At 40.7% G+C, this 144,179-nt stretch overlaps 8 protein-coding genes across 12 annotated transcripts in view; 4 read left to right on the top strand and 4 right to left on the bottom strand.

The window, feature by feature from the left end:
• Positions 1-21,995, top strand: part of sorcs2 (sortilin-related VPS10 domain containing receptor 2) — a gene marked incomplete at both ends in the record, with an annotated part of 274,176 nt that extends 252,181 nt beyond the window's left edge. Inside the window, 15 exons of the mRNA XM_083936714.1 lie at positions 3,998-4,105; positions 10,083-10,203; positions 10,289-10,422; positions 10,751-10,870; positions 12,577-12,748; positions 12,831-13,017; positions 13,565-13,698; positions 14,309-14,432; positions 17,053-17,165; positions 17,628-17,750; positions 17,913-18,012; positions 18,142-18,189; positions 18,565-18,667; positions 20,665-20,870; positions 21,931-21,995. Coding sequence (XP_083792840.1) covers positions 3,998-4,105; positions 10,083-10,203; positions 10,289-10,422; positions 10,751-10,870; positions 12,577-12,748; positions 12,831-13,017; positions 13,565-13,698; positions 14,309-14,432; positions 17,053-17,165; positions 17,628-17,750; positions 17,913-18,012; positions 18,142-18,189; positions 18,565-18,667; positions 20,665-20,870; positions 21,931-21,995 — 1,858 coding nt within the window. The remainder of the gene's footprint in view (positions 1-3,997; positions 4,106-10,082; positions 10,204-10,288; positions 10,423-10,750; positions 10,871-12,576; positions 12,749-12,830; positions 13,018-13,564; positions 13,699-14,308; positions 14,433-17,052; positions 17,166-17,627; positions 17,751-17,912; positions 18,013-18,141; positions 18,190-18,564; positions 18,668-20,664; positions 20,871-21,930) is intronic.
• An 8,989-nt stretch (positions 21,996-30,984) lies between these two features.
• Positions 30,985-33,554, top strand: LOC310964412 (calcium-binding protein 2-like; the record flags this gene model as incomplete). Its single annotated transcript, XM_083937532.1, has 7 exons — positions 30,985-31,046; positions 31,318-31,444; positions 32,406-32,436; positions 32,702-32,845; positions 32,930-33,039; positions 33,246-33,393; positions 33,526-33,554. The coding sequence occupies 7 exons, from the start codon at positions 30,985-30,987 to the stop codon at positions 33,552-33,554; spliced, it is 651 nt and encodes a 216-aa protein (XP_083793658.1).
• A 1,030-nt stretch (positions 33,555-34,584) lies between these two features.
• Positions 34,585-54,821, bottom strand: tdrd7b (tudor domain containing 7 b). Its single transcript, XM_083937321.1, has 20 exons — positions 54,721-54,821; positions 52,423-52,629; positions 52,012-52,156; positions 47,449-47,656; positions 44,506-44,588; positions 43,378-43,586; positions 41,813-42,181; positions 41,408-41,709; positions 41,133-41,325; positions 40,816-40,927; positions 40,495-40,697; positions 40,085-40,219; positions 38,290-38,373; positions 38,069-38,203; positions 37,845-37,955; positions 37,542-37,690; positions 37,201-37,427; positions 36,937-37,120; positions 36,676-36,836; positions 34,585-35,507 (listed from the first exon to the last, which is right to left on the bottom strand). The coding sequence occupies exons 2-20, from the start codon at positions 52,627-52,629 to the stop codon at positions 35,287-35,289; spliced, it is 3,438 nt and encodes a 1,145-aa protein (XP_083793447.1). The 5' UTR covers positions 54,721-54,821; the 3' UTR covers positions 34,585-35,286.
• A 1,392-nt stretch (positions 54,822-56,213) lies between these two features.
• Positions 56,214-70,218, top strand: LOC310963820 (dynactin subunit 1-like). 5 transcript variants are annotated; one of them, XM_083936748.1, is made up of 31 exons: positions 56,214-56,320; positions 58,818-58,883; positions 59,010-59,204; positions 59,310-59,379; positions 59,485-59,516; positions 59,937-59,957; positions 61,326-61,412; positions 61,839-61,991; positions 62,222-62,245; positions 62,710-62,907; positions 63,114-63,318; positions 63,405-63,483; positions 63,664-63,823; positions 64,043-64,147; positions 64,320-64,511; positions 64,605-64,721; positions 65,210-65,362; positions 65,474-65,634; positions 65,856-66,024; positions 66,785-66,853; positions 67,006-67,218; positions 67,436-67,597; positions 67,824-67,955; positions 68,059-68,184; positions 68,331-68,473; positions 68,569-68,735; positions 68,820-68,938; positions 69,037-69,232; positions 69,328-69,401; positions 69,481-69,570; positions 69,681-70,218. In XM_083936748.1, the coding sequence occupies exons 2-31, from the start codon at positions 58,842-58,844 to the stop codon at positions 69,816-69,818; spliced, it is 3,792 nt and encodes a 1,263-aa protein (XP_083792874.1). In that variant the 5' UTR covers positions 56,214-56,320; positions 58,818-58,841; the 3' UTR covers positions 69,819-70,218. The 5 variants fall into 5 exon arrangements, with proteins under 5 accessions (XP_083792874.1, XP_083792872.1, XP_083792875.1 ...); XM_083936746.1 differs by lacking the exon at positions 56,214-56,320 and adding an exon at positions 57,468-57,526; XM_083936749.1 differs by lacking the exons at positions 56,214-56,320; positions 61,326-61,412 and adding an exon at positions 57,468-57,526.
• A 1,123-nt stretch (positions 70,219-71,341) lies between these two features.
• Positions 71,342-77,072, bottom strand: fam113 (family with sequence similarity 113; the record flags this gene model as incomplete). The annotated part of the gene is made up of 8 exons (XM_083936940.1): positions 71,342-71,580; positions 71,753-71,884; positions 73,196-73,252; positions 73,419-73,665; positions 74,097-74,247; positions 75,184-75,416; positions 75,697-75,776; positions 76,994-77,072. 8 exons carry the CDS (start codon positions 77,070-77,072, stop codon positions 71,342-71,344), a joined length of 1,218 nt encoding a protein of 405 aa, XP_083793066.1.
• Positions 77,073-79,444: 2,372 nt separating this feature from the next.
• Positions 79,445-88,974, bottom strand: rpgrip1 (RPGR interacting protein 1; the record flags this gene model as incomplete). The annotated part of the gene is made up of 30 exons (XM_083936939.1): positions 79,445-79,674; positions 79,761-79,888; positions 80,030-80,114; positions 80,211-80,400; positions 80,568-80,662; positions 80,892-80,970; positions 81,134-81,188; positions 81,300-81,475; positions 81,584-81,640; positions 81,913-82,121; positions 82,254-82,369; positions 82,542-82,774; positions 82,975-83,135; positions 83,286-83,616; positions 83,705-83,868; positions 84,034-84,151; positions 84,311-84,490; positions 84,576-84,626; positions 84,731-84,837; positions 85,032-85,249; positions 86,099-86,172; positions 86,272-86,418; positions 86,518-86,541; positions 86,689-86,794; positions 87,505-87,645; positions 87,786-87,888; positions 87,985-88,190; positions 88,368-88,485; positions 88,614-88,667; positions 88,887-88,974. 30 exons carry the CDS (start codon positions 88,972-88,974, stop codon positions 79,445-79,447), a joined length of 4,044 nt encoding a protein of 1,347 aa, XP_083793065.1.
• A 1,247-nt stretch (positions 88,975-90,221) lies between these two features.
• LOC310964467 (E3 ubiquitin-protein ligase TRIM39-like) lies at positions 90,222-94,182 on the bottom strand (the record flags this gene model as incomplete). The annotated part of the gene is made up of 8 exons (XM_083937596.1): positions 94,088-94,182; positions 92,984-93,563; positions 92,763-92,858; positions 91,861-92,094; positions 91,571-91,718; positions 91,418-91,444; positions 90,745-90,890; positions 90,222-90,653 (listed from the first exon to the last, which is right to left on the bottom strand). The coding sequence occupies exons 2-8, from the start codon at positions 93,551-93,553 to the stop codon at positions 90,222-90,224; spliced, it is 1,653 nt and encodes a 550-aa protein (XP_083793722.1). The 5' UTR covers positions 93,554-93,563; positions 94,088-94,182.
• Positions 94,183-120,324: 26,142 nt separating this feature from the next.
• LOC310964041 (protein O-GlcNAcase) lies at positions 120,325-142,529 on the top strand (the record flags this gene model as incomplete). The annotated part of the gene is made up of 17 exons (XM_083937024.1): positions 120,325-120,367; positions 123,021-123,072; positions 126,886-126,983; positions 127,249-127,379; positions 127,471-127,642; positions 129,243-129,341; positions 129,988-130,257; positions 132,548-132,634; positions 132,751-133,223; positions 133,321-133,495; positions 134,199-134,255; positions 135,326-135,411; positions 135,596-135,703; positions 136,226-136,317; positions 136,453-136,642; positions 137,638-137,797; positions 142,393-142,529. 17 exons carry the CDS (start codon positions 120,325-120,327, stop codon positions 142,527-142,529), a joined length of 2,430 nt encoding a protein of 809 aa, XP_083793150.1.
• Between the last annotated feature and the right edge of the window lie 1,650 nt (positions 142,530-144,179).

Here is a 144,179-nt window from a genome sequence, read left to right as displayed (position 1 = left end):
AATAAATAAGGATGAGAAGGCGTAGATAAGAGTTCTCAGAACAGCATTTATCACTGACCTAAATCAAATGACCTTTCAGTTGTCTCTGGGCGAAACGCAGCCGACTGTTGTCCTTCACATTTTTCCCTCCCTCGTGCCTCCGCTAAATCAATAACTCCAAAGACTCTGCGAATAACATCTCGCAGAGAGCTGTGGAAGAAAGTGTTCAGTAAGAAAATGAGCACACATTATAGCTCAAAATTACCACAATGTTATCCCCTCATCAGTGGAGATGCCTTACAAAACTCTCTCCTGCCCGCAATCCATTTTCTTGACCTTCGGTATTTCTTTCTCGACTGCATTAAAATAAAAAAAAGCGTTATATGTGTGTGAGAGCAACTCATTTCAGCTGCAGAGGCTGAAAAACATTGCAGGCAAATGAGTGAAAAAATAATGATGGGACGGGGATGTTATTCCAGAATACTTCACAGTGATTTATTACATCTTCAGTGCATTTCTCTGTTGGACGGCTGCTTTAATTATCTGGCCTGCTCGTCTTTATTGTTTTTCTGCTCCGTTGTTATACGGGCATTCTGGTCCAAGGGCTTTTGTGGAAGGGGATAAGTTGTGTTAGTGTTGCCATCCCATCTGCTCCAAACACATGAGTAAAGTCATTTTGTAGTCTTTTTTTTAAACTGTTCGGGGCTGCCATTAAGCCTTTTTGTCACGCCCACCAATTCTGAGGAGATGAACGCTAAATAAAGAGATAGAAAGAGAGAGACTTGGCAGAGAGCAGTACGGAGGGGAGTCAGTACTTGTCTCTGTTAAGAACCCTTCTTGACCTTAAACGCTCCATCAATTCAAGACGCTCCTGATTGTCCCAGACTCTGCAGTGGCCTTGAGTCTCTGAAATAATAACAGCCATGTTCCCATGCGGGGACAAGGTTTCTATAACTGTGCATCAAAGCAATGCCACTTGAAAAGTAGCACATCTAGACTGCCCGTGCACACACACACACACACACTCAAATCATTTCAGATAATTAGCTCCTCTTGTATCACTCAAACTCAATGGAGTGTTTTTTACACTGGGTAACTCACACCACATTCATATGTTAATCACGGGAAGCTAGCAGGCTGAGAAATAGGATGCCACACAGAATAAGCCCCGTTACAGGTTTCTTCATAGTACTGGGGGAACGGGGGGAAAAAAGGACGGTGTGTGTGGCACGGAGCATAATTATATGTTTAGCCCACTGAAATATGATTGCAGGCTTATCACTCCATCCATTTCTAACCATTCCTAGGATATTAGCTGGAGGAAATTAAATCTAATTGGATGGATGAGTGAGGATGTTGCCATGTAGGAGGCTGTAGCAGTCTAGCCGGTGCCTTATGGAGCAAATATGTGCTTTAGTGCCTTGCTCAAGGGTAACTCATCAGTAGCTATTAGAATGATCAGAATGGCTGCTTGAACTGCCCTCCCAACCTCTGCCCAACAATTCTGTCTGTTAATAATAATGATAATAAAAAATCAACTTATATAGCATCTATCAGGACAGAGATAAGACTCAATTAAAACAGATTGAATGTAATACAAAATCAATAAAATCCCAGAAAGGCTTTTTTTCTTCTTCTAAAAGTGGGTTTTTAAAAGAGATTTAAAAGACGAGACAGCTCATCTCCTCAGGCAGGTCGTTCCAAAGTCTAGGTGCCCTGACTGCAAAGTCTCCATCACCTTGCAGTATGAACCTGGATCTTGGAACAATCAGGAATGATGCATCCAAGGTTCTAAGGGCGCACTCACACTGTCCATCCATACTGTGCCCCGGACTCTAGGGTACTTGTGCCCCGGGCTCTAGGGTACTTGTCCCCCCCCTCCCTCCCTCTCACCCCCCCAACATTAGTTGTTTGTACTCACACTACCTGGGCCTCGGAGAATGCTTCTTGCTGCCTATACGTCATCACATCGTAACACGTCACACGCATTGATAGACGTCATCGCGATGCGTCGCTTTGTTTACAAATCTTTCCATAGACCTCTGCGTTTTTGTGCGTCTTGTCGACTGTTTTTGAATATTTTCATCGACCAAATCTGCAGTAAACACTCCACCTCCGCATCACACCAACGTGAACCTTTCGCCGCCATTGTTTTAAATGTGCGCTTGGTCCGTTTTTTTTCTATGTCCCAACAGGCGCACATAAAATGACGCCAGAGCCGGCGTAGGCCTCGTGCTCATGCTCGTACACGTGCGCACGGCTGTGCTCGTACATGTGCAAACGTGCTTTACAAAAGCCCACCTCTCCCAAACGGCCCGTGGCCGGCAAGTGGGCCGCAGCTAGGCGTGGTTCGGTTGCACTCCCACTGATCAAACGAACTAGGCTTTACCCGCAAAACCTGTTTTGGCCCGGTACGGATGGACAGTGTGAGTGCGACCTCAGGGTCTAAGGGACATAAGGCTATAAGAGGTCCGATAAATAACTTGGAGTGAGGCCTCTTTGGGCCTTGTAAGTAATCAATAAAATCTTAAAATCATATCTAAAAGCAACCGGTAGCCAGTGTTAGGAAGCAAGGATCAGTGTAATATGTGTCTTTGTAGTGTCAACATGATAACTTATGCATATGGAGACACTATCAGACAGTTGCTTTTTTCAAGCTTTCATGCCGTCGCACATGGATATGCACACTGAAAGGAACCGAAGTAGTTTGAATAGTTGCTGTAGTCATTACCATCACGATTGATTGTCGGATGCAGCACCCTTCCCCTGAAGCATGCTGAGGACTTTACCATAGCAACACAGTCTTTAGTAGCATTCTTTTCTTAACTGTGCATGTTTACCAGCTGATTAGCACATTGTAGTTCTTGTTAGAACATCATCACCACACACAGTGCGAGCAAGAGACTGCTCGATTTCACATCGATCCCTCATGGATCTTCATCATACAGTCACATTTACTCAGCGCTGCTGCCACTACAGACTGCGGGAGTCAGTGAATGAAGAAGGGCAGATGGCTGGCTTTGTTTGTCTTCATCGTGACTTTGGATTGGTAGGAACTCACGTTCTAAAAACCATCACACAGGAAAGATTATCCGATATTCAAGTGATGTATCAAGAAAGAAGAAGAGTTCCCAGGAAGCAATCTGTCCACAAAAAAAAAAAAAAAACAGTCCACACTGTACTAATCCTGTCCATCGCGACTCCTTTGGTCCCAAGCCAAGTCCCTGCTCACCCTAAAGGATAGTCTGTCATTTAGATTATTTGTAACTTCCTAAAGATTACGAACTATATTTCCTGCTATTTCTTTGGACGCACGTTTTTTTTTCCTTTTTGCCAGCTACCATGATACTATTACTGCCAGATTTTAATCAACTGGAGCTAGCTAGCTAAATCGGCTAACAGTAGCTAAATGAGTTGGTTGAAATGTCCTACAGCTGTTAATCGTGAAAGGGGGGGGGGGGGGGTGTTCTAAAATGTAAGTGTGTTTAAAATATGTAACAGAACAACAGCAAATACCAGGAGTTTTTGTCTGAATGAAACACTAATGTATGAAACTGTTGATCAAGGTTATTTGAATTATTAGTCGGAGGTGCTGGAAGGTAGTGCCCGATAATTCAGGCCCACTTCAACCCTGGTAAAATTTTAGAAAAGGTCATTACCGGCACAGTGGTAGTGTACGTAGGTTGGCGTGAGAAATACAGAGAGCGATAAGGAATGCAATGTGGTACAGTAGGTCATGTACTCTCGCATGTTCAGGGATAGTTATTCATTTTGTGAGATTCCACATGGTCACACTTTGTATTTTATCACGTTATGTACCGATTACAACTGTCTTGAGCCCAGTCTTTGATCTATGCTACAGCAAATAATCACAGTAAAATAAATAAAAAAGAGACACCAAATTCTTTAAAGATTTGAATTGTCAAATGGCAGGGTTTAATGAATGGTCAGTTCAACGATGGCTCCATCTGAAGAGACTTCCATCATTGCAGTGATTGTGAACTCTGTTTCTCCACAGGTTTAGTATTGATGAAGGACGGACGTGGACCGTTCACAACTTCACCAGCACCTCTGTGTTCGTCGATGGACTCCTGAGTGAGCCAGGAGACGAGACCCTGGTTATGACGTGAGTGATGTCACAATTTCAGAAGGGAAAATGTTCAATTGCGGGACTGCATTCGGGATAATAAACGCAGTATCTCCTACATCTCCAATACAGTAGCTTAACCCTTCCGTCAGCCTTTCACACCTCCCGCTCTCCGCTCGCTTCTAACGAGTTGTCTAAGAGGACCAGACAGGGCAGCCCTGACCACCTGCACACTTCATTGAAGGGAGCTCAAATTTGTCTCCCGTCACAATAATACCCTCTTGATCTGTTGGAGTGTGGCGCTAACAGAGGCTGTTCTCACTCCCGATTTCCTGCAAAGCTGTCCTCTCTCTCCACCTCCAGAAGGTTTGATTGCTGTAACAGCAGTGACTGATGGGAGCTGATGCCTTTACGTGTCCTCTGGCCTCCCTCCCTACCTTACTTTTCTCCAATGACATTTTATTAAGACCTCTACAGCATTATGGTGCAGGTTATTTTAGTCGTCATGCGCTTTTGATATGACATGGGCAGTTGGATTGATTACATATATTATAGAAATGGAGGTAGGCGTATTCAAGTTATTTATAGGGATCAAACTCTTTGTCTGTCAGTCAGTCAAACCCTTTGACTCCAGAGTGGAATATTATAACAATTGAATTGAATTTTGCACAGACCCCCCAGAGGATGACTGAATAACTAGTGAACCCTTAACTTTTTCATCTAGCACAACCAATGAGCTTAGTTTCCCATTTGTCCAAGAATTATGACAAGAACAGTTATAATATAAGTCAATTTTTTTGAAACAGTCACTATATCATTATACTGCTATGAGAGATGTTATCTGTGAAAGTCACGTTCCTCCACCTGGCGCTCCTAATGGCATCTGCAAGATCCCACCGCATCCTTCGGAAACCAACCAATCAGCAGAGCAGAGGAATCTTGAACGTAGTGTCAATGACTGCTTGTGAACTCAGGTCAAACTGAGAAAGCACCAGGTTGAAGCAGAGGTAGATGATTTTTGTTTACAGATTATCTCTTATTTATCTGTCAGGATATATTATAGAGTTTCCCTAAATATGACAAAAACATATTTTTTCTATAAAAGCTACCTACTTTAGCTTTAATGCTACAATGCTAATGTGCTAACATGTTCGCCTGTGATCCTTCTTAAAATACCAGGATTTACTATGCTAACATGACAGCATGCTAAATGTTACATACTTACATTTTAACATGCAAACTGTGGCCATGTTTATCTGATGAAACACCAAATGTTTACTTTTAAACATTAGCATGTTAAAATCCATGATATTAATGCCTAAAGTTACCATGCTAAAGGATTGCTTCAGATTTTTTCAAGTCTATCTTAAAGTGTAATTTCAGCGCAAAATCATTCCATGGTCTTTTTCAGTTTTTACAAACATCAAATAAGTCATCAAGAGTTTTTTTTTCTGTGTATGAACTATTAATAGAGAAATCTGGAGTCGCTAACAGCCGGACGTGGCTAACACTGATTAGCCCGGTGCATTTCGGTGAAAGCAGTAAAACGGCCTTTTTTTAACCACTAATACTGCTCAAAATAACAGCAAACCTCTGCAGGAGCATGACAAGAGTCCCTACACATTAAATGAAGCACCAACAACGTAGTTAGTGAATCCAGAGTTTATTAAAAGAGTGTTCTGAAAGACTTACCTACTGGTCTCGGTACCAGTAGATAAGTAAGAGCTCATTGGTGCTTTGTTTAATGTGTAGGGCTCTTCTCATGCTACTGCAGAGGTTTGGTGTTATTTTGAGCAGTATTAGTGGTTAAAAAGACATTTTAATGCCTTCACTGTTATGCCCCAAGCTAATTCGTGTTAGCCAGATCTGGCTGTTAGCGACTCTCCGGGTTTTCTCCGTTAATAGTTGTTACACGAAAAAAACTGTCTTGATGGCTTATTTGATATATGTACGTGCCAAAAAAGACCAAGGGTAGATTTCGCACCGGAATTACACTTTAATACAATCCTCACATCCTATTTGTGTTGAAAGAGTTATTGGTCTCTATAACCGTTGCTTCACTGCAAGCTGGCCCTGAAGTGATACGGTCATAACACAAATGCATTGTAAGAAATGTGGGGGAGAAGTCTTTGAAAAATTCACTTTCAGTCTTCTACTATGAGCTTTCAACAGTTGGCCAAATTGAGTGGGCATTTTTGTCCCACAAGTCACAGCAGGTTATTGCAGAAGTTCCCTTCGGGCGACAAACCTACATGGGACTACAAGGAAGTGACTGTGGATTTTATAACCCATTTCACAGTGTAGTTGCACCACAAGGGTATCACTTCAGACACTTCAGTGTGGCCAGGAGGAATGATTACAGTGACAGATCATTCTTTCAACTTACACATGGTATAGAAGTTGTGTATAAATAAATACTTCAAACATCCTAACTCTTCCTTTAACACTGCACTCAAAATTAGTGTGACAATGTAGAGCTGAACCTGACAAGCAATCAGATTAGATTTAATAACAGTTCGAATCAGGACAGCAAAGTGTGAGTGGATTTCTGGTGTGTAATCAGGAGCCTCACAGGGCTGCTAACATGGCTGTAGACTTCTAGTGTTATTATTGTTGAGACTTTTTTGTCCCTTGCTCGACTCCTGTTGAAGCACAAACCTCAACCCTGCCAATTCAAAATACCTAATATTGCCACAAAATATTTACTATAAGCAGCTTTTCTCCTTTTCCATCTTTTAAGAAATGAAGTCTCTCCCCCCTGCCTCCCAATCTCTCCATCAGTAAGTTAGTTGGAGTGAGACTTGTCACATCATCTCAGACTCCAGACTTTGGCCCAGAGATAAGGCCGGCTTCCATCTGTAAGCTGCTGAAAAGGGCAAAGAGAAGGCCACCCACACACACACACCGACACACGGGGGAGAGACTTGTACACTCAGACTCACTCACCATTATCTGCCTTGTGCCGCACGCGCACACACACACACACACACACACACACACACACACACACACACACACACACACACACACACACACACACACACACACACACACACACACACACACACACACACACACACACACACACACACACACACACACACACACACACACACACACACACACACACACACACACACACACACACACACACACACACACACACACACACACACACACACACACACACACACACACACACACACACGACTCTAGTGAGATAGGGTCAGCAACCAAGGAGGGCTGTTGCGGGCAGCTCATGTCTGACAGATTAGCCAGGGTCTATTTCCTTGCCACTGAGTTTCGATTTTTGACACCGCCGCCTGCCATCCCATAATGAAGTCTTTGAGCAGTGACTTAGCACCAAGGACAGGTGTGTGTGTGTGTGTGTGTGGGGGGGGGGGGGGGGCAAAGATTGTCCACCACTCATACTAATGACAGCTGGTCAAATATCAAAGACTGGACAGACTGTCAATGGGCCTATACTGCACCTGCTGCTATGTGAGAGCATCAGGCCATCTTATTACTACTGTCACTCTCGTAGCTCCCTGCATCATGCACTGTGACAAACATACTTTGAAAAACAAACACATTTTTCTCAAAGGAATCCCTTCATCTCATCTCACAAACTAAAACTCTCAGAAATGACTTGCAAACACATCACTGGTAATGTGTTCTCCCTATTAGCTCTGTATTTTAATGAGAGGAACTAAAGGAACACATTTCCCGCTGTGAATGAATGTTCAGTTTCTTTCACTTAGCTGGTTGGAGTGTTGTTTGTCCACTGATGGAGCTCCTATGGCTCTGTAGTGGCTACTCAAAACTAGAAAAAAAAAAGTGCTAACAAACAAAGAGACAGAGTTGAGTTTTACACTTCACATTAAAACTAACACCGATGGTTTTACTGTGTGAAAGACGATCAGTGACACAGTCACACCGTAATACTGTGCGTCCAATTAAAGACCACAGACTGAGTTAAAAGGTCGGTTTACCCAATGCCACAAGAAACACATTTTCTCACTTACCCCTTGAATACAGGTTGACTTTTTAAGGTGCACGCCTCAGAAACTTCTGCACAAATACAAAAGGTGAAGTTTCTTTAATTTAGGCTCCTCAGAGCATTGAATGAATGAAATGAATGTTTTATGTTGGATTCACCCTTTTAAAAGCACAAACTGATAAATTAGAACGTTTCAGTGAACACAAAACTGCTGTAAACGGCTACCTGTTTGTGAACTTTCAAGGGTGGAACCTGTTCTTCAGTCAAAAAAACAGCAGACAAAAGCATAACTGATTAAGTAGTGTCACTAAAAACATGAATACAGCTGCTAAAGACGTTCTGTAAAGGGTAATATACTAAATTAACTTCTTACTATTCAGTCTGTCTTTATTTCACACTACAACTTTGATTGTTATTTGCAGCTGTATTTATATTTTTACTGACACTACTAAATCAGATTATTTAGTTTAGCATCTTTATACAGAACAAAGTCACAAAGTGAAGTGGTCAAGAGGAGGTGACTATGTTATTTAGTTTTTGTTGTTGTATGGTTGGGCTCAACAGATTTGCATTAAGTTTATTTAGTTATATATTTTAGATTAGTTAAATACATAGTCCACCTCTTTACCCATTTTTGGATTAGCTGGGAATCGGCCGCTGCCAAGATGGTGACGTCCAGAGTCGCCCCCACACTGAGCTTCACAATAGCTCTTAAGAAACCTGTGGGGGATGTCTCGAGGACTACGTCCATGTTTTATACAGTCTATGATGAGGATCAGTGTCTCAGCTCCTCTGGATCACCCATTCATCATACTGTCAACAGTATTCAAAGGCACTATGTCATTGGTAGAAAGTAGGTCCAGTGAAAACGTTGGTGAATTGCTGAAAAAGGTGAATTGAAACTGTTCTTTGTTTGCAAAAAGAAAAGCAGGCAGTTTATTTGTAATGTTTGCAGTGCTTTAAGCAAAGACTCATTTAATTTTAATTATTAGATATCTTAAAATCGCAGCACACACCAGAACTGTCTGCATGGTTAGATACGATTAGAAGTCAGTGACATGGCCTCACTATGTTGCATCAGCTTGGGGTAATTAATTGAATTGATTAATTGCAGATTGTTTCGTAATATGCCTCTCTGAAGCACAATACAACTGAAAGGACCTTGAAGTAGTACCTGCTTTTTCTTTTTCATAGACTTGAGGCCCTGTCTCGTTGATGCGCTCTGAGTCAAAATCTAGTTTTAAAATTTTTGGTTCATATGCTTAGAAAGTGAAAATGTGTGTCTTTGAGCGAAATGTAATGAAGCTGCCACGGATATTCTGCAATGTCACTTAAAAGGCAGTCGGATACGAACGCATTAGGAAAGGGGGGAAAATAGGGGTCCACAGTTCATTTTGGCACCAGAACCTCCGAGCAAATTAACCGGACCCTTGCAAGTGGAAAATGATTACTTTTTGTAAATTGAGAGAAGTCGTCCTTTAAGAAATGTAAAGTAGAAATACATAGAGTTTTGATGAATAAGCTACAGACAGAGCTAAGAGACAGACAGACTGGGGAGCAGCAGACAGACATCTCATGAACAAGAGAAACAACAGCGGGTAATGTGGGACAGCAGCATATGAGCACTCAGTCGAGGCATCCATCACTTTACTAGAACGGCAGCGGTGAAGACATCAGTAGTCCGCCAACAGCACAGCAACATATGTCACGTCGCCAACTTGTGTCACAGTCTGCTTCAAATAACGATCTGACTGACAGACAGGGAAAAGACAGCTGAGTTCAGGAATGGGAATGGGAGGCATTACCTGTATTGCACTGTAACACATCACCATCTGGTGGAGAGGATGGGGGACTGCAGCTCTGTGACGGGAAAAAGGAGTACTTGTTCATGGCCGCGGCTAAGGCTGAAACTGGCGATATTGAGATTACAGTCATGCTATTTTTTATCAGATCAGACTGATTTAGAACGAAAGTCATTTCTTACAGCTGCTTTGCGTCCGTGGTGTGTGTTCACAGGGTGTTTGGACACATCAGCTACAGGTCAGACTGGGAGTTGGTCAAAGTGGACTTCAGGCAGTCTTTCCCCCAACAGTGCACTGAGTCAGATTACGTGTCCTGGCAGCTCACAGACCTGCAGGTAAGGCATACACACACATATACAGAGAATTACAGTACATGTGCTTATATTTAAAAGTGAACTCTAATTTCTCCATGGTCACCAGGGAGAGAAGTGCATTATGGGCCAGGAGCGGAGTTTCAGGAAAAGGAAGGACACAGCGTTCTGCGTCAAAGGCAAAAGCTACACATCAGCTCTCACCACCAAACCCTGTCAGTGCACCGAGAGAGACTTCAACTGGTGAGCACTCCACAGACAGACAGAGACATAGATTGATACATCTTTAAAAAAAAAATAGCCAAGTGTCCATTAAATCTAAATCTGTGCACATATGTTAAAAATATATAAACAATATTTAATCTGTGTTCTGTGACAACTCTGCAAATTTTATTTCATAAAATAACTTCAATAATCCTTATCATATATACAGTACATATGCAAAATGTGCATTATGCTCGCATGAACGTTTACACATACATATAGTGCTACAGTTCTAAATTTGTACATCAATGTGTTTTTATATTTACCATTCCATCGTGTGTGTGTGTGTGTGTGTGTGTGTGTGTAGTGACTATGGTTTTGAACGGTCCCAAATCGAAGGCAACGGCTGCTTCGCTGACTTCTGGCATGATCCAGATTCACCACCTGAAGACTGCCATCTAGGACAAAACTACGAGTCCAGCACTGGGTCTGTACACACACATGCACGCACGTCCCCACATGGCTCTTTCTGGGTCATTATCGATGTTGGAGTCAGGATGTGCTTAGTGTAGCTCAGCTTAAAGACTGGACAGAGAAAGCTTGTTGCCGTTCTCTCTGCTCTTGCCTCTGCTTGCAATTCTCTGCTGATATTCTTGCTTTTGTTCTATGATATTTACGAGCAGCAGCTCCTGGATACTTAAAAATAAAAATCACTGGGACTACACACTTTTCGTAGATAGACTACTTCCATAACTAAATATTTTTGCAACCTTCTTAGTACCGTGCAACCTTGGCCTACCAATAGCACAAGACCACAGTTAGACGGGGCCAAAGCTAATTAGCAGCAAGATGCCTTCCTTCTCTGCAGGGAACTACCACAAACTTCTACTGACGATTGCAGTACTGGAAACTAAAATCCACAGGTTAGAAGTGAATGGATAATGTAGGAATGATACAACTTTACCATGGCCCCAAAACAGTGGACAAGATAATGGTAACACACGGCTAGTTAGCACTACAAAGAAACCAGATGACTGTGTACAGGGTGGTAAATCTCTCTGGAACTCTCTTGGTGCTAAGCCTAAGATTTTATTGTGAAAGGTAAGAATGGAAGAAGTGAAGCTATCTGCGCTGCTTTTGTCGAGGTTGAAGAAGAGAAATAGTTTTCCGTCTGCACACAGCAGACCTCTGTTGATGTCTTATAATCCTCCAAAGTAAACAACACAATGTGATGAGAGAGGAAATCACCAATATTCAAAATAAGAACTTTCATATGGAACTCAATAATAAGTAGCACTCCACATTATGGCACATTCAGGTCATTTAGGTCACCCCAATGACACATCACGCTCACTGCGCACCATACATTTACTGTGTTGTGCATTGTGCATGCCCTAAGTTGCGGATGCCTCATTGATTGCAATGGTTCCGCACAAAACTGATGGAAATGTGTGCTCGTTCGCCAAGTAAGTTTTAAAGGTGTTATTTTAGACAAAGTCAGATTAGCTGTTTCCCCATTCTTCCAGTCTTTTTGCTAAGCTAATTGCCTCTGATCTGCATCTTTAGACACATATGAGCTTGAATTTGATCGTCTCATCTCACTCTTTGAAAAAGAACAGTCTTTTTCCCAAAATGTTGAACTTAAAAATGCATTTTTAACCCTTTTAGGTCATATCCCCAGCCCCCAGTTGTACAAATTTTTAACAAAAAAAAACCATTTGTAATGTATTATGTATAATGTAATGTAATGTAAATCAAAATCATGTTTCTTCCTGTTAAACAAAAAGAATCATGTGCTTACATAAGCTGGTACCCATAAGCTGGTTTCCACCAAAAATATGACATCCACCCATCAAATCAATCTGCAGCAGCACATAAGTAAGATGCATTCATAAGCTAGCTAGCTAGCAACAGCAAGGACACGAGTTGTGACGGCATCGACACACAAAGGGGAAAACAATTGCAGCCAGCTGTCTTGGCTGGTAACAATGTGGCTGAGGTCTAATTCAATGGAGGGAAACTTTGCCAATTTTCAACTGGCTCTGGAGGGAGGCCAGGCGACATTCATCTGCATGTAATGGCGTGACACAGAGCCAGTTGAAAATCAGCTAATATTCCGTTTCACTAGGACTTTGATAACTCCGCATACACATTAATACTCTTACACTTGTGCTGTCCTCTGCTGTGTTTCAGCTACAGGAAGGTGATAACTAACGTGTGTGAAGGGGGTCTGAACAAACAGCAGAGCACCAAACAGCACAACTGCCCTCTGCTGCCCCCTAAAGGAGTACAGGTCAGCATCAAGGGGCAGATGTTAGCCGTGGCACCTGGCGATGACATCACATTCATTGTACACCAGGAACAGGTAGGATTAAAAGTTGCTTTCCTGTCTTCCTTTCCTTCCATTCAATTTGAATCTGCTGAAAGTTCTCGTACCTTCCTACCAGGGCGACACCAGCAGCACCAAGTACCAGGTGGACCTCGGCGATGGGGTTCGTGCCATCTACCAGAACCTGACCGTGACAGATGAGCCCATCCAGCATCGCTATGAAAATCCGGGTGTTTACAAGGTCACGGTGAAGGCGGAGAACATGGCAGGGCACGACGAGGCCACCATGTACATCCAGGTCACAGGTCAGCCTCCCGCACAGTCACAGAATGTTTTATATAGTTTTAAGACAACTGTGCATATTTTGTCTTTTTGGAAGGTAGTTTTTAGAGGACTAGTCCAAGTTAAGTCTCAACTCTTTAGGGTTGTGTCTCGGGGAATTGGGACAAAACATGCCGTGAGTCCCCACTCACCCACATTTACAGCGTACTATACAACAAAGACAGATACACAGCTACCACAATAAAAACTAACTATGATAAATAATAGAATTATGATTAATAATATAGTTTGAGATAGTAAAATGTGAATAGTAGCAATAATAGCAGTAACAAATATGACTAATAATAATAACAACAGTATCTGTGGGCATCAAATAGGACCATGGCAGGAAACCATGAAATCATGTCTGAAACTTGAGATTTAATTAGTTTGGTCTCAGATATTGTAATATGTGACCTGTTATTTAAGGACATTGGAAATTAGCTGTACACCTCTCACCAGCAATTTTCAGTTTTTGAATGAAGTTTGTTTGCTTTGTAATTTTATAAATTGTATTTTATTGTCTTACAGCCCCTCTACAGGAAGTGCACCTGGAAGTGGTTCCCATCACCGGGAGAAACCATGAGGTCAATCTGACAGCCATAGTTCTTCCCACTGAGGCCAACCTGTCCGTCTTCTACTGGTGGATAGGAGACAACCTGCAGGTAAAGGACACACTGCAAACTTCTCTTATAACATTTACAAAGACCAAATTCTATCAATTATTTACTCTTTTTTCTAAAAGTGAACATGCCAGCTAAAACATTACATTACCAAATCTGATAGATACAGAGCACTGTGGAAGGTAAATGCAATTTTTGCCTTTAGCTCTGTTTTTGATCTCTAACAACTCCTGGGAAATATATTTATCTCTTTAGCTGCTAAATGCTCCACTATGATCACCAGCTGATCTCCCACTATGTCTGTCTGCTGAGCAGGTAGTGTATAGTGGCTTTTTAGAGCTTTTCTCTGAAAATGAGAGCGGCTGTAAACAGTCTAGCGTGGTGAGAGCGAATCAAATGACTAAAGTTGCAGCTGGACATCGAAACGATGAGCTGAAACTCACTATAAAGCTCTGTAAAGCCGAGGGGAGCTGCAGATTCAGCTGGAAATCCTCACTAGGTTCATTGACACATTGTTAGTGGTGTAAAATATCAGTTTGAGCCCTATTCCATTGTCATCAAGGAAGCCATTTTGTGGTGCTACACTTTCCAGTCACACTGAATACACAGTTGACTGAACTAACAGCCAACCTGTTGTGACTTTCTTCTGTAGCCCAAGCTGACTCTGCAGAACAGCCTTCTGACTCGTTTCCCAGAGACAGGAGAGGTTTCCGTCACTGTCCAGGCTTCTAATGGTCGATCTATGGTGCAGGACACAAGGACAGTTCGAGTCTACGGTAAGGGCCTTTTTGTAGAGTTTGGTTGATGCAGCAGCAAATATTGAATGTCCACTATCAATTCATGGGCAACAGCTCCGTAGGACCTTCCTGCAGTTAGCATGCCAATTGCACACTCCCTCAAAACATCTGTGGCATTGTGCTGTCTGATAAAACTGCACACTTTAGAGTGGCCTTTTGTGACCAGCCTAAGGCACACATGTGCAAAAACTATGCTGTTTAATCAGCATCTTGATATGACAAACTAACAGAGATTTAAACAAATTTGTCAATAGCATTTGGGAGAAATAGGCCCATATCTTTGATTTCAGCTCATGGGAAATTGGAGCAAAAAATGTTTATATTTTTTTTCAGTGTAATAGCTACAAATAAGACATTTTCCATAGATGTACAAAAAACAAACAGTCATGACAAGCTTCTCAGCAGGTATGTCCCTGAGTGGTTGTGGAAAATGATAGAAATAAGAATAGGTAAGACGAAGCTACATAATGTCGGCCTGACATCCTTTTAAATTCTGTATGGTCCTTATAAAGTTTGAGGGAGCGTTCTGCCGATGGCACACTTATGAGATCTGATGTTGTTGAGCCTAAATGAAAGAGGTCTGGTTTATGACATTTCAAATTTAGACTAGTTACTGTTTGAAACAGTACAGTAATGCAACATTGACTGACTTGTCATTTTTATGTTTAAATTATGACTGGGATCCACTTCTGTTAAAGTAAGCTATTTTTATTAAAACATTAATCTTGTTTCCTGTACACATACGTCTTTGTAGGGCTGAAATGATTCCTCGAGTAAATCATTAGCAATCAATGCTGCGTTTAATCCAAACTATATACAGAGCACCGTGTTGAGGTGGCGGTAATGAGCTAAAAATGTCCAACCGCCGTAAAACAAGGAGAAAAAGATAAAGAAGAAGCACAGCCGGTAGGTGCAGAAAGCAAAATGTAGCAGGGAGAGAAAGCGAGTAGGGAAGAAGAGAAACTGTCAAAGCGACAGAAACAATCAAAAGTTTGGGACCACTTCAAGCTCTAGCTTAAGGAAAACTCTGTGCAGTGTGTGCATTGTACAGTGTAATTAGCGTATCATAAAAGCACTACTGAGATGCTTCAGCTTACACTTAGTTGCCATGAACGTCAATCAATGTGGTGTTTAGATGTGTGCCTGTGCAAACAAATACGTTAATTATGGCTTCATACAATGGCTAGTAAGCCGTGTAAATCAATGTGGTGGCAGGTGTTTACATACTATGCTGAAGGCTGCCCTACACCCACTGACCCTATTCACTGCAATCAAACTTAAGTGAATATACACACATAACTTCATGATGATGCATAAAATACCGCAGTGACCAAAATATCAGGTGGTGTAACTTAAGTAACAACGCAGCCTAAAGTACACCAGTCTAATACAGTAGGTATATTCATTTAATGTAATCACAGTAATGGGTATAGGGCAACCTTCAGCATAGTAAGTAAATATACATTAGTCAGTCTCATAAACTTAGTCATGATATTTAGGCCTAGTAATAAATGTCTATATTATTTCATCTTTTTTGTCCAGAAACCAGTAACTTGTTCATTTTAGGAGACTCATCTTATTTTTTCTTTTGTATATAGTATTGTGCGTTAATAACCTTTTCTTATCCTATTATTCTTATCCCTTAATTAATCAGTGGAATAATGGATAGAATACTTGATTACTAAAATGATAGCTGCAGCCCTACCTCTTTGTATGCTGTATGTCAGCACATATTTTGGGATATGGGCAAGCTACTTCCATCTGTTAATGCACATCTGCATGGACAGATTGAATTCCCAAAATATGATACCTCCAAGGTGATAGCCAACAATGTGCATCTGCCTATTCAGCACACATCTGTGTGTATATATAGTTTGTACATCAGCATTTTCTTTTGTATTTTTTGCTTTTTAATCTTCAGCAGCCAATGTGCAATATATGTGGCTTATAATATACTGCTGTAATGACTGAGTTTTTTGAACACAGACTGAGTGAAATATAGACATAGTCGTGACGTCACCCAGAGGTTTTCTGAAGAGTCCAAATTAAGCTCAAAGTGGGTGGGTCTTGCTGTCACCATCTTGGCAGAGCCTGACGACTAACCACTGATTTGGAGTGTGCATGGAGCTAAGGCGGGCTGAAAAAGCCTACAGTCTATGCAAGCCACCTGCCCTATGCAATTCTGCATAGCCTTAATATTATTTAAATTGGTGAGATATACACTAGAGATCAAAATCTGAGAAAGAATTATAAATACTTGATTTGTTGTGCTAGTGCAGCAGTGGTACATCCAGAGCTGATATTCTATCAAATTCTGAGCAATAAAAAATAACAAGATTCAGAATAAATCTAATTACAGTTGTAATGTACTGGGAAATTAGCTACACCCAAAACAGTTGTTTTTTGTACTAGGCTGTGAAAATGTTTATTTCCGCTGTAAAGTTGGGCACTTTAACATGGGGGTCTATGGGGATTGACTCTTTTTTCAGCAAGTGTCCATTTGAGGACTGCAGTTTAGGGCACTTCTACGTTTGCTTCTCTTTTCAGCCACTTTGTTTTGAATGATTACTTACTACTCCCATGTTCTGTCTGTCCCCAGATGACTTCCAGGTCATCCCTCTGAGTTTCAGCACGAACCTGGACCGCTTCAACCCAAACATCCCAGAGTGGAGAGAGGACATAGGCCAGGTGGTCACCAAAATACTCGCTAAGGTTGGACTTCCACTTTTGTTTCTGTAAGAGTGTTGAGGGTGGGGGACAGGGGGTGCTGAGGGGAACATAGCAGGTCAACAGTAAATGTTCTCTCTCTCTCTCTCTCTCTCTCTAAAAATAAGCTTATTTTATAGTGTCTAGTCTAACGTCATCACACATAAATACAGTGTGTACTGTATACTGTATGCAGAAATATTCAAATACCCTGCCTGCTGTTTAATGAAGAGAAGTTAGTGTACACTGGGTTTATCCAAGCTTTTCCCACTGTTGTGGCTGTAAACTAGGTTTATGTGAGCAGTTCGTGGCCCACAACAAAAGAAAAACAATGAGCTAAAAGAAGCTGGAGTTCATTACTCCTAGTGATCCATTTCTCATTACACAGTCATTTGATTCATTATTAACACACAAATATTTATTAGAGCAGCTTTAAGTTGTAACTGACCTTTCACCGTCTGACCTCAGACCACAGGCGTCCCTCTGGAGTCCCTGGTTACGGTGGTGAAGCCGGGCCTCCCCACCACTGCTGACTTGTACATCCTCCCACTGGACAGCAAACCAGCCAAGAGGAGCATATTTGTGGATAAGGTACACATGCACAGAAGATAATATCCAGTAAATACTTTTTTCTTTTGCCAATCGCCAGACCCCTCCATCTCCACACTGCTGCGGTGTAGTTTAAGTGCAATGTGTCTGCCAAACTATTTATCACAAGTATTTTCCCTTAATTTCATATTTTCTTATCCTCAGCGCATTCCAGCCATCATACAAGCGTTCAATGGCAACAATGTCAGCTTCATGGTGCGAGGAGGTCTCCAAGTGCTGGTGATGCTAGCCGACCCAAACGCAGGTACTGAATATCAAAATGCCATTTGCATAACTTCCCATATAGCCTGCAAAAACTCAAACGAAAAACTTGCACAACTACAGGTTTTGATGTTTTTAATGATAATTGCATGTTATTGATTCATTTTCTAAGGGCTAGGTCTAATTGCTAATGACTCAACAGCTACGGCAGCAGAGACCGGTGCGTTCATATACCATACACCTGTGGCTTTTCTGTATGGATGCTTAACCTCAATGCTCTCTGATTCCTGTGCCTTTTCCTTCCCTGATTTCCTAAAAAATCCAAATCTTTTCCAGTTTAAAGCCAACTGTGTGCATTTTCATCCACCTGATCATCCCTCACCAGTTCAAAATGGTCTTGTTTCGTGTGGAGGGTTTTTTTCTTCCTACCACTGTGTCCCTTCACTTCTGCAGTTATTGACTCAAGATCTTCTTTCTCACTATTTTCTGGATTTACCTAAGTTAAATACTGTAAATGTGAAATCAGTATGTTCTCATTGTGAAAACATGATGCCTTTTTCATTAGTTTGTGTGTGTGTGTATATCATCACCTCAGGCTACCATGGAGCTGCTGGAAGTCCAGGTGTATGGGCTCTAGCGGTCATTTTCCTAATCAGCATCATCGCTACTGGCTCCTTTATCCTCTACAAGTTCAAAAGGTGAGCAGAGAAAGTAAAACTTAATGTATTACGTTTGCCAAAGTTGCAGCAAGGCACAAAGAATTCTGAATTTGTCACACAGCATTTCACAATGTTTACAAGCTTTGCCCATAACTCACCAACTCACAAAACAGCATGATTTTAAGAGTGTCAGGACTGAGACTGTAGATCAGTCAGGTCAGGTTGGATCAGGGACTCTTAGGGCACACTCACAGCTGATCCTTGCCATGCTTTAGCGCAGGGGTGTCAAAGTGATCCATTAAAGGGCCGTGTGGCTGCAGGTTTTCATTCCAACCAAGCAAGAACACACCTGACTCGACTTACTCAATCACCTGAACTGTCTTCACACAGTTGATTTGTTGGACCAGGTGTGTTTTTGATTGGTTGGAATGAAAACCTGCAGCCACTCGGCCCTTTACTGGATCAGTTTGACACAGTTGCTTTAGCGTGAACTTCCCCAACGGCCCATGCTCGCTTGCACTCACATTACTTGAAATGATCCGACGCTCAGCTCAAATGCTTTTCGCTTATAGACGTCATCTTATAGTCAATGAAACGCCCCAAATTAATATGCCTTCATAATGACATCATGATAAACGCAGAGAGGAAAACGGGAAAAAAAAGACAATCAATGTGAAGTTGACGTTCTTGTTAGAGAGGTGGAAAAAAGAAAAAAACATGTTGTTTGGAGGACACAGTGAGGGCATTACTAAAGACAAAACGGCCGTAGAGCTGTAACATGTTGCAGAAGCGTGTGCTCTTATAGCAACATGAGTGCAGTCAACAGCACCGATTACATTTGAGAAATAGGACATTGCTGCAACTTGCCCCTTTTTCATTTCCCTGTTCTCAGAGATCCAAATGAACCATGGGAACAGTCCTTATTTGTTAGTGAATCAGCGAGTGTGCGTCATTACGCATCGGGCTGTCATACTAACCATTTGATTTGATTGATCTAAAAAAACTACAGGTGTGGGAATTAATCTAATCTAATTTTAAAAACAAACACATTGAAAACAAAATCTACCAAACGGATAACAGCATCAGTGTGGAAACGTTATTTGTCCTGTTCACAGTATAATTTATGAGAATAGAAAACTCCATAACATGCAAGTATTGTTTAATAATCATAGAACATATTTATGAGTTGAGGGTTGTTTTTTTTCAAAGATATCTTCATTTGAATGTATGATTCTACATCTCATTGCTGTTTTTTTTGCACTGCAGAGAGAATCATTCATATGATTAATGAGAGGGAATATTTCCGTTTGTTTTACACAATGGTCTCAGTTTGACACAGTTTCTCGTGATTCATCCTTCTGCAGTCGGTGTCGCCGTTTCTCATTTCTCCCGTTTCTTTGCGTACGCCTGGGTCAGAGTGTGCTTGGAGGGCCTCACATTCTCCTGTCAAGTTTGCTTTTTATAAATCCCAAATCCAAAGAAAGTGGCGTGCGCCCTCTTCTGTGTGTATGCCACCTTTATAAATGAGGCCCCTGGCCTTTTGCACAATTTCAGCTATTTTAATATTCTCTTCAAATATTCAGCTTTTTTTGATAATTTTGCACATAGTCAGCTTTTCAATATTCTCTTCAAATATTCAGCTTTTTTATATTTTGCAAATATTAAGCATTTTCTCAGTGTAGCTTCAGCATTAAAGCATTTTCATGCATTTTCCGCAGGAAATGTATTTTCTAGTTTAAAATAAAGTTTATTTTTATTTAGAGATTTTATTTTTCAAAATGCCCTTCAAAAGTCTGTTTCTATATTATCATGGCATTTTTTCCAATAGCGATTATTTTCATATCAGGTTATACAGTACACACACATTGTTAGCAGTGTTAGCTAGCTCCTCCTGTCTGTCTTCTCTGTTAAACATCTTTTGATCAAAAGCACCTCACTGTGTCCCGAACACAAACATCCACCAAAAAGTCACTTGAATAAAAAAAACATGCAGTGCAAAACTCCATCCTCATCTTACGAAAAAACAAATCCCACAGTCCTTGGTTTAGGACTGAGGATGCCTATCCCCCGCTGTTTTTCAGGAAGCTCCCCGGCAGCCGCAACGTCTACGCTCAGATGCACAACGAGAAGGAGCAGGAGATGACCAGCCCCGTCAATCACAGCGAGGACACTCAGCACATCATCCAGGGGGAGGAGTTCATCGACGACGACCTGGACTCCCAGACTCTAGGTAACGCAGGAGGTAGCCCCGCCTTCCGTTCCCTTATAAGGACTACCACTAACCACTGCTACTAAAACCCAAGCCACTAACACCAGCAGCTAACACACAACAAGGTACTGAAGGACTCCCCTTTTTCATCCTTATTACTGCTATCACTACAAGCCTTTTGGCTTTGAAACTCATGTTTAAATCGCCAATCCTGTGTTGGTCACAAGGCTCGCAAGCACATTCAAATCATATCATATTAACAATATGCCATAGCACAGGAGATTATGTCACTTAAGTGTTATAGGATTAAGTTATTTCTTTCATTTAGACAGCTATCGTAGCAGCAGGTCATTATTGTTACCAAATTAAAAGGTTACTAATTTATCATTGGATCATGGTAAATAAGGTCATTTCTATTTTCTAATGTGATTATTTGTCTCATGCCTTTAATTTCAAAAGTAATGTACAGTATATCAGAATCAGAAACACTTTAATAATCCCTGGGGGAAATTGTTTTTGTTGCAAACTCCAGCTATACAAACAAAATATTTAACAAATTGTATTTTATATATATATATAATTTAATATATGATATGATGCTCATGCAATGCCTTGTGATCAGGGATGTAGTGGAACGTTTACAGGTCTCTTCGTGGTGATGTTAACAACCATGATTACAGGTTTTCTCCATTGTGTACACACAAAAAAGACTATGAAAACTTGAAGCTCATGTATCAACAACAAGCATTCAAGCTCCACAATTCCAGGGTTTTCCTTAAAATAGAAATTCTATATCACATTTTTGCAAAACTCTATGGACAAATCAAATTATTTAGTACTTTGTTCACCTGGACACCAACACTGGCCTTCAAAAGGCCACCCCCTAATTTCCAATTGGTCTCAATGTTTAATTCAGCTAAAGATTTGTGGAGTTTTGATAAAATGGTTCTGAAAAATTGAGCTATAGTTTCAGAAAACATGTTTAAATGTAGAACATTTCTCTCCACAGTGTATCATGTTCTGGACTTCCTATTCTATAGCATTGCTCATTATGTTTGTCTGTGTTCTGTTTCTGCTTCCTTCTTGTTGCCAGGCAACCATTCAGGTGTGGTTCTGAGCATCAACTCCAGAGAACTACACAGTTACCTAACCAGCTGATGGCTGCAATGCTAACGAACTAGCCCAGCCGGCTAATGAGCACAGGGACTCCACTCGGCCTTCCTCCTCTCTCCTGTCCTTTTCCTCGGACACTTCCACACCATGGCCTCCTCAACCCTGAACCTCCAGCTTTGGTGTCATTTTGTTGGTTTTTTTTTTTGGGGGGGGGGGGAGGAGAGGTGGAGGTCTTGAAGGTATCACATCAAGGACACAAGCTCATGTTTTGAAAGAAAGAAAATAAGTATGTTGTCTCTCACTTGTAGACACTTTAAAATCAGCAAACATGACTCACTGCACTGTATTACTCAACGTCAGGGGGTTGAAACATCCATTACAAGAAGGCCATAGCCACTGGAGGTAGTTAGAGGCCAAAGACAGGTGCACTAAGGTGATTTCCAAGAGTAACATGCATCAAGATAGTGATGTCTAATTAAAGAAAAATATATTTTCACTTCCCACCTCGTATTATTTTCTCTTATAGACACATTCTCTTCACAGACGATAATGGTGTCCCAACAGAATGTAGGATATGATAAGCCCTTGTGAAGTTGCATATGACAAGTGTACTCGTGCAAACACAAGAGGGCGTTGTTGCACTTTCTTTAAATTTCCACTCACAGGTACTTGGAGCGCTCAGCTTCTTTGGACTATACTGTATATCCACAAAGCATTATTCCTTCTTTTTTTTAAATCCCACTGCATTCATATTCCTGTATTCTTGTTCATAACTCAAATTTACAGAAGTTATGTGTTTGTTTGTTTTTTTAAATCAGCACCACCTTTGTAGGAGCTCATCATCTGTCCCATGGTGCCTAAAACAGCAGATATGAATCTGCTCAGTGACATTACACGTTGTCGAGTTTATTTATTCCTAATAACAAGACACCCCTTCCTCCTCCTCACACTTTCTGGGTCAGAGGTCAAAGCGGACTTGGTCCCCTGGAGGTCATGGAGGGAAAGTGTAGTTGGTGTATTTTACTGTATTTGCCTATATTAGGCATAGCCTGCGATGGAATCACGTCCCCGTAAAGGTTCGATTTGTTGTATGTAAATGTGTAAATATGACCAGTCCCCACTTTGTACATATTCCCTTTGACATGTGTGTGAGTGTTTTACACTACTACCAAAATACACAGCAATTTGTTTTGGAGCAAATTTTCACTGACTGTCATGAATTTGAAAAATTCTTACCGTTTCCAGTTTCCTTGCCTTTTGCCTGCTTCACATGTATCCATTTCTGATACTTTAAGTGTATTCTCATGAGAAAGTTCATTTTATGGTCTTTATTGTTAACTGGAGAGAATTTCTTCATCTTATAAAAATACTGACAACTACACATTGACAACTACTGTATGTATATGGATATTTTTGATACACCCAGTTTTTCTCTGTATATGTAAACACTGGTTATTGTTTATGTTGCCTTTTGCTGAAGCCTTTTCTGTTTGTTTGATTGCACTAATAATATAAGCAATGCTGTTCAACACGTACCGCACAGCAACAAGTCTACAGACTATGAATCAAAGGGTCTATGGATAATAGGCCTTTAGAGACTACCAATGCTACCATTACCACCAAGATCACCCCTTGGTTCATCTTATATTTGATACAAAACAGCATTTCACATTCACTCGTCCTGATTTACACCTTAATCCATCTTTTGTAGATATTCTGCTCATGTTCAACTTGTTATAAGTTTTCTAGTGATGTGTCGTCATGTATCAGTGCCCCTAACCTTAACGAAAGGAAAAGAAGGAATTATGATATTCTAATACAATAGTAAAGGAGTTTCACACCTGATGGCACGGCCATGTAATTTTAACCACACTGTTTTTCTTGTATTCTTTTCCTCTTTCTGCTGGGTTTGTTTGATCTATTGGTTTTTGCTATTAAAAACAATTGTGTGTCCTCATCAGGAAGCGTAGTGCACTCAACCTGCATCCTGGAATAAATCACTGTCATAACTTGTATGTCTGTTGTTTTAATCAGATTGGTTTACATAACATCAACTTGAGAACAAATATTTTATAAATGCTGTAAATACCAGGTCTGCATTGGTATACAGCATTGTTACTTCCAGGAAGTGGCACTGGAATACAACACTGAAGAGCAGCTCTCCCCCTCTTCTGCCATCTCATCTTCTGTATATTACCAAGCTTAGTGCAAAAGAGATATGCAAGCATTACAAGCCAGTGTTTCCCCTAGGAATACTCTGCATTCAGAGGAAAGATTTATCCCCAAAGAAATCCAAGTCAAAAGCAACTAGACTTAGTCGTTTGTCTTGGAAGACGTTTCACCTCTCATCCAAGAGGTGAAAGACAGTTGGACCAGTCCCAGCCTGGTCAGATGCATACATGAACTGATGAAGCCTCTTGGATGAGAGGTGAAACATCTTTCTAGACAAACGACCAAGTCCAGTTGCTTTTGACTTAGATTTATTTGGGGATAACGATGACCTGGACAAATGTGAATATTCACAAGAAGGATTTCACACATCGCAGACCGTCAGCACACAAGCAGGTTGCAGTGAGTTGCGCGCTGTGTGTGTGCGCGCTGTGTGTGTGCGCGCTGTGTGTGTGTGCGCGCTGTGTGTGTGTGTGTGTGTGTCAGGGAGAAAGAGTGCTATGCAGAGATTAATTAACGGAACAATATCTATACCACATCTATCGCCACACATTGGTCTATGTATGGGAAACACTGAGCCTTTTCATACTTTTGCACATATTCAGCTTTTTTAATATTCTCTTCCAATTATTTAGCTTTTCATACTTTTGCACATATTCAGCGTTTTTAATATTCTCTTCAAAATATTCAGCTTTTTATATTTTTGCAAACACTAAGCTTTAACATTTCAGCATTAAAGCATCTCCACGCATCTCCAATGCATTTTCCAGCTCTGCTTATTCTCCTTGATTCGATTCAGATCCGACAGAGTTTCTAACACATGCTTGATATGAAGCAACATTTTCACATAATCAGAGTTTTGGTTTTGTTACATTTTCAGGCCGTAAACAGATTTTATAATGGTGGTGTATGTGGTGGAATGTTCAGACCTAGAGTGGGTGACATCACAGCTAGAGTGCGGAGGAACAGACATATTCTGAAAAAATCTCATCAACTTGCTTAATCACCGACAATTTTCACTCTTCTTACATCAATTTAAGTCAAAACATAGGAAAATGTGTGCTGGTCGCAGACATGTTACTATGGGATTAAACAGGCGTAAACATTTGACCCTGTGAGCCTCCAAGTGACAGAAGTGCCAACCAGTTGCCCATTGTGCTGCAATACAAACCGAGACAAGAAAGTGTCCGTATTGCAGAAGACAGTCTCCATTAAATTAACTTTCTGACCTGTCTACATGAGTTGCTGTAAACCTGTCACCATGGAAACTAGGGCTGTGGCGGGGGATTTTGATTGATGGAGACAGTGACTCAGTGCCTTAGCAGTTGCAGGGAAAACGGAAGACAGGACAGATTTAATTTGACATTTCCAATAGATCTGATAAGCCCTTTGTATTTTTTGCTTAGACTTTATATTTATATTGTATCAGGCTGATGTAATACATACTATTCTGTGCCTATGCTGTTTGTTCAGCAATAAGACTGAACTGACAGTTAATCTCAAAACTGTAATGAAGCTAAACAAATTTTCAGATAAGGCCTGTTTGAGGATCTACCATGAATACAACTATTTCCTATTTCTATTCCTATTTCCTATAGTCACGTGGAAAGGACAGTGAACGCAGCACATTTCCTTCCCTCAACTGTTACTGGTTTGATTCAATTTACAGTCACATGCATAAAACAAGTGTTCACTCAGCAGCCTCAGCTCTTAAAATAGTCAGCACATTGTATACAAGTTTAAAACAAAGCATATCAAAATATTAGTAAAATTATCTGACTATTAAGTGATTCATGCAAAACACTACTCGTGCTCCAAATGAATACAAATGTAATTAACGGAGGTGTGTAAAAAAAAAAAAAAAAAAAAAACCACCAAAGTTGGATGGATGGATGATATTCAACATTCAGAGAGGGCGCACCGTTCCTGGAGATACTGCAATACCAGGTCGATGAATGTACAGTATTTCCCACTTTGAAATGTCAGCAGACTGGAAAACAACAGCAGCGCAAATTATGCAGATTATTTCACCTCTTGGAAAATTAACTTCCGAGGCGAATAATCCGACTGAATTGACAGTTCATGGTTGGTGTTCCCAATTCTCAGATTCACGTGTTCAAAGATGGTTTGTTAAATTGTTTGTAAGAGGCTCCACTCCTAATGGTAAAAACAAAACTGAAACTTACCAGAGATCCTTTATTAGTTTGTTTGAGAAGATGATTCACTCCTACAAAAAAAACAGTAAAACAGAATTAAACAAACTGAAATTCTTTCTTGATTTTGTTGTGCTTGAAACCATAAAGGGATTTAGGCTGTTTCTATTGGGGAAAATTATTTGGACCTTTAGGACAATTATTTAAAAGACATTTTATGATGTTGAGTGTAGCTCATTGTGCAACACACTGATTTAAACTAACTTTGCATTGTGCGTCTAAATATTTCTTGCAACGTTGTAAACCTAGGGGAAACACTGTACAGTGTAATGAAGCTAAACAACACAATCAGGTAAGGCCTGTTTGAGGATCTACCATGAAAACAACGTTTTCCTATTTTTTCTCACGTGGAAAGGACAGTGAACGCAGTACTTTTCCTTTTAGAATCTCATTGTCTCCCTCAACAGTTACTGGTTTTATTCAATTTACAGTCACATGCATAAAACAAGTATCCACTAATGATATTACACACACTGTTTACAAGTTTAAAACAAACGAAATCAATTAATTAGGAAAAAAAACTATCTGGCTATTAAATTATTTATGCAAGTCACTATCAGTGCTATAAATAAATGCAAATGTAATTAAAAGGAGTGTATCAAATAATGACAAACCACCAAAGTATGTTGGATGATATTCAACATTCAGAGAGGGTGCACCACTCCTGGAGATACTGCAACACCAGGTCAATGCTTGGGGACGGAGCAAACCCCTGTTCCATCTCCCTGCTCCAAAAATCAATTTAATATATGGTCCCCGGGTAGGGGACGTATCAGATATTAAACTGATAAGAACAGATACTACACTTGATCTTAGCCAAAAGGCCAAGAAGCAGTAATACCCACTGATCAGTGGTAAAGTAGTGATTGGCCACACAGCTACTCTCACTGACGGGTCTCAAACCTGAAACAACTGTTTGGGACAATCTGGGAAATAAGAGACAAGTACAAATCACACCAGACCAGGAAAACCACACAGAATGGAAGCCTACTTTAACTAGAAATATATTAATAGGCTCGTCGACTCTTCCTGGTTACATTGGGACTTATACTATTCTGTGCCTATCCCATCATGCAATGCTGTATCTCCGTCACATAAGATCAACTAAAATCCCCAGTTGTATTTATTTGCCTCCAACAAATAAAGCAGCAAGTTCAAATGAGCTGAAAATAAATAATTTTGTAATCAGAAGTTGTTTGATCCACATTTGTAACTCAGAGACAAGATTTAATTCTAAAAACACAAGTTTGTTTTCTCCCATTACAACCACTTCCTGTTTGTTGCTGCTTTAGGCCAACAGCCCTCGCTGCTACTGCAGTGCCACCTATTGGTGTGGAGGGTGAACTATGGTGTTGTAAAAACATAGGCAGCTCTGTCACTCTCTGTCTGTAACTAACAACATGAATAAATAACTTAGATAGCAACAGAAGATTAAGTTGATATGTGTTAACAGTATTTGCCCTTTTGAAATGGCAGCAGAAATCAGACTGGAAAACAACAGTAGCACAAATTATGCAGATTATTTTACCTTTAGAAAATTAACAACCAAGGCAAATAATCCAACTGAATTAACAGTTAATCTAAAAACTACACTGTAATGAATCCAAACAACACAATCAGATAAGGCCTGTTTGAGCATCTACCATCGAAACAACAACGTTTTCCTATTTTTTCTCACGTGGAAAGGACAGTGAACGCAGCACTTTTCCTTCCCTCAACAGTTACTGGTTTGATTCAATTTACAGTCACATCCATAAAACAAGTGTCCACTCAGCAGCCTCAGCTCTTAGAATATTAAGCACATTGTAAACAAGTTTAAAACAAACCAAATCATAATATTAAGAAGAATTATTTAGTTATTAAGTGACTTATGCAAAACACTATTAGTGCTGCAAATGAATGCAAATGTAGTTAACAGAAGTGTAACAAAAGACAAATTTAGATGGATGAGATGATATTCAACATTAAGAGAGGATGCACCGTTTCTGGAGACACTGCAATACCAGGTCGATGCGTGGAGTGGACGGAGCAAGCCCCTGTTCCATCTCCCTGCTCCAAAAATCAATTTAATATATGGTCCCCGGGTAGGGGACGTATCAGATATTAAACTGATAAGAACAGATACTACACTTGATCTTAGCCAAAAGGCCGAGAAGCGATAGTTCCTACAGGTCAGTGGTAAAGTGGTGATTGGCCACACAGCTACTCTCACTGACGGGTCTCAAACCTGAAACAACTGTCTGGGACAGTCTGAGAAATAAGAGACAACTACAAATCACACCAGACCAGGAAAACCACACAGAATGGAAGCCTACTTTAACTAGAAAGAAACAAATGTGGCTCGTCGACTCTTCCTGGTCACGTATAGTCCGAAAGGAATTACAAAAACAACGCTATAACACAAACATCTGTGTATATTTAATTAATGTTAACATTTAAAAAGATGATAATGACAAGAGTGCTCCGAGTGTTAAAAAATAATGTGCTTATTTGTTTACGCTGCTCTACAGTCAACAAGCTATTAATAAGGAGTGGGATCACAGCCTGTGTGAGCCTTCACTGCCGATGACAGAAAAACAAAACCTCTGCCAAACACAACAATACAACTAAATACGGCGACGCTGCCAAAGAGCTTTTAAGGTGAGCACCCAAGTCGTTTGGCCCCATCGGGTGGAGAATCAGTTTAACTACACATTATTGCCAACTTTAGCCACCTCTTTCCTGAAAAGTAATGTTCTTCAACTGCAACCATATCCACACAAATGCTTTTAAATAACCTACTTTATTAATAAGCTACAAGAGTGTGTTTATATTTTTTCCAGGCAGCAAACTCACCTGTTAAGAAGAAAGTTGACATGCGCCATTACTTGCTAACAGCCGCTAACAACCGCTAACGGCTCGCCCGCTAAACTCCAAAAAGTTGTCTCCAAAAGTCACGTCACGGCCACTCCTGCTGCAGTACACGACGTATTCCACGACGGTCTTTATAAATACACTACATAGTGCTAATGCTAATAATTACATGCTAATAATTGTACTAATATGATTAAGCTAGCATTAGCCACAGCAGGTAAGGACGAGCGGAGACGTGCCGCAGCCCCGCTGGCGTGCCAAAACTTGATATCCGTCCGCGGGAACGTTTTGCCCTATAACCAATTATTACTTTTCCCCTCACTTTCCTTAATGCGTTCACAGCTTCTACCTTGTTACTGAAGGGTTATTTGTGGCTGAAGTTGTGGCTATTTCATTTATGAGGCGTATACTGATAGCAGATACAACCAATAACCATCTGCCCAAAAGTAAGCTGTGATTTACAGGTGTATAGGATCATTTTTTGGCGGATGATCACAACAACAAACTGTAAATGAACTGGGAGTGGAGGTTAAAGGACATATTACAAAATAAAAATAAGTTAGATATAGTTCACTAGTCTATGATAAATTATCAAGCTACATTGGGAGCTGGTGGAGGTGATGAGCCAGTAAACAATAATAATAATCACTATTTGCCCTCCGGGTTCTCCGGTTTCCTCCCACAATCCAAAAGACATGCACTGTTAGGTTCATTGATGACTCTAAAATTGCCCGTAGGTGTTATCGGTTGTCTGTCTCTGTTTGTCTCTATTTGACCTGCGATAGACTGGCGTCCTGTGTACCCCGCCTCACGGCAGTAGTCAGCTTGGATCAGCTCCAGCCCCCTGGGACCGACAGGGACAAGCGGTTGAAGATTAATGAATGAATGAATATTTGCCCAAAATCTGCCCTAGTACTACATAGCAATTCTTTTCAATCAAGTTGTGGGATCACCACTGGATCTAAAAAGAAAAAATGGCCAGGATGTATTCACTGTAAAGTGCCATTAGGTTTTACATCACAGCTGGATGAAATGCATGTATTGTCAGTAAAGGATATATGCGATCAAATGTTGCATTTGCATTTAAAACGATCAGTCTGCCATTGTTACCATGTTGGTTCAGTAGTCCTCACAATGACTGTCCCAACACTGAATGAATAATGTCGTCACCATGCAGCCCAGAAACATTAGAAAACATGGTCTCCCTGCAGAACCGAGAGCAACTCTGCAAGGGCCAATTTGAAACCTTCATAACATTTGGAGCCTCATTGCAATTGCATGAGCCGCCACATAAAGACACTCAAATCTGAGGCTTGAACCGGGGAGGAAACTGACCTCTGGCAGGCCAAATCAGCTGCCGCTCCACGTTTTGCTTTCTAATCGTTGCTTGCATGTTTAGCCAATTACCTGTTAAGCCTCTGCGACTCAGGAAGGTCAAGATGAGAAGGAAAAACAGAACGGACAGGATAGTCTGCAGACATTCACTACACAAGCGGACTACTGCTATACTACACAAGGCCGAGGAGGGCTTGACTCTTTCTTTTCTTCTCTCACCATTTAGGAGAGGGAATTAAGGTAAGCAAATGGCAGTGAGGTAACTGGACTCGTGTTTCGTAAACATGATTTGGATCATCTTGCAACCTTTCCTTTTACATCTCATAAAGCATGTCTTAAAATATTTCTTCAGCACGTCCAAGCCTGCATGTAAATACTGTGTCTAACACACGCTGGTTTTTGGAGGGGAGTGAACGTTACCATTGGATACACAATGTAGACTCATGTCTCTGTTTGTCCACAGCATGTCCAAGTCTGGAGAGAGGACACCCTCTACAACTTCTGCTGACTCAGCTGCAATAGATAGGTACGTTTACATGTACACTACACAGTATTTGTGCTCTCTTTGTGCAGACAACAGAGTTTTTGGAGATGCAGCCATCTTTTGCAGAGCTCCAAAGTAATCTTTAGTTGACCAACCAGCCAATAAATAACCAGGAAAAATCCAGTTTGGCCTTTCTGGTCTGTATTGATGCCAACTCTGCTGATAGGTATTGAGAAAAGTTTTGACTGTATAATCTTAATTAATATTTAATGCTTTTTTTTGTTGCTTTTTATTGTTTGATTTTTCCGTGCAGTAGCAAAGATGTTTCTCCATCGGGCTCAGTCTCTGAAACACCCAAGAAATCATCAAAGAAGTCCAAGAAAACCACTGAGAGCATGACCAAAGTCTACAACTCTGTACTCAACAGCGTTTTTGGGGCGGTGAGTAGCCGACACACCCCCACATACTGTGATTGAAATATTTACGGGTGAACTTGATGGTCTTTTTCTTGGTTGCTGCTTTGACTTATTCCACGAGACACTGTTGAAGCAGATAAGTTATAACGATTTACGTTCAACGCCAGTTTCCCTAATCCTGACTCTTTTATTCAATTAAAAAATATCCTCAGTGACAACTTAAGGTAACTTGATTGTTTTAATAATGGGCTGAGAAAGGCTTGAGGATTATATACAAACCTATAATTATATAACTGAGATCTCCACATTGGAGGCTCCTTTCCAGTTAAAAGTATAGAATGTCAGGCATTAAAACATCAGAGTCAGAAGTGAGGTGGAGGTCAGGCAGTGTGCTCACACTTTTGTGGCTGATCTTTCTTCGAGCTGCCATCACTAAGCTCGGTGTGGCTGCGGTCTTAGATGAGGCTTACTGTCACACTTCATTAGGGTTATCCAAATGAGGAGCATTGCCCAACACCTGATTCAACTTGAGCGTAATTACATTTTCCGTTGTACATGTGCACATATAGAAACACAATATCATACCTGGGAACTGCCCTCTGTTTTCATATATGTACTTTTAGTTATGTGGTTCGATTTCTATTGTAGTAATCCCCTTTACCTTATTATCTTTTCTTAGTGTCTCTTTACCATATGCACGTCATTTTATATTTTTATATTTTTTGTTCTGTCAAACATATTTGATTCTACTGTGGACTTGACCCTGTGTTAAACCTATATGAATTAATAGGAAACTTGAACATCAGTTTTGTTATGTCCCCTTTACATGCATAATCTTAATACGCATGCTTATGAATGAAACATTTTCTGGGTATTTTGGTAGTATTTGCAGTTCACATTTATCTTCCCTTATCTTTATTATAAAAAAATCTTATGAATATAATAGATTAACATTTCAACATGTGTTTTATGACTGTTTTTGCAGGAGAGAGAATTAGCTCAGGCTGAGTTGGACGGTAAGTGGAACTGCTATCACTGTCATGTAAATAGTTCCAACACCCTGTTTCCGTTTGGTATCAACGTGCGTTCTGAGCGATCGGATCACAAGTGGACAGCTCTCAGTCTGTGTGTTCACACCTGGCAGCAGCGTCCACTAGTCAAAGTGAAGTTAACCTTTAGTCCTCCTCCTAAGAAAGCCTAAAACCCTCCATTATTATTTGATCCGATAAACCACTTCCGGAGCTGTTCTAATGTCTTTGTGACCGCTTACTTTTCTTACAGAATTACAAGAAGCCTTCAAAGAGTTTGACTATGATCAAGACGGATACCTGAACTACAAGGATGTGGCTGAATGCATGAGGACCATGGGATACATGCCCACAGAAATGGAGCTGCTGGAGATAGTGCAACAGATCAAGATGAGAAGTGAGCTTATAAGAGAGACTCTTTAAAAACATAGAGAAAACAAGCACACAATGACAATTAAACATGCATCTCTGCTCTCCACAGTGGGTGGCTTAATGGACTTTGAGGACTTTACAGAACTGATGGGACCCAGGATGATGGGAGAGACTGCTCACATGCTGGGACTCAAAGAGCTCCAGTCGGCCTTTGTACAGGTGAGTCGATTGAAAACAATCAATGTTGCATTCGGGTGCATCTCTATGAATGAATGCAAAGATAGTATTAATATTTGGATACATTCTAACAAATGGAAAGGTTTTTTTTTTTTACCACTGTGACTTAGGGAAACCTCCAAAGTAAAACCACTTTTTTGTTTAGCTAGTTGTCAACTCATTTTCATGCATTTGTGTTTTAAAAACAGTTTGACCTTGATGGAGATGGAAAGATCAACCAGGATGAGATGAAGGAGGCGATCAAGTCGATGCTGGGGGAGAAGCTGAAGAAAGGGGAACTGGAGGAGATCCTAAAGGAGCTGGACATTAACGCAGATGGAAGCATTGATTTCGAAGGTGAGAAATATGCGTCTTTCACATCATCACAGTTTATGCATGTACGCTTAACATCATCATCTGTTTGCTGTTTAGTCAGCTAGCTCAGCACTGACTCAACTTGCTCTGTCTTGTCTTCTCTTTCCTCTGCAGAGTTTGTGATGATGCTCTCCATTCGCTAGCTGCTGTCACCACTGACAAGGACAGGACACAGTAACGCTTCTGAATCATTCCATAGATAGTTAACACAACTACAACTCAATACTGATGTTTGTAATGTAGTTAAAGACATCTACAGCATGTGTGCCTAAATGTAATAACTGTACTGTATGAATGATTATTTGTTAAAGGAGAGGGAACTTTTTTTGATTGGCTCTATTTCATCAAATACGCTGCATGCTTTTGGATACGTGAATGTTTTGCAGTGATATAACATGTAAATAAGACTGAGATGTTTTACTATTTTAATAAATAAATGAAAAAATGATGTGTTTTTAAAACATGCCTCTCAATTAAACAGCAAGACACTATTGTAACATACAATATAATAAGTACTGGTCCCGTTTAAACCTCTCAAACAGACTTTATTCCAAAAACAAGTCTTTTATTATCTCCAGCTCATTACCAAACAACAAAATGGAAATGATAAAAGAAATAATAATCTTCTAGAGAATATAAGTTAAATATAAATTAAATTCACTTGTCAATTGTTAACATCAATGCAGCTTTGAGCTTTGTCAGGTCTACTGTCTTCGGAAATTGGAGAAGCATTTGCAGAACCATTGTACAGGTGTGTCAGCAAAAAAAAAAAGTCACATTTTAGAATAAAATTCCACATCGGGGCCAACATTTGATGGCGGCACCGGAACCAATCATAAGCAGAATTTATTTCCTATTTGAAAATCTAAAAGCTTAACACTACCGGTAACTTAATCTGCTTGTTATAATAACATCAAACTATATGTGCACAATTAAGAAAGATCTGCAACGTGCAGTAGAGTCATGTTGTCAGACATGAAACAGGATAATAATGGAGAGATACTCCACTCTGGGTTTCACAGAAGGAGAAGAGACGGACGAGCCACTGCCATCACAGGAGTCAGAAAGTGGGCTTTAAGGAATGTACCGTCAAAAGTCAGTTTTATTTCATTTCAATTGAATTTTTACCATTACGTCTGCCTCCCATGAGTCACTGACTCATCTATTTCTTCTCCTCTTAGGGGAATGTTTGCTCTAACTTTTGGAAACTTTATGACCATTGGAAATACCTTTCCAAAAAGCAGATTTTGTAAACAAATGCATATAAGTCTTCTTAGAATGTGAGAAGAGTTCATTTGAACATTTTGCACACTTTGCATGGTGCTCACATTAGCAGGGTGAGGAGGGCGTCCCCAGGATGACACAGGATGACACTCAAACAGGATGCACTCCCGGTGCTGTAGTGTAAAATGCTGCTTTGGATTAAAGCCCATACAGAATGGTGTAAGAATGCATGTCCACAGCTTAGATATTATATTCAGCAGCTTGTTACTATATGCTGAAGGTATGTTTTGAGTATTTGTGGCAAGTTTGGAATAACATCATGCATGGGTGTATCCAATGGTCACACTGCAGTCACTCAAAATCGCATCAGGACATCCTTCGATCTACAGCCCAAAACACAACAAGCGAGTGGCTACAACACCTTCACCTCTTGTCTTTCTGTTAATACCAGTCTCTACATGCTATCAAACCTCTCAATTTCCCTTCTTCTTGTAACTTAATTTTCACATCACCTACACTTCTTTCCGTCCCTGTACATGGTAGATAGATAAAGATGGATATGCTTCTATTTTGTCTATCCACAACTCACAGTTTCTCCATTGAGCAACAGGACAACTGCTAGGCTAGTAATACTTGACGATCTTCCATCGTCTACAGCTCGTTGGTCAGCTCGTCAGCAAATTCAGCCATGATGTCATGCACCCAGATGTCCCTTTCCTCCTGCGAAGTGTCGACCAGGAAAACCACCAACTTCCTTTCCCACGGATTAGTGGCTTCCTGTATGGCCTCCAGCTGGGCCACGAGTGGTTTCTTCTCCACATGGTTCCTGAAAACGATGGAAGCTTCCTCCGACCACTGCCTCGGTTTTAATCCTGCCAAGGAGACAAGCATTTAGGTTAGGCACATGTTTCTGTTAATGATACAATGTTAACATTTAATGAAACATAAAAGGAAAACACCCGTAGCAGAAGAATGTGGAGCTTTCCAAGTTGTTGCAGCATGTGGGATGCTACCACATTAATCAAGACAGTGTTATGTTTATGGGTGCTTATTTCTTGAATTTCAACAAAAATAAGGAAGGCAGTAATTAATTGATTGTTCGATTCATTGATCCTCAGGTAGAGTTTGGCAACTGTGAAAGAAGTACGCAGATCCTTTAAATGGCAATATAACAATGTAAAGTAGTCCATTACAAGAAAATGTCATTACATTAGTTCTATAAGCAAAATGTACTCCAAAAATATAAAAAGTAAATGTACTCATTATGCAGAAAAACAAGTGTACATAATAGGTTGAGGTAGAGCGAATTAGCTAGTAGTTAAAAGTTGTTGGATTTAGCTAGCTAACATCTGATAAAGTATTTTGGCGTTTTTAGCTGTGAGCGTTGTCAGTAGTCAGAGTTAGCTAGTGGTACATTCAAGATCAAAATATATATACCACTGCCGTACTAGCATGTTTCCAAGGATTTTCCATAAATTCTCTTTGAGGTTTAGATCTGGTCTCTGACACTTCCTCCTCCAAATTTAACTGACTTTGGGTTCGGTCTTTCCCAGTCCTATGCCGAACATAATGTTTCCATCAGACCCAAATAAATTGAACTTTAGCAATGTCATGTCATGGTTTGGGGGATGTTTTCTGCAGCAGGAGGTTGGCCTCTTATGCAGCTACATGGCAGGGTGAATGCAAATGTTTATGTGAACCTCCTTCAGCAACATGCAATACCTTCACTGCCATTGTCTCCCAATCAGCTGCAATTTTTATTCATTACAATTCTCTCTGTCACACTGCAAAACAGGTTACGCAGTTCCTTCAAGCTAAGAATATTTGAAACAATGAAAGTACAAGAAGTACAATATTTGCCTCTGTATGGTAGAAATAAACAACAAATGTAAATACTCAAAGTAATAAAAGTACCTCAAAACAATACTTATGTACCTGACTTAAGTAAATGTACTTAGTTACCATAGATCTCTGTTTCAATGGTAACAAACATGGGACTTTGTTGTGGTGGAGCCCTGTGTGGATGTCCTCTCTACTCACCAGCCAGCTGAGCAGTGATTGCTTGAAACGGCAGCTGTCTGAACTCTTTGATCAGAGGTCTGAGCTGCGTGCAGCTGACCAGCTCATGTTTACCATAGTCCAACTCGTACACAGACACCAACCCATTGGTCAGCACTCCCTTCACTAACACTCGATGCCAGCTGACAGAAGAGAAGGAGGAAAAGTGGATATATTTAGGCAAAGCACAACTACTTTAAACAAGACAGAAGCCACCACAAATCAGGAGAAATCAGTAATCACCTGTTCTCCACTTTAGCAGCGTATATCTGATTCTTTTCTATGTTGAGTTGTTTCTCCTCAGTTTTATTGTAGTAGAGAATCATCTCTCCCATCAACACCACCAGTTTGTACATATCTCTCCAGGGCTGCAGCACAAAGTGGCCTGGATGGCACGCCACTGATACATAGACATCTATGTTGTTTCCTGAGAAGAAAAAGACTTACATGTACACGTGTACACATGTCATCATCTAGACATGAAAAGATAACCACTATCTTTATTACCTGCTGGGGGCAGCTCTAGTAACGGAGGTAGAGAGGACGAGGTGGGTGATGGTGTCTCTGACGGGCTGGGGATGGTCGTGCTGCCTCCTCCACCTCCTCTTGGTCCTGACAGAGCCCTCCTCACATGAGGCTTAGCTGGGACAGAAGTTGACGTTGGAGTCCCATTAGTGTAGTTACTGGGGCTTGGGGTCTTGGAGGATAAAGTGGCTGTGGAGATCTTGGCAGAGCTGTGAAATCGTATTAACAAACAAGAAATTTAGTGTACACTGTAAATACATTTGAACAGAACATTGGATAGATAGTGAGGGGATAACGCAGGTGGATATAAAAGTAGCAGAAACCTGTGGCTTGTCAGGAAAACGTCCGGCTGCTGCTTGAAGAGGTTAGACTGGACCATCTGATGGTTGAGGCTGCGGGCTGGGTCGTGGAAGTTCTTGTCGGTGAAAAGGTAGACGTAGATGCAGCGCTTGGTTTCATCTACCTTGGCAACCTTGAAAGGTGAGTGTGGAGGTAGAAAAAAACAAGGGACTGAACCAAAGAAAGCATAATTTGAACGATTTCTAAAACAAAACGATCCCTCTCACGACAACTGAGGTAAAAGAAGAAGATGTTTAGAGGTTAAGGAAGGATGGGCATCAATCTACCTTCATGCTACAGTCTGTGGTGTTGAGCACTCTCTCTCGAAGCCATTGGACAGCATCTGGAGTCCAGGATCCAACACTGACGGCCAGGTCTGCTAGACAGCACTTCACAGCCTAAACACAGGTTGCTGGGAGTTATTTTTCTCAGATAATCTGTAGGACTGTATAATGATGCCCCCCTCACTAGCTAACAAAAATCTCCTTTGAGCATATCATTTCCCTCCCACCTGTGGCGGGATGGCCATGAGGTCGCAGAGGAACGGCGGGGGGATCTCTCTCAGCTCAAACACCTCTACAGAAGCTTGGACGCCCACGTCAATGAACAGGATGTCGAGCACCCTGCTGCCGTGCAGGTTGGTGATCTAAAGACAGAAACATTCTCAATGTCTATTGTCCATATGTGCAATTGTGACTGTATTCTTTTTGTCAGGTGTCAGTGCCATATTACCTCTACACGGGACCATTTGCCTTTGTAGCGAACCAGACATCCTTTCCCACAGAAGGGTCTGGATACCAGGAACTCTGATGTTACCTGGAACAGACACATGTTTCATCGAGAAACCATAAGCATCGGATTATTGTTAATACTCACTGTACTTCCTCTGGATTGGTGATGTTACTCAGTATGTGCTGCTTTATGACTGCAATAAAATGATACTGTAAAAGCTCACACAAACATTTCACAGGTCCACCCAGTCTCCTGCAGATGTACACTGCAATGACATCAAAGATTAGGACTTTAGATCTGTGGGGACTTGAAATGGAAAGCGTGGTTGATGTTTAAAGTAATTAAAATAGTATAAATTAGAATTATGAATGGTTGATTTAATCCTAGAGGATTTATGTCACCATACTACGCCTACATTTATTACAACACACGAGCAGAGAGTGTTACCCTAACCTCAACTATGGATGTAACTTTTTGTTACAGGTTGTATAAATCCTTCATATGACAATGAGGTGTAAAGATCGCACTACTTTCCTGCATGCTTGATGACTTCCGATACACTCCACGCTGTGTTTACATAAACAGAGCGTGCCACTGCGGTAAAGGACAGCAGTAGCACGCCTAGAAAAAGCATCCAGTCCACTGCGCTGCTAACAGATTAAGTGGCTTGGCAAGATTATCAACCTAATCTCAATCTGTCCTAAACTCTGCCTGAAAGAAGCGACACACATTCACAAAAGTCTCCTGAGATGAATCTGTGAGTCTAAGTCTACTACGTTTACTCCCTGTCAATATGGTGCCTCACTAAACATGTTGGAACGGACACAAATACACAGCCAAGCTTCATTGACAGACAAATAAGCATTTCCATGTGTGCATTCCATGTGTGTTCCGTTTAGAAATAGTATTGATAAATAGATACAGACAGATCCTAATGCAATCGCTGCATCTACTAAACAAAGGTAACATGTAAACCTGCAAAATTTAAAGGCTGACAAGCAAGAAAACACTGAGATGAACAGAGAAGCAAATGAAATGGGCTGCAAAATGCTTTGCGGACTTGAATAAGGTCTATAAAGAAATCAATAGGATAAATAGAATGACAATATTTGTTACATATACATTTTGTAGGGGAGGTCACCCTTCACAACAACTATGACTCTTACAGTACTGTAGATGTCATCACAGTATTTCCCCGCCAGTTGTAATTCTTCAGCCTGCTCCTCTACAAGTGATGTTCACCTTGTATCCTGTGTATTAACTACAAATTACAATATCAGTGTGGTCCTCATGGCTAGGGTTCTATTTGTTAATATAACTGTGCAAATTGCATTATAATCAAATAGTGGTTCAGTTGTGTTAAAGGATAATGCTGGTGTTACTCTAACTTCCCCGCCAAGCTCATTGAATTCTCCTGAAGATGTAAATGTTAAAAAAGAATTGTCACAAATATATTGTTTCCTTTTCTAATCTCCTAAAACAGCAGGGTACTGTAGTTCTTAGCAACCATGGAGTAAATAGTGCATTTGTCTGGGACCATTTCCTGCTGTGGATTATTACTCATTTAATGCTTAAATGAGCATTTATGGCAACAGCAGTACGATGGAAATAAAGTAAAGCGCCCATGTTCATTATAACGAAAGACCCTATAACACTGTAGCTCATTTGTGTGATTTTAAATGTTTTTGGTCAACAATGGAAGTCTATGTCCCATTTGCATCACCAACTGAATTAAGATTTCACATTTTTTTGGTTAAAAAAGTCACTGAGATGCCAAATGTAGCCTGGTGTTAACCTGTGAGTGGAAGTAGGCCTCTATATTCTCCAGTATCTCATTCAGCTTGGCTAGGCCTCTGGAGGGCAGCTGACAGTAGATGGTTCCATCTGAGCAGACACTCCTGACAGCCACGTTCATATACGCGCTGTTCACCTGAGGAGAGCCAGTGATAAGAGTTAATGTGTTGTACTCACACACACGCAAGCACGCACGCACGCACGCACGCACGCACGCACGCACGCACGCACGCACGCACGCACGCACGCACGCACGCACGCACGCACGCACACACACACACACACACACACACACACACACACACACACACACACACACACACACACACACACACACACACACACACACACTCACACACACACACACACACTCACTAACCCAACTGTGCACAAACACAAACTCTCCTGTACCTGTAACGGGCTGGCTAGCGTCTTGTCCTGCAGGGCTTTCATGCAGGCGGCGTTGATGTTGACATCATCATCCTGCGACGTATCATACAGGACGACAAGAGGGGTCTGCCCTCTCTCTAGGATCTCAGCCAATAGGATCTTCCCACTTGCCATCGTTTCAAACTTCTTCAGCACAGCAGGCTCTTGACAGAATGGCTCCAGGCCTGGACACGCGCACGTAGTTACATAGTTATCAATTTTCACTCGAGGCCAATCAATGAGAGGGTAATACAAAAAGAAAAAGCAATAGAGAAAAGAGTTTGTTTTCCAATTCAGACTCACCTGCCAGTTTACATCTGGTCGCCTGGAAAGGCAGTTGGAAAAACTTCTCATGCAACTCGAACACTTTGGTTTTGATGATCACCTCTGAGAAGCCATGATCCACATAGTGTACCTACAGGGCCACAAGCACAGACCACAGGGATAACTGATATTTCCTTACATCTCAAAATCTATAATCCACCCACTAACCTTTCCCATATTTAAAACAAATCATTCTCTGCCTTCCTTGAGACTTCCTAGAGACTTTTTTTATTTATTTGTTTTGGATTCATCACTTGGCCTTTGACTATTTGTTCCCCTTATTCTTGACTTCTCACCTTGACCTTGTCAGACATGATGTCGCAGACTTGCGCCCTTAGAATCTCCTCCTCCTCCTCGGCCCTGACAGCAACAAGTTGGCCAGAGGATGGAGATGATAAAGGAGTCGGGCTACTTTGGTTCAGGCCGTAAAACTCCCTCATTTCATCTTCCATGGACTCCTGTGCCTGGGAGTAACCCTCACCAATGTACCTGAGAGATGAGAAGAAACAGATAATTAGAGATATGAACTGTTGAGTCTCACAGTACATTTGCACATGCCGTTCTCTCCCACCTGAGTATGACTCCATTGGTATTGGTGGCCTCCACCACTAGCACAGAGGGGTACTCCTCTTTGGGGATCTGCAGAGAAGGCACAGCGTGGTTGCTGAGCCTCCTCCCCAGCTCCTGCCTCAGCTTCAGCTCCTCCTCACTGGCTGAGGAGTTCCTCCTATTACAGTTCTCATCCTCTCCTCCTCCACTGCTACTCCTCCTGTACAAGATGGCCCTCTTGGGGTTGTCAGGCATCGGGTAGTCGATGGTGCAGATGTCGGAGAGGAGATGAAGGTTCTCCAGGACATGTCCGGGCAGTTTAAACTTGTAAATACATAAAAATTAAATATATATATTTATATCTACATAAATGTGCACCGAGCTCCTGAATTCGGTAATATGATATTGTTTTAAAAATGCTACTGACTTTGTACGTGTCCTGGAAGAGCTTGGGCAGCGCATGTGCCCACAGGCCATTGGGGTACTTCACCAGCAGCTCCTCCAGTTTCAGCTTCAGGTTGGGGCTGAGGGTGGCAGGGGAGGAGGGGGGACTGGGGGATGAAGAGGACGATGGCGGAGTCTGAGGAGAGCGAGAACCAGAGCGAGTCATATGGGTGCTGGGGGGTCTTTGCTGGGAGGGAGACTGCACTGGTTTGTCTGTGGCAGTGTTCGAAGTTGGGACAGGGGCAGCGGTGGAGTTTGGGTTAAGGACAGGTGGAGGGGAGGGCGTGATGGTCTGCTCCTTGGCAGGGTAAAGAAGCAGTTCTGACGGGTTACTGCTGCAGGTTTTCTCGACCTAGAAGAATGAATAGAAAGAATTTCTAAAACAATATTGTAGGCAACACAGACTTAATATGACTAGAAATTCATGAACAGAGCATGGTTGTTTACAACATATTTTTAGGTTTGGTTTTCATTTGTTGTTGGCAAGAGTTCGCTCTTGAAGTATGCTAAGTACCAAAATGTATCTTTGGTGAGCTAAACTGAAAAACAATTCTTACCTTTCTTGCATGTACTACCCTTTTCCCCCTGCCTGACCTCTGACACTCCCTCCTCCCCCGACACGTGCGGTGAAAGAGAAATGCTGCGCTCTAGTGCCATGAGAAGTCCAAAGGTTCGGACCTCCAACTAGGCAAAGTGCACTGGAAAGCCTGTAAAAGTGGAACCCCCTACTATCGAATTCGAGGGAGATTCGCTAGTAGGAGGTTCCACTTTGACAGGCATTCCAGTTCACATTGCCTAGTTGGAGGTCCAAAACTTCGGACTTTCCATGGCACTTGAACGCAGCATGAGCAGCACAAGTGAAATGGAGCAACGGATGACAGGCAGGAAGCTCGGCAAATCATTTTAATCAGGACGCATAAAATGATTGGTCAGACTTTTATCAGAAATATATGAGAATTAAATATTTTTGAGTTTAGAATTAAGTACTTTCAGCACCTGGTTGGTTTCGTTTACATTTTAATGGGCCAACTAATTAGGAACAATTTTTTTTAATAATCTTTTTGGGCAGTTTTTCAAGCCTTTATTGTATAGGACAGACAGGAAATGGGGTGAGAGAGAGGGGGGAGACATGCAGAAAAGGGCTGCAGGTCGGAATCAAATCCCCGGCCGCTGCCTCGAGGACTTTCCGCCTCTTTACATGGGGCAACTGCTCTAAGCACTGTTCCACCGGCCGCCCCATTAGGAACATTTTAAGGTTACAAAAGAAAAGTGTAAAGTGTAAGTGTAAAAATGCCAGAAAGGTAAGAAGTGCTTTAAGAGATATATATTATATGATATATCTAGTACATAACATAAACGGCTATATAATTACCTAACATGTGCAAAATAAAAGATTTTAAATATAACCCTGTACATTGCCTTAAAAAATGTGCATACAGATGTCATGCTTCGGTTCATCGGTTCAACGTAATAATCATTTGAAAACATAGAAGCTTCTTATTATAGTATAATAAAACAAATAACTACAGTATGATAAGGAGTACATACTGTGCATATGTGTGTCCAGGTGTCCAGGTCTTTGATGGCCTCAGTGGGCATGTCCTGTTTATACAGCTCTCTGTAGATCTGAGGCAGCTTCGACACCCAGAACCCGTTGCTGTACTTCCCCAGGATCTCCCTGATGCGACTCTGGACCTGTTGAGGGTTATAGGGCTTTCCTTTCCCCGAGCTGATGCTGTCGTTCAGATTCAGGGGTGCTGGAAGGTTGGAGAAAAGAGAGATCACACACACATCTGCATGCAATTATTGCTTTGATCTTCTTGCTCCTGAAACTGGTGGAGTGCACGGCATATTTTCCCCCAAAGCTAAGGAACTTGAGTCTTGAAAGAGATGTATTATTTGAATCCAAAAGAAAAAATGATAATGAGGCATCTTCACAACCAAAGATTTGATGGACTGGAACTGGTCCTTAGGTTCAAATGAGCTAGATAATGACTGCAAAGGTGTTCAGACTGTCAACAGTTTTACTGAAATGTACTGCTTGAAACTTATCCAAACATGGATATCATTATTTCTACTTGAGTTACACTAAACAAATCTTTTGATATCAGAGTGTTTATATTCGGGATAAAAACAATAATCAAACAGAGCCTTGTGAGCTGTAGGCCTTGCACATGTTCTAAACCATTACTTTTCTTCCTTCAGGGAAGTCTCTTGACATACAGGAAACAAAATCAGGCGCCTAACCCAGTTAGTACCAAACTTTAACAGTCTCTTCTGTCTGTAGGGGCCTGAAATAAACATCTAAAATGACTGAACCCTTTGAACATATGTGCCTCAAAGCTAAGCTATTACATTCCAGTGCACTACACAGACCATAGCTCTTCCTCAAGCAGGCAACCAGACAACAAACACATCCTCAGTTAAGAAACAGAGGTACAACGTAGGGAGGGTGACAGACAGCACCTACACCTGGGAAATGAGTTACCTTGAAAGCTTAAAAAAAGAAAAGAAAATAGAGGAACCTCATAAAATAGTGATGCTTAGAGCAGCTGGTCAGCATTTCAATTGTCTGCACACACATTACACAGTCTAGGCGACATTTCTGTTCATATAAAGGACGAAAAGCCACACAGAAACTATTTTTAGCAATAAAAATCGGCCTGTTCTACTTACGACCCGTGTGTTGTGGGTTTCTGGAAAGGTGAGCATGCACCTCCTTCTGAAACCGTGACGGGAGGGCCATCCTCTTGTCTGACCTGGACACAAAAGAACAAAACAAGGAGGAGCATTATTTTCTATGGGCTCTGGAAGAAAAGAAAACTGCACGGAAGACACACTGGGAACTGCTTTGTCTCATGTTTTAAACCTATATGAGCTTCCACCTTTTCCCTCTGTCATCTTCATGTGTAGTATAAAAAAACACCTCTAGGCCTGGCTCAGTGCTGCATGTGCGATCCTTAATCTCTTATCAGGCGAAGCACAACGTGAGATCTTCAAAAAGGACTTTGGTAACATCTCAAAGTCTAATTTGAGTCTTTTTAGGTTTGTCCTCAGTAACGCAAACCATTAATCAAATGGCTTTCATCTCTCATTGTTCTCCAACAATGGGTCGTAAGATACTGCACATTGAATACTGCATTGCACTGTTGATGCTATATCTCCAGACTTCTTTAGTGACAAACTGAGGATGCGGGGATGGATGTATTTTTGAACACACAGATGAAATGATTTTAATTTCAGTAATTGTATCTTCTAGGTGAATCCTTTCCTTATTTCCACCCCTCATGTGTCTTCCCGTCGTTGCTGCTTTGCTCATTCCTCCAATTCTCTTGATTCAGCCTGTCAATCCCCTTCTTGACTCCTAGCTCACCCTGGTACAAAGCAATCACTATACAGAGCAAAAAGGAGTTAAACTTGACTGATCCTAAATGGCTGTGAGAAGAGAGTTAAAATGGTCATTCATGTTCTTAAATCCTTAATAGCTTGAGTGCACCTTGTGGTGACATTGTTTCTAGTCCAAGGTCCAGATGGTGGTTAATTGTTTTCTGGAGCATTTTAGATTGAAGACTGCTCTTTAAAAAATGTTTGATTTCATTATTGTACATTCTTGACAAAGGAACACGTGACTTGAATGTCAAAAACTTAGTTGGAGTACTTTTTAAAGAGTCACCCAAGAGCTACCAAGCCTGTTGAACACACTTAGATGACTCATTTCTCCTGTGCTTTTATTTTAAGGCTCTTTTATTGTCTTTGCTGAACTTACCACTTGTACTGCCATGCTTCCCATGCGCAACACACACACACACACACACAAATGATGATAACGCTGGAGAATCCTGTCCAATGCAAGATCTAGAAGGACACAGAGGGATGTGCTGATTCATTCTGTGTCGGTTTAGAAGCGTTAATCTACCAGAGAATAGAGTGGGGATTAGAAAGGGCTCACAACCCCCCAGCTCTGGGCTCATGTCCCTTGCCAACACACCAGGTTTCCCACCCTGCCGCCCCATTGTGCTACGGAGGGCCAGCGGCACACTGGACACCCATGGTGACACTGACAGAGGACTGATGTCAGTTGTTTTCACAGTGGACGGACCAACATAGCCATGGATGGATGGAAGTGAGAGGGCCAGCCTATGAGCTGGATTAAACTTGATTCATTATTTAAGCAATGCAGATAGATAATATCTCACAATTCGTCTAGATGGTTTCTTTAATAACAACCAATCAGGGCCCATTTAATCATACCATCAGAGGACTCCTAAATAGCACTAAAAGTTCATATTGAAGAGTTTCATCTTAAAACCTCTTCACAAGACTGATGAGACCAACTTTTATGGAGGCATTGGGAGAAGTCTTAAGCTAAGAGAAAGGGCGGGGTTGACCTTGTTGCCATGGATGATATCATTTTTCATCAAACTGTGACTGGATGTCTTGGGCTGTATAGGATTTCTCTCAGTACAATATTGATAGAAATAATGTAGGGTCAAGGGACAAAGCATAATGAGCCCTTTACAAACAAATTCAGTAAGAAAGAGCAGGAAGAATGCAACAGTGAAAATGTGCCAAACATGTAGTTGAGTAGGCCAAGAGAAAAGAGGTATCAAGAAGGAATTGGTAAGGGAGGAAATATACAGACAGAGACAGGCAGAGAGAGAAGCGGAATAATCTAGAGAGTACATCATCAGCCCAGTGCTGAATAAGCAGCAGCAGGGAGGCTGTTTGCACTCAAAAAGCAACCAGAGTTCAACCAGGCTCCCATTCAACCGAAGCCTATTCTGATTCAGCTCAGACCACACAGGTGGGAGGAGAGCAGGGGACCAGACAGAGAGAGAGAGAAAGAATGGAAGAGAGAGAGAGAAAGAATGAAAGAAAGAACGACTTGTGGCTGTAGTTTGGACTGGACGGTCGAGTGACAAGAAAAAAGAAGAAAGATGTCTAATACATCACTCTTAAATTCCTTCAAAGTAGCATCAAAGACATTTTTTAAAATCGTCACACAGTTTAGAGAATTTAGAAAGCAGCGCACAGTGAATCTACAGGAAATGCTCTGGCATGAGATGTAACCTTTCGGAGCATGTTGGTCACATTCCTCTACTCGGATTTCTTAAAGTGTAATTCCGGCGTAAAATCACCACTTGGTCTTCTTCGGCACTTACATGAAATAAGCCATTATGACAGTTTTTCCATGTAGGAACTATTAACGGAGAAATCCGGGAGAGTCGCTAACAGCCAGACGTGGCTAACACTGATTAGCTCGGGGCAGTACGGTGAAGGCATTAAAACTGCTTTTTTAACCACTAATACTGCTAATATTTGATGGATGTAAGTGCCGAAAAAGACCAAGGGCTGATTTTGCGCTAGAATTACACTTTAAGCAGGTTGGAATTACACTTTAAGCACCGTTATACTGTTTGTGGTGACTTCCACAAACAGTGTAACGGTGCTATAAAAGCCCAAAATGACATGGAAAGGCATGCAATAATAAAAAAAAATCAGTTTCTCTACTGCAAAACAAGATATTTAAACATTATCTCAGACATCACAAAATTGATGTTCATAAACTTATTAGAAGTGAAGTATGTGTCCAACTGCTCACACATTCCGCTCACTCACTTCTCTGCTGGGGGGTTCCCTTTCCTGTTGGGTGTGTTCTGATTGGATAGCTTGTTCAGATGCGCCCCGGTCTTGCCCTCTGATTGGCCATCCCTCATGTCCCTCGCCTGTCTGAAGTCTCCATGTCCCGTCCCTCGGCCGCCGCCTCCTCCTCTACCGCCGCCTCGCCCGCGGTGGTTTGGCTGCCTCAGAGAGGTTTGAGGTTTGGCTGTGCAGAGAAAGAGAAAGCAAACAAGTAAAACTATGGACTTAAAGTACACACCCACACACTCATACACACACTGACTCAGCTAAACCTGATGCTAAGACAAGGCAGTGTGTCTGACCGGAGGGCACAGAAAATTCAATATCTGTAGACCCAGTATCTGCTGGTGTGCAACATCGAGCCAGCAAGCAGCAACGACACAGTATTGTAGATTAAAAGTTGAGAAGGCTGTCCTGTGCATACTTCAATTTATCTGTTTAAATTCCCAAATGCATTGTGTAATAAATGGGTGGGGAAGCTCATGGAAATGTGCCTATTTGCTTTGAGTGTTACATGAGAAGATTGATAACACTCCCATGTCTCCACAATGGAGCTAGAGCAGGGAGTCCATTAGCTTAGCTTAGCTTAGCTTAGCTTAACATAAAGACTGGACGCAGGGGAAAACATATGGAATATCAGGTCTGTGACTAACTACCAAACAAAACATGTTAATTACTATCTTTTAAAGGTGCTTGTATGCTTATTTTTCAATATTGGAGAAAGCCAGGCTAGCTGTCGTTATGCTAACTTCTGCTAAACAACGCCTGGCTCTAGCTGCTGAGTAGTTAATGCACAGACATGAGTGGTATCGAACTTCCCGTCTAACTCTCAACAAGAAATCATTTAAGTGTATTTCCCAAAATGTTGAACAATTTGTTTGAGGTCTGGGTGATATGACCATATCATCAAAATGTTATAAAAGTGTGTGACATATGTTTTTCCAGATATCGTTTCTATGGCCATGTGGGAAAACATAGAGACTATTGACTGAATTACGGAAAAACATGATATATGATGAAATATATCATTATGAAGATATTAAAGGACCTATATTGGGTTAGAAGATTTTAGTCAGCCCTAATGTTTGTTAAAACTAATATAATAATAAAAAAAGTAAAATATTAGTTACAGTATTTTCTATCAATAGCTAAAGGGAAATCACAATTCAGGAGACTATGCTTGCATGTGGATGTGGAACATTTAAGATAAATTAACGTATGTGTGTGAATATGAAGTGGGGCTCTGCTGGAAAAGAGTATACTTACTATACAATATAGAATACAATATCCTTTATATACACCCTGAATAAAGAAAAAATATCATGTTTTTTGTTTCAAATTCTGTCATTGTATAATTGATTTTTCTTAACAATTGTCTCCTCAGTTTTAAGCGTCACTTCTAGTGGAGAAATACGTGTAACACCAAGTAACAGGATTATTCTATGACTGTAATCTGTGATGGTCGCTGTAAGATGAGTAAAAAATACCCAAAAGTCAGAGTGCAATGATCTTAACACAGCACCTACCAGCCCGTCATCACTGTGATGTTACATCATTCAAGCACAGCATGACATCACATTTCTGCTAAGTTACGTCACCAACATACCCTGTTGAGCATAACCCTTAGTCATTTCTACTCCTCTTATTTTCTCCTAATTCTCCAACTGTTCTTTCATCTCCACTTGTTTCTTCATCTCTTTTCCTCAGCGAGATCTAGAACTCTCTCCTGCTTTCTCATCCTCGATCTTATTCAAATATTTCCAGCGACAAAACACAACCAGCATCTTTGCCAGCCTATGTCTTCAAAAGTCACCAATAGGCAATTTCCATTTCTAGATCTTGGATATGCTACTAGTACCGTATGAGCTACTGGCGTACACATTACAGAAACTCAGCAGTCACACACACACAGGCGCAAGCTTAAAGCCACATGCAAATATAGGCGAGGAGAAGTACACGCACTGAGAGCAGACGCCGCGTCACCTCACCGGCATGGACACAGTCCGTGGTCTGTCTCTGCCTGAATATCAATATCCTGGTGAGGTGGAGGAGGAGAGAATGAGAGACAGACGAAGAGCTTGATTTGTGAATCAGCTGCTCTTCAGCGGCTATAGGCTGCATTAGCCTCAAATCTCAACACCCCACCCTTCTCTCTTCCTCTCTCTCTGACCCCCCTTCCCTGTCATCTGTCCACCCCCTCCCTCCTTCCCATAACACCGTCCCTCTGCTTTTCTTTTTCTCCGACACGCTCGTTGCCACTCCTCCTCTTTCTCTCTCTCTCCCTTCACTACACTTCCACCTCCCACCTCCTCCTCTGACTGCTTGAGAATGTTCTGCAGCATCACAGTGAAGCGGAGGTGTATGCGCTAAGAAGACCTTTGTGTACACGTCTGTATGTGTGGAGGGGTTTGTGAGACTGCATGTTTGCAGCTACGTTGTATGAATGTGTTAGATGAAAAGATGAAAAAAGGTTCAGAACTGTGTGTGGATAATATGTACACTAATATGTACAGTAATAATGCATGTGTGCTGACATATGAACATGATACACCTGTGCAGCTTTGAACATAGGATATGTGTCTGCTTGTGTGCGTGTGTGTGTGCGTGTGTGCGTGTGTGTGTGTGTGTGTGTGTGTGTGTGTGTGTGTGTGTGTGTGTGTGTGTGTGTGTGCCAAGGGAACTGCAGGTTAAACAGTTAAAACAGGCCACTCGTTCATCCACAAACTGTCGGGCTGCGCCACAGAAAGTATTTGCTAATGTTGCATTGTCACAGTACTGACACAGGAACTGGGCACTTTCTGTTTTTTTCTCTTGCTGCAGCATCACTGCACTGTAGCTCCAGCACCAAGAGGAGTCTGGAAACGTTTTGTAAATATTTAAGACATTAAATGATTGGATTGAATGGATGGATGGATGGATGAAGAGCTACATACAGGTGACAGCTCACTGGGGATTAATGAGTTTGATCAGTCATATATTTTTACAGCATATAGTATAAATATATATACAGCATATACCCTTTAAGTTTATATCAATTTGTGACTTTATTCCTGGAAGAGTGATTTGAGCAAAAATCAATAGTGGATATAATAATGGAAATAATTGTAAAAAAAAAAGAAAAAGAAAACAGTAAAATATTAAAAAATATATTTAAAAAAATTCTTTGGGAAAGGGGGCCTTGGACTCATGGCCTCAGTATTTCTTAAGGTGTAAATCATCCCATGGCACTTACATATATCAAATAAGCCATGGAGACAGACGTCCAACTAATGTAGGAATGCAGGAGAGTCGCTAACAGTCGGACGTGGCTAACACTGATTAGCTCGTGGCAGCACGGTGAAGGCATTAAAACAGCTTTTTTTTTAACCACTAATACTGCTCAAAATAACACCAAACATCTGACAATGACACTAGGACTAATGGGAAACCATGCAGCATTTTATATCAGAGCACATTTACTGTTTATCAGTGCTGATATTAACCCAGAGTTGTCTTTGCTATGTTGTCAAACGTGTTTTGAATAGAGTGCCAAGTAGTCATTCATTCACGTTTAAACAACATTCAAGTTCTTTATAACCATGTATTGTTCTATTCCAGTGTTGGATACACACAATAGTCCAACACACACAAGACACCCAATACCAGGGTGCAGCTGAAGTGCAAACAACTGAGCCACAGAGCTGCTAGTCTGTTCACAATCTTTTTCATTTCCATATTTGTGCTTAAGAAAATACAGATTACTGATTAAAAAGATATTTTGCTGGTTTAAATCCAGCTCTTTGTCATTGCAGTATGGGCAGTGTGTGCACGTAAAGTGTGTTTATCTTTCCTCTGTGGGGGTAGCACGTGGAGCTCGGAGCACCGGAGGTCTGACAAGAGTCCGCAGAGATCAGCACTGCTACGCTTCACAGGGATTACTGCCATGGAAGGAAATACTGTTCATCTGCACACGCTGCCCACATTGCTACGATACAGAGCTGGTTGAATCTGAAAAGTATCCCTGCTGTGGACCTTAAAGAGTATAAAGTACTATACTAACGACAGGTTTTCAAAGATTCATTTATAATCATCTAAAATTAGCTTTAAGACCCAGACTATAAAGCAGACATGTGTATACTTCCCACATTTAGCTGTAACTGCACTGACATTTAATCCAATACCAAACTGAATTAAATCCTGTTATGGCTTAGTAGACATCTGTGTAATTGAACAGTGTTAAATGTGTGTTCTTCAGAAGAGGCTGATAAAAAGAAAAGCCTACAAGATTAAAAGTGAAATGTGCATCTTATGAGAAAGTGTATTATAGTTTCCTGTTGAGTACTGTAATGATAAAGCCATTACATCCAAAACCATTGCCTTGCCAATTCTCTTTCTACCTAAACAAAATTGAATTTATTAGCTTGACAGAAAGTGGAGTTCAATAAAAAAATATATATTTTTATATACATTTTTAATTATTTTTAACATCAGCTGAAGAAAAGGGTTGTCTAGCTGTCTTAATGCCCGCATATGCCCCAAAATGGTGGTCCAAAGTCTTACCATTGAGGACGAGTGGGGCAGCCGGTTTGACCCTCATCTGGGTGTTGACCAGGTGGGGTCGGCCTGTCTTCTTGGAGCTGCGCTGACGAGCCACCACCTTAGCTATATGTGCAGTGTCATTCGCTCCTGAGGCAAAACACACCATCTACAGAGGGAGAGAGGAGTAGAAGGATAAATACTGATATCAATGAAAGATTCATCACAGGGTCAAGCAAGGTCATACCTCCTATTCACACCCAGATGTGTATCTTAACCAAACGATGCACTTTTAAACTTTAGTCACATACCAGTCAACATCCCACAGAGAAGATATTATGAGCATCTGAAGGGAAGTCATTGCGGAGAAATTGAATCGTAGTGTCACTTACAATAACAACCTTCTACCCCAGCCACACACACACACACACACACCTCTCCAGAGCGGCTGCGCTCCGTGCGGACTACAGAGGGCATGCTGGCTAGCAGTGCATCCAGGTGGTTGTGTCCCATCTGTTTGTTTGGTATCTGTTCCCCGGTCAGCTCTTTGTACTCGGACTGCAGACGGGACAGTGACACTCCGCCTTTGTTGGCCTGGAGGACAGCCCGCAGCATCTTCTTCACCAGCTCCACGTCAGCCATCTGAAAACAAAAATAATCCATAAATGATTAAAGGTTGAACATGGAGAATGAGCAGAACACCACCATCTAGTGTCTCAAGATCGTAGTTGCAACAACAAAAAATAATTCCAGCAGTCGGGTTGCCATGTTAGTTGCCGAGTGTGTCAAGCGATCAGCCCGCTCCATATCAAGTGATGAATCATACAGGGGAACGACTCATTTGGACTAATCAATTAATTTTACAACAGTATTTAACGTCTTTGAGTGCTGTGGAATCCATTAGGTAGTTCTCAACTCAAAATGATTCCTTGTTTCTGTAGCAGAACAACAGACAACCCTAGCAACAAGCAATGCAGGCCGCTATTGGCTGGGAAAATGTCAACAGAACGTGACAGAAAGTCATTGTCAAACCCGTAAAAAAAAAAAGACTAAATCTATTTTTTATGGAACAGCAACACTCTCATTGGTGTATTGTTTAAAATATATATATGGCTTTTAATAAAGATTCTACATATTCAACCTTTAAGCAAACAAAGCAGACTGAAAGGTGGAAAGGGAAAACAGCTCCACACCTGCCATTCAAAAATAGTACAGTGGGACCGAACCATAGCAATATATGACAAAATCATTTTAATATAAGCTTTTTGTCATTTTGTTTTCCCTAAACCATTTGAGGCAGGAAGTAAGTCGGAAATTGACTGCAGCTGGTGATGATGCAAGCTCCTTCAAACTTGCAATAGCCTGCACATAGACTGAATTCCTTCATGGGTATGTTTTTTTATTAAATGTTGATCAGATTTCCAAAGCAAACTATTTCAAAAAGGCTACACCAGCTATTACAGAGTGCTTTTTATGTATAATCACAGTGGTATTTGTTTCTCAATATATAGTCATAGCAGGCTTGTGATCAGTACAAGCGTGTATCTACCACATCTATATTTTATTCACAAGGGAAAGGAAAGCTCATCTTCAATTACCACTTAACTGTTCTGTCTTCTCAGCATGTATGTAATGGTTTTTTTTTCTAAAGCCAAAAAATATAGCCACATAGAGGTATTTTGTCCATCTCCCTGCAGAAGCACACTGTCCGTTGTCAGCATTGTCTGTAGTCAAACCAAACCGCCCTAAAAAGGACTGTACAAAACTCTGCAGAGTCCAAAACTGATGCAGTGTGATCTCCATGGAAAGTGTAATACATCCCAATATCTCCACAAATATTCGGTATGACAGCAAAATGTGGAAGCTTGCGGATGTGGCGACACACCCCTGGGCTTGACACGTTTGACATTTCAGAGATAGTGTTTGTGCTCTGCTCTGTGCGCACAGGAAGAGTCCATGTCACTAAGAATGTGTGACGTCATCATCATTGTATCTTCTTTCTGGACAGTTCTCTATACAGTGCGTGCCTTCATACACAGTTCACAAATACCCTTCACCCAGTTCTATCCGCACAAGATGGAGTGTGGAAACAGTTGCAACAAGTAATAAAACGTTAAATATACATGTGTGTTTTGCCCACCTAGTTATAATGTTTCAGTATTAGATGAGTCTGGGCCGCTTGTTGTTGATGGCCACTTTTCACAGCGCAACTATGAATGACGTAACTCGTCACACTTCGACTCCACACCCTCCACCGACCGGGCACAAACTATTGGGTGGAAGTTTCCCTTTCTCTTTCGTTTTTTCCGAACAAAAACTGTGCTTAATTATTGCCGACGATTAAATGGCGCCTGTTGAATGTATCAGACCGAGTTTAAAGTCAGCTCGAGCAATAATACATCGAGTTAAATCCTCCTGCCACCTCGGACTGCGGCTCGTAAAGCTAGCTACCAAAAGGCCGGAAGCACGCGGATGTTACCTTCAAAATAAAACTAATAAAGACTCACCTCACTCATTACAACGCGCAACCATAGAGTGTGTGCACGCAAGATTTAATTTTGAAAGGCACTACCGGAAGTGAGTGTTTGTGTCCTAGCTGGCTTGAGAGCTTTTGAGCCATCCGAGCCGGGAGTATCGAAAGAGACAAAATCAAACACCCGAGAAACTTTAGCAGGACTGAGTGTTAGAAAAGTCAGTGCAAGTCAGAATAAAAGCTACAAAAAAACCTTCTACCTTGCTCTAAACAGACACGGTGGTGAAGTCAGGACCTGGTCCAGTCGCTGTCAGTGCTGCTGTCACCAGCACGGGGCTGAGCTGCGGCTGAAGCACTGTCCCCGGGGTGTCTGCCAGCCGGTCCAGGCACAGCCTCTCCTCCGCAACCTGATTGGTCGGCTGTGCACGGGCTTCTGGCTAACTACGCGTACACATGCATCCAGGGGCCGCGGCACAACACAGAGGGAGGACTCATCTCTTAAACTACTTACTGCAGCACTAATATGAATAGACATTTAACACATTTCTAATGTAAGTTATGCTTTATTTTTTCCCCACTTGATTATTTATTGTTTTATATCCCATAATGTATTTGAAATTGATTATGCACATTTGTTTATTTTTCCCCATTCCCAATAATATTTGACATGATCAATTTATTAACATTTTTATAATGATAATCCAAATATTGGTCTAATCCCTTATGGTAAAATTGGTTTAGCATCTAATTATGTTACCCTTGCCTCTTATCAACGTTCTTGCTTTAAACACTGTTTTTGTGTGATGGAAATCATTTGAATTCAAATTATAATTAACCAACAACTGGATTGCTTAGGGCAGTGGTTCTGAAACTTTGTACATGACGCACCACTTCAGAAAATATCAGGCTCTCTCAAGTACCACCACTTAGACCAATCTTAAAACACAGTAGCCTAAGCCGACACTATTCAGCTCCGGACAGGAAGGTTTATTCCTAATCAGAAGATTATTTACTGTTCACTGTCTTCAGCCACAGCCACTGTAGGAAGGGTAGCATCAGAACTGACATGTCACTGTTTTCAAACCAATCACTTTACCACTTCTTATCTTGCCATCACAGTTTAGCTTGTAACTCATGAACGTGACTGCCTAGCAGGCTGATATTGAAACAAACATATTATAGGAAAAAGTTGTTTAGTTTTTTGTTTAGTGTCATATTAATTAAGTAATTAATGTTTCCTTTTTTTACCTTGGAGTTTCATTCAAGTACCACCAGAGAGAGCTTGAGTACCACCAGTGGTACAAGTATCACCGTTTGAGAACCAGTGGCTTAGGGTTTTCCAAGTCAGAGACATTTTTTAGATAATTGTGCATAAAGTTGTCAAATTGTGAAAATTCCAAAAATCTGAAGATTATTCTTTTTTGAAACTTGTCCATACCTCTTTGTTTACTGTACATGCATTTTTCCTGAATGAGTGGAACAACAATGACGGTATATGGATATAAAAGGAACAACACCCCCAGCCTTAGGTCATCAAAAGAAAGAAGATGGCAAACTCCCATAAATACTTTGTAAGAAAAAAAGGACATTGACAAAAGGAACAGAGGTCTCTCCATCCCAAATGTGCAGCGGGCCCTAAGGTGGGGAGTGAGCTAATGTCTGGGTGGAGCCACCAGGGGCGCCATTTCCCCTCTTATCTTTGGTCTGTCAGGCCACCGGAAGTGACCTGTCAAAAAAAACCGGAAAAGACTACCGGGTACCGAGCTAGGTAGCCAAAAAATAACAACAGAGGGTATTTATTTATGTGCATGAACACCTCAAGGAGCTACATTTAAAGACAGGAATCTCTGTGTATGCCAGGTAAGCCAGTGTTACACTGCAAATGACAGGTATTCCGTGTTACCTTGGCAACTATGAATTACTTTCTTCTGACTTTAGCTTTGTTGCTATGTCGAGTTGGCCAGGTTCAACGTTAGCTATAAAGCTACTCTGGCTAGCTGTTAACTCAATTGTGATGTCAAAGATGGCACAGTGAAGCGTGTGTTAATTAACTGACTTAACGTTGGGTCATTTTGTTTATGGCTGTCAAACATTATTTTCAACGCTTCTCAGGCTAACAAAGCATCAACGTTAACGTTAAGCTTTCATGACATTTCTCCCTTTCGCATCCCTTAATGCTGTTGGCTGCTTATGGTATAATGTTACTTAGTTTATTGTTTTTGTGACAGACTGAATTAAGCTAGCACCCGGCCCTATAACAGTATTAGCTATAGTTAGCCACCTTTTGCAAGCTGATAACGTTCACTAGTTGAATAATTAACATGTTAGTTCGTTAAAGAGGACGTTGTAAAATATAATACGAGCATATATGTAACATCAATAATCCCATGTTTATCTCAGCACCCTTTGCACTCTGCATCATTGCACGTTCATCATGTTTACAATTCCATTGTCCTGTGTCTATACATATAAGTAAATTATAAGTATATACTATTATAAGTATATACTATATATATTTGTACATAGCAGTTAGACTGTTTTTACCTTTGTTCGTTTTTTGTTATCCTTGTTTTTAGCTGTATGTCTTTTTCTCTGTATGTAAATCGAGTGGCAAAAAGCCTGAGTCAAGATCCTTGTGTGTGTTCACACTTTCTTGGCCATTAAAGCTGATTCTGATCAAGGATGGGGGAAAAACACAGTAATCCCCATGACTACATCTCAACTGAGTGTTAATAATTATAGCTAATATGCAAAGTCCACCAAATCGATCTCATCACTATTGAAGAAGCTCCATGTAAAGAAGCTAATAGCCATGTGTTTTAGTGGGAAGAAAACCCTCCCTTTCTCAGTTCAAATCAGCTGTGACGTTATGTGATGCACCACAGGGACAGGACCCCTCCCTCAAATCACACTCTTGTATTCTCCTCTCCTCTCCTCTGTCTGGAAACGAGGAAGGGATGTGAAAACAGAGAAAATTAGCACTTTATCCATATCATTGTACTGGAGGTGTAACCGTCCTAACTTGTTATTATGGCTTTGAACAGGCGACATTCTTACACCCCCCGGGTGAGTAACACTCATATTGAATAATATTTTAATTTAGTATATCAGCATTCAGTTTGATGCATTAAATCAGTAGAAGTCATAACATTAGAATGGCTAAGCTTTTATAAATGGTAAGGTTTGTGGTACTCACCATACAGTGGATGCAGGTTTCACTTGGTTGCATATTGGGTCCTCGTCGTATAAAGCAAGTAAGAATATAATCTGGGTAACTCTAGATATCCTGTAGGGAAGGCAACATTTCTGTCCTTATGACTAACCCACATTAAATTTTTTCTTCCCTGTAATCTTAAAAACATTTAATCTAGAGGTTTTTTGCAACTATCTCTCTTTCTCAGCTTTTATCATATGCTTCGATTAAGCTTTTCTATTCAGTTTTCTGACCTGTGGTTTAAGGCTGTGAGGCGGCGTGAATTCACATGTCCCTACAGCTCCATAAAAGGATCTCTACCGCAGCCCTAGTTTGCCTTGAATAAGCATCTTTGTGTGAGCGAGCCAGGGGTATAACTTGTTTATCAGGAAGTTCATTGTGGTCCAGGACATATGACTGGGTGCACGAGTGTGTTTCTGTGCTTTGTGGCCTTAAGGCTCTGCAGGGGCTGTTCTCGATTAAAGGGATTCTTCGTCGACTATGATTTTGTTGACTCATCTAGTCCTTGATTTAATGGACAGATCTGTAAAAGGTTCTCCACAAAAAAAACATGCAAAAGCACCACTTTAAATTTTGTGTACCAGAGATGTGCTCATAAGTTTCTTGTCAACATGAAAAAAGCATAAAAAATGGCTAATCTACTAAAGAAATCTTTGTCAACTGAAACAGGCAGCCCTAGATGGAATATGTTTGATTCATAAGACTGGAGCAGGGGTTTTAATGGGGCAGTATTATTACACATAAAATAATAAGTGTTGGTCTATTTCACCAAGAGTGTAATACACAAAATAATACCATGCCTGAGGAATATAGAAATTTTTTTTTTTTTTTTAAACAACCTGCACATAGTGTTTATACAGAAAAAGTTACAAACACAGTTGATTTTCTTTATGGTTTTTTAATCTGTGCAGCCTTGGGTTGAAGATCTGACTGTAGATCTGTTTTTCTTCATAGCCCCTATACTTTCGATACTATCAAATTAGGATAACGTATTGTTTTGAAACACATGGTATTTAAAAAAGTTTTGACAGCCTTCTTCCATATCTCTCGCCTTCTCCCACCTACAAACTTTCCTGTATTTCATCTTTCCCACATTTCCTCATTTTTCTCCCTACTTCCTTCCATCTGTATCCAATCCTCCAGCTGACCAGCCCACTGATCAGCAAAATGAGCAGTGCAGGAACGGTGGAGAGTGGTAGACCTCCGAAGGTAGGTCACTTTTCAATACAGACACAAGAAAGAAAAATGGATTGATGGAATTGAAAAAAATACTGGCAACTAGGGTGTAATGACTCACAGTCTGTCAACCTCTTTTCTCTACTCCTCCTCTGCTAGATTGGCAATATAGTGGAGGTGACAGGGAAGGGTCAGCGTGGTACTGTTGCCTATATTGGCGCCACCCTCTTTGCCTCTGGGAAATGGGTGGGTGTCATACTGGATGAGGCCAAAGGCAAGAACGATGGCACCGTGCAGGGGAAACGCTACTTCACCTGTGAGGAAAATCACGGGATATTTGTCAGACAGTCCCAGGTCAGTGGCATGAATGTGTAATGTACTGTAAGGATGAATGCCTGTTTACTTTCATTAGTCTGAAAACTGTCAATAGTCATCATGTACCTGTGTCTCTCTGTACAGCTCCAAGTGGTGGAAGACAGCTCACCAGACACTCCTGAGTCAGGCACTGCAAAGATACCCAGGCAAAAAGGTGAGTGTGAACCACAGCTGTGTGAACATACGTTTGACTCTCAATACTTCAAAGTTAATAATAACAACAGTAGATAATAAGTCATAATTCTTTTGTTTTTTTCAGACATTCATGAGACTCCCAGAACAACCAAGCAGGTAGGCAACCTTGAATTGCACCTCAGTGCTTGTCAGTTTTGTCTTTTTGTGTTGTTTCCATGACTTAGCTTCGAACATAGTTGAATTCCTGTGGATGTGTGTATGTACTGTGAATAGTAAAATATGGCTTCACCATATATTCGCATCTTTTTTTAAGTGAATTACTTACACTTTAAGCCATTTTGGGCCCCTTTCAGAGAAGTTATGTTGGTTTAAATGTGTTGAACAAGATGAATCGGAGCAGTATAGAAAGTAAATCCTCTTCAATGAGTGGTCATGGGACTATCAACCCTTTCGCCCTTTGCTTTTAAAAAAAAATGTTCCCTAATGTCCATTTGTTCTTTTCCTCACAATGTAAATGGGCGTCTGTTTTGCCTCTCAGCCTTTGGGTTGACTTCTGACTTTTGTACCTTTTTGCAGACACCTGTGAACATTAAGAAGGTAGAAATATTTCAATTTAGCACATTTGCTTTTGCCTGGGTCCTTTTTAATCTCACTAACATGGCAACTCATCTTTTGTATTTATTTGACCCTTTCAAGTGTTGGTGTTTGCACGGGACATTAAGACATCGCTTGTCATTGGTAGATGTCATTTTCACCTCTCTTGGTTTTCTGTGGCCAAATTTTATTTTATACGCCAGATTTTGTTTGTTTGTTTGTTTCCTCATGTCATTTTATTTTTCATTCTGGTGAAGGCAAGGCAGCTTTAAGGCCATAGTTAAGATGTCTGTGTCATTCCTTTTTGGCCTGATAATTCAATGACATTTTGCCAATTTTAACACCGCTGCATGAGTTCACATTTTATTCTGAATCTACGACTCGAGTCATCAAGAATAACTCTTTTAAAATGGTGTTAAATGGTGCATGCAGCCGACAAAGCTATGGTCAATGGATTTATACTAACAATGGGTATGCTTCTGATGTGCTGCTAATCTCTTATCTTGCTTCACCACTGGATGTGTGTGCGCATATGTGTGTGTGTGTGTGTGCGTGCGTGTGTCCATCCCTCTTCCTGCAACTCACCTCTTCCTCTCCTCCAGTCCTCTACCCGCCGCTCTGCCAAGGTGAGCTCTTCTACTGCAGACAGGGGAGGAGAACAGAAATTTAGTTGGCTTAATCTTTTTTTTTCTGTGGGTGCTTGGGCAAATTAAATCAAGGGCACAGCTTCAAATGTTTAAAATCTTTCCAAAGGCCATGCATTTTTGTGTTGTATGATAAAAAGTACATGCTCATTCTCAAACTACAGTAGAGAAGACAACCAGGATGAAATGAGATTCTTGCCTCTAATGAAGGTCCTGTTTGATAACAAATAACATTTGAAAGCTTTCACTCTATTGGCCCGTTTGAGCTGATTTCTACATGAAGTAATAGAATGAAGAAAACACCTTTCTTATTTCACAGAATTTTAGTGGCAGAAGGTGATTAAGGTGTTAGTATGATGTCATTTGTGTTGAATGTACATGTCATTTATCCTTTAAAAATGTTGCATTGCATTGGAAATGATTTACTGTAATTATGTAGTACTTTACATGTCCCTTAAAACTATGACCAGAATGTAAAAAAAATCAGCGAGTATCTAATAATTGTAAGATTTGTCTGATGATTATGTCTGCACAATGTTTTTTTTTTTTTCATTTTCAAACTTACTTATCTGCACTTGTTCACGTCATGAGCATAATGGTTGTACAACTAACTTGGTTATTATATATGTATGAATTTGAACAAGGTTTTGTTCTGTAACATCAAGCTAACTTTGCAGCTGAGTTTTACAAAAACTCTAACACCATCTGTATAAAAACACTCTGGCAGTTGAACACTTCGGGTCGTCTCACGCCTGCCATCTCCCTCCCTTCCCTATTGATACGTCCCACCAGACGCTCCGGCCTGCCGCGTATGGTACGCTCTGTCATATCAGGGTACCTCACCCCTTACTTCACTGGGAGTGGTGATTCGTTCTGTCACTGAAAACGGGTGATCTGTTGTCCTTCGGTGCACAGGTGCAGGGCTCTACCGGATAAATGAACTCAATGTGGTGTCTGTGTGAACTTGAACAGCATCCCTTGTGAGGGACACTGGGAGGTGAACTGTTTGGTCTTGGAACATGCATGAAGTCAGGAAGATTATTGTGTTTTAGCATAGAAATGATCACAAGATAACTCTAGCATCACAGCATGTAAAACTGGATATTCACTCTTCTACTGGGCTCATGTGGGAGAAGCTCTCGTTTTGTTGATTGGATTGTTCACTGACAATTAACACCATGCCATGTTCCCTCCCTCTGTCTCTTCCCTTATCTTCTCTCATACCTGCCTTGGTCAACAGGCGTCTCGCGAGAGCTTGTCGTCCTCTCTGTCTGGTGATGTCAGTGAGGCGGGCCTGTCCTCCCACCAGGGTGCACTGGGGGCTCCCGTTATGCCTCAGCCCAGTGTGTCGCCTGCAGCAGCCGCAGCCCCGGTTCCGGCTACTCCTAGCAAGGTGGGTCGCTGTGACAATTAGAAGAGCCAATTTTAATGTCTGCACAACTGTAAGAATATGCCCATAAAGCCCCATAATCACAATCCATGTTTTTATTTCATGATAATATCAACAGCAAAGAAGATTGATCAGTTTTTTAAGTTGTTCCAGCTTCGTCATTATGTCACATCTCCATCATTTTCTTTCCATTTTTCCATTATATCTGGCATTTTGTCCCATTTCATGTCCAGGTGGAACCTGCCATTTCCAAGCAGGTAGAGTTTTCTAATGGCTACATGCATGCTGGCACGAGTTCACTAACAAACTCATCAGTGGGCAAATTATATTTGAAGTTTGGTTCTTTTAGTTTCCTCATGGTGAATGATGTGGTGATGATGATGCATGGTTTCACTAAATTAAAAAAATACTCAATTCCACCATTCTGTTTGGGGGTAATGGATTAATCTGTCTTCATCGGGCTTTAGTGTTAATGGTAGGTTCTTGTTGAGGTGGTGAATGAAGAGGTTAAACTAATTATTTGCACATTAATTTGCAGCTAAATGTACAATAATCTCCTTATTCTGTTTTATATGTGGGACAATGTTTTTATGGTTCTTGACTGCCTTAATGTAAAAATCTTGAGACATAAATGTTGCGCGGTTAAATCTTTAAATTAGCTAAAGGCAGCAGGTTTAACGCGCCCTCTGGTTTCTCCCCTCTACCCATCCATCCATCTCAGGAGGAGGAATCAATGCGAGCTCAGGTCAAGGACCTGGAGGAGAAGCTGGAAACACTGAAGATGAAGCGCACAGAGGACAAAGCCAAGCTGAAGGAGCTCGAGAAATACAAGATCCAGCTGGAGCAGCTTCAGGAGTGGAAGACAAAAATGCAGGAGCAACAGGCTGATCTGCAGAAACAACTCAAAGAGGCCAAGAAGGTCCACAGAAATCTTAAGTTCTAATAATTAGTCACAAGGCTGAATTATAACATTATCAGTATTTACAATATGTTGTGACAAAGATTAAATCAGTACTAATTTGTAGGGTATTAAATGATTGATATTTTCCAAGCCTGTAAGAATGAAAGAAGAGGCTCTACATGCTCTTCATAGTTTTATTTCGTACCTCCTCCTCCTCCTCCCAGGATGCCCGTGAGGCACAGGAGGGCAAGGATCGCTACATGGAGGAGATGTCCGACACGGCAGACGCCATAGAGATGGCCACGCTGGACAAAGAGATGGCTGAAGAGCGGGCGGAGTCGCTGCAAGTGGAGGTGGACACACTAAAAGAGAAAGTGGAGGAGCTCTCCATGGACCTGGAGATCCTTAGACATGAGATTTCAGAAAAGGGTTTGTCGTCTATACCTCTTAGGTGTCATCTTCTTTATTTATGCACTGCTGTCCCTCACTGTATTGCTTTTCTTTTACTCCTTCAGGCTCAGATGGAGCCGCCTCAAGTTACCATGTCAAGCAGCTGGAGGAGCAGAATGGCAGACTAAAGGAGGCGTTGGTTCGGTCAGTCAAATGTCTAAAATGCTGCTTTTGATTCAAGTATAAATAACAAAGAAAATGCTTGTTGAAACTTCCCAAGAGGAGACCTGGAAAGAGAACGTGGGCAGTTTTTGTTGTCAACATTGTGGTCTGCACCCAATAAAAAAAAAAAAAACTAATTTTGATTTTCCTTTTCCTCATCAGAATGCGTGACCTGTCTACTTCAGAGAAGCAGGAGCATGTGAAGCTGCAGAAGCAGATGGAGAAGAAGAACTCTGAACTGGAGACTCTGAGGACTCAGAAGGAAAAACTGCAGGACGAGGTCAAGCAGGCGGAGGCCACTATCGATGAGCTGAAGGAGCAGGTGAAGTCTGAAAGATGCAAAAATAGCAGAGGAATACGATAAGAGAGAGGAAATGTTCTGATGCTGCTTTCTGGGGTTACACTACAGTGAAAAACAATATAGTTGTTCATAGAAAAAGTTTAGGCTGAGTACAGTACATTTAAAAGAAACAAGGACTTTTCTTGTTTATTTGCCATCTCTGCATTTTACTGTACATATATGCTTGTGTGTTGGTACCAGGTGGATGCTGCTCTGGGGTCAGAGGAGATGGTGGAGACCCTGACAGAGAGGAACCTCGACCTGGAGGAGAAAGTCAGAGAGCTGAGAGAGACTGTCACTGATTTGGTCTGTACAACTTCAATTAAGATTCCTATCTTGAGTATTAAAACCACTGAATGTTTGACTGAGGTCATAAACAACAACATTATGGTATAGGAAAATTACGACCAAAGAGAAGTAGAATAAGATAAAAATGTGATATTTATCACTGACCTCTGACTTTTTACTGTAACAACAGGAGTCCATCAACGAGATGAACGACGAGCTCCAGGAGAACGCCCGGGAGACGGAAATGGAGCTGAGGGAGCAGGTGGACCTGAGCGGAGCAAAGGTCAGAGAGGCTGAAAAAAGAGTGGAGGCTGCTCAGGAGACCGTCGCTGATTACCAGCAGACCATCAGCAAATACAGAGATCTGACCGCCAGCCTACAGGTGGGTGGAGAGGAGGAAGCAAGGACGTAATCAGAGGATATACACTGGATGAGGATGCCCTGACACTGTATGTGCTTTTTCCTTATGCACCAGGAGGCCAACAGAGAGCTGATCAGCCAGCAGAATGCAAATACTGAACAAGTTCAGCAACCGCCTGCTGAGCTGTTTGACTTCAAGATTAAGTTTGCAGAGACCAAGGCTTATGCCAAGGTAGGAAACCCTCAGGTGTTATTGTGGCAGGAATGATGAGATTACCAGTTTGACATAGTGCTGGGTCATATGACTAAACATTTGCATCAAGGTATTTTTTTAAGGTTGTGGCGGTTTCACTGTGTGCCTTTAAAATGTATTTACAGGTTTCTAGTGGCTTATTCTACTTTCAGGAATATATAAAATATTTGTAAATGCTGAAAATCCTTGCAAGGTGTACATTTTTTAGTGTTCAAAATTGTTCGTCATGAATTGTTGTCTACCATGTAGAGCTGTAACGATTAGTCGATTAATTGATAACTTGCCAACTACTAAATTAATCGCCAACCATTTTGATAATCGATCAGTTGCTTTCTCTGGGCCGCCCTCTCAATACACTCACAGCTTGTACCCACTGTAGCTCTCTTCCCAGAGAAACTATTGAAGATTCCGAGCACCAGTTTTTTTTTACACCTTTGACTACATTTGCTTATGATGTGTGTTTCCAGGCCATTGAGATGGAGCTGAGGAAAATGGAAGTGGCTCAGTCAAACAGACAGGTATCCCTCCTCACCTCCTTCATGCCGGACTCCTTCCTCCGTCACGGTGGAGACCACGACTGTATTCTGGTCCTTCTGCTCATCCCCAGGCTCATTTGCAAGGTGGACAGATGCTTACAAACATCTTCTTGAAATCTGATCGCTCGTAAATTATTTTTGCTGTGCCTAGTTTGTTTCTATAATTCAGTATGTGTGTGTCCTTATACCTGGTAGGCTGAGCTGATCAGTAAACAGGCACAGGAGAAGTTTGACTTGAATGGGAACATGGCCCAGGGGGCGGGGCTCAGAGGGCCTCCAGGAGAACAGCGCAGTTTTGCCTCAGGACTGGTCTACTCACTCAGCCTGCTGCAGGCCACTCTGCACAAATATGAACAGTAAGCTCTGCAGCTTCATTACTGATGTGCTAGAAATAAAATATGGCATTATTAGCAGACTTTTTTAACAAGCGTGTCCACACTGCTGGCAATAGTGTAAGAGTGTAAATAGTTTACAATACAATTTCTCTGGAATAATTATAATCTGTTGCTGTTATGCGGTTAACCTAATTCAGTAACAATTTGTCGATGTATTTCCCTCCTCTCTACTCTGATTCTAGGGCTCTGAATACCTGCAGCGTGGAGGTTTTTAAGCGCATGGGTACACTCTACACTGAGATGAGTTTCCATGAGCGCTCTCTGGATTATTTCATCGACCTGCTGCATAAAGATCAGCTGGATGAGACTGTTCAGGTGGAACCTCTGACCAAGGCCATCAAGTATTATCAGGTACCCCTCTTCCGAACACACATGGTCGATCATTCTTGTGGATTCACAGTGCACCCTGAAAGATACGAGTGCCATCTTTTTTTCTCATCATGAATTGTTAAGATCTTCTGATGTATATGTGTATCCCTGTCTGCTCAGTGAAATTGACAATTAAAGGTCTAGTCTGTGGGATTTAGGGGATCTATTGGCAGAAATGGAATATGATATTGAGAACTATATTTTCATTAGTGTATAATCACCTGAGGACACGACCTTTATCTACATACAGAGTGGGTTATGATATGTTTTCCCCCTATTATGTCGAAGTCATTACCCCGTCCTACTCTGCCTTTGAATTTACCTGCGCTGCCTCTGATTGGTTTACGCTGATATTCTTGCTCTAACCTTAACCAGTTTCACTCACCATGCCTTAGCCTAACCAACCAAACTATCAAAGGCAAAGCGAACTAGCCAAGAGTATGGCAGGTTATGACTTTGCCATAGTAGGATTTGTTATTGAGCAAGCGGTTCCTCTCTACCATATTTCTACAGTAGCCCAGAATGGACAAACCAACACTAGATGCAGCCGTTCACGTTTTTACTTTGGCCACCGTAGTCAATGTTTTCCTACTAGCTTAGCACACAGAAGAAGTTTCAGTTGGTTGCAACCTGCAACCTCACCACCAGATGCCACTAAATCCTACACACTGAACCTTTTAAACACACATGTCATTTTAATTGAATAAAGTTTTTCATAAAGTTTCTCATTTCTACTTTACAGCAACTTTACAGCGTCCATCTGGCAGATCACACTGAAGACTGCACAGTGCAGCTGGCTGACCACATTAAGGTACTTCAATGTTCGACTCCTAGATCAGAGAAGCTTTTTGCCCTCTAGGAAGAAAAAAAAGACCATTATTCCTATGATGAGCAAAGTAAAGCAAAATGAGACAATAGCAATAGGGTTTCCTAACATCATGAATCCCACTCTCTCACCTGCAGTTTACCCAGGGTGCACTGGACTGCATGGGAGTGGAGGTAGCTCGCCTGCGTGCGTTCCTGGCAGCCGGTCAGGAGAGCTCTGGCCTCGCTGTGCTTCTAAAGGACCTGGACACGTCCTGTTCTGATATCAAACAGTTCTGCAAAAAGATCCGCCGTCGCATGCCTGGAACAGATGTAGTCGGAGTACCCGCTGCCCTTAATTTTGGACCACAGGTATGGGATACAGAAACAAACAAGACGAGGAACTGAAACGAAGTAAATGTCCGTGTGAAACTAGAGCTCAAAGTGGGTTTGACAAGAGCAACCCAGGAGTTTCCTTTTTGTCGTACTGTACCGTTAATATAATTATCATTGACCCACTAACACAGACACACACAAGTAATTGATCCACAGTGTATAGTTGACTGACGTGTCATGTCTCATCTGGGAGGTGTCGGAGTTGCTGACGGAGTGCAGGCGCCAGCAGACTCGCGTGGTGGCTGTGCTGCAGGAGGTGGCTGCAGCCGGAGCTCAGATGGTCGCTCCGCTGGCAGAACAGGAGGGACTCAATGCTCTCAAACTGGAGGATATCGCCTGCAAGGCTGTGGAGCAGGTAGTTTGGTTTGTTTTTTGGATTACCAGGCACTTTCAACACTAGACTAGAAATCAAGTAAACCATGATACACATTTACAAATACTGATTCATGTTGAAGATTTTTTTAAGAACACTATGTCCTGCGTTCTGAGTGGTGTTGTTTTGGGACAAGTAGACATTGGTGGTTGGCTTCAGGTTGCAGTTGTGTTATTGTATTCTCTAAATCTACTCTCTTTCCTCTTAGGTGTATGGCTCTCACGGACTGAATGGCCCAGAGTGTCTGCGTCAGTCCTGCAGCTCCGTCATCATTACCATGAACAAGATGGCTACAGCCATGCAGGAAGGAGAGTACGATGCTGACAAACCACAGGGCAAGGTAACTGTATACCTTAACTCGTTCTCACTGATCAGTCGCATCATTCAAACATTGAAATAGAAGAAAATCTCTGCCACGTCTTACCATATGATCATGTCCTCAGACTCCTCCAGTAGAGACGAGAGCGTCCACCGTCAGGGCTGAGATGACTGACGCTGAGGGTCTAGGAGTTAAACTAGAAGACAGAGAGACGGTCATCAAGGAGGTCAAGAAGTCCCTCAAGATCAAGGTGACGCACTCAATCACACACCTCCAACAAAAATCAATCAACCCTTCTCTGTGAAGTGAAGTGTTCCGTTGAGGACTGACAGTTTGAAATGGAATCAGAACCAGAACAGGCGTACCTGACGTGGCTCTACCTCTTTTTTTTTCCAGGGTGAGGAGCTGAGTGAGGCCAACGTCCGTCTGAGCCTGTTGGAGAAGAAGCTGGACACCTCCACCAAAGACGCAGACGAACGGGTGGAGAAGATCCAGACCAAACTGGACGAGAACCTCGCCCTGCTGAAGAAGAAAGAAAAGTACGAACCACGAAGAAGCACACAGAAGAAATGAAAACATTTTAACGTGCTTTTTATTTTCCTGCTCGCTCACCTTCCTTTCTCCTCGTCTTCAGGGAGTTCGAGGAGACGATGGATGCTCTGCAGGCTGACATCGACCAGCTGGAGGCGGAGAAGGCCGATCTCAAACAACGTATTAATAACCAATCAAAGATGACCATCGAAGGCCTGAGAGCCACGCCCGCCTCTGGAATTGCCTCTATTGTTCAGGGATCTGCAGGAGGTAAAAGACACCTCTGTCAAAGGAGAAGCACGGGCTCTCATAGTGATTGAATGTCTCTCACCACTCTCCCTCTCTCTCTTGCAGGTTTGCCTCCACCCCTGGCAGGACCAATACAGGTGGTGGACTCCCCTCTCCTCCGGCAGCAGGTCGAAGCCCAGAGATTGGGCATTAAACACCTCAAGAATGAAAACAACAGACTCAAGGTACGCTGGTGTTGGGAGTTAGTATAACTATATTGTGCTAGTATGCCAGCTGTCTAAAAGTCTGGTAGTGTTGACTATAGAGTATATCTTACTTCCAGGCGGAGAAGATGAGAGCCCAGCTGGCTTCCTTGCCTCCACTCTGCCCTCCCAAACTACCAACAGCATCCAAAGAAAGCTCCGTGGCCCCAGATGGACAAAACACAGGCATCTATCGCAGGACCGACCAGATGTTGTCAAACCTGCTCAAGCTGAGTTCTAAGATTAAAGTGGTGGACATCACCGGGAAGACAGCAGGTGCGTGAGACTCTCCTCTCCTGTGTGCATTTGTCGCTGCTTTCAGCTGTGTCCTGGTTAATTGTTCTGTCTTTCCCCTCCTGTGGTTCATCCAGTCAGTGCTGGCGCCCAGCTGCTGGAGCAGACCGCTCAACTGCAGAACCTCAGCGATGCTCTGGACAAACTCAAGGTGAGTTCAGAATTGCGTCCGTTCTCCTCAACATGTCGATAACACAAAACCAAACACGTGGATCCTTTTTCGGTTTCAGGAAGAAGTAGCTGAACATGTAGTCTCCAGTCAGTCTGGAGCTAAGGCTTCCTCTGACTTTGCCACCTTCCCAGTCTCCTCTTTTGTTAAGGTAAAACCATCACACACACACACACACACACACACACACACACAAACTATTTAACAGTTTGAACTTTTCTAGTCGGATTATTTCAATACTTTTGTATTGTTGTTTCCTAGGCCAAGGAAGAGAAGCAGGGAGGAACGGTGTTTGTAGGTCGTGTTGCCATTCCATGCACCCGTGGACAAGAACAAGTCCACCGCCTCATCTTATCACAGCAGCAGCTGCACAAAGTGCACCGCCTCCTCATGGCCTGAGACAGCATGCCATTGGTCCACAACCAGGATTGGCAGTACATGTAGAAAAGATTTTCTTTGTCGTTCCAGCTTCCTCTTCACTTCGACATTCTCCTCTATTTATCCCTTTTGCTTTTTACATTTCTCAGGAAATTCTAACCAATATTTGCAAAGTTAAGACTATAGCACTAATGAGGCACAGTAGTGACTTTATATTAACGTATAACTGTTTTGAATTTAGTCCAAATGGATTTGATTTCTGAAGTCACATGAAGGTGTCATGTTTTAACTGACAGTTTTTATGCACCAATTTATACCATAAAAACGACCAACTCTTTGTGGGAAAAGGGGAAAGTTAAGTCACTCTAACTGTATTTTCACCCCTTTGTATCTTTTATATTTGTAGTAATTCAGACAATAAAAGCAAACAATTCACTTCAGAGCAAGAAATGTGTCAATGTCATCTTTAACTCAAGAACTATTATACCTTTATGTCATCTGTAATCTGACAGAAATGAGCTGCACCCAAGTTTACAGTCTAATATGAAGGTCCACATCTCACATAATCCAGCAGCTCTTAGTGAATCTTCAATCCTGATGCTCCGAGATCCTCGGCTGCAGCCACAGAAGCTAAAACAAACTCAAATATTCTTGTGTATTAATTGTATGTTCATTATGCAATTACATGCTAGCTCTACTGTACATAGTCAGGCCAAGGTAATCACTTTAATCTTGGGTTCACAATTTGAGTCTGGATTTTAAGGTCACAATAGGATTACATTTTTGATTTTGTTTTTCACTGACTGCTATGCCATTGTTAGACTATGGAGTCTTGATTTGAAGGAACAGTTGATTTTATGCCCCGACAACCCTTTTACATTTTCAAATTCTTCTTTAAAAACAAGATGCATTGTGTCAAGTTTGATATAACCACCACGTTTGTTTTTGTTAAGTACCACAATCAAGGCCACCTGGTCCAATTTAAACTATAAAATCAAAACGGGGAAATAAACCAACCCTACTTTGATAGCTGAAAGCTCATCTTGATCAATTTAGAATCATCATTACTGGCTTGGGCAAAGGGAGCGCCGGGCAGTTTCTCTACCACCTCTGATTGAAAACCTCACTTATTTCCACACAAATGCTCATCAAAGTGTTTTAAGGCCTAAAACTACATCTTTACGCCATACTTGATCTGTGTGGGACATGGAGAAGGATTATTAACTAATAATTAAAACAAGTTAAAAACAGTCCAATCTTAGAATCAACTTTAATAGAACAAATCCTGAAAACATCCAAACATGAAAATAAAACAACTTAAAAACTATTGATTTACAATATAAGAAAGACCAACATGTATCCATTATTTAAAAAGAAGTGAACTGAGCCACTTGGATCAGTCACTGTAGTCACTTCACTGCCACTCCTCTGTTTGAACAAATAGGAAGGTGGTCAAACACAACAGAGAGGATGCAGTTGATGTGGTAGATTAGTTCGATAAGTGGAACTTGATCATATGTGAATCTGGTAAAAAACTTTCTGCCTCAGTAGTACCAGTCATGGTGCCGGTTGTACTGATCAGGTCTGTGATAGGGGTGTGGAGCATAGTGGTGTCTGGCGTGATGACTTCTCATCATGTCCTGATGGTGGTGCCTGGGATCAGGACGGTGGGGATGCCTGGGGTCAGGATGGTGGGGATGCCTGGGGTCAGGACGGTGGGGATGCCTGGGATCAGGACGGGAGGGATGCCTGGGATCAGGACGGGGGGGATGCCTGTAGTAATCTGCAGAACATACAGGCCGTGTTAATAGGCTCCAGGGCAGACATGGCAGCTCAAAGACACATCCAATACCTAGATCGGATGACCAACAGATACCTTGGTCAGGTGGTCTGCTTGTTGGGAAATGCATTATCCCTTTGTTCACTGACACATTTATATCATCATACCAACTTACCATCTCTGCGTGGTCTTCTCACAGGACCATAGTTAGGCGGCAGTGGCCTCTCAAAGTTCAAGAAATCAGGAGGGAGGGAATCACTGGCAAACTCCATGTTGCCGCTGTAATATGTCCTGGATAGAGGATGTTCTGTAAAAAAGAGACACGGGAGGCGGGGGTGGAAGGAAAAATAAACACGTCTTTTTTTTGTTTGAGTTTGAGTTTTTGCAGACAGATGGAAAGGAAAAATTACAACAGTATAATACGTCAGTGCATCTGCTTTAAGATGAAAGAGAAGAAGAAAAAACCCCAACATAACTCCCACTATCCCTCCCAACAACCCAAGTCAGACGGTAAACAGCTAGGTTATTAAATAACGTCAGTAGATGATTGACTGACATTGAAAGAAAACAGAGCAAAAACTGTAGATAACAGTAAAAATAATTAAAGTAACTCCAAAAGAAAAAAAAAGGGATGGGGGTCTCTCCCTCCAGGTATTAGGAAGTGCCCTCAGCATAACCAGGGGTAATAGTACGACTATAACTAATAAGAGCCAGCAGTGGGTCCCAAGTTTTGTGGAATGCTGTCAAAGATCCTTTCTGTGAAAACCTTAATTTCTCTAGCCGTAGACGTTGAAAAATGTCACGTATCCAACTGTTGTGAGTTGGTGGAAAAAACGCGTTTCCATTTAGGGAGAATGGTACGTCTGGATGCTACCGTTTTTTGAAATGACTTGATGCACAAGAACCTGACATTTAACTGTTAATGCTTGAAATGACCAGGGCGTGTTCTACAATCACAGCACATTATAAATGAACATTTGAATGTGACCTCATTAGTTTGTATACTTAGTATTGTTATTGTATTATTCCAAAAACGTGTCAAAAAGATAGAGCGAATTATATTGGCAAAAAAACACAAAAATCAAAACCTGTATGTATTTGAAGACATGCATTAGCTGACAAAAAGAGATTCGATTTGCACTAAAATGCTGGTAATTCGCTCACATGTTTTAAGGACCTTTATGTTTGACATTTATGTTCTAATAGTATATGCCATTTAATTTTAAAACCTAACCTAAATGTCAAATGAAGAGCAAAGCCAACATTCAACAGGGAGTTTCATATTCCACCGGGCATTGTTGTGATACACTACATTTACTGTCCACAAGAGTCATTTAAACATGGAGGTTTTTTTTTAATATTGCGCAAAAATACTGATTTCATGTAATTGGGTGCCATGTTAAAAATGAAAACTTCTATTTTACTACATTTGCCTGTAGATGGAAAGTCATTGTATTTGACATCATGTGTACAATTTAACAGGTGACAAACCCAAACACACGTCCCAATATCCATGGATATCCATGGTGGATTCATCTGGGAACATCATGGGTCTTTGTAATTTATTCTACCCATATTTACTTGGTCTATTTTCTTTGGTTATCATCTGGTGTCTTACCTGCAGGTTTGGTTCTATTTCCAGTCGCTCGCCGCTGAGCAGAAACCTCAGTGTGTTCTACAAAAAGCACAAACTCATGTCAAGCTAATCTAAAATCAAATAAATTCCTTAAAAAAATACTAAAAATAACGCAGTAACATCTATATCTGAAGTTTTCTGGAGTACAAACAGTATGGAGGGAGAGAGAGTGTGTGTGTGTGTGTGGGGTAGTATTCCTCCTCACCAAAAGTGGTGAGTGGGCAGGGCACGATAACACCCCAGGCCTGTGCACAATGCTGGAACAGCAGAAAGCTCATCTTGCGGTGGGCGAGGGCGTTCCAGTGGACGCCGTCATTCGTACGATGTTGCAGAGACAATCGGAAGTGGAAGTGGAGGTCCAACACATCCATCCCATAGGCGTTAGCCAGAGTCCCGCTGTAGAAGTTAGCTTCGATCACATCATAACGCAGCTGGGGAACCTTGTGTTCAATCTGAGGTGAGAGATGGAGAGGAGATAATGTTTGAAGGCTAGAAGAGCAGCAGTGCAGGGGAAATACAGAGAAAGATCTTAACCTTCATCAGGAAAAGTAGTAGTTGTATTAACTACATCTATAATCCCAGTTTCACTATAAGCACACAGGTTTGACTGAAGGTGTGGCAAGAGATCAAGTAAAAATAAATACATTATCAATAAAATCAATGTCCTTTTCTTGAGTTCTTCTACTGGAACTTCTGTTTAACAGTTTGTTCACTGTGTCCTTTCACGGGACTGAATGAATGTACACCTCTGGTGATTACACACCACTGATGTCGTGTCTAAATGGGAATTCTCAGTAGGGTATTAAAAGGAAATATTCAATTTGAACCAAACGCACCAAATTTCCATGTATAGTTACGATGCAGATGTTTGACGATGTCGTACCTCGGGCACCAGGAAACCCCCTTTGATGCAGTCTCCTAAGGGCATGGTGAGGTTCCATACGACCAGGGTTTCCTCTGGCAGAATCTTTTTCAGCTCATAAAATAACTTTTTTAGATTGTCTTTGTAGTCATCAGGCCATTTGCCGTTGTACCTACAAAACCCAACACAGACACCTACGTATGAACAAATTCACCATGCACAAACCGGGAGGCCTTACACCAGGGAACAAGCTTTGTGCCTCTAGTGGTTCAAGCTAACTTTTTACATTCATGCTGAGCACTGTCACTGATGCCTTACACCATTATGGATTATCTATCTATCTATCTATAATTCACATTGATTGTATCGAAAGTAGTGCTGCTATAAAGAAAAACATCTACAACCATGATGAAACAACAGGGAAGAAAAGCAAGTGTCAACGGTGTGAAGGTTGGTGGGGGAAAAAATGTATTTGTATGCAATGGATTCTCCTTTTCTTTCGTAGCATCGAAAAAGATACAGAGAATGGATCACTTGACCTCAACGACCCTTTTGGAAATTTCAAAATGTTTTATTGCCATTCCAAAACACATCTCCAGCCAATTCATATGATATGATATGAGAGTTGAGTTCGCCAGTCGAACCATATGGTAAATAGAATTATATAGCGCCTTTCTAGACTTCGGACTCAAGACTTAACACTTGTCACATTCACCCATTCACACAGACATTCATTCAGATAGCAGTGGACATCTACATTCCGTCTAATCCAGGGGTGTCAAAGTGATCCAGTAAAGGGCCGCTGTGGCTGCAGGTTTTCATTCCAACCTGATCTAATCTAACCATTCACACCGCATTCACACACCCACGCGAAGCAATTCAGGGTTCATTGTCTTGCCCAAGGACACTTCGACATGCGGCCCGGGGGAGCTGGGGATCGAACCGCCAATTTCTTGAATGGAGGACCCACTCTGTCACTGAGCAACAGCCACACGTGCTCAGATAATTGTATGGTTATGTCTCCAAGTCCAGCATGATCATATGAGAAACACCCTTTTCTACATATAAATATTCAAAACGTACATACGCAAAGATAGATAAGTGCTACCTTGAAATATCCCACACGCAGGAGTTGAGAACGACTACATCTGGTTTCAAGCCCTGGCGGAAGTCTTCAAGGATGCTCTCCATGTAGTGTGAGTAGATGCGTGTCACAAAGTAGAAGCGGACCAGGTGGTGTGCCGACTGAAACTGCCGAACCTCTCGGTAGCCCTTTCCGTTGTGCATTGGACTTAGACAACCTCCTTCCACCAGGCAGTCCAGCTCAAAGCTCATCTCACCCTGGAGGAGGAAAACACGAGTGAGAACAACAGGAACAAATGAGAAGGGCAACAAGCTGCCTACGTAGGGAGAAATACAGAACTTTGAATATAGTTTATCTTAAAAAAAACAAGTCAAAATAGATAAAAGTTCCAAGTTTAACTGGAGTAATGTTGCTAAGTCGACCCTTTTGCTATCACAGCTTATAATGGCAACAAATAAACAGCAAATGTGCAGTTTCTTCACATGTCAGCTTCTTTTAAACAGTTTGTAAACATGGTAAATGTTGCACATTACTTGCCCTGGTCTTGAGTTGTTGTAAACTGAGATAGTTGTCCTTCTGCAGCAGTAGGACAAGGTCCTTGTACACAGACCTCTGAACTGAGGGGGACATACAGGGAGCATTAAACGTGGTAAGTTAGTGCACAAAACTGACACTTGCTCACAAACAAGCCAACCCCCCAAAAAAAGGGTGCTTACTATTATTTTTGAGACCGTTGGCAAATGCACAGTCAACCATAGCATTTAACAACTGAAAAATGTCCTTTTCAAAGACTATTTTGAAAGGTAATGTTACATTAGCGGTGGAAAAAGTACTCAGAGCTTCTACTTAAATAAAAGTAGCCATACGGCATGTAGAAATACTCTGTTACAAGTAAAAGTCCTGCATTCAAAATGTCCCTTGAGTAAAAGTACAAACGTATACGCATCAAAATGGACTTCAGTGTTTCCCCCAGCGTGGGGGGTGGGGGGTTCAATGACAAACAAAAAGAAACAAAGGAATCATGGTTTTCATGTGTTTTCAACACACTGTAGCGGATTGCCTGAATGTTCTTTTTTTTTAGCGTGCCAGTCAGTGATTAATCAGACAATGTAATGGTTAGGTTCATATTGAAAGGTCACGCCCCACATGGATAATCAGTGTTAAAAATCACCAGACAGAAGGATCACAATTATATAAGCAATAATCAGAGCCACAATGCAATTGTCCCGTTAGTAGTAGAGCATCTTCCCAAACAATGTCACAAACGATCTTTGAACACGTGAATCTCCAAGGCTTTCTGAGAATTGGAAACACCAACCATGTAGACAGAATTCACATGCAGTCGTGTAAATAAGATAAATAACATAAGGCTGTTTAGTTTGTTTACTAAAAGGTAAAGGTATAGAGCTATTCCATAGGAAAGGGATCCTTAATCGACTCCTGTTGGGATCTGACACTATTCAGAAAATACAAGTAAATAAAATGAACTTGACTTTCAAGTGGGGCGGGGCACCCCCTTAATATAATGGCAGGGGAAACACTGCACTTACAAAACAAAAAATACTCTTTATGCAGCAGTGCCTGTTTCAGAACATATAAGTGGATTATACTTATTAGTTACTTTTTATTGGGGCTATTTTTAATTATTTTATAGACTGCTGTGTGGCTGAATCTATTCTATTTGCTGAGAATAGTTTGCATTGATAATCTGAATCTGTGAAGTAACTAAAGTGACCAAACAAATATGTAAATGTAGAAGAATAGAGTAGCTCAAACTGTGCTCCAGTGCAGTGCTGGAGTGAATGTGCTGGGTTACAGTGCAGGGATCACTCACTGGAGTCTCCCAGCACCACGATGAACTTGTTATGGAAGAGCTGCCTGACCCGCCGGTGGCTCACACACCTCAGCGTCATGTTCCTCTGCTGTGCGTGACAGAGCAAAACAGCCAGTGTGCACAAGTTACAGGCATGTCTCTACACTATTAACGGTACACACCTAACAATGCATGCATGTTATTACTGAATCTACATTTAGAAATACTTTTTTTAGTTTTTAGTTTAGATAGTTTATTTCGAATTTGTGAAAAAAAAAAACTAAATTAACATAGACGGTCATAAAGAAAAGGAAAATAAATGTACAATAACAGAGTAAACTGAAAAAAAAAATATAAATTATGTTTACATATCCCAAAAGGAGTGGGAAGGCGTATAAACTTACTATTTCTATTATGGTGTATAACTCTGGAACATGGAAGAATGTAAAGAGCAATGCAGAATATTTTCAATCAAAAACAGATAAAAGACACCTAACAACGCATTTATGTTGTTACTGTATCTACATTTAGACATACTTTTTTGTTCTGGAGTATAACTCTGGAACATGTAAGAATGTAAAGAGTAATGCTGAATCTTTTCAATCAAAAACAAATAAGAAAACCACTTGTGCTAATTCATTATGCTAACTAGCATTGACGCACTAATAAACTAGCTTGAGGCCGGCTCTAACGTTGACTTTAAATGAAAATAAGATACAGATACGTACCATTTTTGGATGTTCCGGGCTAATGTTGGGTCACCTTAACAGCTAAAGCTAAGTGGCGACAGCAGTTTTCAAACTTTCCCGCTGTTGCCACCTTTAGTTTGTTGTTGTTTGAGCCAACGTTAGCCAGCTTTACTTGACGTAAATCATCTCAATAGTTTAGTTCGACCCGAACACAACCGAGCTGGTCCCTGGCTCCACTTTTAAAGTTGTTTGGCAACTACAACAACTTAATTGCGTTGCTTCAGCAGTCGCAGTTTTATCTTATTTCTGCACAGACGCTTTTTTGGTGTCCCTCGGTGAATGGTGCTTTTAAAGACCGTCGGAAATCTCGTTTTCGCGCTCGACTTGACCACATAGAATATAAACATAGACAACAAATTAAATTAAATTAGGTTTGCTTTTAGTAAAATATCTATTCGTAAATTCATTTTTTTTTTGAAAAAGCAGTTGTTTTGTTTATATTTGTTCATGTTAATGTATTTATGAAATGTACATTCATTAACATGAGCATTTGAATCCAACTTGGGTCCATGTAAATCATAAATAAGTCATAGAGTGTGGTCTATACCTAGTCTGTAAAGTGTCCTGAGATAACTGTTGTTATGATTGGCACTATAAATAAAATTGAATTGAATTGAATTGAATAGTAAATATGGCAGATTTAGCCACACAGGCTAAGTTCCACCTGCAGTCCCTGTCAAGTTGATGGCATTAAAAGAGCACATAAACACATGAGCACAGACAAAAGCTCAATATAAAAACACAAATGTCAATCTTTCATTTTTCTTAGAAAAAGCTTAAAAATGCCCCAAAAAATCATAGTAAAATTACAATTAGATTCGCTCAATATTTCATATTGTGAATTAATAATTAAACTTTAAAATTAAAATGCCAAAAACATTTGAAATGTAACTTTTTTAATCCTTTACTTGTCACATTATATATTTTATCTCATAGCCCTCTGTGCATAATCACAATCACAATGTGTAATAGTAATATGTTTCCTCTGTGCCTCAGTGTAAATTTAAACATTTAAATATATTGTATATACTCTTCCTGTTATTCTTATATTTTATGCTTCCCTGTGTTAATGTTGTTCATATTTTTCTATATTTATCTAGAATGTAATGCTTGTTATTGATGCTTCTTTGTTTGCTATCCACTTTGCTGCTGTAATATTGAAATGTTCCCCTTTGTGGGACTAATAAAGGAACATATTATCTGATAATGTATGTACCCTTTGCCTCTAAATTCCCTTTACATTCAAATGAGATGCCCATAGACCAGGATATCTCCTATACTCAATTAGCTGACCTATATCATGTTGTCAGTGTATCAGTTAGTTAGTGCTGAATTAATTAAACACAAATTAAGGAGCAAACCAACGATGTTACGATGAAGAACTGTGTATATGTTCATAAAACATATTCCGGAAATGACAAGTTATCAGTGATGAAGATCCTCTGGCAGGGGAGACCTTTGAGAAAACAGTACCTTTACTAAAGGTCTGCTCTTATACATGAAGTCTAAAAAAGAATGCATTTCAGGATAGGATTATATGATAAAGATATACTGGATAAGCTGGACGATTGAAAGACCTGGACATCAAACTTCTAAAATCCATAAATAATCCTCAAAGAGCAGCCTTTCAAAAAGTGATTCTTTATTTCATCACTTTGGGAAATGTAGAAGGAGAGGTTACAAACAATGCAGAGACTTTCCGTTAATCCCATACTAGTTGCTTTCAGAAGTCACTATCTTCATCATAATCTATCAGTATTTGATCTTTTTTCTGCTCCTCCTGCTCTTTGTCATCTTTCTCATCCTCCTCATCGTCTTCTCCGTCCGTGTCGTCCTCTTTCTTGGTCTCCCTCTCCCGGTGAAACTCCTGGTATATCCCAGTCAGCACTTTGGCTGCTTCCAGGGACACTTTCAGATTTCCTATCACCTCCTTGTCTTTAGCCACACTCACGACTGGAGGAAACAGACACACAGGGACATTATACAAGATAACATCCTCCAAAAACAACCGAAAAATTGTACACAAATACAACACCTACTGTCAATTTGTTGGTCGCTGACATCATTTCCAGTGAGGAGCAGTTCCTTTAGGTCCAGAAAAGCATGTCCCACATCCACACACTCCTCTTCGTCGTCCATCGGCTCACTGACTACTGTGAACTTTAACCTTGCCATGACACACAGACATACGCACTTCACTTTTGTGGTCTGGGGTCTTCCATACACACATCCATAAAGTGCAGAGAAATAAACTGATGTATTCACTCAGAGTTTAACTTGTAAAATGACACAAAAAAAATGCCACTACCTGCCCTGGTTGGGGTCAGTGCCCTCCAACATGGTGTAAAGATACTGTCTGAGTGGAGCGGACTGTGAGCCATCCACATAAATTACTGAGACAGACAAACAGAGATATATGGGGTTATAAAGACGTTGAAACTTTCTAGAAAAAAATATTTTCAAAAGCTACAAAGCTCTCCCACGCTCACCTCGTGTGAAATTGTAGTGAATCTCCTCTCCCTTTGTGGGTTTGCGGAGGGACATGGGGGTTTCTGTCGTCTCCATGGGGACGCCCAGCAGCCGGTACTCCACATAAACACGCTGCACCGACTTGTCCAGCGCCACGTGTGAGGACGGTTCAAACATCAGGGACAGAATCTCGACTCTCAGCTTGCCTCCCTGAAACACGGACGAATCTTATCTGACCAGCTCATTTAAAATGAAAGGTCAAACATATGCTCGATACGCAGATGTGCAAATGACAATAACAGCACAGTGCGGTGCTAAAATCTTCATTTTCATTCATACTTTTCTCTCTCACTCAGGCAGTTTCGCTTCTTTCGTACCTTCCTGGTTTTCCGTTTGCGCGGGATGACGATGATGTCGCTGTGTGAGGAACTTGACTCTGAAGACTCTGGGGCTTCACTGTCTCCTGCAGCAGCTTCTCAACAAAAGAGGAGAACTGGATTTATCTCATTTCCAATTCAACTTGCTGGGCTAAAATGAAAGCCCTGTCAGAATGTGACGGCTTCACGTGTTCCAGGGATATTTTGTACAGTAATTGTCTGTATTTTGTAGCTTTAGCGCTCAAATAGGTTGAGTGTGAGGCTTCAAATGACTGAAAGAAACTCAGAGGTGTTAAGGCCTATTGTGTGTTTGAGAATAGTTACCACTCTCACTCCTCTCCTCTTCCTCCTCCTCCTCCTCCTCCTCTTCATCCATAGACACCTGATCCACAGAGGGACCGTCCTGAGAAGAAGAAATTAGATATGAGCCCATTCACCAGCCAGTCCTCCATTGGTGCCTTCTCATTCTAATTACTCGTTTCTCCTTCCACAACAGTGCTTTAAGGTGTTTCCCGTGAAAGTGACGGCACCAGATAAAGTAAAAAAGAGAGAGACTGAGCTCCTACCTGAGTCCTCTCACAGCTGGCGGAGCTTCTCCTCGACAGCGTGCTGGGTGAAGATCTTGAATAAGATGAAACGTTTTATTATTGAAAGCTCAAGCTCATCAAGCTCTACAATAACAAGATAATGAAGTGAATTAAAATATATATATAATGTATATCTGATTCTTACTGTCTTGTTGGCAAAAGAGAGGGTGTGGTCAGTCTCGGCTCAGGCGTCACATGGGGCGTGCTGCGGTGAAGCTCAGGCGGCCTCTTGGTGGACCTCTTCCTGTTCAGCGGTCCCACAGAGGCGGGTTGCTCCGCTCGTACGTTCTGTGAGCTTTTCTGTTTGACTGGTGGACGAGGCTGTTAACGGATGAATGCACAGGTAAATAAAATAGTTTTTAGGCTTGACTTCTAATGAAAACACAGTTTAGCTGTCACTGCCACTTGTGTTGATGCATTGAGCCTCACCAAAGCTTTGGTGTCTTTCTGCACTGCTTTGGGTTCTCTCGGCTCAAGTAGCTGCGTCTGTGGTAGAGCCGCAGAAGGTGAGGTATTCAGCTACACGGGTAAATGTCTTTGAACGTATCATGGCATTAAAACATAGATTTCTGTGGACTTCTTTCAGTCCTACGACACGGTGTCAGCAACGAATGCTCCTTAGAGGAACATTTCTTTGGGAGAGGGTTACAGTTGCTTTTATCAGTTCATCCACTCTTTTTTCAAACAAATGTGCAATTGGTTCTCCACAGCAATACTGGTAATACCCGAACCTTTTGGCACACTGGAATAAATCTCACCTTCACTCTGGGCTTGGCTATAGGCCTCTGTGATGCTTCGGCCTCCTCTCTCCTCTTCTCCTCCCTCTCAGTGCTTTCCATTTGTCTGTCCTGTTGTCCCCGTCTTCCCAGCACAGTGTCCACTGATGGTTGGAAGGGGTACTTCCATATTATCGAGACCCTGACCATGCCCCGAGGTCCACCGGCTGGATCCCTCAGAACATAGTCACCTGGCAGGACAGAAATAAAAACACTTCTAACCTGCTGCTTGGGTAGTTCAGGTACATGTTCAGACTTCCACCTCCATCTAAAGCAAAGCTTCCTCTAGTGAGAGATACAAATGAATCAAGTAACTGTTATACCTCTGATCTCCCTGCCTGTAGCCAGGGCTCGCAGTGGGATGGGGGTCTTGGCCAGATAGGCTGGCGGTATCTGGTCGTCGCTGTCATCAAACACGTACACCCATAAACTGCTGGACCTGGACAAAAGAGCAGTTGAAGGATGGGATTATCTCAATAGCTAACTTTATAAGAATTGTATAAGTGAGAAGATCTTTAGGATAATATTAATTTGACCCAAAAAAAAGTAAGTAGGCTGTGTCACAACAAGTGAACTCCCTCTTCAATATAATCCAATTTCTAACATATTACCTCAGGTAGTGCAACACATCAGCTGTTACTGCCAGTGGGTAGCTGGTGGTGTCACTGAACACCGGGTCAGCTTTAGCCTGGACAGTTTGAGAGACGTGAGGCGGCAGGTCGTAGAACCTGTATGTCAGATAGGCATCAGGAAGAAGTCCAGGCCAGCGAGCACTGAGGCCCACACAACGTTCCAACACAACCACCAACTCATTTGGGATCCCCCCGCCGTAGTCATGTAACTCCTGCAAATAGCATTGTAAAATTACATTTAAGAACAAACAAACGTATCCCTGTTACATTGGCTCCACAGGCCTCACAGTGAGGTAGAGTAACCATGATAGTGTCTCTAAAAGTCAGAGAAAATCACAGTGTGAAGAAATAAAAACACCCTGCATGGGTACACACCACAGGAGGTAAGTGAGAAAATGTCTCCCTGTTTTACCTCATGACCAGCGTCTTGCCAGCCAAGAGAGATCTGCACAGGACTCCTCTGTGCCGCTGTTCTCCTGTCAGCTCCTCTCTCTGCCACAGTGACTGTGGGCTCTGCAGGATTATACAGGCGCACCCAGAAATCCACAACACCCACTATTTCACCCTCAGACCCTTGGAGACGGACACAATTTCAGACAATGAATTATCAAATGACTCAAGATATATGTATATTGTGTAATTGGCAATGACTGTGTGTTAACAAACTGTGCAGGAAAAGCAGCATCAAATCCAGTGTGTGACTTTTTCCTCTACATTCCTTACCTGTGATATTGACGTGTCCACCAACGCGCTCCCCTCTCCTTTCCATAGCACCCATGAGGGACATCTGCCCGCTTCCATGTGTCACAAACCTGACCCCTCCCAATGCCTGGTGGAGCTCCGCTCTGACCCTTGACCCCTGACCTCCCAGCCTGCCCAGATCTCGGGCTGTTAGAGCGTAGCGGGACGTGAAGCCGTAGTTGGGTTGACTGCCTGACACCAGAGGAGTGGAGTGCACTTCAAAGTCCAAGAGGCTGTAGGTGCAGAAGGTCACAATGTCTTCAGGGTGCATGCTGCCCATAGTACGAAGACCTGAAGGGGTGAAGGTGGCGCCCTGGAAATGAACAAACAAACAGATTTCAGCTTCATGGGATACTTGCTCTGAATTATTCTAAAAGAAAAAAACAATCCATTTTTTGGACCTTAAGGTGGATCTCCAACAGTGACTCCCCAGCTCTCAGCTGAGAAAAAGACAGGTCGTCCTCAATGGGCTGTACCACCTCCTGGTCCCCAGCTGGCCAGGTGTACTGTATTGGTATGGTCCGTTTGTAGTTCCTGGGGCTGTATGCTAACTCTTTCAGCTGAGCTTAAGAGTATAAATAGAAAAATTAAGAGTTTTGAGATTCTGATGCTTACTACCCACTTGTGTTTATTTTAAAAACAAACTGCAAACACCTCACAGAAGTAACTGATTAGGAATGATTCTGGGTTCTCTTTCCTCTGCTGTTACTATTGAAAAGAGTGTCCATACCTTGTAAAGCGTTGATCTGTAGAGCTCTTTTTGACAAAAGTTTGTCTTTCTCGGCCATCCTCCTCTTGCTCTCCTCCCTCTCTCTCCCCATTTTCTGGTTGACTGTGTTCAACTCTTCCTTGGGGAGTAAACAGATTTTGATCCGAGACAAGTTCAGTTAATATGGGATGCGGAAAAAAAGAAGAAGAAAGAAAGCTGAGAATCACAGCAGTATCAATGGGTATTTCAATTCTGTGTGTGGTACATGTTACTGTGTTTAGGGTGTATGTGTGTGCACCTGCAGGTCTTTACTGATATGGTGCTCCAGCAGTAGAAGGTTTCTGGTCTTCTGTAGTTCCAGCACAGTCTCAGCATGCAATGCCTGGATGTTGGCCAGCTCACGGGGTGAATCCTCCACCTTCCCATCAGCCCAGAGAAAACTCAACCCTGCCCTGCTCTCCTGCTGCATCCTGAATGCCTGGAAAAACACGCAATAAGGTTTAAAAGCAATGTATTTAGTCTTCTAAAGCAGTCCTAGCAGAGATAAAAAAAAGTGTGCAAACCTTGATCTGTATAAAAGTGTCACTGAGCTCCTCAACACTCATGTCAAACTCCTGGAAGAGAGAAGGGAGACGATGAGAAGTGTCCTAAAACATGATGCCATACAAAGAAACAGACAGTCGCTCAGCTGTCTATTATTCTGTTCCTCATATCTGACCTTGGTGACAGAGTCCAGTCTGTGCTGCAGAGCAGCAACCTGCTCTCTGTACTGGAGAACCTCCTGTTCCAGATGCTCTCGTTTGTCTGGCGTCGTCACAGAAAACTCTAAGCGAAACAATACAAAGTGGGAATGTTAATGAATGTAGTTTTACTGGAGAATCGATTTTTCATTTGGGACGGGACAGTTAAGGATCTAATTTAAATAAAATGATAAAATAAAATAAAATGTATTTTCTTTAACTAACTCCAAATCCATTCCTTCTCAAACTGCAGCAGATACAACATGCTGAGACTCCCACCTCTTTCTCTCTCCCTCTCCTCTAATATCTCCTTCTCTCGTCTCAGCTGGTCCTTCTCCAGCTCCAGCCTGCCTCTCTCCCCCCTCTCTGCCTGCAGCATTTCCTCCAGTCTCTCGATGTCCATCCTGCTGATGTTTTCTCCCTGTTCCTCCCTCCTCTGGTTCACTTCTCTGTGTTGTTCCACCTTGCCATCGTGGTTGCTTTGCACGGATAAAGTTCTAGGAAAGAAAAGGGTAAATATAAACATACAAGGAGAAACACAGAATTACTTTCAGGCATTGTGAAATGTTAGGACTATATGGCATAAAGACCTTTTCTTGATCTAAAGTCATATTCTGCTGCTCCTGCATGCCGACTTGCATCTATTTTACATTTCAATTTCCATCCCTCAAACCTGCTGGTAAATGTGCTCTATAAAATCTTGGAGATTGTTTTGTAGGGCCTTGGACCATAGATGGATTGCTGGACCTGACTCAAAATGTTGCTGAAAATTAACCTCCAAATGATCACAAAGAGGTGCTAAAGGATCACAGGTAAACACAAAACAACCAAAAATGACCACAGAGATGAAAAATTATGATAGGGATGCAAAACAACCATGAAGAGATGCTACGTGACGGCAAATGGACATAGAATGACCACATAGAGACAAGAAATGACAAGAAAGACACTCAAAATGATTAAAAATAGATCCAAAATAACCACAGAGAGAAAAAACAATGATATAGATACGTAACAAATCTAAAAATAGACGCAAAACCACCACGAAAAAATGCAAAATGATTTAAAGTAGATGCAAAACATTCACAGAGACAAACAAAACAACAACACATGGACGTAAAATGAACACAAAGAGTCACAACATACAACATGACCACATAGAAAACGGTCAAAAGATAAGTGCACAATGACCACAAAGAGACCCAAAATAACTACAAAACAACTAAAAGTAGACCCAACTGAATTTGGGTGTCTTGTTCCTACGTGGACAGTGTGAGGGGGGCCTCTTATATGTCTGTGCCCAGGGGCCCATTGTCTCTTAATCCGTCCGTGCCTAGAAGTCCTACCTCTCTAGTAGTGTGTCATAGTTTTCTTTTATTAGATCCCTCTCTCCCTCCAGGTCTGATATCCGCTCCTGTAGCTGAAAGAGAAAGAATGAAAGCTTTAATACGTTACTACGTTACACCATCTCCAGTCTTTCTTTAGTTTGGATTTATGCATGCAGACACAGATGTGGCACCTTGTCCAGGGTCTGTAGAGACAGGGCAGAGGTGGTAAGTTGTCCCTCCAGTGTCAGTGCTCTCTGTCTCTCTTGCTTCAGCTGTTCAGTCAGCTCCTCCACTTTCTCCAGCAGAGCTCCCTGGCTTTCCCTCATTGACCTCTGACTCTGGGGTGAACACATGACACACACCAAGTTCATTTGTGTAAAGTATCAGACTATTAGTTTGAGGTATTCATAAAGCTTTTTGTGAAACGGGGCATCTACCTCCTCCAGCTGATTCTCAAATGCCTGCGAGGGAAGAAGAAAGACACGTTTGCTTACTGATTAGTGAACAGATTAGTGTGAATGAAGTGCTGAATCTGGATTCTTAAGCTGATGTAATCGAATGATTATAAAAAAGCAAAAGATATTTATAGAGAAATAAGGTCATCTAACCTCTTGCAGGTTGCTGAACTTCTCCTGGCTGACTCTCAGGGCGGTGCTCCTGTCTGAAAGCTGCTTTTGTAGACGGATCAGATCCACATTCTCTCTAATAGTTATTCTGACAGACACATAACAACAGGATATGTTAATACTTTTATTGACACGGTTCAAGCAGTTGTAGCCGTAGTTGCAAAAAGAGGGGCTAATGGTGGAAAGAGCAGTACAATATTGAATTGTTAACATAAGGTGGTTACCAAAATAATCAGTTTGTCTGATTATAAGAAACACTCAATTCAGTATGGATAAAGAAGACATTAGGAATACAAGCGATCTATAGAGCCGTACAATGTTCGCCTTAAAAGGGAACTACACTACATTCATGCATGCTATTTATATGGTCTAATACAGCCTAAAAATACGAAAAATACAGTTCTCAAGTTTAAATTTCTCAAGTCATGTTCTACATGGGTAGATTTTCTGTTTCACAGCTGACAAAACTCCAGAATAAAACTCATTTGAGGATAAAAAGGAAGCTTCATTGTTTATGGAGTAGCTCCTCACTTTATACCTGATGACATGACAAGTGTGAGACTTCTTTGTGGCTTTGAGAGAGAGTAGCTCATGTTCACTAATAGTGACTAAACTTTCCTCAGCCAGGGAGATAACATACTGGAGTCCTTTAAGTAGTAGGAAAGCGTGGATTGTTGACTATGCAGTAAAGTCCACTGAAATGTACTCAAATAAAAACTAATAAACCGATTTTTGAAATATACTTTTTAACTGCAGTAGTAGTCGTACAATTAGTAGTTGTATTTCTGCTGTGATCACCTGTGTCTGTCAGCCTGTTGCTTCCTTATGTCTCTCACTGCTCCCTCTATCTCTTTCTCTTTCTCCCTCAGCGTGTCTCTGAGAGCCTGGGCCGTCAGCTCCAGCTCTGTAGCCCTCACCTGCTCCGTCACACTGGACCTGCTGGGAGGGAGAGAGAGAGATGTGGACGGTGGAGTCATGAGGGGGTTGGAGGGGAGAAAAAGAGGAGTCAGATAGTAGAATGAGGTTGAGGTTGAAAACAAATAAACATCTGCTCAATGCTCTCTACATCGCATGCTTACAATCTCTCCATCTCTGCCCTGGTGTCTTCCAGTGTGGGGCCATAGCGGGGCGGGGCAGTCTGCGCTGCCCTCCTTACTCCGCCCTCCACTTCCATGCTTTTACCTGACAAGAAGAAGAAGAAGAAGAAGAGAGGCGGGAAGGTTAGAGATGGAAGAAGAAGAGGCAGTAGTCATCCTGGTAGTCATGTCCAACACACACCTTTACTGAACCTGTACGGCGTACGTCCCCCGATGTCCATGATGTGCTGCTTGGCCAGGCTCAGTTTGTTCTGCAGCACCCCTTTCTGGCTCTCCAGCATAGCAACACGGGCTTCCAGCTCCTGTATGGTGTCCTCCATGTCCCTCTCTTTCACAGCACTTGACCCAGGGCGGGCCTGACGAAGACGCATCAGTCTGGTGGACATCCTGAGGCGAGGAGGAGGAGGAGGTTAAATCAGCCATATAAGGGGCTTTTATGGACTCTTTATCATATGTCCCTTTACATCAGTCCCAGCTCTGAGATGCAACATTGGTGTACCCACTCGTGTTGGGCACGGTCAGTTAGTTACAGTAATTTGGGTTGTGTGTCAATGTCTCTTTTACCTGCGTAGCCTCTGCTCCTGTGTGCGAGTGTGTTGTCTTAACACACTGTTTTCCTCTTGCAGTCTGAGACACAGGTCCTCCAGGTGCTCTCTGGGAAACCGAAACAGGCGCTGAGGATCTGCTACAGAGAGGGAGAGAGAGAGAGGCAGCCAATATATAACATAGTACTTTCTTAGTATGTTTGCTGCACAGACAACGGAAAAGTGCTGTTTACATTAGCAGCTTTTTAATGGCTTAGCAGCTTACCCTTTGCCTTCATGACATGATGTTTCTTCCATGGCTTCACATCACGTAGAGTATCTGGGGAAACAGCAGGAAGGTGACAGTGACAGATTTAGTCAAGACAGCGTATTCACAGACACACAAATGTAATAAAGAGCCGATTTTAAATTCTGTTTCGTCGTTACTTACACTGAAGTTCACTTACACACACACACACACACACACACACACACACACACACACACACACACACACACGCACAAACACACATAATTGTATAATAACACACACACAAACCTGGGACAGTGGGCATCAGCCCTCCCCTCATCAGTCCCACATCTCTGACCGGGAGATCTCCGGCGGTCTCATCCATCACTTCCGACATAACACCAGAAATCTCCGTTCTGTGAAACGTCACTGAGCGGCTAACTTGTCATATTGACATCCACTGCTGGCTCACAGGACTTCATCCAGGTGGAGAGGTAGAGATACACACTGGAATGTGGACTAAAAACCGATAACAAGGGTTATTGACTACAGGAAAACAGAGAAACAAAAAGTATAATTCACCTTTAAAAATCTTCCAACCTTAACATGTTCCATTAAAATTTCTGTAATTATAAAACCTCAGCAAAAGTCCTTATTTTCTAGCATGGTGGGACTTAATGAGATCCAAGCTGTTGGAAGAAGTGCTTTCCATTAAACACACACACAGGTACACTTATAAACAATGTTAATTAATATAATATGTACATATTCTCAGTTGCTGATCTACTCTTACGGTAACACTTGAAATCACAACCTGAGGACTCTGACCACACTGTAACATTTCATTAGTCAGTTATTTGCCAGTGTGTCAATTGTGACGGTGGTGCAGCAGACATCAAAACTATATTAACAAAAGATCTGACTTACCTTTATCTGTTGGCCATCCAAAGAGGTTTTACACCTTGTAAAGAAATGTGTGTGTTCCTGTATTACCCTGGTATTCAGTGTAACGTGTAGGCTCTCTACATGTCTCCGCCCTGTGCTTCGACAGTATCAGTTTTAATCCCTCTTCATCCCTTCCTCCCTCCTTCTTCCCCAACCCCTTTTACCCCTCTCTTCACATCATCATCTTTCCTAATTCCTAAATTCTTTCAGGAATTCACCCAGGTGTAAAACTAGAACATGCAATTACTTTGTTTGTATGCGTGCGTTTCATTCAGTGACATAACTGTGAATGTACAGTATGTAGTAGTAGTAGTGTGTATAATGCCCCCGCCAAAGACTCAATCCTGAAGTCTCACGGCTCCATCTGCCTTGAGGCTAATCTCATCTCTGCTCTAATCTGATTAGCAAGTGTCAGGCTGTAAAACGTGATCTGAAGTCAGTTTTGTGGTCAGCCTGTAACGACCTATGATGGTTATTATTGGAGTGACTCTGGTCTGAGATCTGTGCTCAAGGTCTTACGTTTAAAGAGAGCATGAGCAAAGGGAAGAAGAAAAATGATACGATATAAGCATATACAGCAGGTACAGCTCTTTATTGAGGAATGGGGCAGAGTCGGGATGAGGATGAGTATGAGGCATGTGTGAAATTGTCGCCTAATTTACAAAAAAAAATTCACTTCAACGTAAAATACATTTCACATCATATTGTAATGTCATCTAAATCCCCGCCTCCATTGACTCCACTGACAAGGCGGATGATGAGTGGGGATTTGTTGCTGCCGCTGTCACACATCTCTGGGTTAAAAAAGGGAAACATGGCCTCAGTGAACTGGATCTGTGTAAAAGAATAGATGTGGGACTTGGCCTCTGCGTCATAGAAGGACACCGTCCCGTCCTCATAGTCCAGAAACACCCCAATGACCTGCGGCCTCTGAGAGAGACACAGCAGCTCTGCCTGCCCCGCACATGCCCGGTACTCACTGCTCTTCCTCAAACAAATAGTCCAATAACCGTCTTCTGGACACAGTGTGACCAGCCCCTTCCTGTTGACCGACTGTCGAGCCACACCCAAGTCCCACGCTGTTTTGTCTCCCACGTCCACCTCCCAGTAATACCTCCCTGTGGTGAAACCCTGCAGAGCAAGGGAGGCTCACGTCACTGGGACTGTTCCTTTTTTTCAGAAAGGTGTAAAATAAACACATAAACACAACCTCTTCATTTACCCTGGTGGCGAGGACGCATGGTGCCATGTCAAAGCGCTCTGGTGTGTCCTCCGGGTTCTGTTCAGCATCTCCATCCCAGACCTGTCTCCCATCCTCTGACAGAACCAGCCAAAGGTTGGCCGTCCTGGGGTCCAGATGAACATCGACTGGTAGACAGACATAGTTTATGTGAATTTATCCTGAGGCATGCATTGTGATACACAGGACTAATTAAAATAACGCAATAAATCGATACCTACTCTGTAAAGTGTCCTGAGATAACTTTTGTTATGATTTGGCACTATAAATAAAATTGAATTGAAATTGAATTGAATTGAATTGAATTGACACCTAAATTAGCGGACTGTCATGAAATGAATCAGCTTCAGTAATTTATCAGGGAAAGAAAAACCTCAAATGACCCCAAAGTTGTGATGGAAATTGTACAGACTAAACTATTCTTAAAGAATTTAAGCTTTTTAAATGTAATTGTATGTTATTATTTCAGATTCTGTGGCATTTTTTTACAATATTCTCACTGGTACAGTATGTTACGGAGCCCTTCAAGGTACAATATGATTAGATTTGGTTGAGAAACAGGACAAAAGATAAAAGAGAGTGAGAGAGACAGAGAGAACAGCGAATGATTTCAGACTCTTATTGGTATTACTTTACTGTCTGAGTCCAACTGTACCTGCATACTGCTGCATCTTCTCATGCTCTGTAAGTGAATAAGAACATATGAAAACAACGTGTATGTGTCCACTCTGATCAGGACATTCAATATAAGAGACTGCTCTGTCACAGAGTGTGGTGTTGCTGATGAATTATCCATTTAGAAGTGGACCTTGAATGGAAAGATTATTCAAAGCTGACTGAAGCTGCTGTTCAATGTTGGCCACCGCTCTCCTCACAATCCCCAAACACGTGTCTGAATGGACGATGATGTCAGAGCAGGCTTTGGCAGGTGAAGGTGAACTCAGAGCTGGAAATCTCTGACACACAAAAAAAAAGCAGAGAAGAGATCTGACAAGATGAGATGAGACTGATGCAAGACAAGCATCTCTGTCTCTGTAATGGATGTGTTCCTGTGTGACTATCACAAATCAAATCTCTTGCTGTGAGACGACTCCTGACCTGCAGAAGACGGAGGTGGTCCTCGGTGTGAGAAAGCTCCTCCATCTCACTTCTCTTCCTCTCCAGCTCGGTGATTTCCAGCTCCAGCTCTGTGATGAGCCTGTCAGCCCTCCGCTCTGCCGCCGCCTGCTTCCTCCGGATCGCCTCCACCAGCTCAGCCTGACGTTTCTCCAAAGAACGAAGCAGAGTCGAGAGGACCTCCATGCTCTCCAAGACGTCCCTCTTGGAGTTTTCCTGAAGACAAGGAAAGATTGTTTAAAGTCTCCCTCCCACTCAAAAATGTGTTTTGCTTACTGCTAGGTCACCTGATGCTTGTGTGCAGAATGATGTATGTGCAGAGTTTATTACTAGAAGATTTCTCTGCGCTCATCTTAAATCAGAGTTTAACAGGTAGGATTCTGTGATATCACAACTAGCATGGAAGCCAATCACAGTCCAGTATGCAACTGACGCAATAAGCAACTTCCAGCGCACATGTACTAAAAACATCTTGTGTCCGGCAGTTAAACTAACAAAATAAAGAACTATTTGCATAGTCACATATAATATTTTTTAAACAGATGTAATTTGACTCATATTTAATAAAGGTCATTATCTGTAGAAAAAAACGTGTTTTCATAGACACAACATTTTATAGAAAGAAAAGTGTTGTCTCAAAACACGTCTGGATGAGATTTTTAATCAAAAGATATACGTACAAGTGATCCTCATAAGTAGTAGTGGATAAAAGCAGAATAATGATATATTAATATATATTTTAGATGTTTTGAGAGCATTATTGTATAAGTAACAATGCACACACTCCTGCATGTGTTCAGCCTCTTTCCTTGCATATGTATGCAAAGGATGTTTCAACTGTGGCTGCAATGACCCAATTTCAACTCAACCAACAATCAACTCACTTTGCTGAGCTCCACAGAGTGTTTGATCTCCTCCACTTTCTGCAGTCTGTCCTGGATCATCTGCTGAACATCAGCCTCGATCCTGAGCATCTGAGCCTGAACATCAGTTTTTTATTAAGAATTAAAACCAAAAGTGAATCAGCAGCTAAAGATGTATTTGATGGGATGATGGCACAATGATGATGATGATGATGATGATGATGAGGACTTTAGGATCTCACCTTCTTCTCCTGACTTTCTCGCTCCACTGGGACGGTGTCGTGACAACGGTGGTCGTTCTCGGTGCACAGCACACACACACACCTCTGGTCGCTCCTGCAAAACAGCTCCAGGAGCCTTTGGTGCCTTTTGCATATTCGGCTCTCCAGCATCGCCACGGGTTCAATCAGCTTGTGAATCTTCAAGGTGGCAACTCTCAGGTGTGGCTCCAGGTGACTCTCACAATAAGAGGTCAGACACACAAGGCAGGACTTCAAGGCCTTCGTTTGCTTACCCACACACACATCACAATAAATGAATTTTCCCGCCATCGGCATCCCGCCGTTCTGCCTTCTCGCTCGGATCTGCTCTGACATTTCCTTGGCAAAGGAGTTTTCGCAAAGCTCCGGGCGCCCCTCAAAGACCGCCTGACATTTGGGACAGCTGATGGCGAGGCGGTCATCCCAGTGGGATGTGATGCAGGTGAAGCAGAAGCTGTGACCGCAGGGGATGGAGACGGGCTCGGAGAAAACCTCCTGACAGATGCAACACTGAAACTGCACCTCTGACAGGAGAATGCTGGGGGAGGCCATGGCTCCAGAAGTAAAGACAGAGGATAGGTGTTAACTGATTAGAAATGAGAAATTAATCATTTACATTTTAAATCACAGAGGAAATGGGTTTTGGTTAACATTAACCATCAGCTGCACTACACAAAACATACACTATAGGCTATATTTCAGAGTCTTTAATACAGGCAGTGGAAGTACTTTCTTAGTCAGAGACATTTGAACTTGCTTATCATTAACTTTAAACTATTCAAAGCTGCCAACTGGCCAAAGTCCAGCTGCATGCTCACATGAATCTGCCCCTCGTTCCCTAGAACTCCCTCACTTAGCTTGAAACATATATTGAATACACACATTAAAATCCAAAGACTAACCCTGCAAGTGTGTAAACGTACCTTACTCTCATGATCAATACACCAGGGATGAAGATTAATGCTTTCAAAGATTAGTCCCTCTTATATTCCATTTAACAAGACATCAAAGGAACATTATTCAACTAATTGTAACCCTTTGATGAAAATGATAACACAATCATCTGTTATTTTGTTCTGGTCTTACCTGGTTGCTGAAAGTGACCTCTGAGGCAGCAACGGCAAACACTGGCACTGCGGCTGTGAAGCCAAAGTCCTCCTGGTTTCGCTGTTACCACTCCCTCTGGGACGGTCTTCCCTTTTTCAACCATGTTGTTCCAGGGTGGGAGGAGTAATGCCTAGATCAGGTGCCTTACTAGGTTTTTCTTTTCTTTTTATTGTATAACATAATAGCAGGCTATTGTGTTTGTATTGGACTGAGCAACAACAAGGAAGCACTTGAAGGTCAGTCAAATGGACAGAAACACCATGCATGTTCACACACATTACAATACCGCAACAATAAAATCTTATAAAATCACAAAGCTAAATATAACCAATTCCTAAGCAGGGATGATGTGACTTTAGCAGAAAAGATGGCCATTTTGGGGGGGAATGATCCCTGCTCTCGTTACAACTACATGACGTGATTTTAAAAAATAAAGAACCTTTAAAATCCATCACCAAAACAACAATGAGACAAAAAAAGAGAGATCAACCAAGTGACCTTTATGAGTCTGAAATACAGGTTACACACACATGCAGATATTTATGGTCACCCAAAAAAGTGTCAAAAATGCAGTATACTCAAATCAAACACAATAAACATGATTTTTCCATGATGCAATACACAAAGGAAATGGAAGCGCTATTTACAGACAAAGAGGACGTCCACTCCTTTCAGAAAACCACTACTACCTTTATACTACAGAAAACATGAGTGAGCAGAAAGACAGAACACAAGTGTTTCTCAGGAAAACTTTCAGTCCTCAACCTTCATTTCCAGAGGTATATATATATATATATATATATATATATATATATATATATATATATATATATTTCCAGAGGTATATATATATATATATATATATATATATATATATATATATCCATCTATCTATCCATCCATGTATTCCCTTTCATATATACGGGTTTCACACATCTACACACCTATATATATACTCTAAGAAGCATGGCCTACAGCAAGGTGAGTTCAGCCCGACAACTAAAATAAAGCAAGCACAAGTCAAAGTTTAAAAAAAAAAAATATATATATATAAATAGTAATCCAGTGAGTGCATCTCATCTGTTGCTGCTCTCCCACAGTGTGAGCAGGTCATTTGGGTAATATTTGCCTGCCATGACTTTCCCCAGTGACCTGTGCTGTGGGAGAGCCTCTGCTCATGGTGGTGAGGGTTTTTCACAATACCTACATACCTTTGTGTACAGAACTATATACATTAGAACCAAGGGAGCTTAGATTTCTACTATTTCTGTCATGATGAAGGAGCATGAAATGTCAATGGAGCCATACAAAATTGAATTTATTCAAAATTTGACAGTATACAGAATAGAAAGAAACATTACATCTGATTTGTCATATCAAATATTACCAAAATGATTCCATACAGATCTTTCAGAGTAGGTGGTAGTGGATTTAGACACTTCCTGGTGATTCATCTTTTTTTTCCAGCAGCAGCAGCAGCTTTGTATTCCTCCTCTGTTTCAAGAACAAAACATGGGCCGGATAACGAGTCTCTAAATTCAGGGGTATTTAAATCTTGAATACCAAGATACCATGGTTAATGTTTTGTGAATGCTATTCCAACATAAACTCAGTATGGGACCCAGAATAAATGGAAAGGATTTGTCTCCATTGAACAACATTGTCTCCAACAGCACATAGACGGCTCTTCTAAAAGCCTTCAATGACATCCATTTAAACACAGACAATGGCAAAATTTCAGTCTTAGTATTATTGGATCTCAGTGCTGCATTCCAAACAGACGATCACAACATATTACTAGACCGTCTGGAAAACTGGGTGGGACTATCTGGCACAGTATTAAAATGGTTTGAATCCTACTTGAAGGACAGGGACGACTTTGTGTCTATAGGTAAATACACATCTGAGCGGGCAAAGGTTACTTGTGTAGTTCCCCTAGGCTCCATTCTGGGGCCTCATCTGTTTAATATCTACATACTGCCACTGCCTCAGATCATGAAAAACAACAAAACATGTTACCATAGCTACGCAGACGACACACAAACTTACATAATAATAACAACAGGCGACTATAGTCCAATACAAGCACTGAGCAGATGCATCGAGCAAATCAATGATTGGATGGAGCAGAATTTTCTCCAATTAAACAAAGAAAAAACTAAAATGATTGTTTTTGGAGCTAACGAAGAACAATTAAAAGTCAGCACCCAACTTCAAACAGTAATGCTTAAAACCACAGACCAAGCCAGAAACTTAGGTGTAATTATGAACACTGACCTGAACTTCAACAGCCACATTAAAACAATTACAAAGTCAGCCTACTATCACCTAAAGAATATATCAAGGATTAAATAGATCAATCTACAGCAGGCTCGACTACTGTAACAGTTTCTTTACAGGTCTTCCAAAAAAGTCCATCAGACAGCTGCAGTTAATCCAGAACGCTGCTGCTCGAGTCCTCACTAAGACCAAAAAAGTCGATCATCTTCTTTTAATGTTCAAGGTGTTTTCATTTTTGTCATACAAAGCACTGCAAAATCTACAGATGGGCTTATTTGATATTGAACAGAAGGCTGATTTCAGGATTTGATGAAAGTCAGATTCTGCTGTTGCTGAGCTTATGATGGAAGTAATGTGGTATCTGGAAAGTCCTTAAGCTCTAGGCAAGCTTGTTCTGCAGAAATTGAAAACTTTCTAGTACACTTGTGTGTAAATTAGAGATAAATTGTAAATAATTTCCAGGATGTCCTCTGTTGGGAAGAAATTCGGTATCCTAGGCGCACCATCTAAAAAGTGATTTAACCAGTGATTTTTAATGTGAGAGCTATACAGGGTTTTAAAATTGTATTTGATTCCAGTAGGGCTGCAAGTAGAGCTGCAAGTAGAGCTGCAAGTAGAGCTGCAAGTAGGGCTGCGAGTTCTTTCAGGAATTGTGGTCTGAAAAGGGAAATTAGAAGTCAATCCAAATTCCAGGTCTTTCCATTTAACATTGTACTTTAAATTGAACAAATAAAGCCAAGGGATTACCTAACTGTAAGACATTAAGTCAGATTTTTTGATTCTTTTTTCAACAGATTGAACCTTCAGGGACATCAGCTGTGGCGACAATCCGGATTGCTTGAAGAGCTTGATAACATACAAAAAAGCCACAAACAAATTATTTAAAATACAGAACAAAATCTTTTCTAGATCATTTAATTTAAGTTATTACAAACTAGAGATGAAGTTGAAAGAAAACTGGACTGAAAGAGCAGTTCGCCTCACCTCCGTCAACGCACTCTGAATGTCTGAGTCTGACAGCTCAACAAACGATTGTAATCTGACGTTCAATCCAACAACATGATCTGTCGAAATAGATGCACAATATGATACATACTGTAAGATAATACATATGATAATATAAACAGATAATATATGCAATCAATATAGCCTTTTCAACATCATTTAAAACAACACTTATGCATACAGAAGTGTATAAAACACTTGAAATGTTTGGAGCCTGACATGTATTTTCTGTGCACATTAGTTCTTAAAATTATGCTTTTCATTTTATGTATACAATATACCATAAAGCAGGGTTTACTCTCTGTTTTGGTATACATGCAAAGAAGTTTCTGTAACAGTGTATCAAAATACATAAGGATAAACAAATATAAGAATGAATATAGTTGTGATTCAATCAAAATCCAGCTGATGACTGTACATTGATTTACGTGGCACTCGAGGGTCATGACGATGTAATACATGTGACAAATGCATATACTTACGAGGCCCTTCTGACAGAGAAGTTTTGGCTTGAAGGTGTTTGTTTTGGAAAGAAGAAGAATATGAGGATGAATATGTATTCTGTCAACTCTTGAAAATCCAACATGTAACATATAAAACACATTCTGTCAACACACCACAACACATTAATGGAGTTGATCATCTTACCAGTAGCTGCAACAATGATTACTCCACTACTTCTGATGTTCTCCAACACAGAGAAGAGAGTGAAGGCGTATTTAGTTCCAGCGGTGAGAGATGAGACTGTGTGAGTTACTGGTCCACCTCCTCCTGGTGCAGTGATGCTGATCTCTTTACCATTAAACTGGAGAATAAAGTTGACATTGTTGTTCACTTTATTCCACTGCAGAGTGATGCTGCTCTCATTTTGTCCTGTTGATCTGAAGTTTACTGGGCTCGGAGGAGCTGAGAAGGAAAAGGAGCAGTGAGAAAATGGATTAACAAATGACTCTCAGTAAAATAGTCAATATACCCTTTGGCTGTGAAATATGGCCCATTTTGCATCCCCACATGAATAAACACATGCTGTCTGGCGGAGACAGAACAAGTCAAAGAGTTCTTTGCATCACTAAGAATGTTTTTTTTCTGCATCCAGATGTCAAATTGTATAATTATGCCAATCACACTTTATTGGATAACAGAGATGTACTCATAATTAATAAAGAATCACAACGTGAGAAGAGTTATAAAGATACTCTTTCTGGTCTAAAAGGTATTTTACTGTGTTGAACAAAACAGTGCTATGTTAAATTAATATAAAAATAAGGCGTATTTTATAAAGTAGGAAGTTAGTAAAGTGAATATTACACCCATCATATACAGTACGTTTTGGCTTTACACTGGTGCACTGCAAAACAGTTGATGGCTGGTTAAGGAGATACAGTGCATAGAAATGTAGAGACATATTTACCAGTGACTGCAACAATGTTTACTCCACTGCTTCTGATGTTCTCCAGCACAGAGAAGAGAGTGAAGGAGTACTTAGTTCCAGCGGTGAGAGAAGAGACTGTGTGAGTTACTGGTCCACCTCCTCTTGGTGCAGTGATGTTGATCTTTGTACCATTAAACTGGAGAACAAAGCTGGTATCGTTGTTCACTTTATTCCACTGCAGAGTGATGCTGCTCTCATTTTGTCCTGTTGATCTGAAGTTTACTGGGTTCGGAGGAGCTGAAACAGAAGAAGAGCAGTGAATGATTTTATCAACTCACGCCCTCTGGGTGTTGAAGTGATCCATTTTGCATCCCTGCATGAAAACGAATGTTAACTATGACCGACAGAAAAGTGCAACAGCTGCTTGTATAACAAAGAATTGTGTTTGTGAAACATTTTATACAGAATTTATACAGATCAGACAGCATCCAAGAACAGAGATGCACAAAGGAATGACAATCGGGACTTAAAGGAGTCTCAAATTTGATTTTTCCGAGTGAACATAGCATTTAACTGTGTAGGTGAATCCAGTATTAAGTCAAAGTCAAATGCAGATTCAGTGAGTGACCATTGTTCCAGTGAAATATATTCCGGTTGTACAGTAGAGCTGAGTTACTTAACCACATAGGGATTAAAAAAGTATCTTACCAGTGACTGCAACAATATTTACTCCACTGCTGCTGATGTTCTCCAACACAGAGAAGAGAGTGAAGGAGTATTTAGTTCCAGTGGTGAGAGGTGAGACTGTGTGAGTTACTGGTCCACCTCCTCCTGGTGCAGTGATGCTGATCTTTGTACCATTAAACTGGAGAATAAAGCTGACATCGTTGTTCACTTTATTCCACTGCAGAGTGATGCTGCTCTCATTTTGTCCTGTTGATTTGAAGTTTGCTGGGTTCGGAGGAGCTGAGAAGGAAAAGGAGCAGTTAGAAAATGGATTAACAAATGACTCTCAGTAAAATACTCTATATACCCTCTGACTGAAATATGGCCCATTTTGCATCCCCACATGAATAAACACATGCTGTCTGACGGAGACAGAACAAGTCAAAGAGTTCTTTGCATCACTAAGAATGTTTTTTTTCTGCATCCAGATGTCAAATTGTATAATAATGCCAATCACACTTTATTGGATAACAGAGATGTACTCATAATTAATAAAGAATCACAACGTGAGAAGAGTTATAAAGATACTCTTTCTGGTCTAAAAGGTATTTTACAGTGTTGAACAAAACAGTGCTATGTTAAATTAATATAAAAATAAGGCGTATTTTATAAAGTAGGAAGTTAGTAAAGTGAATATTACACCCATCATATACAGGACGTTTTGGCTTTACACTGGTGCACTGCAAAACAGTTGATGGCTGGTTAAGGAGATACAGTGCATAGAAATGTAGAGACATATTTACCAGTGACTGCAACAATCTTTACTCCACTGCTTCTGATGTTCTCCAACACAGAGAAGAGAGTGAAGGAGTATTTAGTTCCAGCGGTGAGAGATGAGACTGTGTGAGTTACTGGTCCACCTCCTCTTGGTGCTATGATGTTGATCTTTGTACCATTAAACTGGAGAATAAAGTTGACATCGTTGTTCACTTTATTCCACTGCAGAGTGATGCTGCTCTCATTTTGTCCTGTTGATCTGAAGTTTACTGGGTTCGGAGGAGCTGAAACAGAAGAAGAGCAGTGAATGATTTTATCAACTCACGCCCTCTGGGTGTTGAAGTGATCCATTTTGCATCCCTGCATGAAAGCGAATGTTTACTATGACCGACAGAAAAGTGCAACAGCTGCTTGTATAACAAAGAATTGTGTTTGTGAAACATTTTATACAGAATTTATACAGATTAGACAGCATCCAAGAACAGAGATGCACAAAGGAATGACAATCGGGACTTAAAGGAGTCTCAAATTTGATTTTTCCGAGTGACCATAGCATTTAACTGTGTAGGTGAATCCAGTATTAAGTCAAAGTCAAATGCAGATTCAGTGAGTGACCATTGTTCCAGTGAAATAATATTCCGGTTGTACAGTAGAGCTGAGTTACTTAACCACATAGTGATTAAATATCTTACCAGTGACTGCAACAATGTTTACTCCACTGCTGCTGATGTTCTCCAACACAGAGAAGAGAGTGAAGGAGTATTTAGTTCCAGCGGTGAGAGAAGAGACTGTGTGAGTTACTGGTCCACCTCCTCCTGGTGCAGTGATGCTGATCTTTGTACCATTAAACTGGAGAATAAAGCTGACATCGTTGTTCACTTTATTCCACTGCAGAGTGATGCTGCTCTCATTTTGTCCTGTTGATCTGAAGTTTGCTGGGTTTGGAGGAGCTGAGAAGGTAAAGGAGCAGTGAGAAAATGGATTAACAAATGACTCTCAGTAAAATAGTCAATATACCCTTTGGCTGTGAAATATGGTCCATTTTGCATCCCCACATGAATAAACACATGCTGTCTGGCGGAGACAGAACAAGTCAAAGAGTTCTTTGCATCACTAAGAATGTTTTTTTTCTGCATCCAGATGTCAAATTGTATAATTATGCCAATCACACTTTATTGGATAACAGAGATGTACTAATAATTAATAAAGAATCACAACGTGAGAAGAGTTATAAAGATACTCTTTCTGGTCTAAAAGGTATTTTACTGTGTTGAACAAAACAGTGCTATGTTAAATTAATATAAAAATAAGGCGTATTTTATAAAGTAGGAAGTTAGTAAAGTGAATATTACACCAATCATATACAGTACGTTTTGGCTTTACACTGGTGCACTGCAAAACAGTTGATGGCTGGTTAAGGAGATACAGTGCATATAAATGTAGAGACATATTTACCAGTGACTGCAACAATCTTTACTCCACTGCTTCTGATGTTCTCCAGCACAGAGAAGAGAGTGAAGGAGTACTTAGTTCCAGCAGTGAGAGAAGAGACTGTGTGAGTTACTGGTCCACCTCCACTTGGTGCTATAATGTTGATCTTTGTACCATTAAACTGGAGAATAAAGTTGACATCGTTGTTCACTTTATTCCACTGCAGAGTGATGCTGCTCTCATTTTGTCCTGTTGATCTGAAGTTTACTGGGTTCGGAGGAGCTGAAACAGAAGAAGAGCAGTGAATGATTTTATCAACTCACGCCCTCTGGGTGTTGAAGTGATCCATTTTGCATCCCTACATGAAAACGAATGTTAACTATGACCGACAGAAGAGTGCAACAGCTGCTTGTATAACAAAGAATTGTATTTGTGAAACATTTTATACAGAATTTATACAGATCAGACAGCATCCAAGAACAGAGATGCACAAAGGAATGACAATCGGGACTTAAAGGAGTCTCAAATTTGATTTTTCCGAGTGAACATAGCATTTAACTGTGTAGGTGAATCCAGTATTAAGTCAAAGTCAAATGCAGATTCAGTGAGTGACCATTGTTCCAGTGAAATATATTCCGGTTGTACAGTAGAGCTGAGTTACTAAACTACATAGGGATTAAATAAGTATCTTACCAGTGACTGCAACAATGTTTACTCCACTGCTTCTGATGTTCTCCAACACAGAGAAGAGAGTGAAGGAGTATTTAGTTCCAGCGGTGAGAGAAGAGACTGTGTGAGTTACTGGTCCACCTCCTCCTGGTGCAGTGATGCTGATCTTTGTACCATTAAACTGGAGAATAAAGTTGACGTCGTTGTTCACTTTATTCCACTGCAGAGTGATGCTGCTCTCATTTTGTCCTGTTGATCTGAAGTTTACTGGGTTCGGAGGAGCTGAAACAGAAGAAGAGCAGTGAATGATTTTATCAACTCACGCCCTCTGGGTGTTGAAGTGATCCATCTTGCATCCCTACATGAAAACGAATGTTAACTATGACCGACAGAAAAGTGCAACAGCTGCTTGTATAACAAAGAATTGTGTTTGTGAAACATTTTATACAGAACTTATACAGATCAGACAGCATCCAAGAACAGAGATGCACAAAGAAATGACAATCGGGACTTAAAGGAGTCTCAAATGTGATTTTTCCGAGTGAACATAGCATTTAACTGTGTAGGTGAATCCAGTATTAAGTCAAAGTCAAATGCAGATTCAGTGAGTGAATATTGTTCCAGTGAAATAATATTCCGGTTGTACAGTAGAGCTGAGTTACTTAACCACATAGTGATTAAATAAGTATCTTACCAGTAGCTGCAACAATCTTTACTCCACTGCTTCTGATGTTCTCCAGCACAGAGAAGAGAGTGAAGGAGTATTTAGTTCCAGCGGTGAGAGAAGAGACTGTGTGAGTTACTGGTCCACCTCCTCCTGGTGCAGTGATGTTGATCTCTGTACCATTAAACTGGAGAATAAAGCTGACATTGTTGTTCACTTTATTCCACTGCAGAGTGATGCTGCTCTCATTTTGTCCTGTTGATCTGAAGTTTACTGGGTTTGGAGGAGCTGAGAAGGAAAAGGAGCAGTGAGAAAATGGATTAACAAATGACTCTCAGTAAAATACTCTATATACCCTCTGACTGTGAAATATGGCCCATTTTGCATCCCCACATGATTAAACACATGCTGTCTGTCAGAGACAGAACAGGTCAAACAGTTCTTTGTATCACTAAGGATGTTTTTTTTCTGCATCCAGATGTCAGATTTTATAATGATCACACTTTATTGGATAACAGAGATGTACTCAAGAATGATAAATAAAAGAATCACAATGTCACAATGTTACCGTTGTAAAGATACTCTTTCTGGATTAAAAGGTATTTTGTTGTGCTGTGTTAAATGAAAATATAATGCAAAAATATAATGCAAATAAAGTGTATTTTACGAAGTGGCAAATGGATTGAGTGAACATTACACCCATCATATAAGTATTGACATAACTTACCAGTGACTGCAGTAAAGTTTACTCCACTGCTTCTGATGTTCTCCAACACAGAGAAGAGAGTGAAGGAGTACTTAGTTCCAGCGGTGAGAGATGAGACTGTGTAAGTTACTGGTCCACCTCCTCCTGGTGCAGTGATGTTGATCTTTGTACCATTAAACTGGAGAACGAAGCTGACATTGTTGTTCACTTTATTCCACTGCAGAGTGATGCTGCTCTCATTTTGTCCTGTTGATCTGAAGTTTACTGGGTTCGGAGGAGCTGAGAAGGTAAAGGAGCAGTGAGAAAATGGATTAACAAATGACTCTCAGTAAAATACTCTATATACCCTTTGGCTGTGAAATATGGCCCATTTTGCATCCCCACATGAATAAACACATGCTGTCTGGCGGAGACAGAACAAGTCAAAGAGTTCTTTGCATCACTAAGAATGTTTTTTTTCTGCATCCAGATGTCAAATTGTATAATAATGCCAATCACACTTTATTGGATAACAGAGATGTACTCATAATTGATAAAGAATCACAACGTGAGAAGAGTTATAAAGATACTCTTTCTGGTCTAAAAGGTATTTTACTGTGTGGAACAAAACAGTGCTGTGTTAAATTAATATAAAAATAAGGCGTATTTTATAAGGTAGGAAGTTAGTAAAGTGAATATTACACCCATCATATACAGGACGTTTTGGCTTTACACTGGTGCACTGCAAAACAGTTGATGGCTGGTTAAGGAGATACAGTGCATAGAAATGTAGAGACATATTTACCAGTGACTGCAACAATCTTTACTCCACTGCTTCTGATGTTCTCCAGCACAGAGAAGAGAGTGAAGGAGTACTTAGTTCCAGCGGTGAGAGAAGAGACTGTGTGAGTTACTGGTCCACCTCCTCTTGGTGCAGTGATGTTGATCTTTGTACCATTAAACTGGAGAACGAAGCTGACATTGTTGTTCACTTTATTCCACTGCAGAGTGATGCTGCTCTCATTTTGTCCTGTTGATCTGAAGTTTACTGGGTTCGGAGGAGCTGAGAAGGTAAAGGAGCAGTGAGAAAATGGATTAACAAATGACTCTCAGTAAAATACTCTATATACCCTCTGACTGTGAAATATGGTCCATTTTGCATCCCCACATGAATAAACACATGCTGTCTGTCAGAGACAGAACAAGTCAAAGAGTTCTTTGTATCACTAAGGATGTTTTTTTTCTGCATCCAGATGTCAGATTTTGTAATTATCACACGTTATTGGATAACAGAGATGTACTCAAGAATGATAAATAAAAGAATCACAATGTCACAATGTTACCGTTGTAAAGATACTCTTTCTGGATTAAAAGGTATTTTGTTGTGCTGTGTTAAATGAAAATATAATGCAAAAATATAATGCAAATAAAGTGTATTTTACGAAGTGGCAAATGGATTGAGTGAACATTACACCCATCATATAAGTATTGACATAACTTACCAGTGACTGCAGTAAAGTTTACTCCACTGCTTCTGATGTTCTCCAACACAGAGAAGAGAGTGAAGGAGTATTTAGTTCCAGCGGTGAGAGATGAGACTGTGTGAGTTACTGGTCCACCTCCTCCTGGTGCAGTGATGGGGATCAATGTGCCATTAAACTGGAGAACAAAGCTGACATCGTTGTTCACTTTATTCCACTGCAGAGTGATGCTGCTCTCATTTTGTCCTGTTGATCTGAAGTTTACTGGGTTCGGAGGAGCTGAGAAGGTAAAGGAGCAGTGAGAAAATGGATTAACAAATGACTCTCAGTAAAATACTCTATATACCCTTTGGCTGTGAAATATGGCCCATTTTGCATCCCCACATGAATAAACACATGCTGTCTGGCGGAGACAGAACAAGTCAAACAGTTCTTTGCATCACTAAGAATGTTTTTTTTCTGCATCCAGATGTCAAATTGTATAATAATGCCAATCACACTTTATTGGATAACAGAGATGTACTAATAATTAATAAAGAATCACAACGTGAGAAGAGTTATAAAGATACTCTTTCTGGTCTAAAAGGTATTTTACTGTGTTGAACAAAACAGTGCTGTGTTAAATTAATATAAAAATAAGGCGTATTTTATAAAGTAGGAAGTTAGTAAAGTGAATATTACACCCATCATATACAGTACGTTTTGTCTTTACACTGGTGCACTGCAAAACAGTTGATGGCTGGTTAAGGAGATACAGTGCATAGAAATGTAGAGACATATTTACCAGTGACTGCAACAATCTTTCCTCCACTGCTTCTGATGTCCTCCAACACAGAGAAGAGAGTGAAGGAGTATTTAGTTCCAGCAGTGAGAGGTGAGACTGTGTGAGTTGCTGGTCCACCTCCTCTTGGTGCAGTGATGTTGATCTTTGTACCATTAAACTGGAGAATAAAGCTGACATTGTTGTTCACTGTATTCCACTGCAGAGTGATGCTGCTCTCATTTTGTCCTGTTGATCTGAAGTTTACTGGGTTCAGAGGAGCTGAAACAGAAGAAGAGCAGTGAATGATTTTATCAACTCACGCCCTCTGGGTGTTGAAGTGATCCATTTTGCATCCCTGCATGAAAATGAATGTTAACTATGACCGACAGAAGAGTGCAACAGCTGCTTGTATAACGAAGAATTGTGTTTGTGAAACATTTTATACAGAACTTAAAGAGATCAGACAGCATCCAAGAACAGAGATGCACAAAGGAATGACAATCGGGACTTAAAGGAGTCTCAAATTTGATTTTTCCGAGTGAACATAGCATTTAACTGTGTAGGTGAATCCAGTATTAAGTCAAAGTCAAATGCAGATTCAGTGAGTGACCATTGTTCCAGTGAAATATACTCTGGTTGTACAGTAGAGCTGAGTTACTTAACCACATAGTGATTAAATAAGTATCTTACCAGTGACTGCAACAATGTTTACTCCACTGCTGCTGATGTTCTCCAACACAGAGAAGAGAGTGAAGGAGTATTTAGTTCCAGCGGTGAGAGAAGAGACTGTGTGAGTTACTGGTCCACCTCCTCTTGGTGCAGTGATGTTGATCTTTGTACCATTAAACTGGAGAATAAAGTTGACATCGTTGTTCACTTTATTCCACTGCAGAGTGATGCTGCTCTCATTTTGTCCTGTTGATCTGAAGTTTACTGTGTTCAGAGGAGCTGAAACAGAAGAAGAGCAGTGAATGATTTTATCAACTCACGCCCTCTGGGTGTTGAAGTGATCCATTTTGCTCCCCTGCATGAAAGCGAATGTTTACTATGACTGACAGAAAATTGCAACAGCTGCTTGTATAACAGAGAATTGTGTTTGTGAATCCAAGAGTAACATTTTAAACGGAACTTATACAGAATAGACAGCATCCAAGAACAGAGATGCACAAAGGAATGACAATCGGGGCTTAAAGGAGTCTCAAATTTGATTTTTCCGAGGTGAACATAGCATTTAACTGTGTAGGTGAATCCAGTATTAATTCACAGTCAAATGCAGATTCAGTGAGTGACCATTGTTCTAGTGAAATATATTACGGTTGTACAGTAGAGCTGAGTTACTTAACCACATAGTGATTAAATAAGTATCTTACCAGTGACTGCAACAATCTTTACTCCAGTGCTTCTGATGTTCTCCAACACAGAGAAGAGAGTGAAGGAGTACTTAGTTCCAGCGGTGAGAGAAGAGACTGTGTGAGTTACTGGTCCACCTCCTCCTGGTGCAGTGATGTTGATCTTTGTACCATTAAACTGGAGACTAAAGCTGGTATCGTTGTTCACTTTATTCCACTGCAGAGTGATGCTGCTCTCATTTTGTCCTGTTGATCTGAAGTTTACTGGGTTCGGAGGAGCTGAGAAGGAAAAGGAGCAGTGAGAAAATGGATTAACAAATGACTCTCAGTAAAATACTCTATATACCCTCTGACTGTGAAATATGGTCCATTTTGCATCCCCACATGAATAAACACATGCTGTCTGTCAGAGACAGAACAGGTCAAACTGTTCTTTGTATCACTAAGGATGTTTTTTTTCTGCATCCAGATGTCAAATTTTATAATTATCACACGTTATTGGATAACAGAGATGTACCCAAGAATGATAAATAAAAGAATCACAATGTCACAATGTTACCGTTGTAAAGATACTCTTTCTGGATTAAAAGGTATTTTGTTGTGCTGTGTTAAATGAAAATATAATCCAAAAATATAATGCAAATAAAGTGTATTTTACGAAGTGGCAAATGGATTGAGTGAACATTACACCCATCATATAAGTATTGACATAACTTACCAGTGACTGCAACAATCTTTCCTCCACTGCTTCTGATGTTCTCCAACACAGAGAAGAGAGTGAAGGAGTACTTAGTTCCAGCGGTGAGAGGTGAGACTGTGTGAGTTACTGGTCCACCTCCTCCTGGTGCAGTGATGTTGATCTTTGTACCATTAAACTGGAGAACAAAGCTGGTATCGTTGTTCACTTTATTCCACTGCAGAGTGATGCTGCTCTCATTTTGTCCTGTTGATCTGAAGTTTACTGTGTTCGGAGGAGCTGAAACAGAAGAAGAGCAGTGAATGATTTTATCAACTCACGCCCTCTGGGTGTTGAAGTGATCCATCTTGCTCCCCTGCATGAAAGCGAATGTTAACTATGACCGACAGAAAAGTGCAACAGCTGCTTGTATAACAAAGAATTGTGTTTGTGAATCCAAGAGTAACATTTTATACAGAACTTATACAGATCAGACAGCATCCAAGAACAGAGATGCACAAAGGAATGACAATCGGGACTTAAAGGAGTCTCAAATTTGATTTTTCCGAGTGAACAGAGCATTTAACTGTGTAGGTGAATCCAGTATCAAGTCAAAGTCAAATGCAGATTCAGTGAGTGACCATTGTTCCAGTGAAATATATTCTGGTTGTACAGTAGAGCTGAGTTACTAAACTACATAGGGATTAAATAAGTATCTTACCAGTGACTGCAACAATCTTTACTCCACTGCTTCTGATGTTCTCCAACACAGAGAAGAGAGTGAAGGAGTATTTAGTTCCAGCGGTGAGAGGTGAGACTGTGTGAGTTACTGGTCCACCTCCTCCTGGTGCAGTGATGCTGATCTTTGTACCATTAAACTGGAGAATAAAGCTGACATTGTTGTTCACTTTATTCCACTGCAGAGTGATGCTGCTCTCATTTTGTCCTGTTGATCTGAAGTTTACTGGGTTCGGAGGAGCTGAGAAGGAAAAGGAGCAGTGAGAAAATGGATTAACAAATGACTCTCAGTAAAATACTCAATATACCCTCTGACTGTGAAATATGGTCCATTTTGCCCCCCACATGAATAAACACATGCTGTCTGTCAGAGACAGAACAGGTCAAACAGTTCTTTGTATCAGTAAGGATGTTTTTTTTCTGCATCCAGATGTCAGATTTTATAATTATCACACCTTATTGGATAACAGAGATGTACTCAAGAATAATAAATAAAAGAATCACAATGTCACAATGTTACCGTTGTAAAGATACTCTTTCTGGATTAAAAGGTATTTTGTTGTGCTGTGTTAAATGAAAATATAATGCAAAAATATAATGCAAATAAAGTGTACTTTACGAAGTGGCAAATGGATTGAGTGAACATTACACCCATCATATAAGTATTGACATAACTTACCAGTGACTGCAGTAAAGTTTACTCCACTGCTTCTGATGTTCTCCAACACAGAGAAGAGAGTGAAGGAGTACTTAGTTCCAGCGGTGAGAGGTGAGACTGTGTGAGTTACTGGTCCACCTCCTCCTGGTGCAGTGATGGGGATCAATGTGCCATTAAACTGGAGAACAAAGCTGGTATCGTTGTTCACTTTATTCCACTGCAGAGTGATGCTGCTCTCATTTTGTCCTGTTGATCTGAAGTTTACTGGGTTCGGAGGAGCTGAGAAGGTAAAGGAGCAGTGAGAAAATGGATTAACAAATGACTCTCAGTAAAATACTCTATATACCCTTTGGCTGTGAAATATGGCCCATTTTGCATCCCCACATGAATAAACACATGCTGTCTGTCAGAGACAGAACAAGTCAAAGAGTTCTTTGCATCACTAAGAATGTTTTTTTTCTGCATCCAGATGTCAAATTGTATAATTATGCCAATCACACTTTATTGGATAACAGAGATGTACTAATAATGAATAAAGAATCACAACGTGAGAAGAGTTATAAAGATACTCTTTCTGGTCTAAAAGGTATTTTACTGTGTGGAACAAAACAGTGCTGTGTTAAATTAATATAAAAACAAGGCGTATTTTATAAAGTAGGAAGTTAGTAAAGTGAATATTACACCCATCATATATAGTACGTTTTGGCTTTACACTGGTGCACTGCAAAACAGTTGATGGCTGGTTAAGGAGATACAGTGCATAGAAATGTAGAGACATATTTACCAGTGACTGCAACAATCTTTACTCCACTGCTTCTGATGTTCTCCAGCACAGAGAAGAGAGTAAAGGAGTATTTAGTTCCAGCGGTGAGAGATGAGACTGTGTGAGTAGCTGGTCCACCTCCTCTTGGTGCAGTGATGTTGATCTCTGTACCATTAAACTGGAGAACAAAGCTGGTATCGTTGTTCACTTTATTCCACTGCAGAGTGATGCTGCTCTCATTTTGTCCTGTTGATCTGAAGTTTGCTGGGTTCGGAGGAGCTGAAACAGAAGACGAGCAGTGAATGATTTTATCAACTCACGCCCTCTGGGTGTTGAAGTGATCCATCTTGCTCCCCTACATGAAAACGAATGTTAACTATGACCGACAGAAAAGTGCAACAGCTGCCTGTATAACAAAGAATTCTGTTTGTGAATCCAAGAGTAACATTTTAAACGGAACTTAAAGAGATCAGACAGCATCCAAGAACAGAGATGCACAAAGGAATGACAATCGGGACTTAAAGGAGTCTCAAATGTGATTTTTCCGAGTGAACATAGCATTTAACTGTGTAGGTGAATCCAGTATTAAGTCAAAGTCAAATGCAGATTCAGTGAGTGAATATTATTCCAGTGAAATATATTCTGGTTGTACAGTAGAGCTGAGTTACTTAACCACATAGTGATTAAATAAGTATCTTACCAGTGACTGCAACAATGTTTACTCCACTGCTTCTGATGTTCTCCAACACAGAGAAGAGAGTGAAGGAGTATTTAGTTCCAGCGGTGAGAGATGAGACTGTGTGAGTTACTGGTCCACCTCCTCTTGGTGCAGTGATGCTGATCTCTTTACCATTAAACTGGAGAACAAAGCTGACATTGTTGTTCACTTTATTCCACTGCAGAGTGATGCTGCTCTCATTTTGTCCTGTTGATCTGAAGTTTACTGGGTTCAGAGGAGCTGAGAAGGAAAAGGAGCAGTGAGAAAATGGATTAACAAATGACTCTCAGTAAAATACTCAATATACCCTCTGACTGTGAAATATGGTCCATTTTGCATCCCCACATGAATAAACACATGCTGTCTGTCAGAGACAGAACAGGTCAAACAGTTCTTTGTATCACTAAGGATGTTTTTTTTCTGCATCCAGATGTCAGATTTTACAATTATCACACTTTATTGGATAACAGAGATGTACTCAAGAATGATAAATAAAAGAATCACAATGTCACAATGTTACCGTTGTAAAGATACTCTTTCTGGATTAAAAGGTATTTTGTTGTGCTGTGTTAAATGAAAATATAATGCAAATAAAGTGTATTTTACGAAGTAGCAAATGGATTGAGTGAACATTACACCCATCATATAAGTATTGACATAACTTACCAGTGACTGCAGTAAAGTTTACTCCACTGCTTCTGATGTTCTCCAACACAGAGAAGAGAGTGAAGGAGTACTTAGTTCCAGCGGTGAGAGATGAGACTGTGTGAGTTACTGGTCCACCTCCTCCTGGTGCAGTGATGGGGATCAATGTGCCATTAAACTGGAGAACAAAGCTGGTATCGTTGATCACTTTATTCCACTGCAGAGTGATGCTGCTCTCATTTTGTCCTGTTGATCTGAAGCTTTCTGCATCCTCAAGAGCTGAGAAAGAAAAAGAGCATTTTTCTTTTCAACTCCCAACCTCTAGGAGTTAGAATGATCCATTTTGCATTCCCGAACGGAAGAAAATGCTCACTTTGGGAGACAGCACTGGGTAGAGTGATAGTGGCCCCATCTTGTTTTTCCACACTTGGTGGAACTGAGAAGAAAAGGACAACTTATAAGCCAGCTGTATAGTTTAGCCTACTGCAGAGGAACTGTAATACACGCCTTTCTTATTCCTGCTTCTCTTGAATTGTTTTAGCAGACTCACTCATGTGTACACTGTTCATTTGAGTGTGGATTTGTTCTTAAAGTTAGTATAGATATATTTATTAACAAAACAATACACCTCTATACAGTCTGTGAGCAGAAATAAGATGCATTACTTGCTGTGTAACAGATGAATGGGAAACTGAGCAAGCAGTTATCATCTGACCAGCGCCCTGAGTCATTGAAAGATAGGGTGACACATTCCTCTGCGCCAGCGCTCGGCTGCCCGTTGGCCCAGTGTCGAAACAGAGAGGAGCTCCCGTCAGACCACAGTTTTTCCCGGTGCAGACCTATCCAGACAAAGTCCCCAGCTGACAGGTTTCCGATCTTGTCATTTTCAGCCTGATTTCGTATACTAATATAAGAGACACGTCACATACTGTATATGATCAGAACAGGAGAGGTAAAACATAACAGAAAAATGAAAAAACACATCACATTACACTGCATTGTTAGTGATTGTTTGGAGACATAAACAGACATCTAAAATCTCTCCTTAATTGCATGTATAGGTCCTGGTTGTGCATGTGTGTATTTCGGGCCTGTGTGTGTAACCTGTATAATAATAAGAGTGAAAAAATTCAATTTCCCTGTGCGGGATAAATAAAGTAATTCTTCTTCTCTTTCTTCTTCTTAAATATATGTACCTTGACATATGAACTTTAACAATATCTGATCAATTCATCTTTGAACTCAAGTGGATGTTTGTGCCAAATTTGAAGGAATTCCCTCCAGGGGTTCCTGAGATATCCCTTCCACAAGAACAGGATGGACCAGTTCAAAACTTACGTACTTGGTTCAGTAAAGTGGAGTCTTCATTAGTGCATACTGTACCTGGCTAGGTCGATATAGTTCTCCCTGCAAAAGCTCTGAGCTTCGGTCCAATTCAAATACGTGTCGACCTTAACAAAGGATGACGTGTCATTTACTGTACCTGGAAATATATGGATAAAGGATAAACAACGTCAGAATGAACTTAGAATTTACACTCAGACTCATGTAACCTCCACATAAATACATGGAAATAGTGAGATGTTTCTGGAAAAGTTATGTTGAGGATCCAATTGGCTCTTAAAACAAACGGCATACGAAAACTCACCGTTGTAGCACACAAAGCGCCGTGGCAGGCTGCAATCGTTGTCTCCCCAAGCGCCGATGTATGGGCTCCCACTAAAAAGCTCCACACAGTGCTGTTGTCCTCCAAGACTGTTGGGTTGACCAGAATTCCAGTTCCTAAACTCTGTCTCTCCTTCACCATAGAAGCCGCTGTCACTCAGGGACCATCTCCAGCTGCTGACCAAATCATCATAGAGACCTATCCAAGCCACGCCTGTTCAAGAAGATGGTCATTATCTAAAAGAGCGGCTAAGAAAGATGTTTACAGATGCTGAATAGGCCTAAAATTTTAATGGTTTCACTAAAAATGACTGTATGTATCTGCTCGAGGGTTTTTGTTGCACACACACACACACACACACACACACACACATACACACTGACACACACACACACACACACACACGCACACACACACCATATTGAGAACTCGCCTGTGTAGTTGGATGTGGTGTTGATAATGGCGCTGACGTCAGCTGTGTTGTCTGCGGTGGCCAGATCAGTGTAGACCTGTCTGCAGAAACTCTGAGCTTCAGTCCAGTTCAGCGGAGTGCTCACGAAGTAGTACTGACGAGTTTGTGCAGAGGAAAAACTGACCAGTACTCCTTAAACAAAGCATAAAACAAGTATGTTGATTTTCTGTGTTCATTATGAAGAGGGACTATGCATCATGTGGGTTCAGTAATGTAACTGTGGGGCTTTACAGAGCTTCTTCCTCATTGTTGACACTTTTGTACGCTAATTCTCACCTGCAAGTGAAAAAGGGTAAACTTAGTTTCTAATTTATTTATAGTGAAATACCTGTGCACTGTGGAAAAAATACCCCCCCGTGCTTTATCATGACTGCAGAGCATGGAAACAATGACTGCTTCACTGAGCCTGAACCTAACCTTAAGAATTTGTCAGTCAGCCTGAGCCGGATCAAGTTTCAGTCTGTCTCTTCATCACCACTGAGGTTAAAAAAGAACCAGTTCAACTGCCACGTAAAGTGAGAAATATCTTTATGACTGTGTGTACGAGTACATTTGCTGTGCTTCTTTCTTTTGTCACTGTACCATTGTGGTACTCATTTATGACTACGTTGTTTATTCTTTTAAAATAACATTTAATCCTCAGACACTTTTCTGTTTCTGACGATTCTTCTAGTTTTCCCCTTAAAGTTTGTATCTTCCTTATCTTATAAGATGGTCTATGGACAGAGGGAGTTGTATGCAGTACAGATTTTAAACCCCTCAACAGAGATGGGTCTGTCTGACGTTCCTGTCCGTAATAGGGAAGGTTTTCGTTGCCACCGTACTCCAAGGGGGAATTGTTGGGTCTCTGTAAATCATAAATAAGCCATAGAGTGTGGTCTTTACCTACTCTGTAAAGTGTCCTGAGATCACTTTTGTTATGATTTGGCACTATAAATAAAATTGAATTGAATTGAATTAATTTACAATTTGGGGCTTTATAAATTGATTTGATTAAAAATAGAAAATACTTTTCTGTACTTTTTTTTTACTTTTTAGTTACTGCCCTGAAAACCTGTCAAATATGAAAAGAAACACAGAAAATATGTATTATATCATACAACTGATGACTTAACAAACATTAAATTCACTGTTGTCGTTAAGTATTTTTTCTGTCTTTTAAGTTGTCCTCTTCAGTCTCAGTCCCACCCAAAGCAGAAATACCAACATACAGCGCTGAATGAAGTCTGCTAAAGTAGTTGCTTTAAAAAGACAAAAAGCCCGAACAATTAAAGCAGAGGCACCAACCTGTGAGTACAACTATCGTCAGCCCGAAATCCATGAGTCAGACCTTTGAAAAAAAGAAATCATTAACAAGAAATATTTTTAAATACATAACCAACTCAAATCCTTTCATCTAATGATGATGTGCCAGTATAAACTGTAGATGTCCAATACCTTTCCTTTCAGAATATAGTATAGTTATGGACTCTACTCACCGTTTTCTCTTCTTCTTGCAACTTCAAAATACTTCAAATGCCCCTGTGTGCTGCGTACTGCTTGTACGTAAGCAGACGACTTGTTTGATGTCTAGTGCTCAGCTACTGACAAAGACGACCTTGATGGAGGAATCAGGAAGTAAAAGGTAAACCTGAAGATTTATTGTCTTTGAAATGCACAGATGAAAAGGTATGCTGATCTGAGACCCAACCCGTCTCCTACTGAGTGATTCTCCTCCTCCTCTCTCTCACACTACATCTGACTTCTGTAATTTACAATAACTGGTTCTCATTGGTAAAAGTATTAATTGACAGTGACCTTCTTTGATGTTATTGGTTGAGCTTAAGCATGTTTTCATGGAAACTTTCTGCTTCCTGACATTCTAAATCACACCCCTCAACATTTCAAGCAGACTTGTGGATATTTCACTTGTATTCTGTTATATTGTTACATGAATCGATTATTCTAAAATGGTAGAACAATCAGTTCAACCAAAATTTCAAACAAGTAACACTTATTTCTCAGCCTTATTACAAACATGATGCTAGCTTTCTAGTTACTCGCTTCAGAACAATTTCCTGTCCATAGGTGACTCAGCTGGGAATTGTAGGGTCGCTGGCTAGAGTCCCTATGTGAACCATGGATGAAATGACCGGTGGCTGGAGAGGTGCCAGTTAATTTCCTGGGCACTGCTGAGCTGCTGTTGAGCAAGGCACAGAACCCCCAACTGCTCAGGGTGCTGAGCCATTGGCAGCCCCCTTGCTCTGACATCTCTCTATTAATTGCATGTATATAGGTTTGTGCATGTGTGTGTATTTCGGGCCTGTGTGTGTGTGAAACCTGAATAATAACAGAGTGAAAAAATTGAATTTCCCTTGTGGGATTAATAAATCTTCTACTTCTTTCTTCTTATTGAATGGACCGTTCAGGTGAATTCAAAAAAACATTCCTGCAAAATCCACATGTATCTGAAAGCCTTAGTCTGTGTCAAGTAATGATTAATCTGCTGCTTCCTCTTACTGTTATCAGTTCCATGCTTAGAGGAAGCAGTTTCCCACTGACAATATGGGATTTGAGTGAGAGTGACGTTTCTCTTAACAAACACCACTTCAACACAACACATTCTACACTTACTGTGATGTCTTCCTGGTATAAATATCGTTTGATGCCTTTGTAAGGAACCTTCAAAAACTTTTCTGGTTTCTAGTGGAATTCTAAATCCATGCTACAATCCTTAATCTCACTGTATGTCTGTGTGGCTCAGAGAAGGTTTTGTTCTGTTGATACAAACATAGTAACAATAAAAAGAACAAATACATCAAATCATTTGTGTTTGGTTTGGTTTGTTCAGACAGTGCACACACAGGCACGTATTCTGTCAGCACACCCTGCTTATGTTTCAGGTAAACAGGGACGAACCTTGCAGGAAATACTCAGGTATACCCCTTTCTCTTACTTTCTCTTACTTTCTCAGGGGCATGACAGTTTCAAATGTAACGTATCGTATGCATACCTTCATATCTTAAATGTTATACACACATACATGACCTGATGACCACACAAATTCAATCATGACTTGAGGTAAGCGAGCAGGTTTATGCTGCAGAAGGTAAATAGTAAAGTCTGCTTGAAAGTCAGTGAACTCAGTCACTGCACTGGTTTGAGCACTCATGTGGAGCGATAGCAGAAATGAATCCACAATTCACACATTTCCCAATTTGACCAGGTGTCCACTACGAGAAAGAGCACCCCCACCCAGATAACCCTGAGTTGGGCCCTGAGTGAGAAATAAACCTGATCTATCGGTTCACCACTGGCACCGGTGTAATTTGTTTTATTTCCAGCAAGGGGTGCTCAGACTCCGATTCATACAGTAACTTTTCTATTCACAATAATACCATAATAAACCTACAAAGGTCTAATACACATATCCAGAGGTAAATGTATTTGTGAAGCTGCAAACATAATCATTATAAATCAGCACTATTGCAAGTGTGTAAAAGGTGTTTTGTGGAGTATTATAATACAAAAGGGCAGAAAGTAAGACGAAACGGGACAGTTAAAGTATTTTGCATTTAACAGTGTCTGTACCCACTTATTCCCCACATCTCAAAATTTGCCAAATTATTCAAATATGAAATAAAGTGTAAGGCTGAAAAACATTGGCCATTGAGTGTGATTATGCATGCATGCACGCACGGATGCACAAACACACACATGCACAAACACACGCACAAACACACACACACACACACGTACGGACACACAAACACACACACACACACACACACGCACGGACATGCAAACACGCACACACACACACACACGCGCACAAACACACACGTACGGACACACAAACACACACACACACACACACGTACGGACACACAAACACACACACACACGCACAAACACACACACACACACACACACACACACACACACACACACACACACACACACACACACACACACACACACACACACACACACACACACATTGCTCATCTTGCATACAAGGGGACATTGCGCCTGTGCAGACTGGAGCCTGGAAGCTGATGACTGCTGCCTTCATGGCCACAGGAAATATCTGAATTATGAGAAAGAAAAATGTCACGACAGATAGAAATGGTAAGTAAGTGAGCAGGTTGGATTGCTAAACAGGAGAGTGTCTTTGTGGAAGTGCAGTTGAGACCGCTGTAACAGTGAGGAAATTGTGAAGAAGTAGCATTATTTTCTTTACACACTTTTAGGCACAATCAAAATATATATAACTACATTTATTTTATGAGTGAATTATGTTCAACAATACTGGATTTATGTTGAATGTGTGTTTGAAATGCAAAAAGACTGGAAAAGTTAACTGTAAACAGGTTGGTAACATGATAAATAAAAGCCCAGAGGCTGACTTTCTGAGATAAAGAGAAGGGAGGGGTTCACCACTCCGTGAAAGACTGCGCTGGCAACAAGTGCAACAATTAAAGAATAGTCTTTGTCAACCTAAAATTGCAAAGAATTTGGGGATTTCATCGTCTACAGTAGATAACATTATTAAAAGATTCAGAGATTCTGAGGAGATCTCTCTACGCAAAGGACAAGGCTGAAAACCGATACTGGATGGTGGTGACCCTCGGCCCTCAGACTGTACTGCATTAAAACAGACAGGATTCTGACGTGGATATCACTGTATGGGCTCAGGAACACTTTGTCTCTGCATCAAAAAATGTAAGTTGAAAGTCGCTGCCACCTTCCCTGGGCCCGAGCTCATTTAAGAGGGAGGTGAAGTAGGAAAAGATCAAATAAAACAAAGGAGACCCCGAACTGTTGAGCAGCAGGAATCCTACATCAGGCAAGAATTGGAAAACATTCCACTTTCAAAATGACAGCAGTGGGTCTCCTCAGTTCCCAAACCCTTACAAAGTGATGCAACAGAGTGGTAAACATTATGTGCCCACTGTTTTGAAATGAGTTGCTGGCATCAAATTCTAGATGAGGATATAATAAAAAACAATACAGATTTTGGTTTCAACATTTGAAATGATGTATCTCTGCTGATACTAATTAAATGGGATTTTCACTGTAAATCGTTGCATTCTGCTCTTATTTATATTTTACACAGTCGCTCAACTCTTTTGGAAACAGGGAAAACAACTGATGGACAAACAATGTTGTTTTGTTGTCAGTGGTGTGCACACGCGCACCGCTTTACTTCGGTTTCTGAGTTGAATGACGTGTTGCCTCAAAGCGGTGTGCAACAGGTTTTGAGGCATAGAAATGATATGCTTAAAGTCGTGGTTGTTCACTCCCGTGTTGTGAGTGTGTCAGAGGTGTTACCCAATCAGCAGCGACGTGTATGTAAACTTGTGATATTAAAAAGGCACGAGGTAAAGGTTACACCACACGATGTTCAACGCACCACCGTTTCAGTCGAAAGAAAGGTTTTGCTATGTTACATTGGCGCTGAACGCACGCATGTGTTTTTCTTATCATGACAAAATGTTTACCACAAAAAGGCCTGGATTTTTGTTTCCTGGGGAGCTTTCTGTAGCAGAAAGAGATAAGCCTAGTATGTAGCCTAAGTATTAAAGGTTGAATGTGTAGAATGAGCAGAACACCGCCATCTAGTGTCTCAAGATCGTAGTCCCAACAACAGAAAATTATTTCAGCACTCAGGTTGCCAGGTTGGTCAGACCCGGCCCAGTAGCTACAGGAGACCAGAGTCTGTTTGAGCCTGTTTGAACCCATCCCCTCCGGCAAACCACACCATAAAAACAAGTCTTAGAGGAGTTTGACTGACGGTTAGCGTTAGCCGTTACAACTAAGTAAACATGAGAGTTAGCTTACCAATCAAGGAGAAACAGCCATTTTGACGTGTGTTTTAATGCTGTTGAACTCCTTTATGTCAGTCCATGGAGTGAATTCTTGGCCTATATTGACTCTGGTTTTTGCCCGTCTCCGGTCACTCAGCTGCTGGGACAAATAAGCAGCTGCAGGATTGACAAACTCTATTTCACCCAGTGCCGGCCTACAGTAGCTGCTCCTAACAACAGTCAACCTTGGCAATCTGCAACGACCAACGCTATTGGCTGCTACAACGTAAACAGAACATGACAGAAAGTCATTGTCAAACCCGTCAAAAATAATTTAACATATTAATTCGGACTAAATATATTTATATTTTTTATGGAAAATAAATACTTTCATTCTGTACTCCTCAAAACGCCCCGTGGGTGTTATTATTATTTTTTTAAATAAAGCTTTTAATAAAGACTCACATCTTCAACCTTTAAGTAGCCTAACAAATCATATGACAAAGCAGTATCATAATACAGTAATGTGTTTTCTCCCATTTTATGAATTGAGAATAACAGTACTAATATTTAACAGTACACCTAACAGTCTGTCACAATGGAGCACAAAGCGGTACAGTCTTATCTGTATTACAATCTGTTGAATGACCTTAACCACCAAAGACGACTCTTTTTCAGGGTGACTCTTGATATTGGCTTTTTTTTTCTCTCATGAGCGCGAAGTGCCAGAAAGCAGCAGCTTCCGCCGTGCACCTGAACGCAGCACGCGGGGACCAGCGTTGTGGAGAGACGGAGAGAGGAGAGAGGAAGAGGTGGAGGCAAACGAGGCAAAAGCATGAAGAACATCCCCGGCATCTAAGCTGAAAGACGGGGAGAGCATCTCGTCCCCCCCTCGCTCGTTAGGGCTCGACTGGAAGCGGAGGGAGGCAGCGGCGGGGCGGAGGACAGGATGGAGGAGGAGAAGAAGCAGTTTCTTTGTGGGGTGGTGGAAGGTAAGAGCGGCCGACTTCATCACTGACCTCCTGTCAGATCATGTGATTTTCTGCTTCTTACCTAGGGGAGACGATTTTGAATAGACCACCGGTTTGACCTACATTTCAGCACAGTTTAGTCTCTTACTGCGGGCGCGGGAGTGGTTCTACTGTATGTACGAACACTGTGGGGTGTGAAGGTCTTTATGAGATGATGTGCTGGTGATCAGCCAGGCTTGAAGTGGAGATCAAAGAGCAGGCGGGGGAACGGATTAAGTGATGTCTCGTTGCAAGGCTGCAGCCTCAGGAGAGCAAATACCCTGGATGATGGCAGGTGGTGATGAAGATCGTGTGGGGATAGATGACAAAGATGGGGAAGGAGATGGTCGAGATGGTAAACTGTGAAGATGTTGCCGGGGCGACATGGCAGTAGTGATGATTATAGGGATGCTGAGACAGATGAAGAAATAAAACTACAATGTTTGGACCATGACATAGGCTGGTAGAGGAGATGATGATAGTGATGATGATGATGATGATGATGAGACACTGAGGACCTCAGTAGATACAGATAATAAATGAAGAGTTGTGGTGGGAACGCCAACATTAACTGGCATTAATGATGTACCAGGTTATGCCAATGACAAAGCAGGGTACAGACTAACGACTGCAGACTATGGTTAAAAAGAAAAGAACTTGATGATAATTGCAACAGAAGGAAGATGGTAACTGTGACACATCTATCCCTTCACTCACTCTCTCATCTCACAACCACACACATATGCTGATATTATAGTAAATGATAATAATAGTAAAATGTTTTTTTTCACAAGACAACGATAAGAACAGTAGAGTGAACAGGTGCTGAACCACATATGTTCTCATCATTTCCGTCAGTGTCACTGCACGTTTCTATAGTTTATATTTGTGCAGTCACGATCATCATCATCATCATCACTGTATTGCGCTGAGGAGTTATCATGGAAACGTGATTGGCAGAGAGGTGCCTTCTCAAAGGTCTTGTACATGGTGAGAAGAGATGGATATGCTGCTAACATCTCATCTCATCTCATCTTCAACCGCTTATCCGGGGTCGGGTCGCGGGGGCAGCAGCTTTAGCAGGGGACCCCAAACTTCCCTTTCCCGGGCCACATTAACCAGCTCTAACTAGGGGATCCTGAGGCGTTCCCAGGCCAGTGTGGAGATATAATCTCTCCACCTGGTCCTGGGTCTTCCCCGAGGCCTCCTCCCAGCTGGACGTGCCTGGAACACCTCCCTAGGGAGGCGCCCAGAGTAACGAAGAAACATAACGAAGAAATATCATCATTAAGTATAAGGTCTGTTTTATTGCTTATAAATAGATTGAGAGTGTGTTAAAGATAATATATGTTATAAATATGAAGCAATTCATGTTAAATATTATTTTAAAGTAGTAGAAAATGGGTAGGATTGACTAAGGTTTTGCCTTTTCCCATTCCTCTTTGGACATTTTTATTTTAGGTTTCATGGTATTATTCTTTTTAGTTACATTTTCAAAATAAAGCATTCATTCATGCATTCAATTGAGTTACAATACAATAGTGAAAAAAGGAAGTGCCAAAGGTTGCATCTTTACTTTTATCCTACCACCACTCCAACCTTAAAATGTCCAACTCACAGGGACGTGACACAAATCCTGAGCAACCAATCCTCACATTTGAGAAGTTGAAACCAGACAATGTTTATCAAATGACTTTAACGAGGATTCATTATTTAAATTGTTGCCAAATTTTAATATTTGTTTCAACACTGTTCTGTTTGTCTGCTCTCAACTTTCCAGCTCTACGCTGGTTTTGCACAATGATAAGATAATGGCACACACACACACACACGCACACACACGCACACACATGCACACACACACACACACAGACACCTTATTACTAATTGGAGCCCCTCAAACCTGTGTATTTCTCAGTCTCATGGGGTGGCATCCAGCAGTTAGTAATTAATTCTGGCTTAGTGAGGCCTAGATCGCTCTGCAGGACGCACTTGCACACGGGTACACACATCATATGCACACCAAAATGCACTCTAGCCTAGCTAGACTAGCCTCGATTGTTCAGATTTACTTCTCAGCGTGACCCACTTACTGTACACACACACAAACACACACGCATACACACACACACACACACACACACACACACAGATACACACACACACACACACACACACACACACACACACACACACACACACACACACGCACACACACACACACACACACACACACAGATACACACACTGCAGACTTAACTAAAATACACAAAGGAGGAGAAGGACACTGGAGAAGCTCCCATTTCTAAAAATAGAAAATGTGATGGAGAGTGTAGCTGGAGATGAATTATGCTGCTGCCAAACACAGAGGGGATGTGACCAAGCGAGCTCTGGGGGAGCTTGCATCGTTTTATGTGCTGTGTCCAGTAGCTGATAACCGTCCAGTTTGCGATTCATTGCTGCCGAGCGCGGAAGTAAAAATATAGAAAAGCCCTAGAAGCATACATGATAAATGCTATGGGATGCCATTGTGCTTATTCAGTGATCATGCATATGTATGTTTGGGTATAAAAAGTGTGGAAAATGAACGCTTGCAGCAAAGATATAGTGTCATGTGTGCACTTTGTTTCTGCAGGTTTCTATGGGAGGCCATGGACTATGGATCAGAGGAAGGTTCTCTTCCAATGGTGAGTCTGACCTGACGCCTGTGGGTTAAAGCTACGTAGTTGCACGCCTCTATATCAGTGCCAGGCAGACCTGAGAGAAACCACTGACGCAGAATGACTCCAGAGAAGAGAGCCGGCTCATCCTCAGCCCTGAGGCTCAGCCATGGAGGATAGGAGGGGGAGAGGGAGGCGACAGTACATTGTATTATAGTGGAAGGAGAAAGACGATCAAAGATGGGATGCATCGGGATGGCAAAGAATATAGGGGAATATATCATATCGCCTCCTCCTGCGATACATCATTGATAGAATCACTGTATCGTGCTAACATTGTTATCGAGGGCAATGTATCCTGATAGTCATGGACGGATTATGAGATAATGGGCCCCTGGGCACAGACCTGTAAGTGGCCCCCACCCTGCCTACATCTAAGAAGACACCGAACTCAGATTTGGTGTCCTTTTGTGGTCTCCATGTAATTGTTTTTTAATCCTTTTTTTCTGTCCAGTTAAGTTTAAGGTTTTCTATGTAGTCTTTTTGTATCTTTTTTTAAGTAGTTTCACTTTTTTATGGGGTCCTTTTGTCTCTTTCTGCTTCTTTTAACGTCCATTTTAGTCGTTGAGCGTTGCCTTGTAGTCACTTGGAGTTGAAATGTTGGCTTATGTGTATGTTTTTGATGGTTTTGCGTCTACTTTTAGTCATTTAGCGTCCCTTTGTGGTCCCTTTGTGGTCCCTTTGTGGTCGTTTCGTGTGGTTTTAAATCTTAGCAACATTGTGTTGTCTAGGCCTCTGACCCAGTAATCTCTCCATGCTGAAAGTATGATAACGAGAATGATTCCCTAAAAGTCTATCATTTCTCTTTATAGGTCAGTTTTAAAGTTTGTCAATTTAAAGGCTCACACATTTACTGTTTCCTCCATAATGTTAGGCTTAGGGTTAAACTTTAGATGACTCTACAATTACCTGTTAAATGGTGAGAATACTTGGGCATACTATACTAATAATATACCAATACTCTGCCCGGCTTGTGAAGAAGGATTAATTATTGTTTCATCACACTTAACTAAACTGGAATCAGTATATTTAAATCATCCTAATACAGGATGTGTGTGTCCTCTCAGCCTTTACGTCAGGGGAGGTTCTGCTGTACCTTTTTTCCATGCAGAGACCTTCACACCAGGGAGCTGCCCAGCACAACAAAACTATGCGTGGAGCGACACCAGTGTAGTGTCATAATAGGTTCTCTTTTGCAAGCTCCATGTCAACATGGAAATTGTGAACAAAAGCCATTTAAACCAGATAAAATCAACAGCTGAGATAATCAAATATTCACCAGCACGAGTGCTCCAGGAGACAGTGGTCCAAATCAAAGTCAGCAGGGTCATGAGGCAAGTCTCTTTGAATCTTGACTAAACAAGCCAAGGCAGCGCCTTACTGAGACTGCCACAACAGTTTTATCAGCTCACAGAGCTTTCCCCAACACTAAATCGTGCAGTCAAAGTACCATTTAAGACCTGTTCGAGGAGATATGAATTGATGCTTTAATGAAGGATGTGACGTTCCCTTTGCATGTAGATTTATATTACCCCGTGTGAATACCTCGTAGCTAGTAGGGAACCAATTAATTGTGGATGACACTGATCTTCCAGACGAGTGAAGCTGCATAAATCCCTGTTGGGAGCTGTGACACACTTTTGGAGTTTATCAGTGACAGCCAACTACACCCCTGGAGATAGGGTGTTCCCTCTGCTCTTAAATATAGGGACCCAACCCTTGTAGCACAATGTGTTTTTTCCCTGATAAGCTGTACTATATATGACATTTGAAATAAAAACATGCAATATACTGTACATACAATCATTATCTATAACCAAGTCACTATAGCGTGTCCCTATTGTCATGATACCAGAATTTTAAGTACAAGATAAAAATCGATTCTCAGTGCCTCTTTTGTGGCAAAAAGAAAAAAAAAACCTTGACACACAAAATAGGATCATTTTTTCCTGTTATTTATTTATTTTTCACAACCTGCACACATTTTCTTGCCCGTTGTTTCATCTGTGCTGTCTGGGGTCTAAAATTTGATTGTAGATCTGCTTTTTTAATAGCTTCAATACTATCAGATGGGGACATGGTATCATGGTTGACAGGTATTGAAGTATCAATACTTTTGAGAACAATAGTCCCTAATTTTCAGGCGATGCATGCTTTATTATAGGATGAATTTGATTTCCAAAGCTCAGCAGCTAAGTGTGTGGGCCCCAGGTTTATTTGTAGATCGTCTTTTTTAGACTCTAGTGTGGGGTGCAGGCAAAATTCATACAATGAGTGTTGCATAACTTTGCAGATTAGGGCTGTGAATGTTTGTACAGTAGGGAAGTGTGTGTATGTGTGTGTGTGTATATTGTGTGTTTGGGGGAGGTAGGTTGCAGCTTTGTGGAGGCGACTTATACCATCTGTCCAGGAAATGAAGCAGAGGGAGAGGGCGAGAACATAGTCCACCCACAAATGACAAGGATGATAAGAGCTGGTCCATGTCCAGAGAGAGAGAAAGCAATACTCATGTTTAGGTATGTGTGATGCAGCTATTGTTTTACTTCTAGTACTATGCTCTATTTATAATTCAGGAGGTCATTTCCTGTAGCTGAGCCCTGCGGTCGATACAGTGGATGTATTTTCTTGCTGCTTTTTGTTTTTATTTTTTTTTACCACTTCTGTCCTCACCTCTCGTTTGGCTCCTCGCCTTTCTCTCCACGGCTCCTACAGTAACAGATGAACAATTTAATAGATCCATCCATCCATCCATCCAACCGCTTGTCCCTATCGGGGTATCAGGGGGGCTGGAGTCGATCCCAGCTGACATCTGGCGTAAGGCGTGGTACACCCTGGACAGGATGCCAGTCTATCACAGGACACATAGAGACAAACAGAGACAGACAACCATTCACACTCACATTTACACCTACGGACAATTTAGAGTCATCATTAACCTAACACGTGCACGTCTTTGGACTGTGGGAGGAAGCCAGAGAACCATGGTACCCACGCAGACACAGGGAGAACATGCAAACTCCACACAGAAGGGGCCCCAGCTGGGATTTGAACCTAGAACCCTCTTGCTGTGAGGCGACAGTGCTAACCACCACACTTCTAGCACTATGTACTACCATAGATCATATTTTTAAAGCATTTGAAAAGTGATCACGATATAAAGAATTATTACAAAGTTGTGGCCCGTAGATAGTATTATAGATAGGTGTAAAAGAAACGAAACAAAAAAAACATTTTTAAGTTCTTGGAGGTATAAAATGTAACATTTCCGCATTAAAATGTCAACAAACGACGAGACCTATGTTATATATTTTGTTGGTGTGCTTACATCATCCCAGAAGTTTCCAACACTGTTCTAAAACCAGAAAAATCTTCCGTATTTTTCAAGGTATCAGCCCGTCTTCCAGTGGCGTCATACAGCAGTCTGTGGTTGTCTGCCAGAAGCTTCATAAATTGACTGTTTATCCAGTCTTAACCCACATTTTCCTCCTGACTGATGAACACTGAAGGAATCCTAACCAGAAGCTGACTGTGGTGATGGTGATGGTGATGGTGTGGTGGAGAAAACAACTCCCATCATCCAGCGCTACTTCACAACAAAGTGCATCTTTTGTTGTTTCGTTTGAGAGACGACTAGCAGGAGGAAATTACGTATTGTGTGTTCGAGCAACTATTTTAAAAAATGGTTATAGATTCACTGCTTTAGCAATAACAGACTTCAACCCGCACTTCAGTAACACGCTCCTCCCGTATGCCTCCTCTGTCCACCTCTTTCTGCACCAGGATGCAAAGTTGGGGGTTGAACACCTACTTGTACGGACCAAAAGATGACCTGAAACACAGACTGTTGTGGAGAGAAGTCTACTCTCATGAAGAGGAGGGTAAGAACATCCCATTCATCTATCTTGGCATACTATGGTCTATTATTCAAACAGTCATCCAGCCATGTGTGCATCAAAGTTTTCTAACCTGATATGTTTCAGATCTGTACAAGAACTGAAACTGCCCTTGTCTTTTAGAGCCAAGCTGAATTCCCTTAGACGTAAAACTGACATTAAAGAGAAACATTGGAATGTAGAATGAAGAGTCTGTTAATGTTTAGCATTCTCAAACATCTGTAATCACCTTTTCCCCTCCTGCTCTCAGGTCAGTTGCGTACTCTCATAAAGGAGGCCCAATCGAGAGGCCTGACGTTTGTTTACGCCCTCTCTCCTGGTCAGGACATCGTCTTCTCCTCTTCCTGTGACCTGACACTGCTCAAACGCAAGCTGAGACAGGTGTGTGATACGATAAGATAAGGAATACCTTTTATGATTTGAGCCTCCGCATATTTCTCTCTCTCATACACAACCACTTCTCTCTCTCCAGGTATCGGACCTGGGTTGCCAAGCGTTCGCCATTCTCTTTGATGACATCGATCACTCCATGTGTCAGGCTGACAGCGAGGCCTTTTGTTCATTCGCCCATGCTCAGGTCACTGTAACTAATGAGATCTATCGGTTCTTGGGGGAACCACCCGTCTTCCTATTTTGCCCTACAGGTAGGAGCACTGACCTGAATTGAACTGCAAAGATTATGGTCAACAGCAGTGGTTCACAACCTTTTTGGTCTGATGTACTCCTACAGCCCTGTCAGATGACCTCATGTACCCCTCCTTCGATTTCCAATGTTTCAAATGGAGAAGATATTGTTACATTTTTCATACAATTAAACTCTCAATATTTAGACTGGTTTTGGTCAGAAATACTACTACTACTACTACTTGGAATGAAGCTGAATGTGTTAGCTGTTTATCCATCACTTCCAGCTAAGCATTTCCACTGTTTATCCATCACTTTTAGCTTACCATTTCAACTGTTTATCCATCACTTTTAGCTAACCATTTCAACTGTTTATCCATCACTTTTAGCTAACCATTTCAACTGTTTATCCATCACTTTCAGCTAAGCATTTCCACTGTTTATCCATCACTTTTAGCTAACCATTTCCCCTGTTTATCCATCACTTTTAGCTAACCATTTCAACTGTTTATCCATCACTTTTAGCTAACTATTTCAACTGTTTATCCATCACTTTCAGCTAAGCATTTCCACTGTTTATCCATCACTTTTAGCTAGCTATTTCCACTGTTTATCCATCACTTTTAGCTAACCATTTCAACTGTTTATCCATCACTTTTAGCTAACTATTTCCACTGTTTATCCATCACTTTTAGCTAACTTTTCCCACTGTTTATCCATTATTTTTAGCTAACTATTTCCACTGTTTATCCATCAACTTTAGCTAACTATTTCCACTGTTTATCCATAACTTTTAGCTAACCATTTCAACTTTTTATCCATCACGTTTAGCTAACTATTTCAACTGTTTATCCATCACCTTTAGCTAACCATTTCAAATGTTTATCCATCACTTTTAGCTAACTATTTCAACTGTTTATCCATCACTTTTAGCTAACCATTTCAAATGTTTATCCATCACTTTTAGCTAACCATTTCAAATGTTTATCCATCACTTTTAGCTAACCATTTCAACTGTTTATCCATCAACTTAAGCTAACTATTTCAACTGTTTATCCATCAACTTTAGCTAACTATTTCAACTGTTTATCCATTATTTTTTAGGTATTTCAACTGTTTATCAGTTAACATTAACTTAAGGTAACTGGAATAACCAAACTATAGTTATCAAAAAATAGCTAACTATTTTAGTCTTTTTACAATTACTTTAAGCTAAATATTTCAACATGTATCAAATAGGTTAATAGCTATTCTAACGGTTTATCCATTACTTTTAGCTATTAATTTAAACTGTTTAGTTATTATTATTTATTTCTACCATTTATTCATTACTATTAGCTAACAGTTCAAACGTATGTGCTTGCTTGCTGACTGGTTTTCACAAACTCTCACTCATAGCTGCAACATGTAGTGTTTAGTTGACTTAATCTTATGTGGATATATTCTGTAGCAAATCATAACTTCTAATTAGTTGAGCTACTCTCCAGTCTTTCCGTGACCCCTTAGCATTTGCAGAAATACCTGGGGTACATAGCCATGGTTGGGAATCACTGGTCTACAGACCCTTCATCTAATGTTTTACAGCAGATGAAATAGACCTTTGTTTCTCTCTCCCTGCAGAGTACTGTGGTTCTCTGTGTTCTCCCAGTGTTTCAAAGTCTCCCTACCTACAGACTGTAGGAGAGGACCTGCTGCCCGACATAACAGTGATATGGACAGGTAAGACTATACACATGCTAGCATGAATATGAAATCTATAATATATGAGCTAGTTGATTGAACTAGTTTTTAATTTATAGAATTCAACCAACTTTACTATGCCGTATAATGTGGCTGTATTTCTGCAGAGATAACTCTCACTACCTAAGAAGTTGTTCTATGGTAGCGACTTTGCTGTTGCACCAATATTGTCAATACATGTCAGCATAAAACATAATAAAACAGGAAACAACACAAAGATATAACAATATAAACTCCACAGTGACTGCTTTTAAACACTGTGTAGTGCACAGCTATGTTGCTAGGTAACACAGAGGTTGTTCACGCTCTTGTCTGGAGAGTAAGTTCAGTGAGTTTATTGCACTCACGCTGTACTCATCTCTGTTCGTTCCTTCTCAATACATAATATATCACGTCCACTCAGCCTCTCTGTCCCAGTATAACCAGTTCCACTTTCAAAAATAAAGAGATATATTCATGATTTAAATCCACCTCTGTGTCATGGCAATGTGGGCAGTATATGCAGATGACGCACGGAGCTTGAAGCATCAGAGGTCTGTAGAGAGACAGATTTTGGTGGACCACTGCAGCTCCCCTTTTTAGGCTTCCCCTTGTGAACCTTTTCCCTTCTTTCTTGGCCCCACAGGCAGTAAGGTCATCTCGAGGAAACTGTCTGTAGACTGCCTGGCTGAGGTGGAGTCTGTCCTCCAGCGCCCCCCGCTCGTCTGGGACAATCTGCACGCTAATGACTATGACTCTAGACGTCTCTTCCTGGGGCCTTTCAAGGGCAGAGATCCTCAGCTGAGAAACCACCTGAGAGGCCTGTTACTCAACCCTAACTGCGAGTTTGAAGCCAACTACATCCCTCTACATTCACTTGGGAGCTGGTACAGAGCTGGAAAAGAGGAGAGGAAAGGTAAGGGGCTTGGTGGTAGGGAAGCATGGGGCAGAAAGGCAAAGTGATTAATAAGCAGTGGGAAGGAAGGAGGAAGTAGCAGTGATGAGACAGGAGATGTCCCATGTTAATAAACTAATATTGGCTCTGCCAGACCACAGCCATGTACAGTTAGCCCCATTGCTTCCTGGAAAGATGTTTAATAAGCCAGTGTTGCATGGCAGCTAATGCAATTTTGAATGCTATTACTTGACAAATATTATTATTTTAAATTAACTTGCAGGGATACAAGTTCCATCTGTTGTTGCTGTTACTTCATAAGCTTCAGCTGTATTTACACAGAATAAAAACATTTCCCTAATAATTCATCTTCATCTACTCTCACAGCAAAGTGGATTTATATTTAGAAACTGTCAAGAGATCATCATTTTTAGATGCACTTATATTTCACACAAAATGCACCTATTCCTTAGTGTAAAACTCTGTGATAGTGGGGCTGTAATAGCCACACATCACCTTAATTTGACATTTGATTCACATTTATTGCATTAAATCTACTGTGGCGGTAAACGAATGCAGCCAGAAAAAGAAAGAGGGAACGAGGGATGGAAAAATTAAAAAACCACTGTAGTGTGCAATGTTTTTCTGAAGACGGGCAGAGAGAGGTGGTGATGCAGGAATAAATGTGGGGTGTGATGAAAGGAAGAAATGAGAAGACAGGAAGGTCCCTCTGTGGAGGAGAAACGAGGCGGAGGGTTAGAGAAGATATGGGCTTCAAGGGCGGGGATAAGAAAAGAGATGAAGGGCAGACTGAAGCCTGCAATGTGGATGGAAATGGAAAAGGAATTTGAATGATTATATGAGAGGGAGGGGGATAGGGTGTGGGCAGAATATCAAGTAATTACTGCACTTATTGTGTGAGGGATTTAACTTTAGAATTTCCACTGCCAAATGCGCAATGGTGATATTTCTATGTCATTTTTGGATGTCTAGGTTCGGTCCACTGAAGGGGTTGTTTTGTAATGCCACCTGAGCATTAGCAGCAATAGCAACAGGTTGTTTGCTGTTAGCATAGGCGCTAACATTAGCTTTTTACTCCTGACCTGCATTTTCTGGCTCTGTAGTATTTGACTGTCGGAGAGTTCTGTCATAATAAGGTGGATAGGCTACCATGAAATTATTTTCCATAAATTACATTTCCAAAAACAAACAAACAGATAAATGCAAACATATGTACAGTATATGCATAAATAATAACTTGATTATTCAAAATAAACTTGTTAAAGAAAAACAGGAAAATGTGAAATAACAAAAAAACACGTCCAAGTGACGTCCAGAAATGTACCCAGTACCCAAATGATGAACGTCAATATGAGTCATGGTTGGACGTTTAAATGATGGACCTAGTTTTGACGTCAAACAGATGTCCAGCATTGGTCATGGACTGACGGACCCAACATAGACATGATCTGCACGTCTATCCGACGTCCAGTGTTTAGTGGGTGTGGTCAAATTTTGACTAAAATAATAAAAAAACATTAAATATGTCAAGTTTCTGGAGTTGTAAGAATTATACGTTAGAGTTAGGATCAGTTTAGAATAGACATGCAAATGGGTTAGGGTTTTCTTTCATTCCCACAGATAATTTTCCAAATAGAGACATGACATGATATTGCACTATTTCCAGCACAAAATTGCAAAATGTACTGTCCTGTAAAAGCTGAGAGTAAAAATATAATTTCTATATTCAGTTTTTATACTGTCATACAGTAGCTTTAACAGACCAGTAAACACGAGAAAGGTTTTTTTCTAGTCACGCATACATAAAGTACAAGGCTATTTACATAATTCAGATGAAGTATATGTGGTGTTTGTGGGGAGGTTTTTCCCACCAAAACATGTCCAACTGGAATTAACATCACAGACCAATATTTTTATTAGAGACAAATATTTTTTGCATTCTTGAATTTTAGTTTTTTTTAAATTTTCTTTTAATGTTATTTACACAGATTGAAAAGACTTTAGTGAGGCATAGTTGTATCCTTCCTTTAAACATTTTAAGTTGTTTTTTGTTCAGTTTTCTTGCAGTTCGGCTTTTTGCCTTTTTTATGGTTATTTTTACACTGGAATGATATCACTATTCTTTCTTATTAATTTCTATCTTAATCATAAATGATTGTCTTGCAAGGTATCGAGTATCGCAGAATCGTATCGATATAGTATTGTGTTGTGAGTTAATTCTCACCCCTAGTATGCATATGAGTAATTAAGTATCCTCATATCTAATAACACAATGTTGTTTATGCTCTAGATGAGCAGTGTGAATACTGTCCTGATAGAGCTCTGTCTGCTGCACTACATGATTGGATGGAAGAACTCAACCAACCACTACAAGCAGGTAAAAAACAGTGGACAACAAATTACATTTTTGAAGGTTGCCAAACAAAAATGTCTTTTGGCCACAGCGTTACATTTCTAACATAACTTACATGTGTATTTTTTTTATCATCACAGGTCGGCAGAGCACACGAGCAGACCAGCGTTCTTCAGCTCCAACAAGTCGCTGCAAAACTCCTGACAGATCCGACTGCCCTTCCAGCCTGAGAGGAACCTCTGCCGTGGCCAAGCTCCCCGTTTTCCCCCTGAACTCCAGCTCACCCCCATCGTCGCCCACTAAGGTCCAGGGGGAGACTGAGGGACGAAATGGGGGGAAAAGGTCAAACCAGCCTAATCAACCTAGTCATCCACCTCAAGGATCCAGACCTGGCGCACCCTCCAGCGGCGGCAGGGGACAGAAAGCCCAGGGGTGGGGGCTCTGTGGTGGGAAAGGCCTATTAAGTGAGTCCCAGGTGCGGCTGCTGGTTGGTCTTTATTATCTGCCCCACGAGCATGGCCCTTCGGCCCAGAAACTGCTGCAGGACCTGACCTGGTTGAAAGCAAACTGCCACCTGGTCAGCGCTAACTGCAAGAAGACACCGCCTCTGAAGGTCAGTGTGTGTGTCATGTAGATTTGTTGTTGGTGAAATCTGGAGTGTGGAGTGCATGATTCATAACTGTGACTGTTTTTGTACTTGCACGTCTCAGATTGATGAGTGGCGTGGCCGGTCCTCCAGGGTCCTATCCCTGTGTGAGGACATAGCACAGCTCCACTGCAGCGTGGTGGGTGGGGCCAACAGGGCAGTGCTCTATGACCTTTACCCTTATGTGTGGGACCTGAGGAACACGGCTCTGGTGGCAAAAGCATTCATTTGTTGGCTGGGTGAGTATAAAGAGAAGAAGGAAATTGTTGGAATATAGAATAACAGTGTGTTTCACTATTATACTACTATATACTATTGTCATACTATATGTACTGTACTATACTGTATGCTTTGACCTTTTATGCTATGCTAGAATCTATAGAACATAGAATAATATGTGAAATATCACAAATAAGACTCTTTTCACACCAGTATGCCATGGTACAGTCTATGAACCAGTGAACAGTGGTATACTGTAATATACCAGTAATTGTGTATGCTATACAACCCTATAATGTTTAGTTTATATTGGTAATGGTATACTACAGTTTACTATTGAGTTGTATTTCAATAGTATCGTATGCTATATTACGCATAGAATAGTAAAGCATATCATAGCTTATAAAGGGGTAATGTAGAATGAGCAGGTTTATTATTACTGCAAATTGAACCCTGACAGGGTGATGCAGGACCAGTCTTGATTCACCCGTAAGAGGTTCATTTTGCAGTAATTACCAGCTCACTCTACATCATTACATTTATAATACAGCTACTTATTAAAAAATGAATTATTTGACACAAAATATGGATTTAAAAATGGTCCTCCACAGTTGATGATTCAAATTTCTTTTCAACAAAGCTGTGTAATAAAATGCAGTGTTAGCCTCGTGTATACCATACTGTACTATAACCTAACCCCACACACTCACCTATCTCACACAGATGGACGCGTGTTGAGTGACAGCTCCAACCTGGGCACCTGGAAGAACTGCTTCCACTGTGAGTAGGCATGGCCTTTGAACTCTTTGTCTCCCTATCTATAACTACATTAACGATACAGTATGCTAACCTGACTCCGCCAGATGGATTGATTCGTAATTTACTCAGCATATCCATGTGGGAACTCTTGTTTGGTGATCTTTTGGGAATGGGCAAAAATACTGGTTGCTGATTGGATAAACCATCTGTCTTTCACCAACATATGGGCCAAGTCACCAAATCAGATCAACGAAGTGTATGATGTACTAACAGCGTCGAGGCAAAGCTCAGAAAGTAAACAACATGTCGGTAAAGGATATTTGCCGGTTGTATAACGCAAATTTACCGATACACTGAACAGTCGCTTCTTCTTTTGTCACACTCCGCCTGAAAACCAACGCTGATTGGTTCGGTCGCTTGGCAAACTTCCCCAAATTTTCTCCGCCGCACGTTACCAGACTGATCTGCGAATAAAATACAATGGAGCTCGAGAGATCAGGATGGTCTCATGAGGCTAACTACACGTAGCCTCTGCTGCACAAATCCTTCTTATCTAACGTAACTTCAGTCTGAAAATGTTCCACCATTAACCAAACATCTAGTCCCTCTTACCGGATGTGCAGTGGCCAGATGTCTGGCCATCTTCTATCTATTTAGGACTCTGCCCAAGAAGACTTTTATTGGTCTAAAGAAATACAAACAAGCCAAAGCGTTACTTTCCCCCTATAACAGAATGATAAGCAGGTGCATACTCCAGCGCTTGACTATGGTCTAACAATGCGAGACTGCTCAGCATCCAGTCATTATCTCTCTGCACTAGCTTAGAGGAGCTCAGCAGTTAAATGGTGCAGTGACGACTGAACCACTATATATGCTTCAAATATTTATGGCAAAAGCATAAAAGCTGAAAAAGAAGTTAATTTCAGCCGACATCTCTTGAGGAGCTGGAATGCTGGAAAACAGTGAACTTTAATGCTGGAATGAATATTTAACTTGTGAACCGTGCCATCATTTTTCCTATGCACTGGCATTTTCATTGGCCCTAATCACATGATGACACCCGAGTGACATTTTTGTCGTCTCTGTGAAAGGGTGTGGGAAGACCACCGGGGCAGACCTACTGGGAGTGGAGTCGGAACCATGGGCGTTCAAAGGGGGAGTGTCTGGGGAAGTGCAGGTAGGGTGTATAACATGTCATTTCCCATCGATTTTGTGGATTAATCCTTGTTTTTTTTTATCCTGCATGATGTTTTTTTGTATAGTTGTATCCTTAAATTATGAAAATGTGTCATTGAATCCTTTTATAGCTGCTTCTGTGTGTGTGTGTGTGTGTGTGTGTGGTTGTGTGTGTGTGTGTGTAGATGCTTCTCCCAATAGGCAGCAGCAGCAGTGACCTCTTCACTCATCCTCCTCCTCTCTTCCCAACCTCTCGCCTTTATAACATCAGGCCCTACCACAACAAGGACAAGGTAGGAAAAGTCAAACCCACACCAAATATTGTTTCATTCATAATGCCAGTGTAATCTATGCAGTATTACAGAAGTCAAAGAGCTGCATTCAAGATAGGGGAAAGTCGTAGACTAATTTTTTCAAATGCAAATATTTTAGTAGAAACCACACCAATGACCTTGTTCTTGGAAACGAACAAGGAAAGAAGAACATTTTTTTGGTCATGCATACACTTAGACTTAGTAATGTGAAGTCATTGAAGATTTAATGGATTTTATGCCAGTGCCATTTTTTTTAAATGACCCAGGTTACTGTTCACCTGTAGAGCTGTAGTCACTTTAGTTTACTTACACACTGTTGCAGAGAAACACTAATAGTCAAGGGCTTAAAACCACAGTCATCTGTAAAAATAATAATCTTTCAAAAATTATTTTTTCATTGTGTGTGTGTATGTGTGTGTGTATGTGTGTGTGTGTGTGTGTGTGTGTGTGTGTGTGTGTGTGTGTGTGTGTGTGTGTGTGTGTGTGTGTGTGTGTGTGTAGTTGGAGTTGTATCGGATGGTGCGCCAACTCCACCTGAGGACTCAGGGTGGCCCTGACTCTAGTGCTGCTCACCCAGATGTTATAGGAGACAGGTGTGTGTTTGAGAAAGATAGAAATACAGAGGAGATAAAATCATCTGTATTGCAAAACACCCAGAGTGGATACTTACCGTATTTGATCACTATACTCACATATTCTTAAAGGGTAATGTATTTTCATTTCTATAGATGCCTCGGACCGTGCCTGGCGTTGTGCCCGGAGTACTGTTTCATCCTGGAGGATGAGCTGGGTGTGTGTGGCTGTGCGTTGGGCATCTTGGATGTCCGCTTGTTTGCCAAGCGGTGCCAGGCGAGCTGGATGCCTGCCATGAGGGACAAATACCCATCTAAAGGGTGCAACACACACCCCAACACACAGGTGAATATGTGGAGTAGAAGAAGTCATTAAACATCCTTTTTTAAACTGTTCTGTCATTCTAAAGGACACACACACACACACACACACACACACACACACACACACAAACACACACACACACTCGCTGGGGCTCTAGTTCCTGTATCAGCAGTACACCAAAATAAACATTCAGGACATGGCAACTAGATTTGTAGTGCGACAGTATTTTAGAGGTCAGTAAAAACATTTTTCCTCTTGATCAATAAGACATATTAAATTTAAGTACACAATTATGAATATAGTGCACTTACATTAGTACAGTGTCTTTGGTTACAGCATTGCTGTTGCTCATCATTACAAACAGTTACGTGATCTTAGGCAAAGAGCCAAACAGAGCCGGTGGTGAGCAACAGGGACAGTCATTCCCTGACACCTGCGGAGGACTATTCTGCCCACTCAGTGCGTCACACTGCAGCCACAGATGTGTGAAGGTAGAAGCCTTTGCATGGCATCTGTTACTGCTTTATCAGACATGGGAACATAACAGCAGAATTTTATAGAATACAAGTTAACATTTTTGTTACTTATACTTTCCTTCTTCATATAGCCGGTTCTGCCTTAATACTTTTTTTTGGGCATTAGACAGGAAGTGCATTAGAATAATCAGGTCTATGTCTATAAATAAAAAACTGTGGTTACAGCAGAAACTCTTAGGATGTTACAAGGCATTGAATGTAGGCTCAAAATAAATTTGGTGAGATTTATTGTGGTTATTAGTCCTTCCACTGTCTGTTTTGGATGGGTAATTTCTAGTTTTTATAAAGGAGCATCGGTCAAATACAGCTTATTAGTAACATCTAGTGGTAGCTGTTGAAAATACAACAACATAGGAATATGGCGTATGCTTTTCCACATCCCTGACAAAAAACATGTCCAATCATTTAAGCTGAATAGGACAAAGTTAACTTCCAGGACCTATGATCACACTGATAAAGTCTCTGCTTCTCCCTGTGTAGGACTTGATCCAGCTGATGGAGGAGGACCAGGGGGAGTACCCAGACTCTCTGCTCTATCACTTCCCCTCTCAGCTGCGACTGGACGCCCTGCCTGAGCTGGTGGACATCAGCGTCAGCCGCACCCTGCTCACTGCCCTTCTCACTGCACTTAAGGCCAATGGTAAGGACAGGGTGTCGAGTCATTGTATCTGTATGTGCGTGTGTCTTATTTGCCTTAAACTCAGCACCATTAACCCTCACTTATGACAGAATAAAGACATGATTGAACATGAAATGCTGTGGAAAATATTCACAAACCTCTAAAGTAGTAGTGTCATAATACCACTTAACCTTAAGTGTCAAGCTGCATGTGTTCTCACACCATCCAATGAAGTCGTTTTTAAGTATTTATTTGCCTGCCTCCTGGGGAACTGATAATCTGTGTTGGAGCTGTTCACTTATTATTAGTAATTAGCTGTTTTACTAATAATAAGTGGTGTCATTTGATTGATTATTCTAGGCTCAAGTACTTTGTAACCCTTCGGTTACTTCTGATATTGCCAATGGATCCTTGGAAGATTGAGTAGCAGCTAACTCATTTGAAAATAATATAAATATTAGTTTATCAACAGAATATGTTAGCTGTAACAACCGCACACTACATGTTACAGTTATACGGGTGAAAACTAGTTAGCAAGCGGATGTTTAAACAGTTAGTAAATGGATCAATGGTCGAAATAAATAGCTAAAAGTAATGGATTAATGGTTGAAATAAATAGCTAAAAGTAATGGATTAATGGTTGAAATAAATAGCTAAAAGTAATGGATTAATGGTTGAAATAAATAGCTAAAAGTAATGGATTAATGGTTGAAATAAATAGCTAAAAGTAATGGATTAATGGTTGAAATAAATAGCTAAAAGTAATGGATTAATGGTTGAAATAAATAGCTAAAAGTAATGGATTAATGGTTGAAATAAATAGCTAAAAGTAATGGATTAATGGTTGAAATAAATAGCTAAAAGTAATGGATTAATGGTTGAAATAAATAGCTAAAAGTAATGGATTAATGGTTGAAATAAATAGCTAAAAGTAATGGATTAATGGTTGAAATAAATAGCTAAAAGTAATGGATTAATGGTTGAAATAAATAGCTAAAAGTAATGGATTAATGGTTGAAATAAATAGCTAAAAGTAATGGATTAATGGTTGAAATAAATAGCTAAAAGTAATGGATTAATGGTTGAAATAAATAGCTAAAAGTAATGGATTAATGGTTGAAATAAATAGCTAAAAGTAATGGATTAATGGTTGAAATAAATAGCTAAAAGTAATGGATTAATGGTTGAAATAAATAGCTAAAAGTAATGGATTAATGGTTGAAATAAATAGCTAAAAGTAATGGATTAATGGTTGAAATAAATAGCTAAAAGTAATGGATTAATGGTTGAAATAAATAGCTAAAAGTAATGGATTAATGGTTGAAATAAATAGCTAAAAGTAATGGATTAATGGTTGAAATAAATAGCTAAAAGTAATGGATTAATGGTTGAAATAAATAGCTAAAAGTAATGGATTAATGGTTGAAATAAATAGCTAAAAGTAATGGATTAATGGTTGAAATAAATAGCTAAAAGTAATGGATTAATGGTTGAAATAAATAGCTAAAAGTAATGGATTAATGGTTGAAATAAATAGCTAAAAGTAATGGATTAATGGTTGAAATAAATAGCTAAAAGTAATGGATTAATGGTTGAAATAAATAGCTAAAAGTAATGGATTAATGGTTGAAATAAATAGCTAAAAGTAATGGATTAATGGTTGAAATAAATAGCTAAAAGTAATGGATTAATGGTTGAAATAAATAGCTAAAAGTAATGGATTAATGGTTGAAATAAATAGCTAAAAATAATGGATTAATAGTTGAAATAAATAGCTAAAAGTAATGGATTAATGGTTGAAATAAATAGCTAAAAGTAATGGATTAATGGTTGAAATAAATAGCTAAAAGTAATGGATTAATGGTTGAAATAAATAGCTAAAAGTAATGGATTAATGGTTGAAATAAATAGCTAAAAGTAATGGATTAATGGTTGAAATAAATAGCTAAAAGTAATGGATTAATGGTTGAAATAAATAGCTAAAAGTAATGGATTAATGGTTGAAATAAATAGCTAAAAGTAATGGATTAATGGTTGAAATAAATAGCTAAAAGTAATGGATTAATAGTTGAAATAAATAGCTAAAAGTAATGGATTAATGGTTGAAATAAATAGCTAAAAGTAATGGATTAATGGTTGAAATAAATAGCTAAAAGTAATGGATTAATGGTTGAAATAAATAGCTAAAAGTAATGGATTAATAGTTGAAATAAATAGCTAAAAGTAATGGATTAATGGTTGAAATAAATAGCTAAAAGTAATGGATTAATGGTTGAAATAAATAGCTAAAAGTAATGGATTAATGGTTGAAATAAATAGCTAAAAGTAATGGATTAATGGTTGAAATAAATAGCTAAAAGTAATGGATTAATGGTTGAAATAAATAGCTAAAAGTAATGGATTAATGGTTGAAATAAATAGCTAAAAATAATGGATTAATAGTTGAAATAAATAGCTAAAAGTAATGGATTAATGGTTGAAATAAATAGCTAAAAGTAATGGATTAATAGTTGAAATAAATAGCTAAAAGTAATGGATTAATGGTTGAAATAAATAGCTAAAAGTAATGGATTAATGGTTGAAATAAATAGCTAAAAGTAATGGATTAATGGTTGAAATAAATAGCTAAAAGTAATGGATTAATGGTTGAAATAAATAGCTAAAAATAATGGATTAATGGTTGAAATAAATAGCTAAAAGTAATGGATTAATGGTTGAAATAAATAGCTAAAAGTAATGGATTAATGGTTGAAATAAATAGCTAAAAGTAATGGATTAATGGTTGAAATAAATAGCTAAAAGTAATGGATTAATGGTTGAAATAAATAGCTAAAAGTAATGGATTAATGGTTGAAATAAATAGCTAAAAGTAATGGATTAATAGTTGAAATAAATAGCTAAAAGTAATGGATTAATGGTTGAAATAAATAGCTAAAAGTAATGGATTAATGGTTGAAATAAATAGCTAAAAGTAATGGATTAATGGTTGAAATAAATAGCTAAAAGTAATGGATTAATAGTTGAAATAAATAGCTAAAAGTAATGGATTAATGGTTGAAATAAATAGCTAAAAGTAATGGATTAATGGTTGAAATAAATAGCTAAAAGTAATGGATTAATGGTTGAAATAAATAGCTAAAAGTAATGGATTAATGGTTGAAATAAATAGCTAAAAGTAATGGATTAATGGTTGAAATAAATAGCTAAAAGTAATGGATTAATGGTTGAAATAAATAGCTAAAAATAATGGATTAATAGTTGAAATAAATAGCTAAAAGTAATGGATTAATGGTTGAAATAAATAGCTAAAAGTAATGGATTAATGGTTGAAATAAATAGCTAAAAGTAATGGATTAATGGTTGAAATAAATAGCTAAAAGTAATGGATTAATGGTTGAAATAAATAGCTAAAAATAATGGATTAATGGTTGAAATAAATAGCTAAAAGTAATGGATTAATGGTTGAAATAAATAGCTAAAAGTAATGGATTAATGGTTGAAATAAATAGCTAAAAGTAATGGATTAATGGTTGAAATAAATAGCTAAAAATAATGGATTAATGGTTGAAATAAATAGCTAAAAGTAATGGATTAATGGTTGAAATAAATAGCTAAAAGTAATGGATTAATGGTTGAAATAAATAGCTAAAAGTAATGGATTAATGGTTGAAATAAATAGCTAAAAGTAATGGATTAATGGTTGAAATAAATAGCTAAAAGTAATGGATTAATGGTTGAAATAAATAGCTAAAAGTAATGGATAAATGGTTGAAATAAATAGCTAAAAGTAATGGATTAATGGTTGAAATAGTTCAAATTAAATTAATCAAAATAATCATAAATGATTGAAGTATTATACTAAAAGTAGATTAAACAGTTCAAATATAAGCTTAATTTAACTAGCTAAAGTAACGTTAATGGGGAAACAGTCGACATATTTAACTAATTTAGACATATTAGAAAAACAGTAAAAGAATAAATGGTTGGAATAGTGAGCTAAAAGTAATCAGCTTAAAGTAATGGATACACAGTTTATTTAGTTAGCCCAAAGGAATGGTTAAACAGTTAAAATCGTTAGCTAAACATAGCTAATGGATAAATGAAACATTCAACTTCACTCTAGTTATTTGTTTATTTGTTAATTATTTTTTTGTTTAGCTTATTTCATTTATGTGTAATTAGTGTTTTGAATTGGACAACATTGTGTGCTTATATATATATATACATACATAGGTAGTTATACAACCAGCATGCACCTGGGAGCTGAGATTTCTTTGTCCCTTTGTTAGCTTCCTTGCTTTGAGAAATAAATCATAAGACACTCAGAGACTTTTCACAGACAATGGACTGATTTTGCCTGCATACCCAATTTATTGTACCTATGGTGTGTCATGGCCGTTTAATTTGATGGTTCGATGTTCGATGTTGCTGCCAAACGGCCATTACATAATGTTTCAATTCTGTGTTTTTAAAATGTTACCTATCTCAGACTTCTGTTTGAATTGTTTTATATACCTGACTTTAATTTTTGTACAAGGGTGTTTTTGCATATTTGTTTGCAGCCTGAGAGCAATACCTTCATTTCTTTCATGACGGTTTCTGCCCTGTGTGTGCAGGTTCTCAGGGCGTGTTCTGCGAGGTGCAGCCAACAGACCGTCAGAGGCTGGAGTTCTTGACCAAACTGGGCTTCCTAGAGATCCTCAGAGGAGAAGCCAGGAGCAGAGAGGGAGTGGTGCTGGGGAGGCTGCTCTGAACATAAACACACACACACACACACACACACTCACATGCTCACATGGATACACACCACCAAAAACAAGACACTTGCACCCATACAGAAGATACACTGGGGCACTTGCACACAGAGAAAGATGTTAGACACACAGTATGTTCAGTACAGGGTAGAGACGGCTAAGCTTCGCAAAGACACAAGGCGGTATTTTCTCCGTCAAGAGAGACACCTTTAAAGGGACTATTCCTTTGAGTCCGTGTGGCAGCAGTAATGGAAATGAAGGATTTACAAAATATAAAATAAGCATTGAATTGAAGCCTTCAGCAGAGCTGTGCTAATCTGTCTCGGATTCCACCCCTGGCTACGGATTACAAGATTTAGTCGCAATTTACAAGGAAGTCAATGACAGAATCATTTGAGAGGGGAGCAGAGCAGTAGATCACAGCAGCTATGTCTCACATGTGTCATTTAAACATGTGTTTTTGTTTCAGCACATTTAATCAATATTTTGATATTTTACATTAACAATGGATCACATGACTTGATGTGAAAGGGGTCGCTGAGTATTATCCTCCAACCCCACTCTTTGTAGCTTCATATAAACCATACAGACATGAGGGGGGTGTTGATCTTCTCGTCTAACTCTTAGCAAGAAACCAACTGATGGTTTTTCCCAAAATATCAAACTATTTCTTTAAGATGGCATAGGATAATCCCCTCCTGAACATGACCATAGTTTACTCACCTTGAACTCTTGAAGAAAACCTTTGCCTTCATGCCTCCAAGGCGAATGCATGCATGCTACTTGCCGATAAGTGCATAGCCCTTAGCACACATGCACAAGCCTTAGACTATTCATGTGGAAGTGTTTTAAATAGGTTTTTAGCAAGCAACATTTGTTTGGAATTACTGAGCATACAATTGGATAAATGGGACTTGGATTGTACTGCACGAGTTGTGCGTTAAACACGGCCTCTTATTCCTTTAGTTGGATTCTCTGTACACCATAGAGGGATGGGAGATAAATAGTTTTCTTCAATGATTCAAGGTGACACAGGGTGAGTAATTGATATACGAATGATAATTTTGATCGATCTTGTGCTCTGCTCCCTCTGCTCCGTTCACAAACGATACTTTATTTCTCTGAAGTCAGGATGCTGTTTTCTAGCTCCTGTCCTGTTGGTTAAACAGAGGACCCAGGCACAGCGTCACTGATTACACTTGATTAGTTTAGGTGAATGTTTACATGCATGAAGAACAAAGCATTGTGTGGCTGTTCATAAAGTAGAATGTATATTGACATTGAAACAAACATACAACTATGATTTCAGTGGAGATAATGAATGAAGATTTCTTATCCGACTTTTCTCAGCCATTATAGCTGTAAAGAAAACAACAAAATGCAAGTGCATGCATGATCAATTTCATCAGAGAAAAACCTACAGAAATCATCACATCATGCAGACATATTAGATACACACACACACGCACATGCACGCACGCAGGCACACACGCAGGCACTCACGCACACACACACACACACACACACACACACACACACACACACACACACACACACACACACACACACACGCACGCACACCCGAAGTTTACACTAAGCTCTCACTCATTTCATGGTCTAAAACTGTAAACATTACCAGTGAGTATGGT

This window comes from Echiichthys vipera (assembly GCF_963691815.1).
Source record: "Echiichthys vipera genome assembly, chromosome: 22".
Lineage (NCBI taxonomy): Eukaryota > Metazoa > Chordata > Actinopteri > Perciformes > Trachinidae > Echiichthys > Echiichthys vipera.
This window is presented reverse-complemented; position numbering and strand designations above follow the sequence as displayed.

Coding starts and splice junctions, on each gene's coding strand:
- tdrd7b (XM_083937321.1), bottom strand. CDS start 52,629: ATGGCTGACGTGGAGCTGGTGAAGAAGATGCTGCGGGCTGTCCTCCAG. Junction 47,657..52,011: donor TGCCCCACTCGTCCTCAATG/GTAAGACTTTGG, acceptor TTCTCTGCACAG/CCAAACCTCAAACCTCTCTG. Junction 40,698..40,815: donor GACCAGATGTAAACTGGCAG/GTGAGTCTGAAT, acceptor GCGCGTGTCCAG/GCCTGGAGCCATTCTGTCAA.
- LOC310963820 (XM_083936746.1), top strand. CDS start 57,491: ATGGCTTTGAACAGGCGACATTCTTACACCCCCCGG. Junction 58,884..59,009: donor AGAGTGGTAGACCTCCGAAG/GTAGGTCACTTT, acceptor CTCCTCTGCTAG/ATTGGCAATATAGTGGAGGT. Junction 68,736..68,819: donor TGTTCAGGGATCTGCAGGAG/GTAAAAGACACC, acceptor TCTCTCTTGCAG/GTTTGCCTCCACCCCTGGCA.